The 121,896-nt window shown below is 41.0% G+C and overlaps 2 protein-coding genes across 3 annotated transcripts; both read right to left on the bottom strand.

The window, feature by feature from the left end:
* Positions 1–12,939: 12,939 nt before the first annotated feature.
* On the bottom strand, positions 12,940–16,584 carry LOC125372468 (mucin-5AC-like). The gene is made up of 2 exons (XM_048382554.1): positions 16,556–16,584; positions 12,940–14,206 (listed from the first exon to the last, which is right to left on the bottom strand). Exons 1-2 carry the CDS (start codon positions 16,582–16,584, stop codon positions 12,940–12,942), a joined length of 1,296 nt encoding a protein of 431 aa, XP_048238511.1.
* A 1,536-nt stretch (positions 16,585–18,120) lies between these two features.
* Positions 18,121–68,792, bottom strand: LOC124149245 (histone-lysine N-methyltransferase EHMT1-like). 2 transcript variants are annotated; one of them, XM_048382498.1, is made up of 5 exons: positions 68,511–68,792; positions 45,284–45,465; positions 43,052–43,181; positions 33,973–34,113; positions 18,121–20,323 (listed from the first exon to the last, which is right to left on the bottom strand). In XM_048382498.1, the coding sequence occupies exons 1-5, from the start codon at positions 68,554–68,556 to the stop codon at positions 19,788–19,790; spliced, it is 1,035 nt and encodes a 344-aa protein (XP_048238455.1). In that variant the 5' UTR covers positions 68,557–68,792; the 3' UTR covers positions 18,121–19,787. The 2 variants fall into 2 exon arrangements, with proteins under 2 accessions (XP_048238455.1, XP_046376658.1); XM_046520702.2 differs by having other exon boundaries at positions 68,166–68,789.
* Between the last annotated feature and the right edge of the window lie 53,104 nt (positions 68,793–121,896).

The following is a 121,896-nucleotide window of genomic DNA, read 5'->3' as shown; positions in this document are numbered from 1 at the left end:
ACATGGGTACAATGTGTGAAGCCCATTTCTGGTGTCCCCCGCCGTGATATTGCTGGAATATTGCTAAAAGCGGCGTAAAACCACACTCACTCACTCACTTACAATGAGAGACGCTTTGTAAAATATTTCCGTTAAATCAAATTGTGTCAGCTTGATGTGAGAGGAAAGCCCGAGGTGATGCAGTGATGCGGGTCTCAGGGGTTCACGAGCACAAGTATGGTGTTGACAAGCCTAGGGTGCGTCTTTGGGATTCGAACTCACGGTCATAGATTTCTGGAACTCCAATAGGACGCAACTCGCCATAACGAAATGCAGTGCCTTAGCCGACTCGACAACCCCTGTGAACAAGAGATTGGATGTACTACATAACACCATCAGGTGTCCATTTCAAAGTCTAGACACTGCACAACGGCATGACATTAAGACACGGTACCTGATTGATAAGGTTCATCAGATATTGCTAGTTGAACTTAACAATAACACCCGAATTAGTTGACTCAGCTGCCGGGCAACAGAAAATATACACCCATATTTGGTGTGGCTAAAATGAAACAAACAAGTAATGGGTATTCGATGGTGGTGTATTTGATACAGGTATATTACGATATTACATATATCATGTCAATGAGGTGAGGTGAAATTGGGTTTAACGTCGCGTCCAAGATTATTGCACTTATATAGCGACGTGCATGTACGTGTATGTGTTTGTGTGGCTGCTTGTACTAGTCCGGACTGATGCCGATTTATAGTGCTAGCCCATTGAGATACCATGCCGCAGTTTAACATGAATACCCCACTCAGACACAGTATACTGACTCCGAGCCGACCAGTACTTGTTTTAGCCCCTTAATGCCGAGCGCCAGACAGGGTAACAACAAGTACCATCTTTTAACGTCTTTTGGTATGACGCGGCCGGGGATCGAACCCCGGACCTTCCGCTGTCCGGGCGGACGCTCTACCACTAGACCACGGAGGCGGTCTCATGTCAATGAGTATCTCACAACACTTCTACTCTGCTTAGACTGAAGTATGCTTGGTACATGACATTCATTTGTCAAAGATAAAGCATGCACTCATTGTTTTCAAACATTGCGTGTGAAGCAATAAACGTGTCTTGCGCTTTCATCATTAACGATGAAAATTGTAAGGTGATTATGTGTTGAAACGTAACAATGTTCGTCATAGAATCACGAAAATCTGTCAATTTTTTATGGACAATCTTTATGAAGAAGTAAAACAGACGCGTTTGTGCACAGAGTGTACTCTGCCTACAAGACTCCTGTACTATCTGCGTTCTTTCAGTTGATGGCAAGGGGCTCTCGGGTAGCCTAGTGGTTAAAGCGTTTGCTCGTCACGCCGAACACCCGGGTTCGATTCCCGACATGGGTACAATGTGTGAAGCCCATTTCTGGTGTCCCCCGCCGTGATATTGCTTGAATATTGCTAAAAGCGGCGTAAAACCACAACCACTCACTTCAGTTGATGGCGACTACATGGTACATGCAGTTTCGCCTAATTCGAATGAGCAACTTTATTGCAATAATATCTGTATCTCGATACCGTTTTGATGAATTGTTTTTTCCAACCAGCAGTACGTGGGTACCCGGTAGGTTCGAGCTACATAATAAACATAAATTGTCAATGCAAGAGAATAACCATCCTAGATTTTCTGCCTAAACAGATCCCATTTGGCGTAAAAGGCAACATAGCTGTGTACATTATATGAATGGACCAGTGAAAAGAGTGAGCAGGTCCTGCCCTACCGGGAGCACCCGCAATTCATACAATTTGCAAAAAACATTGAGTATTTATTGCCTGACAGTCTATCATATAAGAATATCCTTTAAATTATGTGAAACAATTGTGATTCTTTTTGTCCCACAGCAGCCCCGCAGTTCGTAATTAGGCCTGTTTCTGTCTTTGACAGGACCTTATAATTAATTCTATTTGTTAACAACGAATACGAAACTGCAGATCATAATTCGTTTCGTTGGCGATAAGTGTCCAGACTGACGCTTTGAAAAGCCTAACTCAAGCATGTATCTGACGAAATATATACCCAAAATGACTACGTTTTAATGCATCGTTCTAGAACTGATCAAGTGGGTTTTTTTCAAAGGTAGCATTCAAAAGCACATTAACGCCGTTTAGGAAATTGACTCATTGAAAAGCGTAAGATAGCTGTTTATTGACTTAACTCTTTCGTATTCTATATTTTCACGTCTCTATCTTGGCAACATCTCCACTGTCATTAGCACCATTAACACCATCACCGAACTCATCAAATTACCAGGGGAGGTTTGATACCGTAATAGGCGCCACGGTGGCATTTCTGAAGGAACACTGCACAAAGAAAGAGCCATTCAATCAAGCTGGAAGAATTTGCGACTGGATTGGTACCGAAAGGTCGGTATACAGAGAGAAACCATTTGGACTTTCATAGACAAAAAAGACTTCTTCGTAGTTCATTACTGTCAATTACCTACGTCACACCAGGCGTCCATCGTTAGCGGAACAGCACGGCGTGCACGTGCTGTGACGTCATGTAATAAATTGTCGTCTGCCGAGAGGTGTCAAGTCGCTTGCGTGCTTATCTTAGATTCGGTGAACACTTTCCCACATAATGGATCGGTGTAGACGAAACGTTATGAATCAGCTTTATAAACGTCCTCTATGGGTCGTGTATCACGAAAATGAGCTTAATTGTCAATGCATGTATTGTATAAATTTTGTCATTTCATTTTCATGTTGTAACAATATCTTCTTGTTTTCCAAAAAAGTATATCTGAAAGACGAAAATAATTCTGTTTGAAGCTCCGTCGGATGAAAAGATCTTCCGTTTTGCAGAGGCTGTCCATAGTTTAGAAGAACTGCGGAAATAAGATGTTGAGAACCTGAGACAAGAGCACAGCCTTCTCATTGATCACTGTCTGCTGAGGAGATTTTTACGGGCACGCGTCTGTTTTACTTCTTCATAAAGATTGTCCATAAGAAATTGACAGATTTTCGTGATTCTATGACGAACATTGTTACGTTTCAACACATAATCACCTTACAATTTTCATCGTTAATGATGAAAGCGCAAGACACGTTTATTGCTTCACACGCAATGTTTGAAAACAATGAGTGCATGCTTTGTCTTTGACAAATGAATGTCATGTACCAATTTGCGCCAATTATCAGTTGTGTACAAGAGCATCGTCATTACGGTCTCGTTAAAACAATTAGAAGATCTACATGTTGCCTTGTTTTATGTAATCCATTTTCTTCCTTTGTTCTTCAAATTCCGCGTCGTGATTCTCTGTCATACAGTCTCACTGTGCCTAAAGGATGTTCCTTTTCGTGATCTATGAACACGTTTAATAGGTGTCGCTTCTTGAGAACTAAGTAATCCTTTAATGGATATTCCTTTTTGATGAGGGGGGCACGGGTGGCCCAGTCGTCTAAGGCGCCGCGATTCGCTGTGCAGAGTTGAGTCCCTTGGGCACGCCAGAAAGCTATGATTGTGGGGTCGAATCCCGGTTCGCGCCGATTATTAGGTTTGTCAGCACCATACCCGTGCTCGTGGGTTTCACCGAAGTGGTAAACGTCTGAGATCTGCATCACTTCGGACTTTCCTCCCACATTAAGCTGACACGCCGTGATATAACTGGAATAATGTTAAAAGCGGCGTTAAACCCATCTCACTCACTCACACCTTCTTGATGAGTATGATCACGTTGTGATTGTGCTTCTTCAACAAAAATATTCGAAAACCTTTAAAGGGTGTTCCTTTTAGAAATCGTCACGATATGGCTGAAATATTGCCGATGTAACGTTAAATATAAACTCACTCACTCCTTTTAGAATAGTTTGTAAAATATACTTGTCAGTGCAAGAGAATAGCCATTCTAGGTTATCAACCGAAACAGATTTAAGATTTAAACTCCTAATGAGTATTCTTCCTGGAGATCTATGTAAACCCGTGAGTTCCTTCTAGAGGCATATGGACATCTCTAATGTGTGTTCAATCAAGAGATATATGAATACACTTAATGGAAGTTGCTTTGAGCAAACTATATAAACCTTTAATCGGTGTTCCTTCTAGTGAACTGTGTAAACCTTTAATCTGTGTTCCTTCTAGTGAACTGTGTAAACCTTTAATCTGTGTTCCTTCTAGTGAACTGTGTAAACCTTTAATCTGTGTTCCTTCTAGTGAACTGTGTAAACCTTTAATCTGTTTTCCTTCTAGTGAACTGTGTAAACCTTTAATCTGTGTTCCTTCTAGTGAACTGTGTAAACGTTTAATCTGTGTTCCTTCTAGTGAACTGTGTAAACGTTTAATCTGTGTTCCTTCTAGTGAACTGTGTAAACCTTTAATGGGTGTTCCTTCTAGTGAACTGTGTAAACCCTAAATGTGTGCTCCTTCTAGTAAACTATGTAAACGTTTAAAGGGTACTCCTTCTAGTGAACTGTGGAAACCTTCAATGGGTGTTCCTTATACATCTCCATGTAAACCTTCAATGGGTGTTCCTTATACATCTCTTTGTAAACCTTTAAGGGGCACTCCTTATACATCTCTCTGTAAACCTTCAATGGGTGCTCCTTAAACATCTCTGTATAAACCTTCAATGGGTGTTCCTTACAAATCTCTATGTAAACCTTCAATGGGTGTTCCTTATACATCTCTATGTAAACCTTCAATGGGTGTTCCTTACAAATCTCTATGTAAACCTTCAATGGGTGTTCCTTACACATCTCTATGTAAACCTTCAATGGGTGTTCCTTACACATCTCTATGTAAACCTTCAATGGGTGTTCCTTACACATCTCTATCTAAACCTTCAATGGGTGTTCCTTACACATCTCTATGTAAACCTTCAATGGGTGTTCCTTACACATCTCCATGTAAACCTTCAATGGGTGTTCCTTACACATCTCTGTATAAACCTTCAATAGGTGCTCCTTACACATCTCTATGTAAACCTTAAAGGGGTGTTCCTACCAGAGATCTATGACAACCTTTAACGAGTGTTCCTTCTTGAGATATATGAAAACGTTTTAATAGGTGTTATTTTCAGCAAACTATGTAAACTTTTAATCGATGTTCTTTCCAGTGAACATTGTAAACCTGTAACGTGTTTACACCTTTAATGGGTGTTTCCTTTAGAGAACTATGAACACCGTTAACGGGTGTTTTTTCTTAAGAAATATGAACTCTTGTTTCTCTCAGCAAACTATGTAAACGTTTAATAGGTGCTCCTTATAGAGGACTATGTAAACCTTCAACGGGTGATCCTTCTTGAGATATATGAACACGTTTTAATAGGTGTTTCTCTCAGCAAACCTTTAATTGACTTACATGATAGTGTTCTACACACACTTGTAATGAATATTTCTTCAATCCATACAGAACGTATTTAATGGGAGTTCCCTCGAGATGTATATGCACACTTTTAATTCGTATTACATTCGTAATACAGATCTATGAACACTTTTAATGGGTGTTCCTTCTTTACATCTCGGAACTCCTTTCAATGGTGTTCGTTGTAGAGATCAATGAACACCTTAAATTGGTGTTCGTCGTAGAGATCTGTGAACACCTGTAATGAGTTCTGGAGTGCTATAAACACCTTAAGCTTTCTTTTGAATGTAAATGAACATGATTAATGGACGTATCTCATATATAAATTTTTACTTGATGTTTCTTGTTAAGGGGAGCGGTCGGGTAGCCTCGTGGTTAAAGCGCTAGCTCGTCACGCCGAAGACCCGGGTTCGATTCCCGACATGGGTACAATGTGTGAAGCCCATTTCTGGTGTCCCCCGCCGTGATATTGCTAAAAAGCGGCGTAAAACCATACTCAATCACTCACTCTTCTTAAGGTCTATGGACACCTTTGATGGAGTTTTTTCTTGTAGAGATCATTGAACGGTACTTCGACTAGATCCCACACGCACATTGCTAGGATACACATTGTCACCACAAGATACTAATTTTAGCCAGCTCATATAACAAGAACCATGATTACTGGTCACCTATTTTGTCCCGGGAAACCTAAAGGAAACCAGTATTACTGACCAATGATCGACCAGTGGTTAAAGCGTTCTCTCTTCATCGAGACATCTGTATCAACGTTGAATATTTCTTGCATTGAAAAATGACAATGCTTAGTTACTTATTAAACTACAGTACTATACCCTGTAGATTGATACAAAGTATGCACCAGCAACAGTCACCAGTGTACGTAAACCTGTCGAGTCGCCAAACCGTCTGGCGTCTGTTCATTCCCAGTGCTGCACACACCAGCTCCTCGAAAACAATATCAATCGCTGGACGTGTTCACGTGTTATCGTTTGTCACCTGAAAGGAAGGCAATTCTGTCCGGTGTTCTGTTTTAACAATACAGGATGACAGATTCAGTAGTGCGACCCCAAATCAGAAATCGATCCCTTAGATGTCAGCATTACAGTGCGGAACTTGACCAGCAGACGACAGCTGAACCAATTTCCCGCCATTTGTTCTTCTCCATCCTCCACCAACCTCGTCCTGGCCGTTATTAGCCAGTAATTGTTGTCGAGTGCGGCGCTCTCTGCTCACTCCGGTGGAGTTGATGGAAGCAAGCCGTGTTTGCCAGAGAGGACGTACGTGTCTAACGCCATTGATGCCAAATCGACACCTGCGTCTGTTCCCAAGTGCGAGTAAAGATTTAAACGCGCCTTTGAACCGTTGACGGTGTCATCTTAAATATTCTATAGGGTGGAGTATTGAGTGTTGGTTTAGATTGTCATTACTTATTCATACGTAATACAATTTAACGGGAGGTTTCTGAACGAATATATGTCGACCACGAAAGTATTTGTGTCACTGTGATGAATGTCTGCAATGGGATACACTTTACTCCAAAACAATAAACGAAAATTGTGGTACATTTGAGGCGTGATTCAATTACGTAAAAGTGAATCTCTCGCTGGTGAGAAGCATTTTCCCAAAATACACTGCTTGCTTTGAGTTAAGGTTTACGTTGTGACTGAGCCAAGATATGCCTGCTTGATGGATTCCGAATCATCAGCAATTGATGTGCTAATGTGCTTTGTCGTCCTCACAAACATAACAGCCACTTCCACTTCCATAGTCCGCCAAACGTGATATTTTTGAAGCAATCTACGAATAAAATTACTGGTACGATTCAGCAGGGAGCATGTTGTTTAGGGTTTGTTTTTTTGTCAGATCAGAGTGTTGCGTCAGATCTGTAAAATTGTACCTGCGCGTAGTTCTGTAACTGATTGTTAAAATGCACCAGATACCTTAGTGGTTGTCATTCAATATGACACAGAATAGCGTTCACAAAATATAGCACAAAGTAAAGTATTAGCTCCGACGCATGTGATGTTGATGGGTGTGATACCACAATTACTGGGTTTTGGTCTACCAGTACGACTGCCATTGAACGTACATGGAATCTTGACCGCCATTGCTTTGGATTTTCACGTTAAATATCTGCCTTTGTTCTCACTGTTACTTTATATAACTTTTCCAATAACCCCGACGACTATCTCCATCTACTATTTATGACTAACCTCCCCTTCTGTCTTCACCTCATTTGCAATTCACGTTTTCATAATTTACTACCAACCCCTTCTACTCTTCATGATTACCTATCTTCACTACCATCACCCTTCTACTATACATGAATACATATCTCCACCATCATGCCCGTCGACTATTCATGATTACCCATCTCCACTATCATGCCCGTCTACTATTCATGATTACCTATCTCCACTACCATGCCCTTCTACTATTCATGATTACCTATCTCCACAGCCATCCTCTTCTACTGTTCATGATTTCATATCTCCACTACCATGCCCTTCTGTTGTTCATGATTACCTATCTCCGCTGCCATTACCCTTCTACTATCATCCTCACGTCTTCTATGCATTATTTACCGTTTTGTATCAGCATCACCACATTTACTCGCCCTCCACTACCTTACTTCTCTTCAACCACTACTGACCACTCTTCGTCTACCGTTACTTTTGTATCCCCATTGTCTTAGTCCCATTCTTGAGGTTCGTAACTTCTGTTCTAACAAATACACCCCTCAAACTACTTGTACTTTGTAAGTTTACTTTAATAATTTGTCTTCAAGATAATCATAAATATAATTCGACCCGCTATTAGACATGTCAAACTACTCTGCATGTGTCACAGGGCCTACCCATGTTGTTTTGAATCAAATTTTCGAATATTTTCTCCTTGTTTATCCTTTCATTATGACCTTCATAATCTAATACAAGGAACAAAATAGGTGAGCTACAAAGTCTCGTTACTGCTTAACTAAGTAAGTACTTGGAAAACTTGATTTTATCCATCTGAAAAGTTTGCGATACAAAAGGGGCTTTCACACAAGCATGTCATAAAAATACCCTGCTCCTGAGCCAAATTTGATTGCATCTGTCAACAAGCTGATAAATGTGAGTGGAGCACAGCGATGGCGTTACTCCTACATTCAAGTATGTTCATGCATTTAAAGGGCACTTTGAGACACTTTAGCTCAACTAACATGTGGCAAAGGACACATTATGTTCAGCAAATTTAGTCTAATACACGTATCTGAAATTGTTATCTGTTAAATCTCTTTAGCATTTGGATCGTTGGCACGGAAGAAAGCCATGCTTGTTCAGCGTGCCCGAAATATAAAAAGGGCAGGTTTTGCCGCTATTGCAAAATCAGGCTACTTAATCAGGATCCGAGACCAGAACAGCTCTAGGCTAGAATGGAATCGGGTACTTATACGAGAAACGGGACATTATTACACGATGGTTCCAGACTAGTTATGATGATAGCTAGGTGGTATGATTAAATGGTAATTCCTCTTAGTGTTGACGACATTCCCTTAAAATGCCATCTTTGGATGTCTCCAGGGGCGGTGGTGTAGGTCAGTTGTTTATGTTTTTGTTCCTGACGCACACAGGTCGGGTTTGAGTGTAAGGCTTAAGCAATACTACATAGCTCGGTGTTCCAAGTTTTGATGCTATTAGTCAACATGTTCAAATCCGTATATTCATATATTCATCATGATAAATCACATATTGGCCATTCGAGGAGCTGTTATTGGAAAACAGATACATATAAACTAATGACCAAGCACTCTTAAATTAATACGTTCCTTGCATCTTACCGGTATATTACACTGGGATACAATTAGGTATAATAATAATAATAATAATAATAATAATAATAATAATAATAATAATAATAATCCTGAAAATCTGGAGTTCAGATCTGAACGCTCGCAATACAATCAAAGCCGCAAATACTTATGCTGTGCCCGTCCTTTCGGATTCTTTTGGTGTTGTTGATTGCACGAAACAAGAAATTCAGGGTATTGACACCCTCACACGAAGAATCATGTCAGACAATAGATCCCACCACCCTCGCTCTTCCCTCAATCGCTTATATTTACCAATTATGGTTTGATTAATGTGGAGGCTCTTCATGATAGAATTGTTTTGGGCACTTTTGCACACATTTATTTGTCTGAAGATCCTCTTATGAAGCATGTCAAGAATCATGATGAAAACAAGGCATTCCACAGTTTTCTAAAACGAACCAAGTATGTGGGACATAATCTCAATGTCGGTGTTGATTTTGTTAAAGGTTCTGTACTGCTGGACGGTACAGAAATGAGTGTCAACCAAGCGAAGTGCCATATCAAATCGGCCCAGTTTTTAAAGGAGAGGCTATCTGAACGACCACTGCATCGAGTTTATTTGCAGTGTGTTGAAAAGATCAGCAATCCTGCAGTGTCCTTCGCTTGGATGAATTCGGCTGGCCTGAAAAGTGAAACAGAAGGCTTTCTGTTTGCTGCTCAGGACCACTCACTTCCCACTCGAAACCGTCAATGTGTCATTTTGCATCAAAATGTTAATATGAAATGTAGATTATATAATGAATTTGATGAGACGGTCAAACACATTGTCAGTGGATGCCCAGCTTTGGCACAAACACAGTATCTTAAACGACATGATGGGGTAGCTCGATCATTTTATTACCGTCTTCGCCTTGCTTGTGGTTTTGACACTGAGATCCATCCATATTACGACCCTAAATATGTAGAGGGCGTCAAATGGAAAATGATGAATTCAAAATTCTTTAGAATAGGCCAATTTACAGCCTCAAACGTATCCAGGCCAACGAACCTGATCTTGTCCTTTTTGATAAATCCAATGAAATCATTTATATCATTGAATGTTCTGTCCCCTTTGGCACTACTGTGATTGACAAGATTGAGGAAAAACATGGCAAATATGCGGACCTCGCTTTCGAAATGTCACGCTTGCATCCCAAGTACCAAGTTTTCCTACTCCCCATTGTTCTCGGTACCTTAGGTTTGGTACCTCCCAATCTGTTGACTGACATTTGGAGAGTACCCGGGTTTGCTACCAGGAATACAGCCCTTCCGACTATATGATTAATGCAGAAGGCTTCAGTGTTGGGGAGTCTTCACATTCTCTGAAATGTTCTTGGTGGGTTTGACTAGGCAGCGCTTCCTGGGAGAAGTCCCATTCGCTGTCTGGGCTGCGTGTAGAGGGGCAAGGGCCCTGAGCTGATGATGAGCCTAACCATCCTGACTGTGCCAGGATCACCCAAACCCTCTTAGCTGCAATTTTTATTTTAATCTGTACATGATAATAATAACAAAAATAGCCGTAGTAGCCCCTTCATATTTCTGTGCAGATTTAGGCGTCCCAGACATCTATGTTCGAATCCCAGAAACGCCCGATTGTTTCTGGGTTGATTTCCTGTGCTCACGAGTTTCACCCAAGTTGTGAACGTTTGAGATCTGCATCATGTCGGGCTTCGTCCCCAGTCAGCGAACACGCCGTTATGTAACTGAAAGCCGTGTTAAATCCTGTAGCCAAGAAGGAGGTCACACCGCTGCCAACAAAGCCTCATCAACTTGTGAAGAGAGAATACTGAATTTCTTCCTTCTGGCATTGAACGACAAAGCCATCAGCACGGCAGGAAATGAAACCTTTTTCGCGTGACAGGCTTTACTAATGTAATGTTCCAAGCATAGTAAGTGGACGGCAAAAGTGAAACAAAAGAGATGTGTCGGCAACGGCGGCACAAAATGAGAACCATCATACAATCCCAAACACCTGTCTCTGTATGAATGCCTAGTGTCTATGCTGAAGTTTTTTCGAGTGTGTATTTGAAACTTCACATTATACACGTAAGTATTTGCTTTTTCATTCTTTAACATCTCAACCGGTGCCGTTTTTGTGTTTAGTATCTATGCATGTCTCTCAGGAATGATCATCTAGTAATATGCATATTATCAATATCACCTAATCGTTTCTATTTTTGATGAGTATATTTATGTTGACACTTATGGTTTTCCTTTGGCCCTATGTGTTTCTGGTCGTCCTTACTGCCCTGGTGTTCCAAGTGTTTGGTGTTCCCTATGTTCTATGTTCCTGTGATGTCTGTTGTGACGGTGGTGCTGGTATTTCTGTGATGTCTGTTGTGACGGCGGTGCTGGTATTTCTGTGATGTCTGTTGTGACAGTGACGCTGGTATTTCTTTGATGACTGTTGTGACAGTGACGCTGGTGTTCCTGTGATGTCTGTTGTGACGGTGGTGCTGGTGTTCCTGTGATGTCTGTTGTGACGGTGCTGGTGTTCCTGTGATGTCTGTTGTGACGGTGAGGCTGGTGTTCCTGTGATGTCTGTTGTGACGGTGTTGCTGGTGTTCCTGTGATGTCTGTTGTGACGGTGTTGCTGGTATTCCTGTGATGTCTGTTGTGACGGTGCTGGTGTTCCTGTGATGTCTGTTGTGACGGTGAGGCTGGTGTTCCTGTGATGTCTGTTGTGACAGTGAGGCTGGTGTTCCTGTGATGTCTGTTGTGACGGTGTTGCTGGTGTTCCTGTGATGTCTGTTGTGACGGTGTTGCTGGTGTTCCTGTGATGTCTGTTGTGACAGTGAGGCTGGTATTTCTGTGATGTCTGTTATGACAGTGAGGCTGGTATTTCTGTTATGTCTGTTGTGACGGTGTTGCTGGTGTTCCTGTGATGTCTGTTGTGACGGTGTTGCTGGTGTTCCTGTGATGTCTGTTGTGACAGTGAGGCTGGTATTTCTGTGATGTCTGTTATGACAGTGAGGCTGGTGTTCCTGTGATGTCTGTTGTGACGGTGTTGCTGGTGTTCCTGTGATGTCTGTTGTGACAGTGAGGCTGGTGTTCCTGTGATGTCTGTTGTGACGGTGTTGCTGGTGTTCCTGTGATGTCTATTGTGACGGTGGTGCTGGTGTTCCTGTGATGTCTGTTGTGACAGTGAGGGTGGTGTTTTCGTGATGTCTGTTGTGACAGTGAGGCTGGTATTTCTGTGATGTCTGTTGTGACGGTGTTGCTGGTGTTCCTGTGATGTCTGTTGTGACGGTGTTGCTGGTGTTCCTGTGATGTCTGTTGTGACAGTGAGGCTGGTATTTTCGTGATGTCTGTTATGACAGTGAGGCTGGTATTTCTGTGATGTCTGTTATGACAGTGAGGCTGGTATTTCTGTTATGTCTGTTGTGACGGTGTTGCTGGTGTTCCTGTGATGTCTGTTGTGACGGTGTTCCTGGTGTTCCTGTGATGTATGTTGTGACGGCGGTGCTGGTGTTCCTGGGATGTCTGTTGTGACGCTGGTGCTGGTGTTCCTGTGATGTCTGTTGTGACGGTGCTGGTGTTCCTGTGATGTCTGTTGTGACAGTGAGGCTGGTATTTTCGTGATGTCTGTTGTGACAGTGAGGCTGGTATTTCTGTGATGTCTGTTATGACAGTGAGGCTGGTATTTCTGTGATGTCTGTTGTGACGGTGTTGCTGGTGTTCCTGTGATGTCTGTTGTGACGGTGTTGCTGGTGTTCCTGTGATGTCTGTTGTGACAGTGAGGCTGGTATTTTCGTGATGTCTGTTATGACAGTGAGGCTGGTATTTCTGTGATGTCTGTTATGACAGTGAGGCTGGTATTTCTGTTATGTCTGTTGTGACGGTGTTGCTGGTGTTCCTGTGATGTCTGTTGTGACGGTGTTCCTGGTGTTCCTGTGATGTATGTTGTGACGGCGGTGCTGGTGTTCCTGGGAAGTCTGTTGTGACGGTGGTGCTGGTGTTCCTGTGATGTCTGTTGTGACGGTGTTGCTGGTGTTCCTGTGATGTCTGTTGTGACGGTGAGGCTGTTTTTTCCTGTGATGTCTGTTGTGACGGTGTTGCTGGTGATCCTGTGATGTCTGTTGTGGCGGTGCTGGTGTTCCTGTGATGTCTGTTGTGACGGTGGTGCTGGTGTTCCTGTGATGTCAGTTGTGGCGGTGCTGGTGTTCCTGTGATGTCTGTTGTAACCGTGCTGGTGTTCCTGTGTTGTCTGTTGTGACGGTGGTGCTGGTGTTCCTGTGATGTCTGTTGTGACGGTGGTGCTGGTGTTCCTGTGATGTCTGTTGTGACGGTGTTGGTGTTCCTGTGATGTCTGTTGTGACGGTGTTGCTGGTGTTCCTGTGATGTCTGTTGTGACGGTGAGGCTGTTTTTTCCTGTGATGTCTGTTGTGACGGTGTTGCTGGTGATCCTGTGATGTCTGTTGTGGCGGTGCTGGTGTTCCTGTGATGTCTGTTGTGACGGTGGTGCTGGTGTTCCTGTGATGTCAGTTGTGGCGGTGCTGGTGTTCCTGTGATGTCTGTTGTAACCGTGCTGGTGTTCCTGTGTTGTCTGTTGTGACGGTGGTGCTGGTGTTCCTGTGATGTCTGTTGTGACGGTGGTGCTGGTGTTCCTGTGATGTCTGTTGTGACGGTGTTGGTGTTCCTGTGATGTCTGTTGTGACAGTGAGGCTGGTGTTCCTGTGATGTCTGTTGTAACGGTGGTGCTGGTGTTCCTGTGATGTCTGTTGTGACGGTGTTGCTGGTGTTCCTGTGATGTCTGTTGTGACGGTGTTGCTGGTGTTCCTGTGATGTCTGTTGTGACGATGTTGCTGGTGTTCCTGTGATGTCTGTTGTGACGGTGTTGCTGGTGTTCCTGTGATGTCTGTTGTGACAGTGGGGCTGGTATTTCTGTGATGTCTATTGTGACGGTGTTGCTGGTATTCCTGTGATGTCTGTTGTGACGGTGCTGGTGTTCCTGTGATGTCTGTTGTGACGGTGAGGCTGGTGTTCCTGTGATGTCTGTTGTGACGGTGAAGCTGGTGTTCCTGTGATGTCTGTTGTGAGGGTGGTGCTGGTGTTCTTGTGATGTCTATTGTGACGGTGGTGCTGGTGTTCCTGTGATGTCTGTTGTGACGATGGTGCTCGTGTTCCTGTGATGCCTGTTGGGACGTCGCTGCTGGTGATCAATTGATGATAAAATCCTTTCTGTCCATGATTTCCCATGACAGGTACATATGAGGACTGAACACGTCAATCTATTTCCCAAAAGGGTGTCTCTTTAACTTACCCAACAAAGACCTTTAAACGCAGAAAACGTGTTTTATAATTTGAAAGCTGATGCATATACGATCAAAGCTGATGTATGCCGCGGATGATATATTATTTCATTTGAAAAATAATTCCAGAACCAGAATCAAAATCGTATCACGGACGATCGCAGAATGGAAAAAAAACAAATTGAAAACCGTGGAAGCAAAACAAATTAAATGTATGTCCTCACATCACCAACTTTCAATGGAAAGGATGACGCAAATGCTTTTTAACCACCAGGATTATATAACCGGCGATGCTTCGCCATGTAATGTGAATATTCAGTGAAGCGGTGATTTTGCATATTTTTTGTTATGTGTTTTTCAAAGCTTTTCTCTTCATGTTAGCTTCGGGTTTAAATGCATTAAGCAACAATTGTGCGTCGCAATCATACTTAAGCGACCTCTATTATCGTGAACTCGGATGATGATGATGATGATGATGATGATGAAAATGTAGATTATGTAATGCATTTAATGAGACTGTCCAGCACATTGTGAGTGGATGTCCAGCTGTGGCACAGGCACAGTATCTTAAGCGACATGATGGTGTGGTTCGATCATTTTATTAATACCGTCTTCGCAATGCTTGTAGTTTTGATACAGAGGTCCATCCATGGTACGACTCCTGAAGATGTAGAGGGCGTTAAATGGAAAATGATAAATGCAAAATTCTTTGGAATGGGTCCGTTTACAGACGTATCCAGGCCAACGAACCTTATCTTGTCCTTTTTGATAAATCCAATGAAATCATTTATATCATTGAATTTTCTGTCCCTTTTGACACTGGTGTGGTTGAAAGGATTGAGGAAAAACATGACATATATGCAGACCTCGCTATCGAAATGTCACGCTTGCATCCCAAGTACCAAGTTGTCCGACTCCCCATCGTTCTTGATGCCTTAGGTTTGGTACCTCCCAATCTATTGACTGACATTTGGAGAGTATCCGAATTTGGTACCAGGAATACAGCCCTTCTGACACTCTTCACATTCTCTGAAAAGTTCTGGGTGGGTTTGACTAGGCAGCGCTTCCTGGGAGAAGTCCTATTCGCTGTCCGGGCTGCGTGTAGAGGGGGGCAAGGGCCCTGAGCTGATTATGAGCCTAACCTGCCTGACTGTGCCAGGATCACACAAACCCTCTTTGCTGCATTTTATGTTTTAATCTGTACATCATTAAAATAATGTTTTTCCAACCATGTTGACTACACAGCCAGGACACCGGTGGTGAGAGTGACTAACTGTGGGAGACACAGGTAAATACATTACAAATATATGGAGAAGAATTACTACGTCTGTGGTTGTCCGTGAATATGAATAAATCTGATAATTGTCTGATATTTCAAAGTTTCCCCACAACTAAAGTTTGCAAAAAAGGACCTTTGCCGTCCTTGTCCTCTGAATTGTGTTTTTGCAAATGAATTACGTGATAATGACCTGGAAAATAAAACCTTAAAAAAATCTTTAATATCTTGAGATAACCTCTGTTGGCTTTGAAGGCACAACATAATCTCTAAACACACAAGTATCATGCTACGGTTTGACATTATTTGTTTACAGCGCCCTCTGATGGCAAATTAGTCTCGGTAAAGGGCGCTAATCGGATTGTCTTGTACGGTAATGTCATTTCGATGCAAAGCCGAATGTTGATGAGACCCGCCTGTCACATAAAAGCTTGCAAGACCTATTATATACTGTTCAGCAAATTCGCCATGTGCTCGGAGACACCATACGCTTAGAAGACTACACTTTACTGGAGGCAAGATTCGGACTTACACACTGGTGACCAGTGATATCCGCCCTCGCATCACAGACAGTAACCACACCGACTGAATGTTTATGCATGGACTTACGTATGTACACATATTATCTATGTTAGGCTATTTATTTGTCGATTTGACTGGAGTTTGGTTGCAAGTAAGAAACCATTACTTTCTGTGGTTTTACACACAATTAATGCAATAATTGAGGAGTGAATACTTCTTGTCTGAGCTAATTATCCAGCTGGCTTCCGTGTGTCGATTCCCATTTCCATTGCTATTTCCTATCAGTGCTAATTACCCCCTGCCCCCTGCTAATTACCCCTCACGCTTACCCATTGTCAATTGGCTTCCAGTTGTCCATCGCTATCATCTATCAGCGCTAATTAACTGTTAAGTGTTGTCTTCCATTTGTCCATTTCTAATCACCCATCAGCGCCAATTAACTTCTGGCTTCCCTTGTTAAGTTTCCACCTTTGTTCTGTTATTGCTGTTGTTGCTCTAACAGGTCCATATAATGTTCTCCGCTTCATAGCATTTATTCACATGGTGAAGGAGTAAGAATCTCCTCCCCAACCCCATCGGCATCTATTCCAAATCTCAAAATTCCCAAATTCTATATAAGCAACCCCTAAACCCCCCTCTTGGGTTGCACAGACAACTTCGCCCCTTTCGGAAACACATTAAATGGCCTGGCCGGGCCCGTGTGCGAAATACGCATCAGTCGGAAAGCGCACGTTAAATCTCCAAAGTAAGTAAGTAAGTAAGAATATTCTCCGAATCGTTGTGTTGCTCATAATAAAGAAGTAGACATCCATAAATACTCTTCCTTGTGAATACTTCTCGATTGGAGGCTGGGTCATATTCATGTGGAACAGGAATAGTGTAAACATTTCAACTTTTAATCTACACGTGGAATGTCTTTGGTAGACCTGATGTGCAGGATCACTTCCAGGATCACTGATCAGATACGGGCAGATTCGAGGATTCGAGGCAGGATGGGTCACCGGGACATTGTACTGGAACCGACTACAATGATGATCGGGTGGCTCCGATGTACGAAATGACTGATTGTTTGTCACTGTGCCCCGACGGCGAGGTTCGCATCTGATGCTTTGGTCTGGTCTGATCCAGATATTCGTGATACAGATGGGATATTCCTGACTCTCCTGTGAGTGGTTCTTTTTGTTACTACATTCATGTCCCTGTCTTGATTTGTGCTGGATCTGCTTTAATGATTGCCATTCTTTTGTATCACAATGATTGTATCACAATCGATTGGTAGGTTTCAACACAGTTAATGCCCCTGAGTCAATTTTTGGTCATCATTTGGGTCATCGGTAGTCCAATAAAATCCTCAACAATGTTCTCCAACTAATACACTCTATACAACAGCGCCCATCAAGCTGCAAGCACCGCGATATTTACACAGACGTCTGTCTGTGCCGTGGAGTTGTGGGCCTTTAGTGAAAGGGAAATGTGCCGTTTGTGTGGGTTTTTCTATTTATGCACATGTACGCTGTTCCCGGGACTCAGTTATTGGAGTCAGACACATATATGACTCGTGACAGTACTTTACCGGAATGAAATAATAGTATCGAGAACAACAAGACTTGGCTTCGCCCCGCCTACTATTCTCGCGCTTAACCTTTATATCCCCACACCCCGATAAAGAATATAGCCCTCGCCTTGTGTGTGTGTGTGTGTGTGTGCGCGTGTATGTGCGTGTGTGTTTGTGTGTGTGTGCGTTTGTGTGTGTGTGTGTGTGTGTGCGTGTATGTGCGTGTGTGTGCGTGCGCGTGCGTGCGTGCGTGCGTGCGTGTGTGTGTGTGTGTGTGTGCGTGCGCGTGTATGTGCGTGACCTTTGACATAAAAGATGAACGATGTAGCTGACACAAGGTTCGTTTGGCAGATAACTTTATTTTGAAGAAAATATTTCTTCTTTGATATCCTGTACAGGTACAATAGCAAGGAAGAAAATATTTAAAGATACATTAACATACGTACATGTCATCAACAATCGTAATGATCGTATAAAACCATTATCAAAGAAAATACAAATAGAATAAAAACTCACAAGAATCAACACAACACAATTTTAATTTAATGACGAAGATAATGTGATTTTCCGAAAAGAACAACCTTTGTAAATGGCTGTCTTGTATGAGCACTGTGAAACCAATAAGCAAAAACAAAAAGTTCGATATTTTGAAACGGCAGATAACGTCACTGTATGATAGCCGGTGTTCCGATGAACAATTTACTCACTCATGTTACACTGACAAGAAAACTCGGAAGGAACTTCAAATAAGATCAAAGTTAATATTAAGATGACTTATTATGTCAGTAGATGATAATTATTATTATCATATATGTCCGCTATATCTGCGAGTACTTTCCTTCACTTTTAGTCGTTGCAAGGACCCCGAGGAATACATTATCATGTACAATGTAAGTAGAAAGTCACATTTTCACCAATGTTAGTAGAAAGTCACATTTTCACCACCACAACATAGAAATTACGATATATAGGAAAATATATGAAAGTTGTAGAAATGTTTGGATATGACACCCACAGGTGATATAGATATATAGCAAAATATCAGTGAGTCTTTTCAAAATGGAAATGTGAAAAATGTTTGACAACTGAGATGACTGAAAAGCACCACCTTTCCTTTTCATATATGCCCACTTTAAACGTATCTTCGAATACATGTTGACACTTCTTGGCATGGTTGTAATACAGACAAATTTAAACATTAAGGAGAGGAAATGTTCGATTGATGTTGCCATATATCAAAGATGATTAAAGTATTCGAAACAACTTCAAGGAATAAAAAGTAAAAGATTAAAAAGGTCCACCCATCTTCCCTTGTACGTTGTGTATCTGGTATATATCAGATCTTACAAAAGGCATCAATATGAATTTGCAGAGACTGAAGAATTTTATGAATAAAATACATAAAAGATTTCTTTAAACGAAGTATCACATCACAACATCAAAATAATATGAAAATCTCGATTTAACTTGAAGGGAACGGAGAACATAGTCAAAATTATCTAGAAACATGACGAAATTGATTATTGAAATTATGATATTGACCATACAATTTAAGTATAATGAAGAAACATCAAGATAAACAATTAATACATAATATACATATAAGATATAAAAAGCAAAATGTTATGCAAATAAACCTAACAGCCTAAACTCAAATGCTTTAGATAAATGTAATAATGCGTGAAAATGAATAATTCATTACAAATAAAACTGAACACTTAGCTCAACAGAACGCAGAATGTTTCACCTCATAAAGGATTTGCCTTTCAGTAGTTGTAAAAAATGACTAAAATATGAAAAAAATATCACGACGAAGGAAAGATGAAAACTGCAATCAAATGATATAAACTACCAATGTTCTAATAAAATGCAACTCAGAATCCACATTCAAACACGGCTGGGCCCAAGATATTCTTCTCTAAAGAAATTAATGATGAATCAGACATTCTCATTCACTCCCCTTCACAGTCCAGCCTGAAACAATTGTACATGTGGAAATTCCAAAATCATCGAGCACTGTAATCCTGTTGAGCATTTCTTTTAGCAGCTTTACGCCTTGCAATCATGTTACTTTCAACGTGGGTACCATCATCATCCAGTGGAACGGTGACCTCCACCCTGGGGATATTGTCCGCGCTGACGGGTCGCCTGAGACAGGGAGAGTTCGCAGGGGAGATCACTCCCGGAAGAACGGGAGTGGAGACACAACGGGCGATAACTGCGAACGGGCTTCCGGGACTGGAAAGATTGATCCCTAATGTCTCCGTGTTGTGGGGTAGAATATTTTTCAATTTGCGTCTTAATGAACCCCCGCGTCTCTTTTTGGATTGTTTTGTCGAGTCAGTGCGTGACAATCGATCAGAAGCAAGATCTGGTACACTGCTGCAACGTTCAACATTTTGGTTGAGACGAGACTTCAGGCAAAATCTCTTTGTGTTCGAGAACTTGGCAATGGATTCTGCACACTCTTTCCTTCCTACAAAGCGAGCCCATTCTTCGGCACACAGCTTCCTGCCATGATCGCGGAGCTTAGGATCAGCACCTGAAATGACAAAATGTAACGAGTTTAAGAAATAAACGTTGTTGTCAAGTTTTTCTTCCAATTGCAGCTCATTCACAAATTCTAGAATACACCTGATTGGTATAGCGTACTTGTGCACATAGGACAGGGTGAACTCTAAGTTGGAAAAAGCGATTTAACAGGTCGGTGGATATTTTATAAACAAAACGCTACATAACATGTAGCTAGACCACACAGGATACCGTTTGGACTATGAACCCGTCGATCCGAAGAAGGAAATGCCTCTTTATCATTAAGATATTGTGTTGACGTATGGATATTTTTTTAGGTTAACGTAAAGTTGGACGAGGTCACATATTCATTTGTTCGATAAACGACCAATCTTTAAGGGTAATTTAGTGCCACGTTAATCACAGCCTGGCTAAAATAGGAAGTTTATTAACAAAATACACGTTCCAGTATCACGTTCTTGTGATAGTTATACCCTCCCTCTTCAATCTAATTACAGTAATAGGCCATCAGATACATCGCGCATGATTCGCAAAGTATCTCAATTAGTGCAACCCTTCTGTTCCTGGTTTTATTGATTTGTAGAGCAATGGAAAAAAGAAATACACTCGCCTATTTTAAAAAATTCATTTTTACGTTATCATAACACTTATTTTAGCACTCTGTAGTTTCCATGAAATATGATTATCGTTATTATCTTTTGGAATGATGCTATCAATGTTTCTTCCTCTTGTACAGGTCATTAGTTCCATTTATAACGACGACGTCTGTTTGTTTGTGTGTGTATTACTTTTAACGTTGCTTCTTGGCATTTGTATATTTTCTTGGGTTTATAAATCTTGAATCTTTTGATTTTGAATTTGTTGAATATAAAAAAACCCATAGATTATGAATTAAATGTCTTCACGAAAGTGTCATCATTATGTAGTTAAACATATCAGTCCGGGCGCTACTATTCCATGGGAAACATCTAGATCAACGAATCATTACAACGGGAGTATTTTCCGTTGTATGTTGGTATACTTCCAAACACCAATAATCAAGAATGCGGGATGTCCGATTAAAGGAGTCTGGTTTCACTATATATAACAATAACCTTACAATGTACCTAGCATTAAAGATCATTCAATACATATTGATGCACATGTATTATACAAAAGAAAAAAGTAAAAACAATCTTTAGCCGGTTTGCATTTGGTACACTTCTCGCCGAGTCTTTGTTGCAGTTATCGATAAAACTTTGGTGGCGCAAAATTCTATATTTGCTCGCGGGTATCGGATTGCTTTTCCCTGTGGCATATATGGCATGAAGTATTAATGTCTCGATCACCCGAACACTCTAACCGCGGAAGTAAGCTGACAATGCAAGCATTATCCTCAAGTCTACTAGTTCTGAGGTAGGCTGGTGTTCAGAGGACACTTGAAGACAGCCGCGCAGATCACCTGATCCATTATTGAATTAATGTGATCATTTTGTATTTCAGCTCGATAATAACATTCGATTAACAGCGTATTGATTTATGGAAAACATGAATAATTGCAAAATCAGAAACTCATATTGATTTGGGCGAAATAATTGGTCTTCTTAATGGACACGCTCGTTCTGTTCCGAGCAAGAGAGTGCCGTAATTGCTCCGTACAACCTTTATAAGTAGCTATTTATAGCTCAAATTAACTCAAGCACGTGTTACAGGAACGGAATGTGCCTTAGTAATCAACAAGGGTTATACGCAGATGGCACGAGAGGTCGTTGTCTGACTGGTTTTTGTATAAGTATCTAAGTACTTTGTGGATGGTGTACCGCCTCCGTAGTCTGGTGGTAGAGGCTCCGCCTGGAGAGCAGAAGGTTCAGGGTTCGATCCACTCCGCCATACCAAAAGACGTTAAAATATTGTACTTGTTGTTGCCCCGCCTGGCGCACGGCATTAAGGGGCTCAAACAAGGACTGGTCGGCTCAGGGTCAGTATACTGTGACTGAGTGGGTCATTCATGTTAAACTGCGGCATGGTATCTCAGTGTGCTAGTACTGAAAAACGGCATCAGTCCGGACTAGTACAAGCAGCCACACACACACACACGCACACACACACATGCATTCACGTCGCTCTATCAGTGCAAAAATCTCGGACGCGACGTTAAAACTCACCTCACCTCACCTCACCTCACCTCACCTCACCTCACCTTGTGGATGGTCTACTATTAATCTGTCTACAAGTGCATGTTCGTGTTTACGTTTAAGACACCTTCACAATTGTTGGTTTTGTTTGCTAGGCTTTTAACTTTTTGACCAGCCCTCGTACCATGCACTAGTCAAGTACATTCGGTTTATACGCATGGCCTGCGTATTACACGTACTTACACCTGATCATACTTCATAGGGATTGATTTGAACTAGGGCTATCAATGTTTCTTACATCTGTATCTTACTTAAGAAGTACAATGAGTGAGTGAGTGAGTGAGTTGAGTTTAACGTCGCTTTTAACAGTATTCCAGTTATATCACGGCGTGTCAGCTTAATGTGGGAGGAAAGCCCGAAGTGATGCAGGTCTCCGACGTTTACCACTTCGGTAAAACCCACGAGCACGGGTATGGTGCTGACAAACCTAGAAACATAATCGGGGCGAACCGGGATTCGAACCCACAATCATAGGTTTCTGGCGTGTCCAAGGGACGCAACTCTGCACAGCGAATCGCGGCGCCTTAGACGACTGGGCCACCTGTGCCCCCTCTAAATAAGAAAGGAAACAATGACAGTATGAACAGCATTTCCTTTTGGTACTGGGGGCCTTTTCTATGGGATCTCCATTCTGTCGACGTAAATGACAAACATGAGGTACTGGGGCCCTTTTCTATGGGGTCATTATTCTGTCGACGTTAATGACAAACGTGAGGTACTGGGGCCCTTTTCTATGGGGTCATTATTCTGTCGACGTTAATGACAAACGTGAGGTACTGGGGCCCTTTTCTATGGGATCATTATTCTGTCGACGTAAATGACAAACATGAGGTACTGGGGCCCTTTTCTATGGGGTCATTATTCTGTCGACGTTAATGACAAACGTGAGGTACTGGGGCCCTTTTCTATGGGGTCATTATTCTGTTGACATTAATGACAAACATGGGGTACATGGGTTGTTTCTGTGGGATTCCCTTTCAGTCGTGTCTATGGTATCATCATTCTGTCGACTTTATTGACAAACACGAGGTACTGGGGACCTTTTCTATCGGATCACCATTCTGACAGATTTGTATGACAAACATAGGATTACTCGCCCGGAATTCTCAAAAAGGGAAAAAATACAGACAAATATAACCAAGAATTCCGTTTGCTGATCTATATAGCCTGCTCGTCTGTCGATATGTTATACCAAGATATATAGCAGAGAAAGGAAAGGCTCCGATAGCACGGCCGATCGATGGGAACTGATGGACAGGTTGCCAGACTCATTTCATCACGCCTAACCTTGCACTTATGTTCAACGCATTCAGGAGAGATGAATATCAATGCAGGTTTGGTGTATATTTAGATCTACATAAAGGACTCTCTGCGCCTCAAGTTAATATCCACAGAAAATATTTCTTTGCAAGGAAAGTAGTGAGTGAGTGAGTATGGTTTTACGCCGCTTTTAGCAATATTTCAGCAATATCACGGCAGGGGACACCAGAAATGGGCTTCACACGTTGTCAACATGTGGAAAATCGGCGTGACGAGAGAAAGCTTTAACCACCAGGCCACCGCCCTTTGCATGTAAACGAATAGGTAAAACTATATAGAGATTCTATAATTAACAATCGGATTGCTGTGGCCGCCAGGTAAGAAAATTACCCATGCATAAGTGCAAAGAAAAACATCAAGTGGGTACTCCTATGCGTCACATGAATACAACAGACTGATAAAATTACCACCAGGGCACTTCAGTACGGCACTTTCGTTCACTTGGTGTGAGTACCATCAGTTGACGCTTCCTTTACTTGGATACTGCATAGCACTTTACTTAAGTATTGACTGTGTATTTTTTTCGGGTCATTGAGGTATGAATCGGAAAACCGATGTGCAAACATGTTTTATCTACAATAGTTTAACCAAAAACAGCTGTATATATCAAAGCAGACAAAAATGACGAGATTCCGTGTGTAGGAATACATACTGTGGCATGACATGACATGACATGACATGAATCAGGTGATTGTTTAATTTATGCACATAACTTGATTCGCCTGCAAAGTCAGTATCCAATCAACGGAGAGTATGATAAAAACAAAGTTCATATGACCTGTCAATGAAGGCAAGAGTCGAGAAGAACCGCAACAGTCAGACTGTAACGAACCGGAACACACTTGTTCGAGAGAAGGCGGCTGTTTCAAATGACATGGTCAGTTACCGCCAGATTCAAACATTACTTCCCTGAGAACGGGAAGACACAGTTGGGAAAATGCTAGTCAGAAATGAACCCCGCAGACATGAAAGTTGTGGAACCGAGGCGAGCGGGAAAAAAACAGGCGAGTAAGCCTGCAAGTTTCCTGTCTCATTCTTTCTCAGCCTTCGGTTTCAAAGAGTTGTTTGGACAATGAATATGCATGAATTTCGCTAAATGACCTGTGCATGACGATACACGTGAGCAGAAAGGGATTTCCCTCGACTGTAATTTTGGGATTCCCCGACATTGCGTAGAAATAAAAGTAGTCCGCCTCGGTGGGCGTGGTTTAAATTTTACATACATTGGGAAATGAATGCAATAACACGTGACCTATTCAGCTAATCAGAATGCAGGTATTTCAATGAACACAACGAAAATTTAATTATTCATGATTGAAGGGTTTAAAGTCTAGATCATGTATTGTTAAGGAGACTAAGATTCAACAAGGGAAGCAGGTATGAATCTATTAACAGTAGGTACAGGCTTTCGGTTCATTATTTTCAGCAATTGTCACTGAGCATTTTAATTTTTTGCTTTATGCTTATCAGTTAGTTCACGTCATTTTTATTGTGTTCATTGCTTGTGAAGCAGCGTATCGTCATGTCACGTCATTTGTTTTATTGTGTTCATTGTTTGGGAAGCAACGTATCGTCATATCGACGCACTGTCGTAAGGCATTAATAATGACGTGATCTTGTGTCATTAGTGTCACAGCAGGTATGTGTGACGTCGTTCCAACAATAGAATGATTGAGGTGAAGTCACCACTAGTGACCGGGAAACGCACATTTTCTATATTTTCACATTGGCAAGTGTCCCCGAATGGTGTACAGATAGGCACAACAGACAGTAATCTTCTCTGTGTATTAAGTGATAGCCTTGATGGCCTTGCACAGGGTGCTCTTCATGTTGAAGCTGTGGGGGCGGTTTACAATGTGATGCTGGAGCTTGCGTCTACAACAAAGAACAACAGGCTAGGATGTCTTTACCTTACATTAAATTTAGCTTGCCAATTGTCTTCTCTCTTTTTTCATTGATAGAGTGTTTGTTCGAAAAAGGAGCATGTGCCACGAACATAATCAAATTTCACCTCGATGCAGTCCTTTTCCGTGCCACGTGCAACTAAATTAGAGCAGCTATGATCGGTTCACCTTCCGCCCACGAACAACAAGAGCGTTGCGGTGTTCGGGAAATCTTTTGGCCAAATAGGATACACTTATTTCATTACGTCGCCAATTGGTCCCACAGTAACACGGATACTGACTGCAAAAAGTAAACTCTCTACATTATTGATTTGTATTAAATTCCATTCCATGTTGTGTACCAAACCTTAATCAACCTCCTGCTAATATATAGGGCCCCTGGGTTCCTAGTAACGTGTTTATATTGCAATTAATTAACCCCCTACATTAGCGATGTTTTGGTGCATGTTGTGTACCAGACCTTAATCACCCTCCTGCTAATATATAGGGCCCCTGGGTTCCTAGTAACGTGTTTATATTGCAATTAATAAACCCCCTACATAAGCGATGTCTTGACATATCAATACGTGTTGACAAACAAACATGTTTCACTCTCTTATGATAGTTTGCTTGGAGACCGCCTCCGTGGTCTAGTGGTAGAGCGTCCGCCCGGAGAATGGAAGGTCCGGGGTTCGATCCCCGACCGCGTCATACCTAAAGACGTTAAAAGGTGGTACTTGTTGTTACCCTGTCTGGCGTTCGGCAGTAAGGGGCTAAAACAAGGACTGCTCGGAGTCAATATACTGTGTCTGAGTGGGGTACTCATGTTAAACTGCGGCATGGTATCTCAGTAAGCTAGCACTATAAATCGGCATCAGTCCGGACTAGTACAAGCAGCCACACAAACACACACACGTGCATGCACGTCGCTATATAAGTACAATAATCTTGGACGCGACGTTAAACCCCATTTCACCTTACCTAGCTTGCTTGGTTACTTTTTCACAACAAACAGACGTCAGAGGAAGGTGTTCTGATGTATATTCTATCCATACCACAACGGGAACAAGAACAATGGACGTTACATGTTGAACTATGGAGTCACAACGGGGCCAAACCCGTGATCAGCAAACGTTTAAACAACTTGACCACCTTAACCCACCATTGTTTTGAGTGCTTAATCCCATATCACTTTTACACAGCGTCACTACTTTCATAATCGCATGGGACGGTATAGCGGGATCGTGTGTTCAGTTTTGATTTATGATGTCAAATCCTTGAGGCTGATAATAGAATAATAGAGAGTGAGCGAGTTTGGTTTTAACGCCGCTTTGAACCGTAGTGCACTTATATCACTGCCACGCCAGATTGGTGTTCTCTCAAAGAGTTGAGGTGAAATGGGGTTTAACGTTGCGTTCAAGATCATTGCACTTATATAGCGACGTGCATGTACGTGTGTGTCCGGACTAATACCGATTTTATAGTGCTAGTCCACTGGTATACCATGCCGCAGTTCAACATGAATACCCTGAATCAAAGAGCAAAACGTTGGTGCTGGCACATCTGGAAACATAGTCAGGGCGAATCTTGGAGTCGAACCCACGATCATAGTTTTTTTTTAAATTCACCAGTCAAAAAAATGAATTGCAGCGCCTCAGATGGAGGGTCACTCGGGATCACACAGGAATACGATGTTGGAACTATGATACTTAACGATCACAGATGTCGAGTAGTTGTTACGGCCTTAATGATTGAGTTATTCCAAAAGAGAAGACTTTGGTTCGTATCATAATTTGGGGATTATTATCAGCGTGACGTGCATAAGAAGCGAGAACACTGATAGACTACACCTCGTCCTGACTACACGATCCCATTATACTGGTAATGAGAGCCGATAGCGTCGTGTTGCGAATCAGACAATGGATGTCCAATAAGAGGATGAATGTGTGTACATATAACGGAATAGTTATTATCGACTAAAACGACTTGGAAAATTAACGTTGATACTGAAAGGACGCCATCGACCGGGATCCAAAGGCTGGAAGACCTAATGTAACACCTGACCTAAATAAAAGTGACTAAACCCTTTCTATATGCATATGACATATCTGCTAAAAGCAGAGTCGACTTCACGATTCTGACTCTATCATGAGCATGTGTTTATGAATCACTATCAATTAGTTTGATAACAGGTGTTCGCGAAAGTCGTAACAAACCCGTCACAAACACATGCAAAAGCAAGTCAACTGTTCAACTAAAAAACATAGGCAACATATTATGTTACAAGTCAAAATAAGGAAATGCATTGGACATTTGTTTTTTCACTGATGCGTCAAATTTGGAAATGTCCTCCACATAACTACCATAAAACCTTTTGAAAGCTTTACGGTGGTATTGAATGATCCAAAAGCCTTTGAGCAAGTGTCGTTTGACGCTATTTGAAATCTTAGTAGAAAAAGCATACTCGATTGTACCTCTAAAGTTATTGAACTATGTAAGATCATTGATGTATCCGAAGCTTAAGTAAAATTCTTGGCCAATTGTCTTGAAAATTTTCAACAGAATTGAATCCTTTGAGTTTTTGAGAATCCGCATTGTATTCATTCCACTTGTTTCAAAAACATTCTTGTGAACATGGCTGCGGCGATGTCTTTTGGATGACAGTTCGTTTGAAGTTGACAGTTTGTTTGTTAGAAAGGCAACGAATGTCGTTTATTTTCTCGGTACATCCATATTGCATAAGTACGTTACAATGACATTTTCGTTTTGCAAAGGACGACAGTGCTACAATACTACAACACTGTGAACGTATCTTTACAATTTCTTAAAGACGTATTGGTAGAAAAGGAAAGATAGTACAATAGTAGAACAGTTTTGGCTTTAAGCAGGGATTGGAATAAACGACCAATGGCTACCTTTAATGTACCATTGACGTGACGTAATAATATTGTTGATTGTTTTCTTCTCATTGTTTTCTTCTCATAACAGTATTAAAAGTCGATAAAACGTAAATCCTATTATTAACACACATGTTGTGCCGACAAAACTATCCAAATGAACATCCGATGTATTTGAAAACATTCTCTTTCTACTATTGTAGTTTTGAAACATACGTATTCTTAGCCGTCGACAGAAACAGCTTAAAAACGTATACAAAGCATGTTTTGATTTAAAAGTGGGTCATTTTATAACAAACGCTGTATATGTATATTCGTGATGGGTAATTTCAACTTCGTGTTGTGTATTAATGAGCTAATGATTAGTCCCTGATATTACAAACAAGCTCGTGGAGCGCTTCATGACAACAATAGCTGTTCACATACATAACTAATAAACTTGTGCAATAAGCGAATGATACAAACGAGAATAAGTATTCAATACAAACAATAACTTATTGCAGACAAGCAGTGTCCTTGTGGAATATACATTGTATTACACGCTTGTCAGAAAGGCAGTCAGTACAAACGATGGTTATTGATAGGAAGCCAATTCTCTCATGCAATATTCACCACGCAACACGCCTGACGTTAACACCTTCACTACAATTGATAGCTAATGACAGATAGAGCTAAATGCAAAATACCATGTATGATTCTTTTTTGACAGTGTTACTTTTGATTGCTTTCTTGCTTGCTTGCTTGCTTGCTTGCTTGCTTGCTTGATTGAGTATGGTTTTACGCCGCTTTTAGCAATATTCCAGCAATATCACGACGGGGAACACCAGAAATGGGCTTCACACATTGTACCCATGTCGGGAATCGAACCCGGGTGTTCGGCGGGACGAGCAAAGCTTTAACCACTAGGCTTCGCGACCACCCCCGAGTGAGTGAGTGAGTGAGTGAGTGAGTGAGTGAGTGAGTGAGACCAGAAATCGGCGTAACACAGTGTTGCCATATGGGGAAAGGAACCTGGGTCTTCGACGTGACGAGTGAATGCCTTAACAACTAGGCTACCCCACCGTCATATAATCCACTTTTAAGGCCCATAAGACATAAACATGTTAAAATCATTATCACATATTCTGAAAATGTCAAATGTATATTTTTAAAACCTTATTATAGTTTTGTATAATTGTAAATAACCGATTGCAATTTTGATAATATATATTTCATATTCAGAAATTAAGTTCCCCTGTGCATGGAGGATATGTTTTATAAAGTGCACAGATCGACACATACACTTTTTCCGATCATAGGGATATGTTAATGAGTAAAGAGCTTACAATCACAGCCATCAGATAAAAACCTGGTTGCCAAGGAAACGGTTCACGTTAATAGATTAAAAGGAAAAGGAAATTACAATTGTCAAACACAGAGACAGAAAAGCTTTATATAATGATAAAAGCTATACTTTCGTTTAGCAATTATGAATAATTCAAAAGGCAAATGAATATATCTACCAGTTGCTATATAGTGATGTTACTGAAGGGGACATTTCTCTGAATTAACTGCAATACTTGATAACTGAGGATCGGACCATTTCACGGACGTCTGGCACATTCAATTGTGGGCCAAATGAGTTTGAATTGACAACTTCCTCAACAGGGGCAGACACAGGGGCATACTCGAGGGCAGATATAGGGGCAGACACAGGGGTAGACACAGGGGTAGAAACAGAAGCAGATACAGGGGAAAATACTGGGGCGGATACAGAGACAGATACAGGGGCAGATACAGGGGTAGAAACAGGGACAGATACAGGGGCGGATACAGGGACAGATATAGGGGAAAATACAGGAGCAGACACAGGGATAGAAAGAGCAGATACAGGGACAGATACAGGGACAGATACAGGTACAGATACAGGGACAGATACACGGGCAGATACAGGGACAAATACAGGGACAGATACAGGGACAGATACACGGGCAGATGCAGGGACAAATACAGGGGCAGATACAGGGGCAGATACAGGGGCTGATACAGGGACAGATACAGGTGCAGATACAGGGGCAGATACAGGCTCAGATACAGGGACAGATACAGGGGTACAGGTGCAGATACAGGGACAGATACACGGGCAGATACAGGGGCAGATACACGGGCAGATACAGGGGTAGAAACAGGAACAGATACAGGGGCAGATACACGGGCAGATACACGGGCAGATACAGGGGTAGAAACAGGGACAGATACAGGGGCAGATACAGGGACTGATACAGAGGCAGATACAGGGACAGATACAGGGGAAGATACAGGGACAGATACAGGGGCAGATACAGGGACAGATACACGGGTAGAAATAGGGGTAGAAACAGAAGCAGATACAGGGACAGATACAGGGGACAATACAGGGGCAGATACAGGGACAGATACACGGGCAGATACAGGGGCTGATACAGGGACAGATACAGGTGCAGATACAGGGGCAGATACAGGGACAGATACAGGGGTACAGGTGCAGATACAGGGGCAGATACAGGGGCAGATACAGGGACAGATACAGGGCAGATACAGGGGCAGATACAGGGCAGATACAGGGGCAGATACAGGGGCAGATACACCGGCAGATACAGAGGCAGATACACCGGCAGATACAGGGGTAGATAAAGGGGCAGATACAGGGGCAGATACAGGGGCAGATACAGGGACATATACAGGGGCAGATACAGGGGCAGATACAGGGACAGGAACACGGGCAGATGCAGGGACATATACTGGGGCAGACACACGGGCAGATACACGGGCAGATACACGGGCAGATACAGGGGCAGATACAGGGACAGATACAGGGCAGATACAGGGGCAGATACAGGAGCAGATACAGGGGCAGATACAGGGCAGATACAGGGACAGATACAGGGACAGATACAGGGACAGATACAGGGGCAGAAACAGGGGCAGACACAGGGACAGATACAGGGACAGATACAGGGCAGATACACGGGCAGATACACGGGCAGACACAGGGGCAGATACAGGGACAGATACAGGGCAGATACACGGGCAGACACAGGGGCAGATACAGGGACAGATACAGGGCAGATACAGGGACAGATACAGGGACAGATACAGGGGCAGAAACAGGGGCAGACACAGGGACAGATACAGGGGCAGACACAGGGGCAGATACAGAGGCAGATACACCGGCAGATACAGGGGTAGATAAAGGGGCAGATACAGGGGCAGATACAGGGACATATACAGGGGCAGATACAAGGGCAGATACAGGGACAGGTACACGGGCAGATGCATGGACATATACTGGGGCAGACACACGGGCAGATAAAGGGGCAGATACAGGGGCAGATACAGGGACATATACAGGGGCAGATACAGGGGCAGATACAGGGACAGGAACACGGGCAGATGCAGGGACATATACTGGGGCAGACACAGGGACAGATACAGGGGTAGAACAGGGACAGATACGGGGGCAGATACAGGGACAGATACAGGGGAGAACAGGGGCAGATACAGGGGCAGATACAGGGGCAGATACAGGGGTATAACAGGGGCAGATACAGGGGCAGACACAGAGGCAGATACAGGGGCATATACAGGGACAGATACAGGGACAGATACAGGGGTAGAAACAGGGACAGATACAGGGACAGATACAGGGACAGATACAGGGGCAGATACAGGGGCAGACATAGGGTGAGATACAGGGCAGAAATAGGGGAGGATACAGGGGCAGACACAGGGGCAGATACAGGGGCAGATACAGGGGCAGATATGGGGTTGATACAGGGTCAGATATAGGGGCAGATACAGAGGCACATATAGGGCAGATACAGGGGCACACTCAAAATTCATGCGCAAAGGCATTAAATATATTTTAAGTTTTAAATGTAAATGTTAAAAGAAAACAACAACGCAAAAGTGATTTCAGATGTATATTTTATATATCATATAAATAGCCAACAGATGGTTATCGATTTTTCAAAAGTGGCATACATCACAGTCATTGACCCAGGTCCCATATGGCACACATCGAACAGTAGGTGAAGGTTATCTGTTCTCAATATCTTGTATGGCATCATTAGAGTGCAAACCTGACTCTTCCCATGGGCATAGTCGTCCCATGGGAAGCAATCAGATCCCGAATTGTGGCCTGGGGAAAGTTCACCCGCTCTGCCTGCAGAGCTTCTGTCAACTGTCGGAGGTTCTGTTCTTGTTGCTTACGTGCTCACAGTCGTTGATCCAGTGCATACCATACATGTTCGATTGGGTTTGAATCTGGAGACCTGGAGGGCCATGGCAGGACCTGGATGTTGTGATTCCTAAAAAAAGGCTGTTGTCAGTCTTGCCGTGTAAGGTCGCGCGTTGTCCTGTTGGAAAATTACGTTCGCTTTTTGCCTAATGGAAAGGGCGTGTGATCGTGTAACGCTGTGGCGTTAAATTTCCCAGAACGTGCACCAAGTCTGTTCTACCAGTGTAGGAGATGGGTGCCCACATCATCACACTGTCACCGCCAAATCTGTCCACTTCCTGTATACAGTTTCGTGCTTGGCGACGCATGTAAACACGACGTCTACCATCCCAACGGCGAAGCATAAAACCATACTTGTCTCCATGGTAATTGTGGTTATACTCTGTTGTCTTAACACCATGGACGTCGCAGCGGACGATGCAGGTCCGTCCAAATGACACCTCGAACTGGTCGTCTTGCGCGAATACCTTCAGCGCGTTAACTGTTCCTCTTCGTCTGAAATCCTACGCAATCCTTGTATTGCAGTAGTTGTAGAGGTGGCCGTGGTGGTTTCTGTCCTGTGCGCTAGTAGTTTTGCGTGGTCGACTGGATCTGGGAAGGTTCCGTGTGTCTGATAACTGTTCGACAGTCTTGTAATGATGCTTCGTGCTAAGTGGAAAACCTGACCACAGCTGATGATGATTGCCATGTTTGCAGTCGACCGATGGCGTTGTTGCATTGGGCTTCCGTGACTAGCGGCATGTTTTTGCTGTTCACTTGCTGTAAGATTGTGACGACATGCAAATGAAAACCCAACTTTGTTATGGCCCAACAAGTGAAGTTGCACGTGCATGTCACGTTGGTGTGTTTCGGCGCCAGGCTCTCACGTGGTTGTGTTTTTGCGATTTGGCCTTCTGTTAACCAAATTTCTACTGTACCTCATTCTTTGAACACACATCAATCCCAATCCATGCAGAAATGACCAATTCATTTTTTGGTACTAATTAGGTATGGATGTCGGCAATTTACGCATATACAAATATACGTACATGTGCTCATAAATCCACGCCGTTTTCATTTGAATGCTAATTTCTGTATGGGGGTATATAATTTTTATGTAAGTTCAAGGAACAAAATGTTTTCCTTACCTGCATACAGTAACAATCTGGCGCAGTCTGTCCGTCCCTGAATAGCTGATTTCATCAAGGCTGTGAATCCCAGTTTATTCTGTTGGTCAATGCGAATAATCTTAAAGTCTTGCAGAAGAATCCGAACAACATCCGTATGACCTGCAATTAAAACAGACCATTAGTGAGTGGGAAATGTTGTTTTACGTCGCCTTCAGCAAATCTCCAGGTATATCTCCGGCATGGAATCTCACCAGCAATTAAATGGTTTATAGCGTTAGCAGCGATCCATTCATTATGGCAACACATGCAGCCACGTAATAATTCAACCTTTATTGGTCGTACCTTACGACACTGGAAACCAATTCTGTCCAAGGGGTCATCTCAATGTTAAACTGCCTATGCATTTCAAGTAAGCCTGAACAAGTTTGTTAGAGAAAGACACAATTCCCGGTTGGCCAAATCACCGGAGGTAGCCCAAAATCATAGTATTTGATGCGCATGGAAAATAGGTACTGAGTGAGTGAGTTTGGTTTATCGTCGCTTTTAACAGCATTCCAGATATATCACGGGGTGTCAGCTTAATGTGGGAGGACATCCCGAAGCGATACAGGCCTGATGCGTTTACTACTTTGGAAAAACCACAGGCATGGCGCTGACAAACCTAGAAACATGATCGGGGCGAAACGGGATTCGAACCCATGATCAATGGTTTCCGGCGTGCATGGCGAATTGCGGCGGCTAAGGCTTCTGGGCCAAGAAATTAGAAATTATGAAGTGAAAATGAACTACGTATGAGTCTACCAAGATACACATTACTGGGAATAATTGGACATAGGCATAGATTTACAGAGAGGAGTAAATACCGAGAAGATGTATGGGGCAATTTCCTTTATGAACAGATCATAATAAAGGTTCGTCTTTGGGATTTGACCATGATCAATTCTTCAGAAACAGCCACATTTCAGAAATCGAGAAACCCCATTGAAATTGGTATCAAAGTAATCCGAAGTGTTTATACAAAATGATATTATTTCATTAAACATGCACACTTGCATGAGTTTGGACACATCGGAAATAAAGATTATTTCAGGGTATTTTCAGGAAGCGTTTTTCTACTATTTGAACACAAACGAATCTTTGCCCGAAGCTGATATTTTTATCAGATGTAGGTGACGACATTATTTACAAATATTGCATGGTAATTTTATACGTCTACCTATTTATCATCCAAAATATATTCCATGAGAGATATTGCTTGGGTGAGATCATCTACGAGATATCACAAGAATACAATTGCACCACAATGCTTTTCATATCATTGTGAGGTGAACGGTTACCATTACGCACGCATCAATCAAATGACATCGATAATCTTTCTAGAACTGAGGGTATTACTGTTTGCATACTAGAAAAGTTGTAAGAATGATCGTGGATGATAAATAGCATCTCATCCGAGTGTATTTTGATATCAAGTAAATCAACACCCGTCGAAAAAGGTTTTAACGACTCGTGTTAATATATTTGATATCAAAAGACACTCGGATGAGATCATCTATTTATGCATTTTAACAACAACTGTTTACTTGTGCCAAAGGATGCAGTGATTTCTGATCAGTATTAATATTATGTTTGACTGATTAATGTCGCCAAACTATGCAAGCACCCATGTATGTCAGACATAGGTATTCGCTAAGTTCCTATTTTACTCTTCTAACACTGGCACAATACATTAGTTCTTCGTAGGGAGTGCGCGCGTGCGCGCGTGCATGCGTGCGTGAGTCAGTGAGTCTCTCTTGAGAACTCCCTTTTTCTTAGAATTACCACCAAACGCTAATTCAAAGCGCTGCCTAATCTTAAAATGAAGCTCATATTATCCTGCAATTGTTAAAGTCCTAACTCAAAGTTATAGCACTAATGTCATGTGCACAAAGAGAACTCTATCATACTGTAGGTCTTCTAAAGAAAACAGGTTTACGCTGCCTAAAAACGCCAAGATCCAGCATTAGGTTTAAATGGTATAATGTCCCGTATTGTAACTGACTTAAAGGGATACACTTAGACGTACGGTCTGATAAAGTGAGTACAGTAATGTCTGTTTGTACGACTGTTTGGAGGAAAAATGTACATGTAAGCAAAGGGCACGGGTATGTTTCCTATATATCCAAGGTTATGATCGGAACGACTATGGGATTCGAACACAGGACTCGGGGATTATGGCAGTTAAGAGACGCACACCTTAGGTCATAACGACAGCCTTAGATCACTGGTCCATCCGTAAAGAACTGACATGACTGACTATCTTGAAACACCAGGGCCCACCTGCACAAAGCAATCTTAGCGCTGTGACTATCGCAAGCCTATGTTAAAGTGTGGGAGTTACGATCATCTTAGCGCTAAGATCGTTTTGTACAAGTGGACCCAGAACCCATATTGCTATGATACTCACAATCCAACTGTACAATCCAATTACAGAGAAACAAGTATTGTTTGCAGCAAAGAACATTATACATATATTTGTAATCTACACAACACATAGAATACATATAGCATTTATCTGCGGTCAGAATTATCTGGATGGTGGTGACTGAAGCCGGAACCAACCAGATATTAGTAATCATATCTGGCTTTAAAGCCTATTCGACCTTCTTGTACATGATTTTAGATACGTACAAGTCTAGCCATCAGGAGGTTTACCATTCTAAATGATTTTATAAGTGGAGCTATTTCCACTCATTATATTCTTCCGAATTAGATTTGATTACTTTAGGAACTGATATGTGACGGCGAATATGGGACCATATATTAGGAAGCGACTGTAAAGGTAACAACTACCAAGACAACAGCTATAATGGGGGTAGAAACTATTGGGAAAGCAACTATTTTGTAAGACACTCTGTGACAGCAACTCACGGGGAAGAAACTATTGGGAAAGCAACTATTGTGTTAGACACTCTGTGACAGCAACTCACGGGGAAGAAACTATTGGGAAAGCAACTATTGTGTTAGACACTCTGTGACAGCAACTCACGGGGTAGAAACTATTGGGAAAGCAACTATTTTGTTAGACACTCTGTGACAGCAACTCACGGGGAAGAAACTATTGGGAAAGCAACTATTTTGTTAGGCACTCTGTGACAGCAACTCACGGGGAAGAAACTATTGGGAAAGCAACTATTGTGTTAGACACTCTGTGACAGCAACTCACGGGGAAGAAACTATTGGGAAAGCAACTATTGTGTTAGACACTCTGTGACAGCAACTCACGGGGAAGAAACTATTGGGAAAGCAACTATTGTGTTAGACACTCTGTGACAGCAACTCACGGGGAAGAAACTATTGGGAAAGCAACTATTGTGTTAGACACTCTGTGACAGCAACTCACGGGGTAGAAACTATTGGGAAAGCAACTATTTTGTTAGACACTCTGTGACAGCAACTCACGGGGAAGAAACTATTGGGAAAGCAACTATTTTGTTAGGCACTCTGTGACAGCAACTCACGGGGAAGAAACTATTGGGAAAGCAACTATTTTGTTAGACGCTCTGTGACAGCAACTCACGAGGTAGAAACTATTGGGAAAGCAACTATTGTGTTAGACACTCTGTGACAGCAACTCAGGGGGTAGAAACCATTGGGACAACAACTATTAGTACAATAGTTTTTGGCTACTGGAAAGCTTGTAGTTTGGCCTTGACACAAAAAAAACTTAGCATTCTACAGGCTTTGTGAACCAGTTATGTTTTTGAAGTAACTGTGCCCATGTATGACATTCTATATACGTAACTATGAGAGTAGAAACTATTGGGACAACAACTATTAGTACAACAACTATTAGGACAATAACTATTGGGGTAGAAACTATTAGGGTAGAAACTATTAGTACAACAACAATTGGGACAGTACCTATTTGGGTAGAAACTATTATATGACAACTATATGCGCACCAATTATTTAGGCAGCAGCTATTGGGTTTGCAACGGTCAGGAAAAAAACTTTGGGGGCAGGCAGCACATACACGAGCAGCAATGATACATGCAAGAATGTTTGGAGTACACCTCTCAGTCTCTATGGTTTTCACCATCTTTTATAGAAGACATATAATCAGGAATACAATTGTTTGCCCTGAGGTAGACGTTCGATGATGTAAGGAAACTTTGGTCATGAATTACTCTAGTGTTAAATTTAAACGTTACAGTTACATACTTTGCTGAACCCAGAAGTAGGAAGTAACTGAAACCTCGGTTAACAAAATCGTCTATGTAATCAGTGTTTTGTACAATGTCGCGCTAGAGACAAATGCCGCGAAGCCAGATCAGGTGACAAGACATTCTTACACTTCATTCACCTCACACGTGCTCTGCCGCGTGATCCGTGATTCGTATCCTGCGCAAACCTGAGCCATTTCATTGTTTTCACAAAGGAAGGCAAATAGCAAGTGATCTGACTTAATTAGATTCCATTGTGTTTACAGTCCTAGAATGTTGACTTTCTTGTAAACCCCTTGCTGAAATTACTGGCTTAATCAAATCTGTCGTTTTCTTCTCAGCTATGAGCATCCCCATTGACGACAAAGTACTAAAACCTAAGGATCCAATCAAAGGGAGTCGCCTTTAAACGTAAATACTTTTTGTTTCCTGGTTTTGAAGTAATGAACATCCCACAAAGCCATTAATTCCCTGTGATCGAGGAACTGACGAACGTATGGACTGAATCTTGAAGGAAGGGTTTATCTGCAACTTATTTCAACTTTAAATGGTTCAGGGGACGGAAAGTTTAAAGTTAGAACATAAATCGGACAAAGTATGGTTGGTGGTATTACTTCAATTGACAGGCTGAAGTAGGAGAAAAGAAATCTTATCGTCATGTTTCTTGTCTGTAGCTACAGCTCGTCTGTGAGTTTGGTTTAATGCTGCTTCTGAACACTTCTTCAGTTAAATCACGACGTGTCAGATTTTGGTGAAACTCCGTGCACATGGATGGTGCTGAATCACAATCAGAGAGGAACTGGGATTCGAAAACATTCAAAGAATCCTTGTAGGCATAAGGGACGCAACTCTGCAGCTTGAATTTGACCGTTTCCCCAATCAAGAAGCATACATTACAAAGTCATTATTATAATTATGTTATGGTCATTTAGGCATTTAGAGGGATAAACCCGGGCCAATTGGCAGCCATAGCAAAATTGTAAGTTTTAAGTAACTCAAACAACACTTTGGTAGCCTGTTGTTTCACATTCAATGATGAACATCAACATATCCGTCAATGTCTCTCATTTAATTTCGTTTCCGGTGTTTTCAAGGAAGCTGTCGATCGAACGATCAATAAATTGCAGATTTTAACTGACACGTGACCATCATACCGGCACACCATACAGCTATCATATTGTTTGTTGTTTAACGCCACACCCAACGAATTTCCAACTATATGACAACGGCCTTAAATAATCGTGTTTGGATAAGACAGTCCAGTGCTCGATATTGTGAGCAACGATCAATGCTGTCGCGGTACGACGACACGTCATTAACCAAGTCACCAACCCTGACCACCCGAACCATTTGGTTGCTGGGGACCCATTCTAACACGGAATGTTCAAAGAGACATCACTGTTAAATCTACGTATATGACTTTTAAATATGTAGAAAAACATGTTTGCGGTACAAATAGCAGTAGATAAGATACAAGCGGCCAAACTCATTCCATAATCATAAGAAATCAAGATTCTGACTTTATCATAAGCACGTGTTTGTGAATCTCTATTAAATAGTGCTCATACCAGGTGTGCGCGAAAAAGTTGAGTATATCCTGTCTCATCGATGGTACCCGTCACAAATACATGCAAAAACAAGTCAAGTGTTCAATTGAAAAAAACACGGAAACAAGTCAAGTTCAAGTCAAAATAGGGAATTGCATCGGCCTTCATTTTGGACAGTGATGAGGATCTTGGCATATCTGAGGCTATTCATAACGTTTTGAAATTTCTGAACGCTTTTGGCCTTGACTGCTGAAACCCCTATTAAGCAACTTTTGAGCAAGAGTTGTATGATGTTCTTTGAAATCTTCTTTGAAAGAGCATGCTCAGCTGTACCTCACAAGTGGTGAAATGTAAACACCAAAGGCTGGAGCTCTTGGAATATTGCTCGACATAAAGGAAAGTTGATCCCTCTTGTCACACAATCTTGTTGATGTTTTTGTTTGCTACTCGGAAACGAGTTTGCCAGGCAACTATGACCTTGATGGTCAGGGCGATATTTGTGTGTCGGTCGGAGATAGAGGAGGTGAACGTCCAGGGGTCGTCTTAATCAATTGGCATCTTATAAATTAACAGAGATAAAATGGTAAGGACTTTGGGATGGACAAAGGAATATTCTGATATATCCATGTACTTTATCTGATATAAGGAGGAAATGATACTCATCTTCTTCTAATTCAAATTATAAAAGCAACATGTATGATGATTGAGCTAAATATAATGTATCTAAAGAAGTAATGACATTGGAGATTTTATGAAGTCAGTTTTAACAAATTTAATTTTTCAAATTATTACACGACTATATAGGTATCAGGTGAATGAAGTCTTCATTGATGTATTCCACCTGTTGCATGCTTGTGAAAGGTTAAATCTTTAAAACAAAACACAGTATGAATAATATATCCATTACGTTTCATAACAAGCATACAAAATAATCTTCATGTTACAAAAAATCTTAAAACTATTTATTTGAAAACTTACGCTGAAATAACTATTTTTCCTTTTGCAAAATATTATTACAAATTCATGAATATTTCCAAATTTCTCATATTAATACAAAAAAGTGCTGAAAGAGATAGAAATGGGAACAGGGGATTTAATGTTTCAAAAAGTTCAGGATTATTTGGAAGATAACTAGTTGTCTTCTCTCCCGGCGACGATAAGGTATCTGTAACCACTGACGTGTTTCGTGTTAATGGCTTCACGGCTAGATGTGTCGACCCGTTGTACGCAGAACGGTATTTAAATAGGGGCGATTTCGCATCAGGACAGTGATAAATGTATCAGTAATGCTGATTCAGCAGATCACGCGGTATAAAGGAAATTATGAAGACGCCAAGCTGCAATTAGAGGCCTTATATCTAATGTAACAATTATTTATAACCACCCTGTTTTTGAGTGAATAACCGAACGTTGTCTCAGGCCGTCGTCTGGCATATACCAGCTATAGCACGGCTTGGTAAACCAATGGTTAATAGCATGGAAATGGGATGTGATAACATACAATCAGTCAGATCGCAGCTTGTAACCATAGTTACGATCATAATGTTAGTCGTCTCTTGTGACACACATGAGGTACTTGCATCATGTTGTTCACTAGAATCCCCTTGTGGTCTTTATATCTGACTGGTTATTTGACATTGTAGGTTGCCTGGACGTTTTTATGTCTCCATAAATTCCTTTTTATATCTTGTAACGATTAAACGGCATTGCCGAATGAAGTTGAACAATATTCCAAATAAATTCAATGTTGTCAAAACATGAATCAATTATGATTACTTGGAACGATGAGATATTTTGGTTAAAATACTCAAATATCGTATGGTCCTTACATAAGTGAGTGAGGGAGTCAATGAGTATGGTTATACGCATCTTCCCGAGGCAAGGGAGTTAACTGACTATCAAAGTCCAGTTTTCACCCTTGCCGAACTAGGCTGGTATTATGGAGTTACATTTTGGCTGGACTAACGAGTCTATGCATAGTCCAATCAAAATCGCGCAACGAAATCGAAATCCGGTTCGTAAACTGTCGTGCAGATTTCGGTCGATTGGAGGATTTGCAAAGCAGATGTACCATCAACTCGGTGTCAGATATTTTACAAATCTTTTGATGTTTTTAATCAAGGTGATCAAGTGATTTGATGCACTTCGCGATGTAAGACCCGTTTTATCACAATATAGATCTTGAGTTTTGATTAGATCGTCTTGACTGGGCGCCGCCATTTTGTTTGAAGCAAATGCATGTAATACGAGAGGTGGAATTTGAATAGTCCATAGGAGAGGCTTAGAAGGGACATAACTGATAATAACCACTGGTGGCGCTACGATCGAGCCCAGGAATTCCAGCCTAGTTCGGCAAGGGTGGGAACTCGACTTTTAAAGTCAGTTAACTCTCTTGCCTCTGTAAGATGGGTTTTACGCCACTTTTAGTAACTTTCTAGCAATATCACGGCGGGCACACCAAATGGGCTTCACACATTGCCCCCATGTGGGTAATCGACATCCTTGCATGTACTAATGGTCTAAAATAATATTTTTTGGTGTTTCAGCTTTGGAATGCATAGATAATGCATCTCTTAAGCACGCCAAGTCCCAACCGACTTACAATATCCTGGCTGAATTGCAAAACGTCAATATATGCTATGATAATAAGGTTATTCCTAAAAAATGAAGATAATAGTGATAATTTAAATCCAATCAGGTTCTCCGTCTCCATTTTTCTCTTCAGGAAAGTGTTGATATAGTTGTTAATCAATGACTGCCGTTGACTGCAAAACTGATCAGTTGGTAAATGTGATAAGATGACTACTGACATCAGGACGCAAGAGCTATGTGTATTACGTATATAATCCTATTTACTCAATAAAGAGCAATTATTTTGCAAGGAAATGGCAGGAATATATTTTCAACACATTGTGCTTACATAAGACCTCCCATTAACGCATGATTGCAGCTGAGTTATCATGCAAATGACTTGTTTGTTTGTTTGTTGTTTAACGCCGCACACAGCAATATTACAGCTATATGGTGGCGGTCTGTAAATAACCGAGTCTGGACCAGACAGTCCAGGGATTGACATCATGAGCAACGATCCACGCAATTGGAATACGATGACATGCATCAACCAAGCCAGTGAGCCTGACCACCCGATCCCGTTAGTCGCCTCTTACGACAAGCATCGTCGCCTTAAATGGCAAGCATGGGTTGCTGAAGACCTATTCTACCACGGATCTTCACAGATCTCATACAAATGAAATCCGACCATATGTGTGACTATTAAACCAAAAAAAGTGCCAATAAAAGTCGTATTGCGAAAACACAAACATAAGTCGTAAGATAACACCATACCTGCTTGAGAGCTGAATATTAGAGGGGTATTTCCTTCCTTATCCGGTATATTTGGATCCACTTCCGGTGTTTCTACGAGCATGTCAAGGACTGGGACGATGCCATGAGAGCACGTGTAGCTCAGCCCTGTCTGAAATCACATGATCATATTTGATTGGATGATGAAATGCTGTCAATTCTGAAATGGGTCGGTTATTCTAACCGGATCTCACGTTCATAGAATCATTGAGATAATAATTCAGATACAAACGATGTCCCCTTTTCTTGGTATTTACGACAGATAGACAACTATACACATAGGTACACCCACAGACACACGTACATACACACACACACACACACACACACACACACACACACACACACACACACACACACACACACACACACACACACACACACACACACACACATCAAACACACACAAACACACACATACACACAAACACACACACACACAAACACACACACACACATACATCACTGTAAAATGATATAACTTGTAGTATATTTCTTTTTGTTAGAAATTCCTTTAAGATGAGTTCCTACGATTCCAAAGTCAAATGATTGGTGTACAGAAAATGATTATCAAAAGTGGAATAATAATTAAAAAATTTTTTATCCGGTTGAGTCTTAACTTTTAGTTTTAATCGGAGATGTGTATTACCCAATTTGTTAAAATTACTCTTAACGTTCAATTTCAGCATAAATAAAATATCGTTAACGTCATTGCCCTTGACAAAAAACATCACGCGTAACAAAAATAATGATCACCAGGAAACACATGCAGCACAAAAGATGTTGCTTTTTCGATACAAAAAAAAAAAGATTTCAAGAAATAAACTTGGTTTCTTTTGTCAAAGCAACCCAATTACGTTTCAGGAAATCGTGCAATTTGTTTGGCACAACGTAATTCGTTTCGACACGATCAGACAGGGAGGTCAAGGACACTGTAAGACCGAGTCACGGTGACCCTTTGAGAAGACAGATGAAGCCTTTCTTGCAAGACCGTTATCAGTATTGTCTGTGAATAATATTTCAGAATGATTTTAACAAAAAACAGCGATGACCACCAGTAAGATGAAAGGTGCTGTCATCATTGTACGCGTAGCTATGTATTCGTTGGGCTTCACAGAAGATGGAGACAAACGATGTTTACAGTAACGTAGCAACATCTGTTGCGGCCGGTACAAGGGAGATAAAACACAAACGAATGTACAATAAAACCCCGTTAATCTGGACGGTACCGTTCCTGATGATCCGTCGGGATTAACACATGTTCAATTAATCGTATGTACGTATGTCCCGTTAATCATATATGTTAAGTCAATGTGTAAAAAGAACTTTCGAAAAGGCAGTTTACAAAACTCCTCAATATTTCAGTCATTTGAAAAAGATGACTGAAAAACTGTCCATATATTATATTAAGATACAGAATTCAAAACATTTTGATGTTGAATTTCATTACAAAGTGACTGAAAATGAGAGGATAAAAATAAAATGCTTTTCCTTCTAATTCGAACATAATTAGTCCATTATGATGTTTTTAAGCCCATATAAAACATTCTCAATAAACAAACTTAATAATTTTTAGTCAATCTGTCAAAGAAACGGACGGATTTTTCAGTCATTTTATGAAAATGACAAACATAATTCGGCTTTTTGTAAATTGCCTAAGAGAATTACATTGACTGTTTTTAAACGTTGACTGTAACATAGACATTGCCAGCATAAGTTGCCTTGAAGGTGAGTTTTTCGGACCACACTCCGACGCAGTGATGACTTCAACAAGCTAATTTGCATATCACGTGATCGAACTTTTCTCTTGCTTGTGAACTCACGCCTTTATTCTGAAACCCTAGCAGTCCGATCTCGCGGCAGCAGTTCAGTGCGATTGAAATTCCCATCGCTGGCTGATCACAATTTGACTACCAAACCGAAAAATAAAAAATATAATATTATATTTATCCTTGTCGACGTAACACTCGAACCCATCAGAATTCTAATTAAGCAAAAGCAACCAAGGGAGACAGTTTCAGCTAATGACCTAACCTGCTCAATTACTGACACGAAAGTGTAAATAAAAATCTATTTTATTTCATTTCAAACCCAGCATGCGACCCAAAAATAGACAAGATAACAAGAAACACAATTACTTCTGTCTGCCCTAAAGTGAACACACAACTAAACACAAACGATATTCCTTGACATTCGTGTCGACAAAAAGCTCACCCGTCCAGATCTGTCTCTTTCATTGATTTCCTCTTCTGTCGGGTTCTCGTCCAGGATAGCCTGAACCGCCTCGATATCCTGCTCGATGCATGCTTCTAGGAACGTAAGGTCCTCGTAGCCGTAGGAAGAGCCGTAGTAGGATCCTTCGTCGTCGTCAGCATCCATCTTAATATCATGTACCTCTGCAAGAAACAGTGGATCGTCAGGAAAAAAACCATATCATTATTCACCTCGCCCAGACACTCGTCAGAATCTAAACGCTTTTTTCTCCAATGAAGAATCACAAATAATTATTTTTATTTTTATTATTCTTGTAAAACCCTTGAAGTGAAATGGGTCAGAGACAGACGTTGATTAAGAAAATCAAATAATCCTCCCACCACAAACAAATTGTAAAAGGGAAAAAAAGTCGGAACCAGTTTTGGGGACCTTTTTTCTCTCTCATCATAAACTCTTCACATCAATAGTTAAGGGCCTCCGCCGTTGTGGCTTCCCATACACTATAACCTATGACGTTCTTCATTCTGCCTCAGGACACAAATGTAGTGTTAATGCCAGTGATATATGACTATGGTGCTAATCATAATAGACATTATGGTGCTATTACCACGTGGAACCCTTGCTGTTGGGTTTACTGTAGGCTGTAGTGTTTCCTTCATGTGACTTCGACCAACATGTGACAATGTACATGTACGTAGTGTCAAGGTGGATTTTGAATATTCTTTAATGTATACCCTGTAGGATGAAATGGTAATGTGATTGTTAACCTTCTTGTGCCTAAAAGGCAGCTTGGGTTGTACACTCTCAAAGGAGCTGAGAATGTCCATTGACCGGGGTAATAGTGTAGCGCGTTGAGCATGGTGTGGATTTGGTGCAGTATACATATGCACATTATATGCACATAATAGTATTTTGATGAATATTAACAGCACATCGCATACAATACGACGAAGAAGAGGCACATGTCAGAAAAAGCCACTAGCCTATGAAGACAGCACTTTTTTCATACCCTAGGTGTATAACCAGTTCAATCCGAATCAGCAATCACACCTGGCATGTGCAGGCACCCATCCACTTACCCACCAGCGTTACTGCGCCGTCATATAGCTAGACTATTGCGAGTGCGGTGTTAAAAAACAATAAACAAAGAAACGATACAGAACTTAGTATTATTTGTTGTCTGTGTGCTTCAAAAACTTTTGCGTTTTGCAGAGTTGAAACAGTGAGTCCAGCTTAACAGTATTTCCGTTGTATTGAGACATGATAGGTAAGCTCAACAAAAGTAAGCCGGGTCTTTGACGTATACCACTTTGGTGAAACCCACCCCAACAAGGATGTGACGCTGAGTAGCCAGATGTCAATTGGGGCACGCAGACACACAGGCACACAGACAAACAGAAACTTCCACGCGCGAGCGCACTTTCGCATCTGCCTCCAATAAACATCACTGCCATTAACCACAACAGACGACAAGAAAACAGTCAACAAACCCGTTTCTTGAGAGCCCTCTGAATTGGGTGGAATGGAACTTTGTGCTCGGAACGCCATATTTTTGGATGAACGGCGACTTGCCTTTACGATTAATGATTGTGATCAAAACGTTTGCCTGAGCGTTAGGGACAACGTCATCTCCAATAGCAACACCATGTCACCTTGGTAATATATGTAGTATTTCACACAATGTACGTATTTTTAAGTTTTTTATTTTAGCAGTTTGATGGTTGATTATACACTTCCAACGTCATGACATACAACCCTTGATATAGAGGGCCATCATCACGTGTCCAGCTGACGCTGATGACCACTGTCCTGCTGAATGCCTAGTGTGACCGGTCAATAGTTAGTAATTACCCAGTAAGACCACGGATACAGGGACACTTTATAAGGCCATGATTGTACTATACCCAGCAGCTGCCGATCAACCTTTAATTCTAACTGACGCGGCTGTCCAAAAACAAACGGTTACATAAAGTCGGTTAAAACGTCAAACAAGGTATTAATTGATGAATATTGTGTATGTGTGGCTAATGTCATCTATGTCATCACGAATATTTATGTCATCACGAACACGTGCGTCACCACGTACATCTACGTCATCACGAATACTTATGTCATCACGAACACGTGCGTCACCACGAAAATCTATGTCATCACGAACATGTGCGTCATCACGAACATCTATGTCATCACGAACATGTGCGTCATCACGAACATGTACGTCGCCACGAACATATATGTCATCACGCACATTTATATCATCACGAATATTTATGTCATCACGAACATTTATATCATCACGAATATTTATGTCATCACGAATATTTATGCCATCACGAACACGTGCGTCACCACGAGCATCTATGTCATCACGAATAGTTATGCCATCACGAACACGTGTGTCATCACAAAAAAAACTTTGTCGCCATTGTAAGCTGACAACTATTTGTAAGTCTTGGTTTCTATTAAATAGAAGTTTTCATTTCTTTGGATGGCTTTCGTTCCAGTGGTGAGTACTCTTAGGTAGAAAAATGGCAGTTCTTTATCGGTAGACTTGCAGTAACATCCCTTTAGGGTTTTCACCAGGTCCCCATTTAAAAATAAATATTAAAAAATGTATGGATGTAAAATAGTAGTGCTACAATCGCAACACTATTGCAAAAATAGTAGTCCTTTATTGGTAGACTTATTGCAACATTCCTTTTCGGGTTTTACCAACTCAAACCGCTTATCCTCTGAATCCTCTGGCATATAATCGGTTCCTACGAACACAAGGATGTAGTGCATTTGAGATCTCCGTGTATCCCCATATTGGCTGAGTAAAATACTGAAACTCGAAACCAAACATGTTCAGTAATATATAATCTCTCCAACGGAATAAATGCAAGATATAGTAAAGAATGTTTACTTTCGTAGTTTAATGGGGTGGTTCACTAATCTCAAGTCTGCATCTGTAAAGGATTCGACAGTATCCCGTCGTGGAGAATACCGATAGGAAATGTCGACACACAACAAGGCTATAAATCCTGGGTGCGGGCAATGATTAGGTTTCTGCCGTAACCACACATCATAACTTCAGAGGAATGGGGACGGTCGGAATTTATCTCATGGTAACACCTGTTTCACCTTATCGCAAAGTGTGAACTCTCAAACGCAATTAAAGTTAAAGATACAAAAGTACCGTCATTTCATATAAACGCTTGTCACATCTGTGGAGTTCACACCAGATTCTATGTCGTTCTACAAGGGTTGATTTTGTTTTTTCCCCGTTTATTTGTTTTTAAACGCGGTATTCAGCAAAATTCAAACTGTATGGGGTGGGCTGTAAATATTGACTGGAACAGACAACCCAGGGATTCATATTTCGAGTAACAATAAACGCCGCCGGGGTACGATAATATTTAATCGACCAAGTAACCGAGCCTGACCATCAGCTCAGTTGCCTCTTTCGAACAGCACAGGTTGCTGGGGTCCAGTTCCTACCCGGAGTCTCCAGTGGCGGGGTGTAAATAGCAATAGAAGACCAAACTGTTTGGACGTACACTGGCCTTGGGTCATTGTGTGGTCCTCCTAGCAAGCATGTTCTCGTAGCAAGTTCAAATTATGAATAATATCTACATTATCTGCCTGCTTATTCAAATAGTACGCTATACCTCTATCCTGCAGTTAAAGGTTACCCTGGATACACAGACAAGGACTCGTATTGTACTTTAAAAATTTTTTTCCTGCAAATGAGAACAGGATCGTGGAGCATAGTAGAAACTCTTATTTCACAAACGTTGTTTTAAAGACTCTGCAATATTTCCGACATACATCCAGATAAATAACCCATTCACCTGATCTTCTTAACATGCATAAGAATTGCAGATCACATGATTCAGGTTTAGTTCACAAGTCGAGCGGCCAGTAACATAGCTGTGAAATTGACGTACATGAGGATATGATTGAGATTATTTGGGAAACGTTCGGAACAAGCGATGCCTCATCACACCGAAGACCCTGGTCCAATTGTCAACATGGCTTGAAAGTATAAAGCCAATTTTGAGCGTTGGAATAATGCCAAAAATTTCACCGCAATCCTTACACGTACCACAATATTCAGTGATAAACTAAAATATTGGTATTATGTCAGTTTCTGAGAGACATCGATATCTATATATTACTTTTAAATGGTCCTCCAATAGGACATTACGCACCCAAGAGCCTTGTCGGGAATTGGGAGCATTGTCGGACTTGTCGTCTTCAAAATACCATGTGACATTTTTTCTATTTCAAACGTCACCTTTCGAAATGGGAACTGGAAACAGAATAAGTGACTCGTATATATTTGGAAGTCGAAATTTTCCGACAAGGCTAAGAAATCTTTGGTATGAAATTATCTACTCAGCAATGATAATTAACAGCACATCAACAGACGTTTGATAAACACGACTGTTGCAGTGTCTCACGTTGTGATATTCATGTCAGCAAGTTTGCGGTAACCCTTCTCATCTAAATTTACACGTGATGCGTAACATAGGACCAAAACGCATGTTAGAGATACAGTGATTTGGAAGAAAGCCCTGTCTCCAAAATATATGAAATAAGTAACAAGAAATATAAACCTAATGATTTTTTCACTTCTCGTTACTGGTGTGGGTTCCCAATAAATTAAAGACCTCCCGGAAGCATTTTAGAACTTCTTGTAAATATAATGCCGGAGAATTACGAGTCTCGATTATTCCACCGGGCGTAAAAGGCAAAATGGCGTTACATTTATATCAGTGAATCGCTGAAACTCGATGATGACACCAGGTGTCTGCGAAAAGGGTAAGCATGTAAATGGTAAACATCGTTCCAAATCTTAATTTTGTAGCAGTAGCACGGTTGAATGTTTACGGTGATGTAAGATAGTAAGTACAGCTTTACAAATAAGATGGAAAGTGTTCCAGTCTATGACACAGTCAAAGTTCTGCCTTTGGGATTTCCGGACCCTATCTCCCTATCAATTAATCCAAAAAAACATAGTTTTACCCAAGAGGCACGTGAAGCTCTAAACTGGTTTGTTTATCATGGGTCAAAAGAGTAAATGACACCTTATGAACAGACTTTAAGCCGTCTATAAAACAGATGACTACGTATTCATGTGTTTATTTCCCAATACCAGGACGCCACTCCGTTATAATGTGAATTAAGTAGACGTGAGGCTACATCGGGTATTAACGGCACCATATGGGGAATCAATGGTAAACACTCCCTCTCGCCAAGAGTATTCACCCTACAAGCAAAAATCAATCAAAATAGACAGTTTTGTGGGAAAAGCAAATATTTTTCCAACCCTATTGGAATCACTGCAGTTGATCTTAACCTGTACTCGACAATCTTGGAAGTAAATGGCGGGTCCCTTGGCAGTTGTCAACATGAGATGACCTCTACTTTAGAACCTGTTCGTGTCAAACCTTCGACGTTGATGATAATCAGGTGAAGTAAATATACCCTTGAGACTTCAATACGTAAAGGTGATAGGTCGAATGGTTTAAAAAGACTGTAATGATCGTTCTCGGTCACTTTATAACAAAACCAAGGGAATAGCTTTTTATCAAGATTGTATTTCCTTGAGTGATGTATATGGAAACTTTCCGAATCAATATTACCCAAATGGTAATCTTCGGATAATGCTTGTTGCGAGAGAAAATTACCTCTGTATTTCCTGACGAGTGCTGTGGACATGGTGAATTCATTCACACAGAAATATCCCACGCTACATCGTCACTCTTGAGCTAGATTTACGGCTTTGATTTGCATAGGAGACTGAAATTTCATTACTGCAAAAAACAACTGATCTCCCAAGACATTCTATTTGAACAAATCAAACCTCAATGATGGGGCATCTGGTGTAATAAACATATTTGATGATTCATATCAATATGTGCCAGTAATTTGTTAAAAAGGCATTTTGACACTTACAGTCCTTGTGATCGGCCGGTGTTAGGTGCACAAGATTCTCCTGTTGGAAGCAGAACAAACTTCAATCAAATGAGGTTTTCAAGAGATTACTGGGTAGAATATGTCCCTAGTATCACATGTTTCGACGTGGCGGTGACACAACTGTTACGTGATGAAAACAGTAGATGGAGCTCGTTTTGTGATGGACCTTAGTGTATACCGCTCCAGCTGGTATCGGAAATATGTCTAGTTTGTTATTTCATCATACGAACGTGGAAAATGATCTCGACAGTTACGTGTACGTTTACGTGGGATATATTTATCGTACGTACTCAAGTTGTCGCAAACCAGTTTATTGTTTGTTTTATGCCGCGTTAAGCAATATTCAAGTCATCAAAACTGTGTTTCGAACATTTACAGGTGAGGTGAAATGGGATTTAAAAGAGGCAGGAAAAACTCCCTCACTTGCTGTCAATATACGTTATACACTTTATTCATACAACATTGATCTGATAGTTTATTTGTTTTGTGTAAATAGCATGTCCAATGTAAGCACCCCGCGCATCATGAACCCCCGGTATCTGATTGCCCCCAATTCTCACAGAAACGTGAACAGTCAAATGTAGATAACAATCAAACATGGACAAACAGTCAAACGTGATGAACGCGAAAAAAAAAATTAAAGTGGACAAACAGTCGAACATGGATACACACAATCAAATGTGAACAAACAATCAAACGTGAACAGACAATCAAAAGTGGACAAATAGGCAATCGTGAAACAAACTGTCTAACGAACGATTTCACGTCAGTTACTGCAGTGGTTAGTGGGGACATCCTTTCCCTTGTCCTTCAAAGATTCATGCCTCATGATCACTATTTCATTATGGTGAGCTGAAAGGGTACATTATCAATGTAACAAACTGGAAACATACATCTAGAGGGATATTTAACGTAGGCCAGCGTTATGACAAGAACAGTCAGACTAAATTTGTTAATTTTATGATTCAAAATTGTCAGTCTTTCACCCGAACTGAACAATCAGTTGTATTCAGTCAGGAAACTATCTCCATCCTCAGCAACAGCCGAACAAGGATTATCAAGGGGCAAAATTAGCATATACCTAAAACAATTGGAAAGCTAGGTTCTGAAGCCTCTCAACCTGGAAGACGGTCCCATTGACTGTTGGTGTGTGAATCTAACCATTTGCTGCAACATTAACCAGTAAGGACACCAGTATAAAATGTTTTCGCCCTGTTAAAAGCGACAGTTTCAAGTCATTAACAAAGACTAACCTAAGCCAAGGAAATATCACGTCTGGCGAAAATATAAAGAGGCTGAGCTGTTTCACTCGCTTAATAGAGAGTGGAACTACAAAGAAAAAGAGCAACATCGATTTTCAGTCCCATCGCGGAAATTGAACCAGAAACTGTACCGGCAGTGTGTCCATCCAGTTCAGAAGGTCCAACAACATCGGAAAGACATTTCGTTCAAACCTGGGCAACGGAAAATATCTTTGATATCTGCTGGAATTTAAAAAAAAATGTCCTCATGTTATACCCCCAAAATGTATGTTGTGCTTGTGGTGAGATGGACCAACTGTGTGGCGCGGTATCCGTGTGTATGTGGTGCTTGTGGTGAGATGGACCACCTCTGTGTTGCGCGGTGTTCGTGTGTATGTGGTGCTTGTGGTGGGATGGACCCTCTGTGTGGCGGGGTGTTCGTGTGTATTTGGTGCTTTTGGTGAGATGGACCCACTGTGTTGCGCGGTGTTCGTGTGTACGTGGTGCTTGTGGTGAGATGGACAAACTGTGTTGCGCGGTGTCCGTGTGTATGTGGTACTTGTGGTGAGATGGACCACCTCTGTGTGGCGCGGTGTCCGTGTGTATGTGGTGCTTGTGGTGAGATGGACCATCTCTGTGTGGCGCGGTGTCCGTGTGTATGTGGTGCTTGTGGTGAGATGGACCACCTCTGTGTTGGAGCGGTGTCCGTGTGTATGTGGTGCTTGTGGTGGGATGGGCCCTCTGTGTGGCGGGGTGTTCGTGTGTACGTGGTGCTTGTGGTGAGATGGACCAACTGTGTTGCGCGGTATCCGTGTGTTATGCCGTGCTTGTGGTGAGATGGACCACCTCTGTGTTGCGCGGTATCCATGTGTTTGTGGTGCTTGTGGTGAGATGGACCACCTCTGTGTGGCGCGGTATCCATGTGTTTGTGGTGCTTGTGGTGAGATGGACCACCTCTGTGTGGCGCGGTATCCATGTGTTTGTGGTGCTTGTGGTGAGATAGACTACCTCTGTGTGGCGCGGTATCTGTGTGTTATGCCGTGCTTGTGGTCAGATGGACCACCTCTGTGTTGCGCGGTGTCCGTGTGTATGTGGTGCTTGTGGTCAGATGGACCACCTCTGTGTGGCGCGGTGTCCGTGTGTATGTGGTGCTTGTGGTGAAATGGACCAACTGTGTTGCGCGGTATCCGTGTGTTATGCCGTGCTTGTGGTGAGATGGACCACCTCTGTGTGGCGCGGTGTTCGTGTGTACGTGGTGCTTGTGGTGAGATGGACCAACTGTGTTGCGCGGTATCCGTGTGTTATGTTGTGTTTGTGGTGAGATAGACCACCTCTGTGTTGCGCGGTGTCCGTGTGTATGTGGTGCTTGTGCTGAGATGGACCACCTCTGTGTTGCGCGGTGTCCGTGTGTATGTGGTGCTTGTGGTGAGATAGACCACCTCTGTGTTGCGCGGTGTCCGTGTGTATGTGGTGCTTGTGGTGAGATAGACCACCTCTGTGTTGCGCGGTGTTCGTGTGTATGTGGTGCTTGTGGTGAGATGGACCACCTCTGTGTTGCGCGGTGTCCGTGTGTACGTGGTGCTTGTGGTGAGATGGACCAACTGTGTTGCGCGGTGTCCGTGTGTATGTGTAGCTTGTGGTGAGATGGACCACCTCTGTGTTGCGCGGTATCCATGTGTATGTGGTGCTTGTGGTGAGATGGACCACCTCTGTGTGGCGCGGTATCCATGTGTTTGTGGTGCTTGTGGTGAGATAGACCACCTCTGTGTGGCGCGGTATCTGTGTGTTATGTCGTGCTTGTGGTGAGATGGACCACCTCTGTGTGGCGCGGTATCTGTGTGTTATGCTGTGGTTGTGGTGAGATGGACCACCTCTGTGTTGCGCGGTGTCCGTGTGTATGTGGTGCTTGAGGTGTTTGTGGTGAGATGGACCACCTCTGTGTGGCGCGGTGTCCGTGTGTATGTGGTGCTTGAGGTGTTTGTGGTGAGATGGACCACCTCTGTGTGGCGCGGTGTCCATGTGTATGTGGTGCTTGAGGTGCTTGTGGTGAGATGGATTTACGTGTGACAGGTTGTAACATTTTTAAAGACAGAATATTAAAACTGTAACTGCTTCAAGACATACGATTTCTGTCTACAACAGTGAACAATGAAACAATGTTTAACTCAAATACAGCACAGCACACAACAAACAGAAGACAGCACAGTTTAACTTTCCTAGGCTTAATGTATGGATTCAATTACATGATCATTGAAAGTGGTAACTGCATTCCCTTCTCAAAGCGATTACTGTGCTGCTATTGTCAAGCTAATGTCATTTTTAATGACATAAGCACATGACTCATACATCAGAATGTGACGTTGTTTGTTTCATGACTGTGAATGTTTTATCACACCAATCGGCTCCATGACACTCTGAACATCCGACAAGAGTTTGGCCCCAAGCATTTGGAGTTAACAAAACTTCACATCACGAAGGGCTCTACAGTTCGCTGCATGATTTATGAACCGCTGCCATCAGGATCAAGTCCCATAATAAAACCGTCAATGCACCATGGTTCGACAGCTCCATACTCTGGGGACTCTCCAATATATATATTTTCATATCCAATGGAAATCCCTACATAAAGCATAGTCGATTGTACGACCCCGACTCTAACAGTAACATGTGTCTATGAATCAGTAATGATATCAGGTGTTCGCGAAAAGGTGAGCGTATCCTGCCCCACCGGTGGCACCCGTCACAAACACAAACACCTGAAAAAGCATGGGAACATATGGTACAAGTCAAAATAGGGAGTTGAATCGGACATCTTTTTTGTGTGACTGAAGCGTGAAATTTGGAAATGTCCTCCACATGTCTACCATAAACCTTTTTGAAAGCTTTACTGAGGCCTTGAATGTTGTAACCTTGATCAAACAACTTCTGAGCACGAGTCGTATGACGCTGTTTGAAATCTTGGAAACAGCGCATGCTCTATTATATCTCAAACGTTGTGAAATGTAGACACCAAAGGCTGGAGCTGCTGGAATATTGCTCGACAGGCAGGGAAAGTTGACTATTGGAAAGTTGAAGTCATCCCTCTTGTCAGTCTTGTGGAGAGTATTTTTTCACTCAGAATCCTTATGCATGGATCTAAATATGAAACAGATGAGGCGGTCTCACTGGTCTCCTTTATTTCTAGTTCAACGCCAATTGGCGATTTTCCTAAATCAAACTGGCTACGGGAAATGTCACAAACTATCTTTTAGCTGGCATTACATCCCAACTCACTCGAGCGAACAATGTACTCCTTATAGCCTACAGGTCCTCACAATATGTACATTACCATATAACTTGTCATCACGAGTGCTGGTCCGATGGCAAATATCCGGACAAAACAAAGTATTACGAGTCACCAAAACGCTGACACCTTACCCAGAGCCACAAACGATATACAGATACAGCAATATCCGTTGAAGGTCTAATATGCTGTTGACAGTAGGGACAGGGCGAAGACGAGGTCAAATTGCTTGATTAAATGCCACGGGAAGATCGATACGGAATTACCCTGATCTCCCGACTCCAACTTAACCATGTGTTTTACGCCGATGAGACGGATGCCAATACGCCACCGTATCCTCTTCTTTGAAGTCACAGATAAAATGGTATTACCTTCGGCATGGAGAAATGATATTTGTGAGTTACTATATTAACCACTGGCTATAGTAGCCGACTAACGTTATATCCTAGATCAGCCTCGGATGTTCTGTATTTGATATTCTTTGAAGTCTGCGCACACAAGGGTGTGGGTAATTCAAATACTCCTTTAACATGTGTGAACAGATATTTCCAACACACTGAAACAGTTCTGATTCTTCTCTGTCGAGCAAGGCAGACGGTATCTACATTATGAAGAGCTTTATTGATACGTGAGATAGACCTTGATCGATATTTCTGATGGTATCTTAAGATGCTAAATCAACCAGAATTTAATTAATTCATGACATGGGAAGCTCTGGAAGTATTTACAATCAGCCAGTAGTATAACTGTAATAAATCACATTTACTGAACACAGAATCAGTACTCACAGGTCAGAGATGGTTTATCAGTCTAACAACAGAGTAATACTGAACCCAGATTCCAATTATGTGCCACAAGCTCACGTTGGATCCCATCGATCGTCATATACGTACTATCCTTTTACAGTATTGTATTTACAATCGTTGAGGTGATTCATTTGCTTGCATTTAAATCACCCTGTTCCATCATTGTCATTTCACCAGAGGCAAAATCTGTTTTGATGACATTGAAGTTTGCTATGAAATACAACACGACGCTTCAATGATCTGGGTGGGCTTTCATCATTTCATTACACAGTAGACACCGTTAGCGTGACTCGGTGAATCTACTGTTAAAAAAAAGCAGTTTGGATCAGACATACTCTCCCCAGGGAGCTGAGACCACAATGTATTGAACAGCAATCCGCGGGACAATGTAATAAAAGAACTCCAACGCCGTGAATAACGTCTTTGAAGCTGTATAACTGTATGCCATACAAATGTCCTTCAAGAATCATTTCAGGTCATTGTCGCGAGACACAAAGTTCTCGTGATCTTTGTCAATAAAGAAGGTCAGTGAGTTTATTATCGAGCTAATACTACAACGACAGTAATAATCAGTATAAAACTTCTATTCATACCGTAATAAAGTTGCCGTAAATAATGAATGAAAGATTGAACGCTGAGAATACAGTCCAGTATCAACCTAGGTACACACTTTAATAATTACGCGGTTGACATACATTCCTAGCGAGCTCCAGGGCTTCATGTGTAGGGTTACTTGCTAGCTGATGTACTTAGATGGGTCACGTCATGGGGATCGTTATCTATCTAACGTTTCAATTTAGGTATCTGTAATTTGTTTTCAACGTGGGCATTTGTGTCAACGAGCGTTATTTCTGTAAACCTTGTTGGTGTGTGAGTGGGTTCTCTGCCGCCTCCAGCAATATCACGTCGGGGTCAAGAAGAACAATCTGCACATAGTGTACTCGATAGGAAAACGAATGAGAGTTAACCATAACGACAAACAAACTAAAGTATGGAAGTTGAAATCAAATTCTTTCCGAAACCCATAGGACGTCCGTGTCTTCTGGAGGGGCTGTCGGGTAGCCTGGTGGTTAAAGCGTTCGCTCGTCACGCCGAACACCCGGGTTCGATTCCCGACCTGGGTACAATGTGTGAAGCCCATTTCTGGTGTCCCCCGCCGTGATATTGCTGGAATATTGCTAAAAGCGGCGTAAAACCATACTCACTCACTCACTCACTCACTCACTCACTCACGTGTCTTCTGGAACCAAGTAAAATATGTGCAGTATTGAGAGAACAGTGTACATCCCTTGCTTTCCAGAACAAGTTTGTTGCCGTTTCTGTTGCAGATTAAGAAGTACGTGTATTTCCACTGAGTAGAGAAATGAGTGATGGCTAGAACATGTTTCAATGTAAAAACACTGAAGAGAAGAATTCCCCTTTCAAAGCATCTCTTAGCAAATTAAAGCCCCAGCGATCCCCTTGAGGTACTCGATAAGCAAACTGTCATCCTTGTTTTATCAAAGTGTGCTGTCATTAGAGCATTTTATAGATGACGTGGGGCAATGGGCCCAGGAGAGTACAGTTTCATTTGATACATCCACAACGTCGGAGACCGCCTCTGTGGTCTAGCGTACGTGGTAGAGCGTCCGCCCGGAGAGCGGAAGGTCCGGGGTTCGATCCCCGGCCGCGTCATACCGAAAGACGTTAAAAGATGGTACTTGTCGTTACCATGTCTGGGATTAAGGGGCTAAAACAAGGACTGGTCGGCTCGGAGTCGGTATACTGTGTCTGAGTAGGGTATTCATCATGTTCATGTTTAAACTGCGACAAGGTATTTCAGTGGGCTAGCACTATAAATCGGCATTAGTCCGGACTTGTACAAGCCAAGTCAGAGGATAAAGTCGAACAGATGAATGGCTATATAGCTGATACTGTACCCATGTGAAATAACTATATTTGCATTCATGGTTCAAAGCATACTATGCCAGAACTGTTATTCAAGGTTTCAGATACCAAAGTTGTCAGATAGCCCATGTCAGATACCCCATGGCTTGTCAAAACATATGAGATTTACCTCTGGTTCTAATTGACCAGTAATTATATGCTTACTCCTCTGTATAATTAAGATCAAATAAATAATAATAATAATAAAAAATAATAATAATGTCATTACCACATAAATCTTAAGAATAATCTCAGAATTGGTTCCGATGTAAGTTGTAGTCTGGTTATTTAAAGTTTGCCAGTATAGAGCTTGATTATATACTCAATACCAAAAGTTACACCAAGATGAATACGTCACCATTTGGGTAATGTACAGAATTCTAAAGTGGTTTGTTTCATATATAAAAATGTTTTAAATGTTTAAAACACCCACAACGAGAAGAAATGTTTTTTTATTATTTAATCTATCCTACTAACAATGTTGAAACAGAATGGAAAATTGTTTTTACTAAAAAAACAAGGACAGCATTTTGCCATTTTCTGTAGAATGACCCAATTAGGAGATTATGTGATCACAGACATCGGGTTGACTCTGGTAATCGGTTCCAAAGTGCTAATAATGTTCTTTGATGTGGCTAATAAAGCCTATGAAACACCGTGAACATGTTTTATTGTCTTATCATAAGTCTTATATTTTCATGACATGTCTGACAAATGGGGTTTGATCTTGACTGATCCATTTTACCACTTGGGTAACAAGCATAGGATGGCGGGATAACTCAAACGTGGTATTTAGGATTTTAAGGTATCTGACAAATTGGGTGAGGCCGAGGTTCGGTGGGTTTCCTCCCTCTGAGTGATGGGTGAAGCCCGTTGTTGGTTCTCCTGATGTGATATCACTTGAGATTTGCTCATTGTGACCTAAAGCCATAGCCATGCCGTCCTGTTTTGTGGAAACAGTTCCGATGCCAGCCGATAAGTATGTACAAAAAGGGAAGGGATCATGAATATTTTTGGGGATATTTTCCTGAAATTAATTGCTCAGTCTTCACTACAATAACATATCCCCAAACATATTCATGAGCCCTAACTTGTTCATACATTAACCGGAGGTCATTCACCAACAGAACTGCTAAAGTAAAAATTTAAAGCTAAGGACATTGTCTAGATATTCGGTTACCAGGAGTCACGATAATGTTCCTGCGATGCGGTTACTCCTTAATGCCAGGGAAACATCTTCGATCGTGCCCCCCTCCACCTCCCCCACATCCCCCCACCCCATCGTAACGGAGTAATCTCACATACATCAATACTGGTAAAGTACGTTTAATTGCTATCGGCTTGTGTTCACTTCTAGTGACAACTTAAGTCTATTCCCTGTCAGAATAAAGGTGTTGATGCCCATCCCCTTGATACAAGTAAGCCGGAACTATTAAGGCAACGCTCCAAGGCCAGTAGGAATACCATTGAACCCTATGCCGAGCTGGCAGCTCTGATTTCTCCAGCACACGAAGATGTCCAAAGGTACTACGTATTAGACATGTAGCACGTATTGGTGCAGAGGAAAAAGAGTCATGACAGATGGCATTGCCAGTTGTTTTGTGTTTGAGATAGTTTGTACTGGTTATTTATACAACAACATTTGGCATTCGTCACTACTCACTCATATCGTCCCCTTTCGAGCGATGTGAAAACACGACATCAACGTGTAACTATAAGTACTTTGGTGAAAAAAGCCCCATAAATACTTTTTGTTTTAGGTATAGTTTATATCTTAAAACATACCTTCCCGTGAAGATCCGTGTTAGAATAGGTCTTCAGCAACTCATACTTGTCGTAAGAGGCGACTAACGGGATCGGATGGTCAGGCTCGCTGATTTTGTTGATGCATGTCATTTGCGTAGATGGATGCTCATGATGTCAATTACTGGATTGTCTGGTCCATAGTGGATTATTTACAGACCGCCATCATATAGCTGCAATATAGCCGCGTTGAACAAACACATAAACTCAAAATATACCAAGGTGACAGTCACAACTGTTTCAGCACGCTGAACAACGAATGGTAGTTAATGACAACCGTGGTAGATTTAGACACTCTCCACGTAAACACACAAAGCAAGGACGGATGGCACAGCAAGGTGGTTATGAATACAATGTATGTTTGTTTGTTTGTTTGTTTGTTTGTTGTTAAACGCCGCATTCAGCAACATTCCAGCTATATGATGGTGGTCTGTGAATAATCGAGTCTGGATCAGACAATCCAGTGACTGACATCATGAGCATCGATCTACGCAAATTGGGATACGATGGCATGCGAGCCATCAGCGAGCCTGACCACCCGTTCCCGTTAGTCACCTCTTACGACAAGCATAGTCGCCTCTTACGGCAAGCAGGGGTTGCTGAAGACCTATTCTGTACCAGGATCTTCACGGAACCAATGAGTGTTTGTGTAGGTATGGTCATACCCCGACTTAGCAGTATTCCAGCGAGTGACACTTAGACGGGGCCTCACACGTTATTCCAAAGTCCGGAATCAAACCCGAGCATGACGAGCAAACACTTTAACCAATGGGCTATCCCTGTCCATAATTACAATGGAATGTAAAATTGCTAAACATTTCGCTATAGCCTAGCTTATATTCCCCTAAACGCATACGTATTCGAAAACAATAAAAACTGCCAATAACATATTTTGTTCACACTGACCTAAACAACAAACACACATTGCTCGAATGTTTCCCAAAAGGTAAAACGCAAAATCTGTGATAAACAATAAAACAAACTGCCTTATATATTCACATCAAGTGAAAAATTGTTTATTCCGATCACCATGGTGACTTGTATTATTAATTCACGTGGCATGGACATGTATTGTTGTTTGTCTATTTCTATTAACCTTAGCCGTTCTACGAGCTCGGTATTATAAGGCCATTGTTGACGGTTGTTAAAGTTTCAGTGCATGTTATCCAGTGGCATCCTTGGCACAGCTTATTCTGACGTATGATGAACGTCAAGAATTGCACTGTATAATTCTAACATGGCAGATAATCTTTAGTACGCACGTCAGAGGCTGATTGACTGCGACTAGAACCACTTTAATCAGCGACAGTCGTGAGGCTAATAGTTCAGATAGTGTCCTTTGCCGGAACTGCCCTTAGCACTGTCGTGATAGGACATTTATTCCCAGGCCATATTGCTGGCGTAGTTAAGGTTACAAGCAGGCTAAGACATCATTTGACCCTCACATCCGAGATATTCACATACACGTTAAACAGGTCACAAGGAGAACGCAACTATACAAAAAGGTTTAGGAACTGTGCAAAAGGTGATTTTAATAAAGCACATTTTTTACTATAAATATATCATGAAAATATATAGAAATAACATGAATATTTATTTATGTTCCTTGGAAATGCGATCTTTGTATGCTTATTTTAGAAATAATCGATAAATAAAGGTGTTTTTTACCAGTAATCAAGTTCAAATAAAGGGTATGCTGATATGCAAGGTGTGTCATACTACATATTGGTTTTGAAATTGAGGTGTTAAAATTCAGATACTGTCATTATAAAATCGCAATATAAATTCAAATTAAATATACAAAATCAATGTAAACTGTGTACATGCCATTTCTTTGAATAGATAAACTAATAAACTGACATCAGATATGTACCTAACCGAGACATAAACGTGAGTATGCGTACGGGATCAGATTCACATAGTGTGTTCATGTCACGATGCGAACATAGCGTTATTTCCTTTCAATCTTATTAGGGGCGGTCGGGTAGCCTAGTGGTTAAAGCGTTCGCTCGTCACGCCGAAGACCCGGGTTCGATTCCCGACATGGGTACAATGTGTGAAGCCCATTTCTGGTGTCCCCCGCCGTGATATTGCTGGAATATTGCTAAAAGCGGCGTAAAACCATACTCACTCATTCACTCAATCAATCACTCTTATTAGCGTTGTCTTCAAATATGATACAGGCAACGTGTGCCCATTCTTTCCCATCGCACATCAAGACATCTGGGCCCCGTTCCACAAAGCAATCTTAGCGCTACGACTGTCGTAAGTCAGTGTAAAAGAATGGGAGTTACGATCGACTTGGCGCTAAGATCACTCTGTGGAACGGGGCCCTGGTGTTAACCTGGTCATTGTAGTGATTTGTGGATTGTGATAAGATGGCTCTTTTTAGTTCAAGTTGACTTCATTCTGCTACCAATTATGACAGTGCTACAAACGTTTGCATGGTTCTCATGAATATATTAGACTCATCTGTGTTCGAAATGTTTACATAAGTATTAAACGTCAACGCCAGCGAATAACCAGTCTCGATTATCCGACCAAACAGATTGCACTGGGCGCTCAAGGCAAAGTAGTGGTCAAAACTATATGAGTAACTCACTGAAAATCAGTGATGATACCAAGTGTTCGAAAACAGTTTACTTTGGGCAACATCAAGTCTCTCAGAGCTATCAGTTTACTAGTGTATCGATTCATAAAAGTGCATCATGTTTTTATTTTAAATGGAAATATTATGTTCGATAATATTTCTAGGTTTGTCAGCACCATACCCATTCTCGATGGTTTCATGAAAGTGGTACCTGACTAATAACTATTTATCTAATATATCGGTATTTACTCTCACACTGAGCCGACACACCTTGATATAACTGAAATACTGTTCAAAGTGGCGTTAAACCAAACTCGCCCACTCACTCACTATCTAATAAATCGGGAATGACTCTCACACTGGGTCGACACACTATGATATAACTGAAATGCTGTTCAAAGTGGCGTTAAACCAAACTCATTCACTTGACATCAATTGGTATACCACTTGTATATCAAAAGCTTTCTTCAAAATTGACTGTCAAATTTTGAGAATATCTGGAGAGGTCTGGCGTTACACGGTTTACAGTAAAATCGTGCAATGTCCATTGGAGCCTCTAGTATTCTATCAGTTACGGAATAAGCCGATTGGATCCGAATGTAGTGATGAACGTAGATCGGCGAGGATCCTGCCTTCACATTAAAGGCAGAAACGTCACCAGCAGAGACAGTTAAACCACGTCCATCGGTCCCGCCCACACAGTGGCTCGCTGTTACGAGCGTGCAAGCCTTAATGTAATTGTTTTCCTGTTTAATTTCCGACCCCTCGTTAAGTTTAATTGTCTTTTTGAAATGATAACTTCGAGGTACAGCTCGTAGCCATGTGCGGTGGCACGTACTGATAGTGTTCTCCTCACGGCGTATTGTATGCTGTAGACATTGGTGGTCCATAGAAACAGTCTGTCACGTCTATAGAATAACTGGTCATCCTTCTTACAAGGAAGCAATCTGAGGCTTCCAAGCAGATACTTATGTCTAGTTTCCTATTTTTAGATGATTGAACGAGCTCTTTTGACATGAGGAAGTAGCACATGACCCGAAGTGATGCATGTCCTACATGTTTATCCCTTTGGTGAAACTTGAAATTTCTGGAGTTAAAAGACAAAGGGTCATGACTGGACCAATGGCAGGATTCCTGCTGAGCGCGTTAAGCAAGATACAAATGCTTACTTCCTTGTACAAATTGTGTGAGTGGCGGGTTGTACCAGTAGAACAGGACGTGCTTACCTTGTTTGCGAACACATGTGTCATCACTGATTTTCAGTGATCCATTCAAGTAATGTTCACCTTTTTTTGCCTGTTACGCCTTATGGTATGTGTTTGGGCAGATACTCGCAACTGGATATTCTCTGACGTTCACGTTTTTCCTTTTAGATGAAATGGCTGAAGTTAATGAGTTGGATAAAGCCCCGCTTTGAACACTTTTTTTAGTTATACCACGATGTGTGAACGAGTGTATTGTATTTTTCCCCGCTTTGGATGATAAGATTGATGTGTTAGGAACTACCGAAATGAGATAGGTCGTACACGCTTGTCACTCTGGTATAATCTATAATCACAGGAATGGTGCTGACATTGGATCATAATCCATAAAACTTAAGGACATTAAATCTCTGAAGCATGAAATGGGATAAAAGCAATACATTTTTACAGCGAGCAACTGCATATTTAAACAGTATCACACTGTTTATGGGTTATTCTATAACAAATTTGAAAAGACTAGTATCATATGAACCCAAAAGCGGCATGCGGTATGTTAGTATAAGTCCCCACGACTGGTGATAAGACTTGGGCTAAAATAATGAAAATCAATGGTTAAGCCTAGTTAAGCATGGGAACTCTTTCCTCTCGTTGCGCAAATATACCAATCTGACTGTAGACACGTGTCTGGTACATGTAATTAAATGTTTCTTGCGTCGACAGATATATTCGTGCGGACTGTCATGAACTGAAGCTTGAATAGACACAAGGGGATACATTTCCTAGAGCCACAAACTTGATGGAAAGCCTTGATTAATAACTCAGTTGTTATCGGCAATACGTGGTGTCTTAAATTGTAAATATTTTAGGGTTGAATACAGACACACTAACGTCCTATTCTGTAGGTTGAGTTTTAAAATTCTTAAGATTTTTTGATGTACGACGAGGCATCTAAACAACTAGATAGTCCTATGAATACTAGACTAAATGTCGAAACATGAAAAAAGGACGTAAATATTTTCATCGTATCTATATATATTTCAAAAGATGAGTGAGTGTATACTGCAAAAAGTGAGCCATCAATATTCATGTTATAACCCTCACTTAAAGAAATCAGGGTCAAACATATCAGTGGTTGATATTACGAACAACACTGCTGCAGATATAACACAAAAACATCGTCCACACAGTCAAATAATGATAACGAAAATGTATTACCCCAAATCTGTTTTTGTCTCAAGCCAACTAACTCCTGATAAGTGGACTATTTGTTTCTGTGTTTGTTGTTTTACGCCGCACTCAGCAATATTCTATCTATATGGCGACGTTTTTTTAAACAACTGAGTATGGACCAGACAAACCAGTGGTTGGATTGTGAGCAGCGATCCATGGTATCGGGGTACGATGACATGCCATCACCAAAGTCACCGAGTCTGACACCCGCGAAAATCAGGGTAAGAATAATTATTAGTCTTCAGTATCCAAGTGGTACGCTTGTAAGAGGCGACAAACGGGATCGGCTGGCCGGGCTCGCTGACGTGGTTTGATGCATGTTATTGTATCCCAATTGCGTAGATCGATTCTCACGATGTCAATCACTGGATCGTCCGATCCAGACTCGATTATTAATTGAGTGCAGCGTTAAACAAACAAGGAACAACATACAAACCGAGTCTGACTACTAAATCCATTAAATCGCATGTTACAAGCATATATTGCTGTGGACCTGTTCTGACGCGCGGGGCGGTCGGGTAGCCCAGTGGTTAAAGCGTTCCCTCCTCACGCCGAATACCCGGGTTCGATTCCCGACATGGGTACAATGTCCATAGCCCATTTCTGGTGTCCCCCGCCGTGATATTGATGGGAAATTGCTAAAAGCGGCGTAAAGCCATTCTCACTCACTCACTGTTCTGACGCGCAGTTTCCACAAGGACGGTACACTGAAATATGATACGAATACAGTGTGACACACGGGGTGGGGCATCCGGGATTAGTGACTGGATTCATTCTAAGTCTATTACCCCGCCGAGCCGGACCAGCAGTAATTTTCAACACTGTATATAACACTGCTTGACTAGATACGCTGTTTCTACCGTGTTCCTGGGGGTGATTTAAGAGAAGCAGGGCAACTGGTAAATTCCTTTCACACGAAATGGTGCTTGTGTTTACTGATGGTTACTGATATCAGGATGGGTCATCTTCATGCCATAATCATCCCAATACAATCAGGCACAATGGGGAACACTTAAACAGGACAGGCAGCATGAGAACCTATGAATAATGTAAACGGTCTTACACGGCATAAAGCTAAAAGACATTAAATCCATGAAGGATGAAATGGGGTAGAAGCAATACTCTTTCTGGTAACTTTTACTAGGCTTTTACCACTGACTTTCATTATATTATCCCAAATGTTATCATCAATCTTGGAGACTCTATCTATCTATCTATCTATCTATCTATCTATCTATCTATCTATCTATCTATCTATCTATCTATCTATCTATCTATATCTATCTATCTTTCTATATTGAACGGAGCCGCCTCAGTATGACATTGTTTATGTAGTTTTTCTTAATTAATTTGTTTGAAAAATTATAATGGTATGGAACAATAAACGGCATATGGTATGTTTAGTAGTAAATCTCCACGACTGGTGATGAACACTTGTGATGAAACAATGAAATTCAATGGTAAAGCCTAGTGAAGCAAGATAATTCTGTCCTCTCGTACCAATCTGACTGCAGGCATGTGTCTGGTGCATGTAATTAAATGTTTCTTGCGTCGACAGATATATTCGTGCGGACTGTCATCAACTGAAGCTTGAAAGGACACTGGGGGATACTTTTCCCAGCTCTATAAACTTGGAAGCCTTGATCGTAAAGATGGATAAATAACTCAATTGTTATGGGCACTACGCCGTGTCTTAATCAGTAAGTTTATTACTAACGTTCTATTCTGTAGTTTGAATGTTAAAATTCTTTGAAGTTCTTTTATCGTCATTAATAAATTATACCGATGCGATCAGTGCTATTTTCCTTCTGAAGAACGCCTGGTGTAATGACTGATGTTCAGTGTTCTATTAAAAAGACATATAATTTGTGTCAACATTTTGAATCTGTTTCGGCAGATAACCGAGACGTGTTATATTTAGTATTAACGAAATTGTATATTTCTCTTTCATTGAAAGAAATCGTAATAACATACCAACACGAAATAAGGAACGGGAAAATATCTGTGCATTTCAGTTAAATAAACTTGAACGAAAGTTAAGTAGCATCCCCATCTGTAGTTCCATATATTCCCAAACTGCCGTGTATCTATTGGAAATATATACACATGATATTGACTTCATTTTGTAAGATATTTAAGATGCCACCGATACATGATGGAATATTGATATAAGAACATTGTATGCTTCTCCAGATGTTCCCGGGGGGACGGGGTGATACCGCATGATGCTGAGAAGCAGAGGAAGGAAATACAAGGGTAGTCAAATGACCATTGCCATAGAACAGTTGCAAAACATGTCACTATATTATCGATTTTGGTTTCTGCATTTCAATATGAATGTGTCAAAATGTATTTCGCCAGAGAATTTATGCAGAATACAGTCGTTAAAAAGGTTTTTTTTGCAGGTATATGTATGTCAGTTGCTTAGACCACCACCCCACACCCCACCCCAAGGGGTTTGCAAATTTCTTTTAAATACATTCTTGTAATACAGGAACCACATTAATGACCAAATTACACAAGCAAAATGGAAAACAGAGAAAACACGTACACAGTCACAAGAAAATATGCTGAAATTTCGTTCATCTACCCCTTTCATAATTCCCGAAACATTACACGGTCCTTCCTGTAAGAAATCCATATAAATTTACCGAAGAGTGCAACACTACGTTATGCAAAATGATAATACCTTCAGTCGATATGAGGCGATGTACAGAAACTATTCTTATCCAGCTTTCAGTTTCCATGGAATCATTCACAAAATACACTGTGAGCTTGTCATTGACAGGTCTTGAAAACCTGAAGTGATATTAGGAAACGGTCACATGTCAACTTACCTGTTGCCGTTCGCTTCACAGATTGTGTACTTCCATCAGTTATACTCAGTGCCTAACAGCGAAACAATCAATTAAAGACCTGGTAGAGTGACACCAAAGCGGATCCATTCACGAGAACCTCAGCGATTAGATCTTGCTTTGTTCATTGATAGTGTATCTGGATTGACTTGCAGGTTTTAAACACTGCACTTCTGGGCACACACCATCGTGTAATTGATTTTAGTCCTGATAAATTCCCACAGCGAAAACACACGTAAAAGCCACTTTTATCAATGCCTAATCTCCTATTTGAGAAAATTTATTCTTTTAACTTGTTGAGGTTGTAGAATCAGCTGTGTTCCTAACCTGTGTAAGGTAAACTGAAAAACATCCACTTCGCGATGTGAACCATGCGATCTGCACCATCAGAACCAGGAAGAAATACACATCCTGTTTGTCAAACACTTGCACGGGCAATACGTGAATGTTCCAGGCCTAGCGCGTGCACGGTGCGGTAAACGTGCTACCCACACAGTATTAACGAACTGAATGCTCCAGAAGCAGACGACTTCACGGAGCTCTGGAGGCAAACGGCTTCTTCGTCTGCAGATCGATCCTGCTTCTAGCCTGTCTTCTGTCAGGGCGAAATAAGGAGGCTCTGGCAGGACGAGTTGCTTCATCAGTTCTATATCGCGTTAACTAAGCCAGAATTACGTGTGTAAGTAATTATTTGTACACCAACATGTTGACGAGAAATGTGTTGACACGTGGTGTAAATTAACGTAAGTGTTAGTTAGAAATATCGTGCAAACGAGACACCCGAGGTACAGAGCTGCAACGTTCAGTACAAATGGACATGTAGCTATCAGCACAGCATGATATACCTTGCTGATATGTACTGTTTGAATAGATACTTATTATGTAAATATTTTATGCTGTTGTGGGTTGACAGATGCGTGTTCTACAAAAAGCATCTAGTGACATATGCATATTTTACATTAGCGTCCAGTTCGATGTTTTTGTGTGCCAAATACATGTTTTACATAAGCATTCAGTCCCAAGTTGTCACACAGTGATATGTAAATACTTTTTCATATGCATCCAGTAGCATGTTATCAGATAGTGACATACGTATTTTCCACAAGCACACAGTCCCCAAGTTATCACACATTGACATATACACATTTTACATAAGCAACCAGTCCCCAATTTATTGCACTCTGATATATACATATTTTATATAAGCAACCAGTCCCCAAGTTATCACACACTGACATATACACATTTTGTATAAGCAACCAGTCCCCAAGTTATCGCACAGTGACATATATATATTTTATATGAGCACCCAGTCCCCAGGTTATCACACAGTGACATATACATATTTTATATAAGCAACCAGTCCCCAAGTTATCACACACTGACATATACACATTTTATATAAGCAACCAGTCCCCAAGTTATCACACACTGACGTATACACATTTTATATAAGCAAATACTCCCAAAGTTATCACACACTGACATATACATATTTATATAAGCAACTAGTCCTCAAGTTATCGCACAGTGACATATACATATTTTATATAAGCACCCAGTCCCCAAGTTATCACACAGTGACATATACATATTTTATATATGCAACCAGTCCCCAAGTTATCGAACATTGACATGTACTTATTTTACATTAGCAACTAGTCCCGAAGTTATCACACAGACATCTACACATTATATATAAGCAACCAGTCTCCAAGTTATCGCACACTGACATATACATATTTTACATAAGCAATCAGTCCCAAAGTTATCACACACTGACATATATATATTTTATATAAGCAACGACTCCCCAAGTTATCACACACTGACATATACATATTTTATATAAGCAACCAGTCCCCAAGTTATCACACAGTGACATATACATATTTTATATAAGCAACGACTCCCCAAGTTAGCACACAGTGACATATACATATTTTACATAAGCAACCAGTCCCCAAGTTATCACACACTGACGTATACACATTTTATATAAGCAACCAGTCCCCAAGTTATCGCACAGTGACATATATATATTTTATATAAGCAAAGACTCCCCAAGTTAGCACACAGTGACATATACATATTTTACATAAGCAACAGTCCCCAAGTTATTGCACATTGACATATACATATTTTACATGAGCAACCAGTGCCCAAGTTATCGCACACTGACATATACATATTTTACATAAGCAACCAGTCCCCAAGTTATCGCACAGTGACATATACACATTTTATATAAGCAACCACTCCCTAAGTTAGCACACACAAACAAGCAGAAGCGTACTGTGCATTTGTATACATACCCTAAACTTTGATATTAGATATGTGTAAAGTATCAATTCATTATTGATTGATATTATTCAGAGATCACATGTATATTAAGAGTTTGGTCAAAATAAGTGATAGTTTGTTTGTTGGAAGATCTCGGCAGATTCTTTTGAGTGACCCACTGAGTATTCCAGGGCAAAGTCACCGCCTCCATAGCCTCGTGGATAGAGCGTCTGCCCGGAGAGCAGAAGGTCGGTTTGTTCGATCCCCTGGCTGCGTCATGCCAAAAGACGTTAGCATATCGGACTTGTTGTTAATCTGCTGGCGCTCGGCATTTAGGGGTTAAAATAAGGAATGGTCGGCTAGGATTCATGTGTATGAGATGGGTATTCATGTAAAACTGCAGCATGGTGAGTCAATAGGTGAGTCACAGTGAAAGTGTCATAAGTCATAACTAGTACAAACAGCCGCGCACACACGCTATAAAAACTGACGGCCAAAAGAAATTTTACCACTTTAAAATTGATATTGCAAAATATTTGCTCCCATGTTGCTGTATCTAACCTGATGCAACGTCACAGACAGACCAGGCAGACATCAGACAGGCCACGAACATGCAGACCTAGAGTAACTACGCCTAATGAAGACCGGTACTTGCATACGTTTCATCTCAGGAATCCATTCCTGACAGTGACGTCATCAGCGACGAATGCCAAAGGGCATATAATTAGTCGACTGAGAGTGGCCAGGGTTCAGGGATAAAAGAATTAGGACTTACAGACCTTAAAAAGGACAGTTGGTGACAACGCAACATCGTCGACAGATATTGAGATTGGCCTGGACTGTACGTCGTTAGTAGCGACGTATACAGAGAGTCGTCTTCACTTATGAAGGCCAGTTCTCTCTTTTCTGAGGTGATGGAAGACAGCGTGTGTACCGCCGAAGGGGACAACGAACGGCGGCATGCTGCATTCAGGAGGTCGTGTCGTATGGTGGAGGGGGTGTTATGGTACGGGGAACAATTTGTGGGCAGGAGATAACACCACTGGCCATCGTTACATGGATGGCATTCTCCGTCTGATTGTCCGACCATTTCTACATCAGCCGCCACGTCGAGTCTTTTATCAGCATGATAACGCTAGACCCCATAGAGCCCGAAACGTACAGAACGTCCTTGCAGCCAATGACGTCAACGTGTTGCCGTGACCTGCACGCTCCCCAGACATGTCCCCCAAAGAATACCTCTGGGATGGCATGGATCGCCGTGTTGCAACCACATCCTCAAGCCTACCGACAAGAACTGGCCCGCCAAGAGTGAGTGAGTGAGTGAGTTAAGATTTAACGTCACATCGGCAATATTTCAGCCATATAGTGACGAGATCAATTTATACATCAATAATAAAGACATTTTGACAATATAAAAACCTGTCCACATAGGACAGTAAAACAAACTAGACTATCACAGATATGAATATAAAACTAGCATGGAACTATAAAAAGATTTAACGATACACAATATATGATAAAAAAAAGTGTGTGTGTGTGTGTGTGTGTGTGGAGGGGGGTGGGGGGTGGTGGGGGGTGCTGCCAAGAAGAATGGCCACGTAACCCACGTGATGTCATCAGACGACTGACTTTTTCTGTGCACCGAAGAGTTTTTTGCATGTCCTGCTACAATACACGCTCGTAATGTGACGTCTCAATGAACTTGAGCGATTTTAGATGAGTGTGCCCATTGTCCAAACGTTGAAACTTGTTTTTACAACCCTTACTCAATTCGGGCAACTGCCATGCCAATATTGGATGCTGTGTGACTGTCATTTACAATGCTGATTTCGTTGAGATTTTGATCTTTTCTCTACATCATACTTCATGCATGTATCTTTTGTCCTTTAAACTAGAGTGATTTAAAACTATCTTAAAATTTCTTTTGGTCGTCAGTTGAAATAATGTTAACCGCGACGTTAAACTGCATTTCCCCTCACCCCCAGGGCAAAAAGATCCTCAATACCCTTGCTAATCGGAAGAGCTGATTAATGAGGATTGGGTGGTTATTATTGTCGACCTAGCTGATTGTAACATCAGCATCAGACTGCGTTCATTGCTGTTCATGCTATCATTTGCGTGGCCGTAACTTGTTTATTTGCAAGCTGCCGTGATGCACCTGGAATAATGAGGACAATAGTGTGAACTGTGTTCACTCTCTCAGTATGGAGTCAAATCGCCAGCTTCTCTTGAACACACTTTGTAACCAGTGACCGAACAGTTGGTGTCGACCTGTCCTTGAAACTCTATCTAAATATGATAAAAAGTCTAGTAATCGTTGCTTTGAGACTGGACTCGATTACATAGATATGAAAGAAAAACTTTCGCATTTAGTATCAAACACATTGGGAATCATGATAGTATTAAAACGATACTCAATCGTACTGTTTGTTTAAGCTTCCTATTAGTCATCATCGTGTGACCCACATTGAGCTGCCACGCACTGACAAAACTGAAATACTGTTCAAAGTGGCGTTTTACCCAACTCACTCACTTTTACATCATTACACCATCTTTAGAAATTCTCAAATTGTTTACCGGAACTGGCGCAAATGATGCCTTGGTTGTTCCCAATAGTAACCAGAAACTTAGTTTATCTGTATAATCAACTTCTGATATAATTATTTTATATAAACGAATCTAATCCTGTTTTCTAAGTATTGACGTGAACGTTATTGGTTATGTGTCCCGCCATTAACACCACGTGTGTATTGGTATCTAATCCAGCTTCCAAAGCTGACCTAAAATGTCAACTACAAAGACCTGGCTATTAGTCCAAGCACTAAGTATCAAATCCATTAAACAACCACCTTTGTGAGTTGTATAACTGACCCGGTGACAAACGTATTCTGTGCATCCATCAGCAGTGGTTACATACATAGTGGGCAGATGGATTATCACCTTCACCCAGATAGGATGTCGATAATTACTGTATGACCTATTTGGATAACCTGAAAGGATAATATCTCATCTGTCAGTTGACTGTGGGTGGACAGATCGGCATTGCATGAAATAACAGGATATGATACGCTCCACGATTGATAATGGATGACTGGTACATCCTTGAACTTGAATATAATTATTTTCGCCTGATTAAATTACAGGCATACCAAGTATAGACAAATAGCTAGTCTTGCATTTGAAAGTGAATTGATGGCGGAGGAAGCTCGGTTGCTGATTAAGTATGTTTCTGATGTCTGTCTCTTGGGTCTGATGCGATCGTAATTTCGAATCCCACTACCACTGAGCCAATTGCAGTCATCAGCTCTGTTTGTCCATACGTCCACACCATTAACGATGCAGTGTTGTGTACGGACGGTGCAAGCATAATGCCATCCGAAGTTTTTTCACGAGCAGGAGGAAACCAAACTCAATTTGCCAGAACACCTGTGTCCAATTTTCTTGTTTTTGATGGTTGTGATTATGTACATCCGCAGATATTGAGGTGTTTTATTTGTCCTCATCGGACACTGGTATTCTTACAAAGTTATCATCAATTTGCAACAAAAGAGGTGAGGTGAAATTGGGTTTAACGTCGCGTCCAAGATTATTGCACTTATATAGCGACGTGCATGCACGTGTATGTGTTTGTGTGGCTGCTTGTACTAGTCCGGACTGATGCCGATTTATAGTGCTAGCTCACTGAGATACCATGCCGCAGTTTAACATGAATACCCCACTCAGACACAGTATACTGACTCCGAGCCGACCAGTCCTTGTTTGAGCCCCTTAATGCCGAGCGCCAGACAGGGTAACAACAAGTACAATCTTTTAACGTCTTTTTGTATGACGCGGCCCGGGATCTGCAACAAAAGACACCCTGGATTCAGATTTTGCAAACAATGTTATGATCAGTTTCAGGTGTTAGATTACCTTATCCATATATATTATCACTTGTACAATAATATTCATTTTCCAGTATCCTCTGGGCTCGCCAATGCTATCACGGCGTAATCGTTTGAATAAATCGGTACGTAATTATTATAAGGAGAACCAGTAATAGAAATAGAAATCATATGCCTTACCAACACGGAAACATTTCATATTTGTTTTTTATGAGTTATTTCAAATGAGGCTCTTTGAGTTCTTCGGTTCATAGGTTCTTCTGTCATGCTTTCTGGCCATAATGCACACATATTGTGTAAGCGCTGGGATGGACGCATGACCTGTACACTATAAACCTTAAACAAGATCATGTTAATGAACCACATTATGTACAAGGAGTATATGTTATCGGATGATATATTAGCATCAGTTACGACGACGCGTGACGTAACACGTGTTATATATTGTTATTAGAAGCTGTTGTACGATCAAGTCGCATCAGATGTTTATCAGAAAATCAATGCTTACTACGTGGTCACTACGTGATGTACCGTGGTTTCCTTGTAGACTACGCAGTGATGAGATCGTGATAGTTTTTGCTTTTCTTGGTCGTTATGTTCGACCTCAGTGTAACTAATATGAAAACATCACCTGACTGCAGGAAAGGAAATGTGATTAAAAACACATACAAATGCACGCATTTAGCACTCACGCATACTCCTAGCGTTGTTCCAGAATAACAAATATCAAAACAAAACTACAATACATATAAATTTATTAAGACACTATTGTGAAACAAATATAATTGTAAAATACATTTCGAAACGTATCCAAATTGTTCCTTATGTTGAAAGTGGATAAATAAAAAAATATCAAATGCCAAAGCCATTCGTTACTTTAATGTTTCATCATAATTCATTCACATATTAATAACTAAACGCTTCTTTGCATTATTAAAATTCTCAATGTTGAATGTGTTCGAACCATTAATGGGAAAATATGGATCAACCAGAACGGTTACCACAGCAAATCTCGATCCAAATGATATATGATGAAATCCTTTGATAAGACAGGCCGTGGGACAGAGAAGGCTGGATAAACATGGTCGTGACGTATACACAACTATGGACACATAGATCAGTCAATATACTCTTGGTCGCTGTTATTATCATGTACAGATTGAAATAAATTAATGTAGCCTTTCTGTTATTTCCCATGACACCCTCACCCTCACTACTGCAGTATTCAAAAATAACAAATACTTTTATTTTACTACCGTGGACTTCAATGTTAAAAAAAACCCCGTGAAGGTCCGGGGTGGAATAGGCCTTCAGCAACCCATGCTTGCCGTGAAAAGCGACTATGCTTGTTGTAAGAGGCGATCGGTTGGTCAGGCTCGCTGACTTGATTGATGCATGTCATCGAATCCCAATTGTGTTGACCGATGCTCATGATGTCAATCACGGGATTATCTGGTCCAGACTCGATTATTTACAGACCGCCGTCATATAGCTGGAATATTGCTGAGTGCGGCATTAAACAACAAACAAACAATGTGAAAAAAAACCCTGGAGAAACGCCTTCATTTACGGCACACGGACATCTTCAACAGGCCTTTACCTCCGACCTATAATTATTAAACATCCATATCTTTATTACTAATTGAAAAAAATAGCGTTCAGAATAAAACAAATGACTTTAAATATTACTTTTAGATCAACATCTGATTTCATGGGTTTTTTTATAAATTCTGACAACATTTTTGAGAATTATACCAAATGAAAATCTACCCTGCATCCAACGACTAATCAGTTACACAGGTGCAATATACACACCTGTCATCATAGTTTGAAATAAAAGATTTACCCATCTTATTCTACACCTTGTAAAATGTGTCCCATCATTCATATTTAGTGCTTTGAGTCATGACATGTTTCTGTTCGGGGGTGGTGGGATCTATTGTCCGACATGATACTTCGTGTGAGAGTGTCAATACCCGGAATTTGTTGTTTCGTCCAATCAGCATCAACGCAGGGCATTATCCGAAAAAAACCTTATACCAGAATAATTGTAAATAAATAAACTTCCAGTATTCATTGTCAGTTTTACATTAATATTTTTACCTGTAAGGCCAGGTTCACACAGTGTCGACTATGGCTCCAGTTTGAGACAGACAGCGCTACGACACGAAAAGTGAAAAAGTCGGATTACTATCCTCAATGATCTGGAATGTCCTATCATTGTCTAAACGTAGTTGTATACGTTCGTAACAGAGTCCAACGGATCGGGAAAGGTCCAGAGAGGTCGGTCAAGCACTCCCGACAGTATGGTGCATCCCGTAACATTCGGGAAACTCAGCCGATTTTGTCTAGTCGGATTACAATCGTGACTATGTCGTGATTGATTCTGCTGTATCGGATCAAAACAATGTCCTGTGTTGTCTGGACGGTGTCCTGTGGATCGGGCATAAATTGTCCATTGCCTCTTGTCGATTGAGTCCAGGTTGCGTTCAGATCTTGCCGAATGCGAACCCTCTTTGTCGGTTCCCTGTCCGGTCACTGTCTGATCTCTGTCCGATCGCATTCGGGAGAAACGGGACGCTGTCGGGACAGATTCGGTCGTTTTTTATTATGCGGAAGATACAAATCGGATCAGATTCGGATTGAGAACGGGAGAATCGGGGAGAATTAGGCGGGAAACGGTTGAATCGGGACGCTTCCTGAACAATATCTGATTGTTTGTGAATTTCCCGCCACGAATCACAGGATCTTGATCAGACTTTTGACAATTTTTAATCGGGAGTAAAAATCCTGAATGTGTGACTGACTAATTCAGGCCACCGTTCCATTCAAATCCTGAACATGGTAGCCCAGTGATCTAATGGGCTAGAATTAGATTTGCAGAGGTCCTGTTCCTGCCATCTCCCAATAATCCCAGGTTCGAATTCTTGAATCCCTGGTCTTTGTCAATCCGTGGTTGATCGTTCCACAAAAGAGACATATTAAGCTGACACGATATTATATCTAACATATGATCAATGCGGCGTTATACCCAACTCACTCACTCATTCCTGAAAATATCTGGACTAAAAACACGAGAACAAGAAATGCTTGTTGGCTACACCAATTGGAGTTTATTAACTTTTCAACTATAGTTGTGAATACTGGGCATAAAATCCGTCACTCGCCTAAATACAACCGATTCGGCTCTCTGGGTTATGTATTAACTGCTAAATGAATGGCCACAAGCATGGTCCGCTAGCAGTTTACCCTACTCAGAGAGGGTTCAGAACTAACAGGTGAGGTGAGGTGAAATTGGGTTTAACGTCGCGTCCAAGATATATAACGACGGGCATGTAGGTGTGTGTGTTTGTGTGGCTGCTTGTACTAGTCCGGACTGATGCCGATCTATAGTACTAGCTCACTGAGATACCATGCCTCAGTTTAACATGAATACCCCACTCAGACACAGTATACTGACTCCGAGCCGACCAGTCCTTGTTTTAGCCCCTTAATGCCGAGCGCCAGACAGGGTAACAACACGTACTATATTTTAACGTCTTTTGGTATGACGCGGCCGGGGATCGAACCCCGGACCTTCCGCTCTCCGGGCGGACGCTCTACCACAAGACCACGGAGGCGGTCTCAGAACTAACAGTCTCTGACGTTATTTACTTTGCATAGAGCCATATGTATCAAGTATCCATAAAAAGTAAAAATGTATATTCGGGCTATTTGCACCAAATTACAGTGTGATACTTTATTTCCGTTATTAATATTGTTGTTTGTATTCAAGCACCCTATTCTTTCTTATGTACAGTGAATTCTCGCTCAGTAGAAACCTTGTAAGTGGAAAAAAAACCTCTGATGCATATACTCTATTTGGTCCCGGCAAGCTCACTATATAATTATCATTATTTTTGATACATATAATACGTAGAACTCTTTAAGTAGAAAAAAAAACTTATCTAGGTTTTATCTAGGTACATTTCCTTGATGTGTACGTGCTGGCGTGTATATTCGCTCGTCCTTTAAACAAAAACGCTGCTTAAGTGAGTGAGTGAGTTTGGTTTTACGCCGCTTTCAACAGTATTCCCGTTATATCACGGCGTGTCAGCTTAATGTTTGAGGAACGCCCGAAAGTGATGCAGGTCTCAGACGTTTACCACTTCGGTGAAATTGACGAGCACGGGTATGGTGCTGACATACCTAGAAACATAATCGAACCCACAATCATGGGTTCCTGGCGTGCCCAAGAGACGCAACTCTGCTCAGCGAATCGCGGCGCCTTAGACGACGGGCCACCCGCTGCTTAAAAAAATACTCTTCAATAATTTAGATTTACGTCGTTTTGAGATGAAGACTTCCTGTCGAGTGTTCTACGTTAACACGATTTATGCAAAACAACATGGCAAATGATTAACCGAAGAATTCTAAAAGACTTTGTATCTTATATTAATAACCATCCCATGCATTTTAAGAAATATAGCACCAATATTTAGACGGTTTGAGAGCCCATTGTTTAGTGCCTTCTTAATGGTGTCACAGTCCATCTGTTTTCATATCCGGAATAACCCGTTTGTCAGTATCTTAAGTGTTGGGGCATCTCACGATCAACGTGTAGAGCCTCACTAGTTTAGTATCGTAATGGTTTGGGTCGCTCATCGTTTAGTACCTACATATAGTTTGGGCAGCCCATCGTTTGGCAGTTTATAGTTAGGGTGTGATAGTCCATGAGGTCAATAGGACGGGCAGCCATTCGTTTAGTACCGTAAATGGTTTGGGCAGTTCATTGTTTAGTACCTAAATAGTTCTGGCAGCCCATCAGACAACCCATTTTATCTTACCTCTGTGTCTGATCAATTATGAGATCTGATTGGTCCACGTGATCTTTATAAAATACTGTGTAACCCGCTTTGGAGGGTAATACATTTCTCAGCGGGGGAATACATCTATTATACCCCGCCACGAGCAATAAGTCTGCACGTGAATTTCTGAGAGACAAAATTTATCCCTAAAACCTCGCTTCAAAGCTTCTTCCGAGATCAACGGATGTCACGTGACAAAGCGCAAGCTCACCTCAGCTCATTCGAACAGCTGTTTTCTGTCAATTTGAAATTTGTTTGAATTATTTTACAATGTCATATTAAAACATGTCGGTAAGATTAATTCGTTGCAGCAGGAACACTCGGGTTTTACTGGGTTTTATGCGTCCCTCGTTGGGGTTTTATGCCACTCGACTCCGGCGATGAACATCATAAATCATTATTTTCTTCCATTTATGAAATTGGAGCCAAGTTCTAAGATGTTCTATTTCAATGGACTAAAAAACATCTATAAGAAGTCTAACTGCAAAATCTGGAAGTAAATTATTCATGCTGAAATGGTTATAAATGCTTTAAAATTAGAACTAAATAGTCCAGACACAATCAGAATATCGCTCCTGTGTTTATGATCTTTGAGAATACTGTCGAATTGCACTACATCCGCGGAAAGCATTTGAGTTTGAAATATTCATTACTTAAAGGCCATATTTAAACCTTTGTACTAAAATGGTGGTCCATGTTTTCAGGAGCAAGGGAGCAGAGTTTCAACCCTTAGGAAAGCAAGAAATCTACGATCATGGGTTCGAATCCCGTCTCACCCTGATTATATTTCTTTGTTGTCAGCACCACACCCCAACTTCCCTAATCAAGAGCATCAACTAGCCGTTTTATCAAAGTCTTGTTTCCACCCTCGCGACACCAAGCCCAAATATGATTGGGATATCGATAGTCCAATCAGAGAACGTTTCACAAAATCAACAACACATCTTCCTATGAAAGTCATTTACGGCTACCTGTCTTTGATGACACGCAAGGGTAGAAACTAGGCTTTGATATAGGTTAGTTGACACGCTTGCCTCGGGACGATGCACCACACCTTTGCTGGTGGGTTTCACCAAAGTGGTAGACTTAAAAGAAATAAATTGGATGCAATCGGTAAAGCAAGACATGCTTACCCTTCTCGCGAACACCAGGTGTCATCACCGGTTTCCAGTGCTCCTTGTTTTAAATGTTCACTGCTACCTTTCCTTGTAATTTTTTAGGGGCGGTCGGGTAGCCTGGTGGTTAAAGCGTTCGCTCGTCACGCCGAAGACCCGGGTTCGATTCCCGACATGGGTACAATGTGTGAAGCCCATTTCTGGTGTCCCCCGCCGTGATATTGCTGGAATATTGCTAAAAGCGGCGTAAAAGCATACACACTCACTCACTCACTCACTCACTCCTTGTAATCTGTTTCGGAATTTGGCGTGGACGTTTTATATTTCAGAAAGCATAATTATTCAGATGTGTCATTTGGGGCGTAAACGATATGATATCAGATAAGTTGTCAATATAATATTATAGTAGATCAGTATTTGCTTAACTAAACTGGTCCAGTTATGCAAATATAAAATGTCGACGCCAAAGAATCAACATCTCCATTATCTGCCGAAACAGAGTACATTGATTGGGCATTAAGGCAAAATAGCGATACAAATTATATGAATGGGTAACAGGGATAACTGAAAATTCGTGATGACACCATGTGTTCGCGAAAAGTACCTACCGGTAGAAACCGCCACTCACACAGTTTTATAAAAACTGACTGACACCGTACAGCAGTACGCCTGCCATTAGAAGCCTGATTTAACCGAGTACGTGAACCATCATGTCGAACTGACAGGATCTATGTCATTTAAAACTATCTATAGAACTTCGGTCCAGCTTCTAACATCAATACAATCAATACAACTTATAAATAGTTCAATGATTCAGACAGACAGACATTTCCACATCTTCAGGACCCATTTTGCAAGTTAGTTCGACTACATGTAGATGGGGGACACGGATGGCCCAGGCATCGCAATTCGTTGTGTAGAGTTGCGTCCCCTGGGCACACCGGGAACCTATGATTGTGGGTTTGAATCCCGGTTCGCCCTGCTAATGTGTCTAGGCTTGTCAGCATCATATACGTGCTTGTGGGTTTCTCCAGAGTAGTAAACGTCTGAGATCTGCATCACTTCGGACTTTCCTCCCACATGAAGCTGACACGACGTGATATATATGGTAAACTGTTTAAAGCGGCGTTAAAAACCAACTCTCTCACGCACATATAGATGACCCGGTAATTGTGTCACTAGAATTAGTCATAGAATGTACACACATTGCTTTAGTAGTTCAGTGTAGAGATACGAACTGTCTTTGAACCTGATTACTCCTCTATGGATGATTGTGAAATTGACACAATATAGAACATTCTTTTCTGGGAGCATTGAAAGACAGATGAGCTACGCAGTCCCGTTATTTTATTATTGATTTGTTAGATCGGAATATGGCCCAGATGACAAAACGATGTTATCTTGAGTCAAGGTGTTTATTCGGTTACATATTTGATAACAAGACATGTATGTACTCACACAGCAGCACTCTCAACAAGACCTACCTCCCTTACGTCACATATACTATCACATAGAACATTACTTACAAGTTATATGTTACCCTGGCGTGCTTCGGATCTGTTTCAAACACGTTCTCTCAAATCTTTGAAATATGAGTTTCGATCTGGTGTATGAAAATTCAACAGATATGTAATTTAAAGAATATTCTGACGCCGTTTAATTGTCTTATAACAATCTGTTAAATGTTGAAAGTTAGTTCATAAACATAACGAGATCTCGCGAGAGCGAGACTCCATTTAAGATGGAGGCTTCCAGCGTGTGATCGCATTCAGGGTAACATTTGTTCATTGCTGATCACCCATCAGCGCCAATTAACTGTTGGCTTCCCTTGTTAAGTTTCCACCTTTGTTCTCATTACTTTTGTTGTTCGTACAGGTACAAATATATACTCTCTGCCTCATAGCATTCATTCACCTGATGAAGGAGTAAGTATATACTCCGAAACGTTGTGTTCCTCATAATAAAGAAGATGGCATCCATAAATTCTCTTCTTTATGTGTATCACTTCTAAACGCCATTCAAAGACTTGATGATTTAAATAGATATATTTAACTTACTGTTCTCAGTTAAAATATACAACTTATATAAACTCCCTGCTAAAACCAATGTCCTACCAACGTGCAAACGATATCGATATATGTTATACTTATTTCTTATTTTTTGCAGAATAAGTTTGAACATAAACCTCATCACTTTGGGATCACATTTTTCGCCATATATATTCTATGATGCCGAGAACAAACAAAGGAGTTTCATAAAATGTGTTATCGCGTAGCCATTGACAGCAATGACAAGAATCATGAAAGTTCTTGAGACCAATCCAAACTCACTGACACATTTGTGCAGCTATACCCATGTGTGCAATTATTCATGTATGCATATACCCATCATGCGAAAGCACTGACGCATATAGGAAAGTTTAACCTGATCTGTAGGATAAATGAACATTGTTACAACATAGTATAGGTCTACACGCGTGTCAACACGAACCTTACCTAACAACCTGAATGACATAGATTCTTTCCCATAACGAATATGACGATGTATCGACATCCCTTGAGGTCAACAAAGTTCGACGTTGCGTGCCTCTAATCTATATCCATCAGCCATAAAAAAAAGTTACTACCCTCATCAATTGCTTGGTACAGCTGACATTGATTGAGAAATGATATTGCTTCAAGCGTGCGGGATAAACAACCACAACATTATTTCTTATGTACATATTTCTGGTAGTGGGACAATATGTTAACACACCAACATCGTCTATTTTTTGTAATGTTTTCAGCGATAGTATAATAACATGGCACATAAAGATAAAATTTAAGTTTCGTTTAAAGAAGATTAATACAGTTGTTCGCGGTGTTTGACATTCTGTTGAAAATTAAGAGAAGAATGAAGCTTACGTGAAAATAATGATCTTACGGTAACAGCTCCAACGTTAGAATCAACGATGAATACGACACACTATTTATACAGTGTTGCAAAGAGGGTGAAGATGCACGGAGTCATCAACAACAACATACAAACCTTCTGTCAACGGCAACCAATATCTTCGGGCCGCGATTAAACCACCTTCAAGTAGTTTCTTATGTGAATCAATTGGGATACCGGGTCATCTTGATGGATCGGTTGGCCAGGCTCGGTAACTTGGTTGATAGTACGTCATCGGACCCCGATGGCCTAGATCGTTTCTCATAATATCAATCACTGGAATATTGAAAGGGTGTCGTCATATAGCTGGAATATTGCAGAAACAACAACAAACAAAACCTGTATGTGGAGCCCTCAGTCAGGGTCACTTTCCAAGAGGCAGTTACGACAGTGGGACTCTGGTAGCCAAGAGGTGTAAGTCTATTGTCAATCTATGATAACGTATGGCAGTTACGACAGTGGGGCTATGATGTCCAAACGGTCTGAGGCCATTGTAAGGCTATCATAAAGTAGGTCAGTTACGACAGCGGGACTCTGATGGCCAAGCTGCCTGAGGATAGTGTAAGGCTATCGTAAAGTATGGCAGTTCGACAACTTAGAATTCTGATGGCCAAGGTGTATTTGGCGCCGCAACTCACCGTTCAGATTACGTTACACATTCCGTTGGTCGTTAATTCGAAACCAATATTTTTTTCTGATTAAGATGTTTGGTATTTTCGCTGGATACCCTTACTCGTTGGTTATATCAAACTGTTAAACATCCGACTTTCTTTTGACGTTCCATTCATGCGTACTTGATATGAGGCGACTAGTCGTCTAATGCACCCCAAACCCCTCCTGCGTGTCAGGATCCGGTGTTAGTGGGTTCGAATTCATTATTCTCCCTTATTATGATGCCTGTTTTGCACGTGGATTTCATCAAAATGGTAAACGTCTGAAATTTGTACATTTGAATAACTGTTCAAAGCCGCGTTTTCCAAACTTGCTCATATACACGTACACCTAATGTGACGTGACTGAACTGCCTAAAATAAAGCGGCACAAAAAACATCGCTCAATAGCTTTTCACTTACAACTTCGGATTGCGACGGTACATTCCAGGAAAAAAATAATGACCTTTCGACTTGTTTATCTTGTCATGACTAACGTTATAATAGTTTGGATTAAATAATCTTTTTCAGTGTTCATAGAATTCTCAAAGGCCACCATCAACGTAAGTTTTACAAAATAATAAAAACATGTCACAGCTTGAGTACAAAAATGCGCCAGTTTATATCTGCGTTGACATTATTAACGCCCACAAGACGTAGTAAAGACGTAAACTGCGTGACTCTAATACGTCATGTAGCAACAGTCTACGTAAAAACTGGATGTTCCTTATTTGGTAGCAAGACACTATACCTTATAAATGACACATCCTTGTAATTATGATCCGCGAGCTTTTAAACTTTATTAACTACGACAGGTTTATCCTTTTCTGCTCAATCCTATAAAATCAGATCCAAAAAGTATGCGCGCAAGGGATCACGAAGCAATGAGTTTCGTTTCAAGCATGCCATAGTAGTGTTTTCTTTAAGATGACAAGGCAATGTAACGTATGTTGGGCTGTTGGGAAAGTTCGGATTGCTTTTGCGTGTTTCAATCTTTAACGGAAATTAGTTGTCATGGTAACTCACTTCATCACTGTAAAAACAATTCTCCGACGTTGCACATGGCTTGCAACGATAACTGAAAGTTAGCGTTTATCTCAGTTTTCAAAATGCCGTGGCATGGAAACTAAAATATAGTTTAACTATAAATGGGGATATATTATGGTTTTGTTTTTGCTGTTTATATTTTAATAAAATTTAACTTATTCCTACTCTCAGCCTGGTCACTCCGGATACGAGGAATAGCGCGGAGGGAACTTAAACCACGGACAGATAATTTACCAGTGAATAGAGCGTCGTTTACGTCATTAGATTTGTGTGTTTGTTGTTTAACGCCGCACACAGAAATATTGAAGCTATATGACGGCGGTCTTTAAATAATCGAGTCTTGACCAGACAATCCAGGCCAGTGATTGACATCATGAGTATCGTTCCACGCCATTGGCATACGATGACATACATCATCAACCAAGTCTGCGAACCTGACCACCCGATCCCGTTAGTCGCCACTTACGACAAGCATAGTCGCTTTTTACGGCAAGCATGGGTTGCTAATTATGGGACATATTCTCATTAGAGAGCGCCTTAACAACGAGGTCACATCATCGCCCCTTTTGCATAATAATGTTCTTGTTAGCAGTATGTTTAAGGTAGTATACATACAAAGTCATGTTTATCATCACAAGACCCCTATCATGTTCTCTCTAACCCAATGTTCATATGTATTATATATTTATAATAAATCTAAACATATCAGAGTTTATTCTACTAATTATTTCGTTCATTATTACTTTAATTTAGAATTTAGAAAAAGGGCAATCATGGTGTTCGGTCGTTATATTAGGTCTTTTGTAGTACTAATATTTATCGCAGCTAACTCTTGTACTGTTTCATGTTACTGGTAGATTTCAGACAGAAATAAACAAAGCGTCATGTTAAGTTTACTGTTTACCAAAACATGTTTTTAGCAATATCTACATCACATTTAACAGAAAGAACAATGAATTAGGTCAATGGATACATGATATATTGACATTTATGTCGGTGGCGTGATTTTTTTTCTTTCCACTCTAGGGGCTTTTGGGGTAGCTTAGTGGTTAAAGTGTTCGCTCGTCACGCCGAAGACCCGGGTTCGATTCCCTACATGGGTACAATGTGTGAAGCCCATTTTTGGTGTCCCCCGCCGTGATATTGCTGGAATATTGCTAAAAGCGGCGTAAAAGCATACTCGCTCACTCACTTTCCACTTCAAAGAACATGTTGTGCTTACAGACTAGCTCTTCTTATACTTGTATAAAAACCAAACAACAAAATTTGCCTGTTTCATACTTGATTGTACCTTACGCTGTTATGAGTGACTCAGTAATCTGTTATAGTTTAGTATACGCTCGAATTATACAAACTTTGAAAGATCAAAGCCTAAATGTATTGCCGAAATTCTACATAGCACCTAGCGTGAAGATGTAAATATATTTAATATATTTACCAGATTAGTGAACGCCTGAAACGCAAGGGTAATTTATCGCTCCCATCGGATAATAAAGTTCGTTTTAGCGGTATATCTAATAGTGAGTGAAATTGGGTTCTGTTTAAAGCCTCTTTGAACATTGTTTCAGTTGTGTCACGGCGTATCGTCTTAATGTGGGAAGATCGACCGAAAAGCAATGAAGGCCTCGGGCAGTTTACCCCTTTTGTTGAACCCAAGAGCTGAATATGCAGCTGACATAGAAACACTATTCAGGGCACCCAACCATAGGTTTTTAAAGATGCCAACGTTTACGTTGAAGGTGTCCTTATTTGTGACGGACATTGGTGAATGTTGATGTATTGTGATGCTAACGTAGACTCACCCTAACTCGACTTCAGTCGAACTAACTGTAGGGATCAGAGAAGCAAATGTTAAAGATTTCTTAGTTAACGCGTTTACTTTTGTTCTCGGTTTGCCCAAAACTTCTGATCGATAGCGTAACATAGATGACAGGACCCCAAATAGTTTTAAATCAGCTCGAACGCCAGATCTATATTGCAAACTTTGCAAAACATGAGAAGAACGAACAAAGCATTGGTTGCATTATTGATTTATTCTTAAGACTAGGCCGTGGTCAATTGGCAGTCCAAGCATGTTTGAATGAAATGATGCACAATACACTTTGTTTGTCTGATATTATTGAATAGCCTCATTATATCGACACAGAGAGTCAGTTTAACTATTTGGGGCACGGGTGGCCCAGTCGTCTAAGGAAAAAAATAATCACCTTTCGACTTGTTTATCTTGTCATGACTAACGTTATAATAGTTTGGATTAAATAATCTTTTTCAGTGTTCATAGAATTCTCAAAGGCCACCATCAACGTAAGTTTTACAAAATAATAAAAACATATCACAGGTTGAGTACAAAAATGCGCCAGTTTATATCTACGTTGACATTATTAACGCCCACAAGACGTAGTAATGACGTAAACTGCGTGACTTTATAATTAATACGTCATGTAGCAACAGTCTACGTAAAAACTGGATGTTCCTTATTTGGTAGCAAGACACTATACCTTATAAATGACACATCCTTGTAATTATGATCCGCGAGCTTTTAAACTTTATTAACTACGACAGGTTTATCCTTTCCTGCTCAATCCTATAAAATCAGATCCAAAAAGTATGCGCGCAAGGGATCACGAAGCAATGAGTTTCGTTTCAAGGGTGCCATAGTAGTGTTTTCTTTAAGATGACAAGGCAATGTAACGTATGTTGGGCTGTTGGGAAAGTTCGGATTGCTTTTGCGTGTTTCAATCTTTAACGGAAATTAGTTGTCATGGTAACTCACTTCATCACTGTAAAAACAATTCTCCGACGTTGCACATGGCTTGCAACGATAACTGAAAGTTAGTGTTTATCTCAGTTTTCAAAATGCCGTGGCATGGAAACTAAAATATAGTTTAACTATAAATGGGGATATATTATGGTTTTGTTTTTGCTGTTTTTATTTTAATAAAATATAACTTATTCCTACTCTCAGCCTGGTCACTCCGGATACGAGGAATAGCACGGAGGGAACTTAAACCACGGACAGATAATTTACCAGTGAATAGAGCGTCGTTTACGTCATTAGATTTGTGTGTTTGTTGTTTAACGCCGCACACAGAAATATTGAAGCTATAAGACGGTGGTCTGTAAATAATCGAGTCTTGACCAGACAATCCAGTGATTGACATCATGAGTATCGATCCACGCCATTGGCATACGATGACATACATCATCAACCAAGTCTGCGAACCTGACCACCCGATCCCGTTAGTCGCCTCTTACGACAAGCATAGTCGCTTTTTACGGCAAGCATAGGTTGCTAATTATGGGACCTATTCTCATTAGAGATCGCCTTAACAACGAGGTCACATCATCGCCCCTTTTGCATAATAATGTTCTTGTTAGCAGTATGTTTAAGATAGGATACATACAAAGTCATGTATATCACCACAAGACCCCTATCATGTTCTCTCTAATGCAATGTTCATATGTATTATATAATTTATTTATAATGAATCTAAACATATCAGAGTTTATTCTACTCATTTTTTTATGGACAAAGAACCTTACACGTACGTTATATGTCTATATCATTTCGTTCAGTATTACTTTTATTTAGAATTTAGAAAAAGGGCAATCATGGTGTTCGGTCGTTATATTAGGTCTTTTGTAGTACTAATATTTGTCGCCACTAACTCTTGTACTGTTTCATGTTACTGGTAGATTTCAGACAGAAATAAACAAAGCGTCATGTTTAGTATAATGTTTACCAAAACATGTTTTCAGCAATTTCAGCTTTCACATTAAACAGAAAGAACACAGTTTACTTGACCGATATATGCCAACGAATTAGGTCAATGGAGACGTGATATATTGACATTTATATCGGTTGCGTGAAATATTTTGTCTTCTTTCCACTCAAGGGGCTTTTGGGTAGCTAAGTGGTTAAAGCGTTCGCTCGTCACGCCGAATACCCGGGTTCGATTGCCTACATGGGTACAATGTGTGAAGCCCATTTCTGGTGTCCCCCGCCGTGATATTGCTGGAATATTGCTAAAAGCGACGTAAAAACATACTCACTCACTCATATTGTGCTTTCAGACTAGCTCTTCTTATACTTGTATTAAAACCAAACAACGAAATTTGACTGTTTCATACTTGATTGTACCTTACGCTGTTATGAGTGACTTAGTATTCTATTATAGTATAGTATACGCTCGAATTATACACACTTTGAAAAATCAAAGCCAAAATGTATTGCCGAAATTCTACATAGCTTCCAGCGTGAAGATGTAAATATATTTAATATATTTACCAGATTAGTGAATGCCTGAAACACAAGGGTACTTATTCGCTTCCATCGGATAATAAAGTTCGTGTTAGCGGTATTTTCTAATAGTGAATGACATTGGGTTCTGTTTAAAGCCTCTTTTAACATTGTTTCAGTTGTGTCACGGCGTATCGTCTTAATGTGGAAAGACAGACAGAAAAGCAACGAAGGCCTCGGGCAGTTTACCCCTTTTGTTGAACCCAAGGGCTGAATATGCAGCTGACATAGAAACACTATTCAGGGCGAATCTGGACACCCAACCATAGGTTTTTAAAGATGCCAACGTTTACGTTGAAGGTGTCCTTATTTGTGACGGACATTGGTAAATGTTGATGTATTGTGATGCTAACGGAGAGTCATCCTAACTCGACTTCAGTCGAACTAACTGTAGGGATCAGAGAAGCAAATGTTAAAGATTTCTTAGTTAACGCGTTTACTTTTGTTCTCGGTTTGCCCCAAATTTCTGATCGATAGCGTAACATAGATGACAGGACCCCAAATAGTTTTAAATCAGCTCGAACGCCAGATCTATATTGCAAACTTTGCAAAACATGAGAAGAACGAACAAAGCATTGGTTGCATTATTGATTTATTCTTAAGACTAGGCCGTGGTCAATTGGCAGTCCAAGCATGTTTGAATGAAATGATGCACAATACACTTTGTTTGTCTGATATTATTGAATAGCCTCACTATATCGACACAGAGAGTCAGTTTCACTATTGGGGGCACGGGTGGCCCAGTCGTCTAAGGCGCCGCGATTCGCTGTGCAGAGTTGCGTCCCTTGGACACGCCAGAAACCTATGATTGTGGGTTCGAATCTCGGTTCACCCCGATTATGTTTCTAGGTTTGTCAGCACCATACCCGTGGTAAACGTCTGAGACCTGCATCACTTCGGGCTTTCCTCCCACATTAAGCTGACACGCCGCGATATAACTGTAATAATGTTAAAAGCGGCGTTAAACCCAACTCACTCACTCACTCAGTTTCACTATTGGGTTAGTTTTAAGCAGTCAGGGTTTACGGGTGGGAGTTCGCAGGGTATTAAGCATTAAAGGATAGTCCATCCCCTACTAGTTCTAGTCTGGTGCTGAGTTTGTTGACAAAAAGTCAAGTTCTACTCCAACTGGTTCTAAAATAGACTTCTGGATTTTCGTCAGCGCCTACTTGTAGATATTGCCGCAAGCCAGGGCATATGATATCTGAGTGTAGAAAGCGTACTTTCAAGAAAAGTCATTCTACTCCGAATGCTTCTCCGAAAGGTTTTGTGCCAGCTAAAGGTGACAGTTCAAATGTTAAGCCCATTACCGTTTTGAGGGATAATGGGGATTTTGGATGATATTTTGCCACTTTCTGGGGAGTCGTCAGCAAACTCTGAGGTTTCGTTTGAGGTTTTATGTGGTTGTACCAGTGCATCCCTCCATTTTGTGAATTTGAAGATAGATTTGGTGTCTGGGTTGGTCAAAGTTTGGGTTGTAGTAACTCGACATGCTAAAGGTGTAGACCTGCTCATGGGGAATGATTTGGCAGGGGCTAGCTGTTTGGCTGATCCTGTTGTTTGTCTTGAGCCTAGCGTTTCGAAAAGTAGTGAAAATCTTGAAAATGAAAATTCGGGTATTTTTCCTTCGTGTTATTTTACTCATGCTTTGGCTAAACAAAGTTCTTTGGAGAATGATTCCAGTTGGCAATTGTATGGATCATTCTCTTGACCTGTCTAAATGTTCGAGGGAGAGTACTCATAATTCTGACAGTTTGGCTGTTGAGGTTTGTTGTTAGTTAGGTTACAAGGGGAAGACCCAGAACTCAAAGTTCTTGCCAACACGTCAGTATCTTTAGAAGAAGCTGATAAGGTTCCAGTTTGCCATTATTTCAAGGATAGCGTTTTGATTAGAAAATGGAGGACGCTGTGCCTGTGAAACAATATCCCTACCCGATGAATCCAATCAAGCTTGAATCTCTGAAGAAGAAAAGTCAATACATGCTGGACAATGACATTACAGCCAATGTCGAAGCCTATGGAGTCCCCATTGAGTGGGACGAACACCTCAAGAGGAGCAGTGCCTTCGTCGAGAGACAGTGTTTAGTTTTCTGAGCTCGATGAATGTGATAATCTACTGAATATGCGTATTTAAAGTAAGGTTTTTCGGCTCCAGCATTTAACAATAATATTGCAAAAAAAATTACTTCAATTTGTTATTCTTTATTTGGTTGCATTTCCTGGGTAAATAAAAACGGGTGTTCTTGTGATCGAAATATGAACGAATGAAGTAGAGAAAGTAGTCCTGTAAAGGTCAGGGCTCACAATCAAATGCCTGAAAAGCGATGTGAGATAATAATTTATCATTCTCATCTTGTTCAGCCCACTAATTTATCCTATACCTCCAACTGTAAGAATATAAGCTGCCAGGCAAGATAAAGCATACACACGTTTGAAAGTGGCTAAATATGAAACAATTAAGATGTTTATTCGATGATGATTGATATCATACGGGTACCACAGTCGTGTTTTGGAATTCAGTTTTCAGTGGTCGGCGACTGTTTATAACCAACCCTGTAACGTTCTAATAACGTTTGTAATTGTGGGTGGAAATCCAATTTTTCAAGTGAATACTTTCGTTTGTCTGGTAGATTATTACTAAACGTGTATTTTGAATATTTGTCAAGCAGAATATTTGTTGAGTTGCTTGCTCGTCGCAGTGTTTCAGCGACTATTACAGCCTAGTAATGTTTGAAAAACGTTTGTAATGTTTTGGTGAAATCCAATTTTCAAGTGAATACTTTCTTTTGTCCTGCGACCCGTGAAGATCCGGGGTAAGAATAGGTCTTCAGCAACCCGTACTTGCCGTTATGAGCGACTCAGTTTTGATCCCAATTGCGTGAATTGATGCTCATGATATTTATCACTGGATTGTCTGGTCTAGTCTCGATTATTTACAGACCGCCGACATATAGCTGGAATATTGCTGAGGGCGGCGTTAAACAACAAACAAACAAAAAAATCTTTTGTCTGGCAGATTTGTACTAAATGTGTATGTTAGCGTCAACGCCGCTTTTAGAATGATTCCATCAAAATCATGGCTCGGGATAACAAGACTGGTCTTCACATATTGCTTCCGGATCTTTGGCGTGACGAGCGAAAGTTTTCCGCTGGTTTCCCACATATGAATAAAGATTTTACTTTATGTCAGTTCCAACTGGTTATTTTTAAGAAGTGTTATTGTTTCCATAAAGATAAATTGTAAATGTAATCAAAGAGGTGTCAAATTTCTCTGAATCATCACTGTCGAGAAGAATATCGTTGTATTTTGTTAACATGTACGATTCAGTGAGTGACTGAGTGAGTTTGATTTTACGCCGCTTTTAGTATTATTCCAGCAATATCACGGCGGGGGACACCAGAAATGGGCTTCACACATTGTACCCATGTCGGGAATCGAACCCGGGTCTTCGGCGTGACGAGCGAACGCTTTTACCACTAGGCTACCCGACCGCCCTGTACGATTCAGACCCGCTGCGGAATTTCTCATTTGTGGTATATTGAGAAGTTATTTGTTGTGTGACACATTCCCAGTCTGTGCCCCTTACCATCCTCTACACTGCAGATTCAAACTGCTGTGCACTGTACACATTGTGTGGGAGTTTGAGTTAAAAAGTGTATTTTATTACTTACGCCTATTTGCAATTTGGGGTACACGGGTGGCCCAGTAGTCACATATCGCTGTGCAGAGATGCAGCCCTAAGGTGCACCAGAAAATGTTAGTGGGTTCGAATCCCAGATTTGCCCTTTTACAGGATCCAAATTTGTATATATCCGTGCATAAGGGTGTCACCAAAGTGGTAACCGTCTACGATCTACATCACTTTCCTCCCACATCAAGTTGTAGCTGATACGCGGTGATATACATACTGGAATACTGTTTTAAGGCGGCGTTAAACCTGACTCACTCAAGTCACTCGTGATGACGAGCACTTAACAACTTTGTCTTCTACAAATTAATACATATAGCATATCGCATCTCTCCGATTACTAATACTGACTCATATTATTTCTTTGCAGGAGATAATCCTACATTGTTTGAAGCTATGGAACAAAATATGTCTTTATCTATCAGGTTCAGCTTTAAAGCGAAACAAGATTAATCCTTAGCTTGACACATCTGCCATGGCTAACATCACAACAATAAATCTCCTACAGACGGAATCTGCATCGTGATTACTCGGGTTTGTCATGGCAGCAAGATCCGTCTGGGGGAAGATGTTGTCTCACAGCAAGGTTGCCAGACAAACGCAAAAATAAGAAGATCATCTGTCACTTCTTGAAACCTCAGTGACACCTTTTCAAACTGCCTTGATCTGATTTAAGTCCCTGGGCTCGGTGTATCTCCGGGGAACCATCATTGCAGAGAATCTTCATGCCTGTTGACACTTCCTATGATCAGGGTCCATTATGAGTCTGATTTATGTCAGTGTTCGGAGAAATGTCAACTTTATATGGCTTGGTGATGATCTTCCCAGTCAGCAATATTCATTCAAACTATTACATCTACGCTGATTGTCACTATGGTATAGACGCGATATTCAAAATAAAGAATCAGGATTTAGGCAGGCCGGTGAACCTATTAGTTGAAGACTTCTCTTCTTCCAGAACATTTGGTACATTGTTATCGCTTTTACGTCGGAATCCTCACTTCGTCGGTTATAAAATATGAACACGACAATTGCTAAACAACAAAGATAATATTAGTCAAACAGAATGGGATAAGAGGCTAATTAATGTGAACGTTTTCATAGAAGAAGAAACAAAGGAGACATAAAATATAAACGCAAACAAAGAACGATTTTGACCAATAACAATATATTGTCCATAAAACATAAATTCACCATGACAGTGTCAGCATATATCCTCTTAACACGTCATTTCAGGCTAAAAGTGGCGTGGGGTCAATTGTCAGTTCACAAGTCTGTCAAGTCAGACCACCATTAGCGGTGACAAGCTTGACAGCGGCACCTCATTGACGACACAAGATGGTGGAGGAAGGCTTATTGGATGTTATTCCAGATCTTGACCAACGCCTGTCACAGTTGAATCAACGAAGCCTATTGGTTTGGAAGTCGCCGTAAACGACGTTCATTTCAACCTACACATGTTCGATAAGCGACAGATCTGGCGAAACAACAGGCCAAGGGAGTGTGGGGATGTTCTGTTGTCCAATGAAGTCTGCGACCACATGTTCAACGCGAGGGCGGGTATTGTCATGTTGTAATGTGATGTGACTTCCAGGGGTCTCAATTGCCATCTATGACTACTGGAGAGGTCCTGTGCTGTGCAGTAACACTATCTTACACCATTATGCTCCCACCACCGAATGCAAAACCTTGACTAACATGCACGTCAGCGTGACGTTCCTTCCGACGGCCATTGCTGCCAGTCAAGATGAAACCTGGGCTCACGTGTGTAGAGGACTTACCTCCCGTCCTGTCACTTGAACCTCAAAAGTTGCCTTGGTCATGCCAGGCGTGCTGCTGATGACGTGGCAAGTTTGAAAGTACAGCTGGACGTCGTGTACGGGGGTTGTGCTCTTGTAATCGATTCCTCACAGCCCTTGCACTAAGCCAGGGCTGGTGTGGGAGTCAAATGAAACAAGACGGATAAGATTATCTTGCCGACGGTACTTAATTCATGGACGGCCAGAACATGGTGGGTCCAAGGTGTTGCAAGACTATTGGTATAGCAACTCTATCGTATTATGATGAACACCAAATCGCCAAACAACAACGTTTTGTACAACTCGGTGTCAAACGTTACAATTGAACGCAACCGCTCATTTTTGGACAGGCGTGTCATGATTTCCGCTAGTATAAATATGGCGAACACACTGTAATGACTATGATATAAACAGTATCAGTGTCCGAATGCAAGTGGATCCTTGCAGCTGAGGGGCACAAAACACAGTGTTTCACCACTGAGGAATATAGCGGGGTTTTACGCCACTTTTAACACCGTTTATTTACTGAATGTTTGGGAAACCCAAAGTGATGTAGGTTGAAGACGTTTACCACTTCAACGAATTTCACGGTGTGATAAGTCGAATTTAGCAGCCTTGGACGACTGACCCAACCGATCACATGTACAGAAATGTAATTTTATGTGACATATATACTACTCTCGATTATTTCATATTAGCATTGTTAAAATGTCATGGATTGGGTGTTCTTTAACTTCTTGTTAGTAGTATATGACGTAGGAAATATGAACGGTGATAGCACGTTCAACCATAGCATATAACTTTATTCAATTATTCATAGTTCGTAGGAACAGTACTCAAAATGACCGCCTCCGTGGTCTAGTGCTAGAGCGTCCGCCCGGAGAGCGGAAGGTCCGGGGTTCGATCCCTGGCCGCGTCATACCAAAAGACGATAAAAAATGGTACTTGTTGTTACCCTGTCTGGCGCTCGGCATTAAGGACTGGTCGGCTCGGAGTCAGTATACTGTGTCTGAGTGGGGTATTCATGTTAAACTGCGGCATGGTATCTCAATGAGCTAGCACTATAAATCGGCATCAGTCCGGACTAGTACAAGCAGCCACACACACACACATACACGTACACGCACGTCGCTATATAAGTGCAATAATCTTGGCCGCGGCGTTAAACCCAATTTCACCTCACCAGTACTCAAAATACTTTTGTGGGACAATGTTCATTGCTTTGCTGAGAATAGATCTCTTGCAGGCATAGGCGTCATAGCATATGTAACAGGAAATGGCATCTCTTTCTTATAGAATATTCACGACCAACACATTTCACAAAGCTATAAATATAAAATATAAAATAACGTTGGTGTGGTAAAAAGGCACATAAATGTGGAAGTTGACCAAACAACGCTATATAGGGAAGCACTTTGGACTTTGTGTGTATCTCTTGGTGAGACAACATCTAGTACTGTTTGAGTTGGAGAGAAAGCGATGCTAGGATTTGTTGAAATGCTTTCTACAGAAATCAATATCACGTTTTTTGACATCCTTACAGCATTATTGGGCCATTGTCAATCACATGGTTTTTTTCTGGATCGTGATCTGTCAAAGGATGAAAGCACTCATCCAGACAAACATGGCAAGCTTAAGCCATAGTCGTGCCTATGCTGTACAACCTTTCATAAGGATATTGATATGAACAGTTCCATTCATCAACAATAACTTGTGAAAATAGGTGTTTGATGTAATATGTATTTGGGCTGGAATGAAAGCAGAATTGCGCTTCTTCCGTGCTAATGTATGTTGACACCAAGCTTAAGCATTGACTTATTCCTCATATTTACACACACTGTATTCCGAGAGCAATATTGAGTAGTATCGACTCTTCTTCAGTCTCTTAACAAGCGAATGTGTCCCGATACACATCTCACAAGCGGCAAAACAATTGTTTCTTGCTGCATAGTCGCACACTGATTGTCAATATGTCATGGTTGTAGCGATGTCTGACAAGAGCTTCATGTATGCACTTGAATGTGATTATTATGTATGAACACGAAATAATCTGGTGTAAGAACGTTTGGTTGGCTGTCTATAGACTGAAACGTATGCTCCGAAGTGATGATAGATATCCAGTTCATGAAGGATGAGAAACACTTGAAAATAACTAATCCGCTTACACATTGGTTTGTTTGCTTGTTTGATATTTATCGCCGCATTCGGCAATATTCAAGCCATATGACCACGGTAAGTACCGAGTCAAGTCAAGACAATCCAATAACTGGCATTCGGCAATATTCAAGCCATATGACCACGGTAAGTACCGAGTCAAGCCGAGGCAATCCAATAACTGGCATTCGGCAATATTCAAGCCATATGACCACGGTAAGTACCGAGTCAAATCAAGACAATCCAATAACTGGCATTCGTCCCACGCCGTCGGGGTGCCATAACACGCAATCAACCAAGTCACCGAGCACGACCACCGACCCATTTAGTCGCATCTTACACGACAAGCATAGAGGACATATTCTAACCTTGAATCACGCCATGTGTCAGCAGGAAAGGCTTCTGAACTCGCAGACTTGCAAAGTGAAGATTTTTGTTTGATGATTTTAAATCGGATATGTAACTTCATCAACGTCTTTATTACAATGGCATGGCGATCCAGTCGTCTAAACTTGGCCCGCAATTCGATGTTAGGCCCCAAATCGTGCACGAATGCTATGGTTGCGGGTTCGAATTACAGATTCGTCCCGATTACGAATCGTTGAAAACTTCTAGGACCTGTATTTTCTTGTCCTTTCTTCCCACAGTAAGTTAGCACGCCGTCATATAACTGGAATACTGTTCAAAGCGGCCTTACCAAACACGCCCTTTGGTCCGATTGGAGATCATTGGGTTATCAACACAATTCACATGGTCACTTCACGGTAACAATCTATATCACTTTGGACTTTCCTGATGTTTTCTCCAACATTAAGTTGGCACGATGTGATCTGTCTGAAGTTATGTTAAAAAACACGTGTTATGCCATTCCACTCATTCTTTCTTTAAGACCCTGTTTCCGTTTCCGATTCCGTTTGAACCGCTGTGTATATGACATGGTACTTTAAACAAATACATAAATTATTTATTTATTTATCCACCACTAAATGATTCTGCCCAAACTAGAAAATTGGTTGATTAAATAAGATTTTCCTATAACTAGGACTATTTCTCGAAATCTCGAAGTGTTTAGCTAAAGAGACTGTAATTGGCTCAAATTTGATAGGACACATAACGCATATGAGACTGTAGCGCAAATATATCACTTGAGACTGGAAGTACCATGTCAACATGCAAGGTCATGAAGCATCGACCGGAATTTTCGCAATATGGACACCAGGGTTACGTGATCACATGTTGTCCAATACTCTCCCACGAGGTTATATAATACGAGCGAATACGACTAACGACTCTCTGAACTGAGCCGCATTGTGAAGTAGAAAGGGTTAGTTGATTAGAGTTGCAGAAAAAAAGCATTACACTGCCCAAGGCCAGACAAGGAATACAGGGAATCTCTGCACCTGAACAGAGCAATTCATCATGAGTAATAGCGAAAGTATGGATTCGACAGGGATTCTTCATCTGTAGAGATGCGTTCCAGAATTCCAGCTTACCAGGTTTTTGAGAAAATGTTTGAAGCGCCTTGATTCCGAATCGGTTGTTGACAACATGATTTCTGTTGATTCCTTGGTTTTTGTAAATCCTATTTTTATATGAGTAAATGGCTACTTTCAAGAAGTGTGTGATTCCTTCTGACACGTATTGGACCCTACTTCAGTCATCATAAAAACGCTACCCCTTTATATTTGCAAAGCTATGTGTTACCAGGCTCCGATGCTCATATGGATGCGACAAATTCCGTTCAGATCTCTAGACATTCAGGTAAGATAGGTCAAACGAACAAATCTGATTCCAATCTCTCAGTGTCACGTCATTCTGATACACGTCATTTGGATAGAAAATATGCGAGACATTCAGTGAATTCTAATAATATTCACTCATCAAGACCAGAAAATTGACGCCTAGTCTCAGGGTCAGATGAAGATTCCCATCAGCCACGTTTCATTCATAGAAGCCACCGTTCGGTTGATAGTCATGTATCAGCCGATCTGTAAGACGTCCGATCGTCTGGTTGCCAAACTTTCATGTATTAAGGAGAAGCCCAATTTAATAAGCTTTGACATGGACGTCATGAGGAACAGGAGGCAGATGAAGTCTTTAGCATAGTAGAGGACGGGGTGATTGAATCCCAATGGACCTAAAGGAGCCATTGTAAGCTATGCTGTTTGAGATGAGAACAATGATACTGACTGACCTCGGTGGTGAAGCAGTTAAACTTCCCGAAGACGCCAGATAATACTAGTATTTGGCTCATGACAATTTGTTAAGGAACTTTCGACTACCATCATCAGATTCCTATGAACAGTAAAGTAGATGTCTGTGGATGGCAGGTACTGCCCTTCGGGACTTTTTGCAGTCCATGTTGTGCGACCTTTGCCCTACTGAAGCATGCGACTGACAATCAGAAGCAGAACCCTGAAGTTATGAAGTGTGTTGGTGCGGCTTTCTACGTAAACAATTGCATGGATGGTCTGATGAATTCTGACCAAGCGAAGAAACTGGTCACAGATCTGAGGAAGGTGCTTGCTGAACGTGGCATTGACATCCGTCAGTGGACTTGCCATGTACCTGAGATACTAGATTACTTGCGTACAGGGGCCAAGTCAGATACCTTCGAGCTGTGGACAAGTCTTGGACAAGATAATAGGTAAGAACCTGCTCTTGGGTTGCACTGGAAATGCAATACTGACCAACTGAGTTACATATGATAAACTGACAATGAAAGTCGTACGTCAGATCCTTGCCACACAGTATGGTTCAATCGGCTACTTGACGCCGTTCACGGCACGAGCCAAAACGTAAATGGAACGCTTTGATAGAAACTGGATGATCAATAGAGTAAGTGGGAAATCTGAACCATGATCACAGAGACAACTGCACATATTCTGCGACTCTTCTGTGAAAATAGTAATGGTGACATATCTGTCAGTTTTGTGGCTGCGAGAAGTAGAGTGGCCCCCAAGAAGCAGCCTAGTTAGGCACTACACTTCACCGAGAACTAACCTTGACGATCCAAGATACCATAATATGGAGTGACTTAACAATGGTCCTGATGTGGCTTCGAGTCCTGTCTGTACATGGAGTTTGTTGGGACTCGGATCTCTGAGATACAATCCCTGACTCCTGCAGAGAGCTTCTGCAGATAACCCAACTGATGATATCACAAGAGGTTTACCCTTGCAGCAAATCTGTGTTGCCTCCCGAAAGAGGAACGGCCCTCCTTTCTTTCTTTTAGAATCCTCCGAGAAATGGCCGACACTCATAGACAACTATTATATACCTGATCCCCCTGAAATAGCAGATGAACTGAAGAAAACTTTCTCTGACAATATCTCAGCTGTGAACCTTCCTTATTGTTCTGAGTGTACCAACTGGGAATCGCTTGTCAAAGCTACCAAGGAGTGCCTCGACGGGCAGCTGCAAGTGATCAGTGTGATGAAGTAGAGAAAGTGGAAACACTGTTGTTTCAACAAATTCAGCTGGAATGCTGATGAAACTGCTTAATTAAGAGGAGGCAAAGCCATAGCCCCTACAAGCTGCCTCAATCCAGAATACATCCCATCTGAAAGCCTGGTAAGAGTTGGTAGAAGACTCAGACAAGCTGAGGGACTTCCAGTCAATGTCAGAAGGCCTCATCGCAGAAGCGCGACGAAAGGGGAATAGTCTTCAAGTGTCTCACAGCCAATGCAGTTAACCTGGATCTGCTCGAGAGTATGGACAGAGGTGTTTTTCTCTTTGAGACGATGCATAGCCCGCAGAGAAAAGCCCCGGAATACTTTAAGACAGTGGTACCTTGAGTTGACTGAAGCATTTGCCTCAATGAGCCCTGATAACGCTCAGCAGTTGACCTAGCAGAAGTTTCGCTCCAAGTATAATCCACCTATTGCAACTCAATTTGGTGGCTGCTGGGAGCGTCAACTAAAGTCCATCAAACATGGCCTTAGTGTTGTCCTCGGAGATCACTCAGTAGCTGAACCGGTCCTGCGAACTGCTCTTATAGAAGTTGAAGCCAAAATGAACTCAAAACCCCTAGGTTATGTTCCAATCCATGTGGCTGACCGAGATCCTGTGACACCAAATCCCTCCTTATTGGGAGGCCTGACCCAGCACTGCCATGGGTGGTGTGCCCAGAAGAGGAGCTATTAGGGGGGAAGCGCTGACGGCACAGTGAGGTGATTACAGATCAGTTCTGGAAGAGATTTGTGAGGTACTATTGCCCACTCTTCAAATTCAAAGGTTCGTGAATGTCTGAAGTTCACCACGTGTGAATATGTGATGTTCATTGAGTATCTTGAATCACTGTGACACAAGTAACAGTTAAGAAATCTTCAAATGTCTTACCACTGTCATATGTCATGGGGTACGTGTGGCGCAATTCGCTATGCAGAGTTACGTCCCTTGGACATGAACGGACATGCCTGACACATATGATCATGGGTTCGAATCCCAGTTCGGCCCGATTATGTTTCTAGGTCTGTCAGCAGCATACCCGTCATCGTGGTTTCCACCAAAGTGGTAAATGTCTGAGACCTGCATCCTTTGGCTTTCCTCTCACATCAAGCTGACAGGCCGTGATATAACTGGAATACTATTCAAAGCGGCGTTAAACTCAGCTCACTCACTCACTCATATTTCTTAATAATCAGTGATGTATTCTTTATGCCATACCATAAAGTGAAGTTTTCTTGCTGTTAAGTTTATATATATACTTACTCTTTTGCTGATGTTTTTTTCTTGTCATGCAAACTTAGAGATACACGTACATTTCAAACTCAATTACTTAATCAATAAGCCCTTTCCATAACCATAAGAAATCTCTGCTAAAAGTAAATTCCATTGTACGATTCAAAGATCCTCCGATTGTCAACAAAACTACCTCACGAAAACAGAATATTCAAAACCTATCTGCATCCAAGATCCAACCATTTGGAAATGTGGATTTTAATATAAACGACAAAGCCCTTTCAATAATACGATTCCGTTTACATCATCAGCGTATGTTTATGAATCACTTGCAAGTAATGATGCTACCAATGTAAAGGTATCCTGCCCTCGGGAACATCTGTCACAAATACATGCAGGGACACCCAAGCGTTCACCTGAACAAGCATTGGAACACTGACACAGGACTAAATAGGGAATACCGTATTCGACGTAATAAGCGCCCATGGCGCTCTCAAAATTAGAATATTATTTTGGTGAAAAAAAAGTTGAGTTGAAAGATAAATTTCGTGGTTTATGCTGACAGCCTAGGATGTTTATGTACGACAGATATATTTTTCCCAAATTAAATTGCCCATAATTAAGTGTGCATATAACGAGTGCGTATTATACGCGAATATATAAGTCTTGTGTACATTAATCAATCGGAAGGGGTTCTAATTGGGATTGTTCACTAGACAATATATTAGCAAATATCGCCGTGGGCGTTTATTAGAGCGGGGCGCTTATTACGTCGAATACGGTAAGCCGATTCTTGCATTATAAACCTTTTTTCCCGTGACATTTAGCTCTTATTTTCAATGCCGTGAAACATCATTTCTGCACTTGTCAAATATCAATGACAGATATTTATCCACAAGATCTACCATCCTTTGCAAAAGTAAAAAAAAATCTATAAAATGAAAGAAAACACAAATTGCAGATATCTCGCTCCATACAGAAACATTGTTTATAATCAGATAATGGACACAATTTTCTGCAGTTGTTCTGAGAACGTTAGTTAACATCAATCTTGATTATTCACACATTAAGATTCATACAGTGTCGTTATTTGGTATATAATTATATCTGAGGCTGTAATTATCCCGACCACATGCCAGACACACATCCACGTTGCGGCAATGATGTAAACACGGGATCTGGACGTTGTTATCTAAGGGATGTGTTAGATCGGTGTGGGCATTAACGTCATCGGGTTACTTCAAAAGTGTTGATGATGATGAAACGGCAACAACAAATGCATGTGTATGTTAAAAGAGCTTGGAAAACGAGCATTTGGAATACATTGATAAGGCCATTTGTTTTTGTAATTTGATTGGATTGGTAGTTTGTTTCATGAATGGTTTTACGCCGCGTTTAGATATATTCCAGCAGTATCACGGCGGGGCTTCTCACATCGCACCGATGTGGGGAATCGAGCCCGGGTCGTCGGCGTGACGAGCAAACGCCTTCACAACTAGGCTACCCCACCGCCCCGTTTGTTTGACGAGAGGTACAAATATATACTAAAATGCGATATCAAACCATGCTTTTAAACGCATTCTAGACACAGTTCCAAATATCTTTTCTATAAGAGGGTGTGGCACTATAAGATGTCTTTGTCGTTTTGAAAAAAATACATTGTTATCAATGAACCGTGATTGTTTTTCTTTTATCAGCACCATACTCGTACCCATAGGCTTCACCCAAGTAGTAAATGTCTAAGACCTCTTATCACTTTGGGCTTTCCTCCCATCTGTAGATTTCACGCTGTGGTATAACTGAAATACAATACAAACGGCGTTAAACTTAATTCACCTATTACAGGAGTGATATTATACCGAGTTATTTCATAATCAGAAAGTGCGGTTGTTTCTGTTGTGCTGATGTCGCTCTTATCTACATTTGTGTGATCGATTACCGTCGAATTCGATTCTATTTGTATGGGATGATCAGTTAATTACCTTATCAGTTTGTGAGATAGAATTATTGATAGAATAGTTTCCCAAATTGGCACCAATGACTTGCGTGTATCAGTTAACCATACACTTAATCCCCACATAACCAATTTATCTTCTCATCATTAAGGTACATCTTCATAAATATTCGTTGTTTCAAAGTTCCTTTTAGTAAGACCACTTGTCAGATTGCCAGAGATTAGCTTGGAATCGGACGCTTCTTTGGAGTGTCGCCAAATGAGACCGCGCTGTCGTAGGCAGATTTGCTGGCCCCGGGCCAAGTGCTCACGCCTGGCATGGTGGATTAATGGATAGCACGACAAAAAAACATAAACTATAATAATTTAAGTTGTTTCTCTGCATATGATGTTGTACTTAATATTGAGATTTCAAATAAGCACTGGAAAGGTCATCGCGTTCTGAACACGTGAAATAACAAATAACAACATTGAATAAAATATTCTATGGTAACTATGGGTGTTTCCCTCGTCGGCATTTATACATGGCTTCTGTATGTTAATTGTGTTCATCTTCTGAACATGCTTAGTAAACTGAGCTTATTGGATTCAATAACTATGAATAATTCAGAATGTTTGTCAAATCTACAAGCACAATCATCTTAGGAAACTAGGACTATGGAATCAAATACTCACGCACAATGTATGCAAACAACTACAATGAATCAAATTATTTACTCGGTTATTTTCGACTTTAATGTTTATGCGAGTATGAAAGGACCTAATTCGTTGTTGAGTTTTTAAATATAACCATCTATATGCTTTGCAATTGCTTTCGGGGCATAACATTATCCTGTTAAGGCTTGTTTCTCACATGATATTGAACGCATCATACTGTAGAGGATATTGTTCTTATATCTCCGTCTGGCATTAGACGTACTTGTAATCCAACGCACTCACTCAATAATAATAAGGGTAATAGAAGTTCACTCTGCGTTGTCGCGCCCAGTGATGACACCAGGTGCTCGCGAAACGGGTTTTAAAGGTCGCGCCTCATTAGGTAGTATCTCTCATTGATCCATGTGTCTCTCGAGTCTTGTATTGTTACAAAGTATGACAATCATATCAGCATACTGAACACCTCTCTCTGCAGCTCCTCGGTAACGGCTAGTATCTTCAAACTCAAAGATACATTTTCTGAGATATAGTCCCCGTCTTGTGTTCTTCACTCCTTCAACTTCTCTGAACTCGTAACTCGAGGCAAAACAAATTTTAAATCTCTAACCATCTATTTTCACATTTGTCTTTACATTGGATGGCATAACGTGCCTTGTAGAAAAATCTCTTCTTTCTTAGAGGCTTGTTGTAAAAATAATTGAAATTGACATGGTGTCGGGCATTGACAAAACAAATTGTTATTAGCACACCTTTCGCCATGAATTACACCTTTCGGAAAAACCATGACAATATGGTTTTGTTCAACTTGTCTCGCTAGTCCCGCAAGCATTCATACACGATCCAAACCTACAACTCACATGGGACACATCAGTGTTCAGCTAAAATCTTAATACGTTTGTGGTTATTGAATCTGTCGACAGATCCACGTTCCTAATGTCACATTCACCTTGCAATTCTAGCCCTTATGGGAATATAATAGCGATCTGTTCGTCTTAGTCGCGTAATGGCCGCCATGTCCCATTGATTACCTCCGAATTGTATTATGGGTAATTGTTTCCGAGAACGAAGATAAATCTCAGGACTCTTCTTTTGTTGCCATAGGCTTTATAGCATTCTCGATATTTTCCCACGAGAACAATTACCATGAAATACCTAGGTAGACATGATCTCTGAAAAGGATCCCTGATAGTCCATCGTATTATTGTGTCTGTAAAAATGTTTTGTTTTATATTTGTGGCAAATATTTTATAATCTCTGAAACACTAAAATAAGAACATTTGTGCGTCAGTTCTATCAGTTCCATTATGTAACTTCCTACTAAATTTAATATACGTTTTCATACATTCACACCATATGCCCCTCTGGCCATGGCATTCCTATTTACAATGTACCTATCTATCTTCAAAGTACATCCATTCATATTCTTAAATTCGCCCTGATTAATGTTTCGAGGTTTGTCAGCATCTGTGCTCGTACATTTCACCAAAGTGCTAAACACCAAACATCTGCATCACCTCTGGCTTTCCTCTCATATAAACACGTCATGGTATAGCTGATACACTGTTCAAAGAGTCATTAAACCTACTCACTCACACAAACCCAGCGCCGTGCTATTTTTTTATCAGACCATTCATCAGACCGTCTATCAACGTGAATGTCTTCTTTATTATATCCACGCTGTAACTAAACGTATGTAATAGTGTTAGGATTCTGGGAAAACATAGTTCCCAGTACTGAATGCTTGTAAAATTACATGTCTGCAGAGGATCAGCCTCGAGGACTTTACTGACAGTCCAGCATCATGTACTGATGGTATTAATCACTGGTTTTCACGGACCCAGCTGCAAATGCACAGACCCCCAAACTATAGCTGGAGTATTACTGACTGCGGCGTTTTTCAATGATCACTCACTGTACATCCATGCATATCTGTTTCACAACTTCTATATCACATCCACATAGAACTGTCTTCGGTAACGCATTCTTGTTGTAAGAGGAGACTAACGGAATCGGTGATAAGTCTCATTGACTTGGTTGTATGTCATCGTATCCCAACTTCGTAGATCGATGCTCATGGTGTAAATCACTGGATTGCCTGGTCCTGATTGATCACAGACCGCCGTCATATACCTGTAATATTGCGACGTTAAACAAACAAACCAACAACCATATCACTTCACCTCTCCTTCTAGGTATCCCGTTAACCCACTCGTGAATCTATTTTTTCGAATATTCTCGAAAAAACAACGTCCGTCTGTCTGCCAGTTTCTCTTGACTTGCATTCTGTAAGTGCTCAATATTCTTATATACTTAGTCTAGGACTAAGTGTCACACCAGCTGAAAGTTAACATGTGTTACTTGATATCATTTTAGTTCCCGATAAATACACATACATTGTATCTTTACACGCGGCGCTCATCTTGTTCCGTCACGGTCTAGTTGTTTCATTTGGCGGCAAAACGATGTCGAAAAACATGCATTAAAGAAACAAACATGACGCTGTTGAACACAGACAGACAGTCAGAGAGACAGACAGATTGTTTATTTGAGTCTCACCTCACAGAAATAATTACATAAATACATATAAAAGGACATAAAAGTGAGCCATCCGTTAAGGGTTACGAGAGACTTAAAATGTATCACAGTATGTACAGCATAAATATATTGGTGTAAAAGGGGTATGAAAATATACTACCCGTAACTAGCCATATAAAATATTTTTTCTTACACACGTATTAATCGATACTTAGATAAGATACACAACCTTTTAACTCCTATTTGGTGAACACATTGGCTGTAGGTTTGAATCCCTGATCATGACCTTTGCTTTGCCAGAACCATGGTTAATGCTCTGCGATACAAAGTAGGATTTAATATAACCAAGCCCTCCATTCTCTACTAATCAGATTGAATTAAATTTAACGCAACCAGTATTTTAGTTATGTAACAGGGTGCCAGGAAATCCTGAATTGACTTAAGCAATTGACATTTATTTGACACTTTGCTGAAACCAAACCACGGGAAGATGTATGATCCGGGATTCCAACCAACATAAGGCCATGACAGTATATCTCTTCAAAGGTATGGCTGCTTCAAAGCCCATCTTAGTTTTGGCACCTATATTTTCTGAGGGCGTGACACATGTTGCGTTAAATGTGAATTGTGTCTACTAACTAGTTCATATACATCACTCTTGTTTACCACTGTACCTTCAAGTAGAGCTTGCCAGTAAGGTCAAGTGTCCGATTCGAGAACCACCATCAAATCGACATGTCTTAAACCGTCTTCACGACCTTTTGTTAATATTAATCGATATTAAATGTTGAGACGAGTATCTTGGAAACATAAAGAGCTTGGCGCACAATAAAATGTATTGTTTAACGTCGTTGAAATATAAAAGACCATCTTCCATGTCTCTAAATTTAAGACAATGTAAGACAATATCATCCTCTCAAGTGAATATTTCAGGTGAGGGGAGGTGAAATTGGGTTTAACGTCGCCGCCAAGATTTTTGCATTTATATAGCGACGTTTATGCACGTATGTGTGTGTGTGGCTGTTTGTACTAGTCCGGACTGAAGCCGATTTATAGTGCAAGCTCACTGAGATACCATGCCGCAGTTTAACATGAACACCCCAATCAGACTCAGTATCTTGACTCCGCGCCGACCAGTCCTTGTTTTAGCCTCCTCGCCAGACAGGGTAACAACAAGTACCATCTTTTAACGTCTTTTGGTATGACGCGGTCGGGGATCGAACCCCGGACCTTCCGTTCTCCGGGCGGACGCTCTACCACTAGACCACGGAGGCAGTCGAATACTTTAGGGATGATGACAATGTTATGACAGTATATAGGTAGGTTAGGCATGATTTAAAAGCGCATCCGATAACTTTTTTCCTGAGATTAAGCGTTGTTATTTTACATATTTCTTTTTATTTAGACCACCGGCCCTCTCAGGAGGGGCAATGGAGGTGATATACACAAAACTTAACAGCAATGCTGAGAGTATGTAAATGTCATCGCTGCTATTTTTGTAAATGCTTTGCGATTAAAACGTCTGCCATGAAATGTCAATGTTTATTATATAAACGAGTCTTCCATTCAAGTTTACTTCATTGTTCATTTGTATCATATATAGTATCTATATTTATGTGATATTTATATTTCCGTGATACGTTTGATAAAGTTGAATCTGATAATGTCATGGCGTGACAGCTTAAAAAAAGAGAACAATGAGTGAGTGAGTATGATTTTTTCTCTGCTTTTAGCAATATTCCAGCAAATATCACGGTGGGGGACACCAGAAATAGGCTTCACACATTGTACCCATGTTTGGAATCGAACCCGGGTCTTCGGCGTGACGAGCGAACGCTTTAACCACTAGGCTACCCGACCGCCCCAAGAGAACAATAAAAAAAACTCAGGGTGCGACAGACGCAGTCTCCATTCTCCATTATATTCTATCTCAATTCTATCTTGATAAATATCGTGGACTCGCCACCACAGCATCGTTTTGAGCTGGAATCGCATGTTACGACGTTAAAAATAACATCCAATCAAACTACTCCAATAAGCGAGAGACAATCTGTGCTGAATTAGCGAAAGAATGGATGAAGATGATGATGTCAATTCCGAAATCGAGTATAATACACTATGTTGGGGAGGATTAGACGGGGGTCATCTGAGGGTGAAGAGGCAGATTTAACCTGCACCAACCGTGACCAAACTTATGAGCTTAATCTCCACACGGGACGAATCTCTACAATCCGATTTATGGGAATAATGAGTACCCAAACAAAATTACGTTATCAATCATGTCATACAAACAATATCGCTTCTCGTCGCTATACGTATTTATGCCTATTGAATACCAATGGCCGCATTTGATACTGGCCAGCATGGATGTGTGCCGATGTCCTTTTCTTGAGTGACCAATTACAAGTCCAGTAAATATTTGATTATGGAGATTAATGCTTCCTTGAATCCCAAAAGCAGATTGCATCTTTTCACTCCTTTCATGTTGGGTGATCTGCAATTTTATGACATCGAAGATGAAAAAGACTGAACTAAAAACTAGTTCAAAGGTAGAGATAATTGTCTGAACATTTAGAACACATCATCATCAAAAAGTACGAGACCGTTCTCAGCAATAAGTGGAATAATTTGAACCACAGTGCAGGAAGTAACTCCACGAGCGTAACGGGGAACGTGACAAATTTCATTAAGAGTTGCCTTGAAGGAAAGGAAGCCCTTTACATATGTATATCAATCATATTGTAAATTAGTTTTCTGAAATGTTGTTGAAAGCTCCGTAGTCCTTGAAAATAGGCAATTTAAAATTGTTATGGTAAGCGTGAATATGTATGTTAATTATACTGTTGACATCCTCCTTGAATAAAATCATAACTATTCATGCAATTAATAGAGTGAATTCATTCAAACTTATGCAATTAGAAAAATAAACCTCAGACAAACTATTCATTACTTGACAAATATCTGATTCTTGTAACTAATTAAAAATCTCGATGACAGGTATTGCTGTAATATTTGGCTTCAAATCTGTACTAAAGACTTGACGTCTTGGAGTATTCCAATTCATAATTATATAACCTTGTGGTGACCAAGTGACGTCGTAAGGGACCAACCTTTTTATATTCTAAGGGGAACCTGGGATTTTATCGAAAAAAATATATTGTCCCCGAAAATTCTTTTAAAAAGACTGTTGAAAAAACAATAAATTGCCTGCTACTAAATTATGTTATTGCAAGGTGATGTTTCTTTTTAAGAAATCAGCCACATTGTTTTACATTAAACAAACCATCTCGTTTCATCTACCTGAAAAAATATCAATACAATGAAAAAAGCTTATGAAATTATTTAAATCAAATGGCCTGTCCCTAAAAGCGGAACTGGATTTTGGCACATGCACGTGCGGCGTGGTATAGCAGGCCCATTGCCGAAATTGTCGAAGCACTCACTTACTCATTCATTCACTGAGAATCATTTTGACTGGCATGATGAAGATTCACCAATTCTTTGTCAATATTCGGAATTATACATCTATGTGTAGCACAAGTTTACTTTTTATCCTGATATCCGGCAACGTGCATCGGTGTTTTATGTATCGTCAAAAAATTAACGCGAGAGCTTTTAAAAAGTTATTTTAAAAATAATTACTTCGAGAATATACAAGCAACATTTTCCTTTTTCCATATAGTCAAGAGTTTCATAGTTTAAATTGTTCTCACATATATATTTAAAGTTACATTTTTTTACAAATAGTAGCTTTTCTGCTGTGTGGTTTCAATGTTGTTTATTAATATATTCTGTGAAACGGACATTATCCTTTACCAGAAGCCAAATTACAATCTTTGAAACGTGTAAAATACATATTAATAAGAGATATGGAATTACTTTTTTACATTAAAAAATGTTTTCCATCTTAATATTCTCAGCATCAAAGGTCATGACAAAGAAACGAACCTTGAAGATATAAATATTTGAACGGGGGATGAATAAGATTGATACCAATATTCGACCTGCTTGTTCTGCTTTCGTCCCAAGCTGTCATCACCCAGAAGGTATATGTTCAAAAGTAGGTAATACGAGAATTGTCGTTCAGTAATCTACGTGACTGTTTTGATGATATGATCTCCACAACAGTTGACGAGATGTAATATTGAATGCTTGTATTTCTGCGAAATTGCCAATTTTTGTTTTTCCATTATTGTTTTGAAGAGTGAGGTTTCCATACCAGCAGTGAAAGACGAAAGTCCTTTAATAGTAAAGAAAGAATATTTTATTCATATTTAATGTTAATGATTGTTGACATTGTTTAATACATGAACACTTATTGCTGATTGTACATGCAGTTTTATTTTTTGTGGCATTGTTTGAATGTCATGTCATCAGGACCCGTGAACATCCAGGGTAGAATAGGTCTTCAGCAACCCGTGCTTGCCGTAAAAGGCGACTATGCTTGTCGTAAGAGGCGACTAACGGGATCGGGTTGTCAGGCTCGCTGACTTGGTTGAAGCATATCATCGATCCCAATTGCGTGGATCGATGCTCATGATATCAATCACTGGAGTGTCTGTCCAAACCCGATTATTTACAGACCGCCGTTATATAGCTGGAATATTGCTGAGTGCGGCGTAAAACAACAAACCAACCAACCAACCCATTTGCGTGGATCGTTGCTCATGATGTCAATCACTGGATTGTCTGGTCCAGACTCGATTATTTACAGAACGCCGCCATATAGCTGGAATATTGCTGAGTGCGGCGTTAAACAACAAACAAAACCATGTCATCAAAGGCGTGCAGTTAGGTTTGGATCTCATCTCACCATTGACATGTACGGTTAGAATCAGCGGGGCATCAACTGTCCTTGGAATGAAGTGGCTGAGCCACATTTAGACGATATGTTAAACTAGCCCTGGCTGCAATAAATATCACAGTGGTCTACGACGCCGTTATGAATAATTACGTCCCTCGGTCTTGACCAAGAGATGCTACTCTTAAAGGCAAAACGTGCTTCGGTGTGGTGTCCATTTTCTCTCTCCATCTAAACATTGGATTTAATACCTTGTGTATAATTAGGATTATCAGTAATTACTAACTCACCATACATCATACAATTTGAACTAGTAGATCAGGAAATTGTTATTTGAGGAACGTGAATCACATTTGCTAGGACTGCCAGTGGTAGGACATTTGCTGAAAGCCTGGTGTCCCTTTTCAAGCGAATTGTGGTGCTTACGACCAGTATAAGGAGGAGTCCGGTGAAGACGGACAGATCACAATGAGTACAGGCTCATAGTGCGCGCACTTGGTCACCTAATTGGACGTTATAACACAGGTCCATAAAAGAACGATCCATCGGTCTCCACTGCCTATAAAACACATGTCACCGAAGATCATTTGTCGGAATGAATTATTATGTGACAGTTGAGAATATCGCTCGATCGCAAAACAGCCATTCTGCGTATTAATGTCTTGGTTCTGAACGTGATTCTGCTGTCACGATTAATAGCATGTCTCTAGACTGCATATCATCAACACATGCCCTAAACCCGTGCAAGGGTTCTGATGTAACATCTTTCAGCGACTGCCATCGAAATAAATGTTAGTTTTGCCCCAATAAATCCCCCGCTCCTGTAATGACTTCGCGATTGATCAGGCAATTAGCCTTTTTCGCGACTGTGCTCACATCACCTGAGGCTCGTGTCCATCTTTGTTGGCAGGGTGCGTTTTCGTTTAGCGCGTAATCCTCAGGTCGACTAAGTCTTATCACTCATCAGGAATAACGACGAGGACTTGTTGGAGAAATTCGGGAACATCTGGTGGCATCATTGACACTTTAACGCACCTTGATATAGTGGCAGAAGTTTGGTAAGGCAACACACAAGCTTCACTTTGTTTGAGTGGCAGGTTGGGAGCTGAGTGAGTGAGTGAGTGAGTATGGTTTTACGCCGCTTTTAGCAATATTCCAACAATATCACGGCGGGGGACACCAGAAATGGGCTTCACACATTGTACCCATGTCGGGATTCGAACCCGGGTCTTCGGCGTGACGAGCGAACGCTTTAACCACTAGGCTACCCGACCGCCCTGGGAGCTGAGGAAGTATCCAAGTAACATATCTATCCCATCGCATGCCGACATTTATCATTTGCGTGGCAAAACTTACACCGACACACTCAGGCCGTTATCAAACCAAGATATTGTTATCCTTAATATACTTGTTATTTGGAGACCGCCTCCGTGCTCTAGTGGTAGAGCGTCCGCCCGGAGAGCGGAAGGTCCGGAGTTAGATCCCCAGCCGCGTCATAGCAAAAGACGTTAAAAGATTGTACTTGTTGTTACCATGTCTGGCGCTCGGCAGTAAGGGGCTAAAACAAGGACTGGTGGGCTCGGAGTCAGTATACGGTGTCTGAGTGGGGTATTCGTGTTAAACTGCGGCATGGTATCTCAGTGGGCTAGCACTATAAATCGGCATCAGTCCGGACTAGTACAAGTAGCCACACACACACGTGCATGCACGTCGCTATATAAGTGCAATAATCTTGGACGCAACGTTAAACCCCATTTCACCTAACCTCACCTGTTATTTAGATCTCTTTGTATTTTACAATGTTGATAATCATTTGTGTTTTAGATTTGCTGGTGTAATTGAATATTCCATGCCTGTAAAATTCATCTAAACCTCCTGCAACTGATGTCGGTTCCAAACGAATTATCAATACCGCAAATATGAAGTCACAGAATGTTTATCTCCTTAAGAACCTTGAAAACCTTTGGGTTATTCATCAGCGAATCTCTGCCAACAGTACCAGAAATGAGAGCAACAAATTCCAGCAGACATGTTATTATCTATCGTATACTCACTAAGGCGACACCGTGACACCGGCTGGCTTTGTCCTGCCAATATGTCAAAAGCTGCCTGACATTATACAGTTGGCTCTAGAGTAACGGCTGCGAGTGTAGTGGTGCAAGACTTAGGTTAACGCAAGGATACGCATATAAGGATCACGTAAAGAACAGTTTGAATGTTCTGCTGTTGTTGGTTTGTTGTTTTACGCCGCACTCACCAATATTCCAGCTATATGACGGCGGTCTGTAAATAATCGAGTCAGGACAAGACAATCCAGTGATTGACATCATGAGCATCGATCCACGCAATTGGGATCGATGACATGCATTAACCAAGTCAGCGAGCCTTGCCATCTGATCCCCTTAGTCGCCTTTTACGTAGAGCATGGGTTGCTAAGACCTATTCTACCCCGGATCTTCACGGGTCATGAATGCTCTGACCACAATGTAATGGTCAGTTGACACATTTGACCCTTAAAGGATTCTACGCCTTCAAGTCCTTAACTGACACCACGAATCAGAAAACATATCCTGTGGATCGAATATATGATTTATGATAGAAAACATTAAGAAATACAGAGAACACGGTATTTCCGTCGCCAAACCGAAAAGAGATTTAAAACAAACAATGGCGCGAATAAACCAGATATCAGCTCATACTCCTCTTTGTTCTAAATTTACAATGCCCTATTGACGCTATGCCGCCTACTCACTGTTACGTATTCATAGTCCTTGTGTTGTGATCTTTGTGGTGGAGGTCAGTTGTATCAAACATGTCCCGAAGGCAAACATGGTCACACTGACATCGATACTAACTCCTGACATCATCATCTCATTGCTGAAAGGGGAATAAGCATCAGATGTACGTTCAGTTGTGTCAGAACTTGCAGTTATATTTTGTTGTTTCATTGTCAAACTAGTGTTCAAAACGTAATTCTCTACAATGTTCATTTGACACTCGTTCCAGCAAAGCATGAAACTACTTTTTATCAATGTCATTAGTTGTGAAAAATGTAAAATATTTTTCCGAAATTGTTTTAATTATTTTTTAGCATTTTGGGAAAGGACAATAATAAAAAGACTCCTTTGTTTGATGTTTTTTTCCACAATGATTAATATGTGTAAAGTGTACAAAATGAGTTTTGACACCTTGAATAAGCACACAACTCATGTGGATTTAAGCTTCGTGGATTTATTCATGGCCCGCCAGTTGCTACAAAGTCACTGAGGTCGGCGCCGTCGGAAAAGTAGATCGTGCTGATCAATCTACAGCTACTGTTGATATTGCAATAAGTATCTGTGGTGGTATTTGTCCGAGGTATAAGACATCCTTAGAAAATCAATGTTATCATCTCTATGGAGCTGATTTTTAAATGTGCAGCGCCACATATTTCCTGATACACCGCCATGGCAAATAGACAGGATAGTGATGCCTCTATAGCTAACAATTTATGTCTTCAAAATGTGTATAATGACATTGTGTATATTTAAGGTCAATCCAGTACAGTGAGTACCGTCTCTGACGTATTCTGTCCTCTGCTTCTTCTTCATGTCTATATTTCCAAACGTAGTGTCATGTTTTGTCAGTGACACAAAAGCTAACAAGACACACATGCATTTGACTTTTCACCCAGCGCCAACGTAGGCGTGAGGCCTATTTTCGGTCTGCCAGTCACATAAGCTCTTTAGTTCCCGTTAATGTCAACCTTGTCAATAGACACGTGGGTTCTTTATCACATCCCACTGTGCATTAATGGCTAGTAGTTTAACAGATTTAGTATCAACTGCCAACCTTGGTGATATAAGTGACAGAGGGTTATAGAGGTCATACTACACCTAACAGCCATGACAGGTGGATTAGGTTCTGTTGGAGTCAATCAAGGGGAATATGACAATTTCATCTGGGGAATACTATTCATAAAGATAATTCGAATATTTATTTAATATTGGAATTTTAGCTAAGTATTTGTTGAACCAAGTCTTTGATAGGCATTTTGAAGTTGGGAGAATATGAAGACATGACACATTTTTTTGATAACTTCTATATAAAGTAAAGATGCGACTTAAGGATGAACAACTTCTTTATTACAATTAGGAGCGACGTTTCGGTGTAGGTTCCAACGCCTTTATCAAACAAGTGATGTACAGAGTATGGTTGACAAGTATATATACAGGTAGGAGGCAGTGTTTATATAGTCTACTGTATATATACTTGTCAACCATACTCTGTACATCACTTGCTTGTTAACGGTGTTAGAACCTATACCGAAACGTTGCTCCTAATTGTAATAAAGAAGTTGTTCATCCATAAATTTTATCCTTACTTAGTACTCCAACTTCTAAATGCCTCTAAAAAAAACTTCTTTATTCTTTGTAACGGCTTTTCGGGGCGATATTTGATGAACATCTGTCCGAAAAAAATCCAATTAGAGGGATGATATTGTCATTTTAATATCAACAGAGAGGACACTGAAGAACAAATGGTTTTAGGTACCACAATTCGGTGTGCAGTGTTATTCCCCTTAGTCATGCCAGGATCCGCTGATTCGTCCTTTCTGTGATCTTTCGTTTGACATCACCATATCAACCAAACATTAACATCGATTCACTCATATTTTAGCCGCACAAACTTTATATTCCTATTTTCACAAATGACATTGCGTTTCTGATACAGGTTCTCAAAGTGTGTCCATGTGCAATTCGACCCGTCTTCAGCAACCCAACAACAAACAAACCAACCATCCAACCAACCAACCATCCAACCAACCAACCAACCAACCTTGTGCAATTCACCTCATATGAGAGGACCAACTTACCCCATGAGTATTTTGTCAACAGATGAATCTTTCTGATGGAACACTGTCGCAAGATATTGACACTATCGCCACAGAATGCAATCTGGCTTCCGTGCGCGACGTTGTTACAATAGATATTTCCGCAGCAAATGAAAACCACTTTACAGTGATGCATGATCTTAATCTGCAACGATCTTCCGAATACAATGATCGTCATATGATATACTGTCGATCAATGAAAATGACATGATTATGTTTTACGATGTCGAATGGATTAGTCCATGTCTAAGTGCTGTTTTGTCCCTTTTATTACAGAATAGAATATTCGGCATAAATGACTGTATGTTACATATAGAGTGAGACCTTGTTAATACGAACACTGTTCCTGCTGTTAGCCAAAATAAGATATAAATATCGATATTTTAGTTCACATGAATATACAAATCGAATCTGTTTTATTTTCGAGCATCCACTGTTTGCATGCATGCCAATATACTACGATGAAAACAAGCCTCATTATATACATGAGTCTAAATATATTTTATTCACATATGGTTTTACAACTTAGGATACCCTCATCTCCGCCTGTATTTTTACAATTATATTTTCAATGAATATTTTGTGAATTTGACAATACGAGTTGTGAAGAAAGATAGACTGGGAGTTTACAGAAACTCTTCCTGAAATAGTGTGAAAGATAATCTGTACCAGTAATTGAATCGGTCGCTGGACATACTGTAAATGTTTTTGTTTTTTAAATGTGTTATCAAATGTTTTTTCGACCCCTCCTTTCAGTGGCAAATACATGTCGGCCTTGCCTTACAAACTAATGCATTTCAACAAAAACTGGATCATAGTGACCAAAACATTCAGGCATGGTTCGGTTAGGTTAATAATGACAATCTCTGTATGTGCTTACAAGCTCACAGTCAAATGTTTATATTAGCTTCCGGTAAAGGAACATGCTGTGCTGGTCGCCAGAGGCGCTGAAATGGTCTCGGGTACTTGGTTGATAGCGTCGTATTCCGACGGCGGGGATCGTTGTTCCCAGTATCAGTCTAGTCCAGATTATATTACTAGTATATACAGGCAGCAGTTGTATAGCTGGAATATTGCACACAACAAGAAACAAAGGACTCTTCTATGCATAACAGTATAGTAACAACTCTCTTGTGGCATGGTGCTAACAGTACCACTATTCATCATATACTGCTGTATTGCTTAAGAAGTCATTTTCCTAAATTTTCACATTACTCTTTGTGTTCCACATGACCCTGTGACTACTTTATATTAACAGCGTAACACGGGGTATCAAAACGTTCCAATAAATACTTAATGTTTAACTGCGTTGGATGGAACGTGTCCAGAGCAAAGAAGTCCGCATCTACAAAATTTGGAGACACAGAATAGGCGGTGAAATACCGGAACAAAGGATGACTGACTGTCGGTAAGTTATGAGACTTGGCTATACTTTATGCTTTATTGCATTTGGATACAGAGCCTTTCCCAGAGGAATTCCATCGTATGTTGCGTCAAGTTCTATACACGAGAATCCTACGTCAGTGAAAAAGGTGAGGTGAGGTGAAAAGGGGTTTAACGTCGCGTCCAAGATTATTGCACTTATATAGCGACGTGCATGTACGTGTGTGTGTTTGTGTGGCTGCTTGTACTAGTCCGGACTGATGCCGATTTATAGTGCTAGCTCACTGAGATACCATGCCGCAGTTTAACATGAATACCCCACTCAGACACAGTATACTGACTCCGAGCCGACCAGTCCTTGTTTAAGCCCCTTAATGCCGAGCGCCAGACAGGGTAACAACAAGTACCATCTTTTAACGTCTTTTGGTATGACGCGGCCGGGGATCGAACCCCGGACCTTCCGCTCTCCGGGCGGACGCTCTACCACTAGACCACGGAGGCGGTCACGTCAGTGAAGAAAGGATTTCATGTCTGGACAGTTGTACAATACGACCTCCCACTCGAGAATTGAAGTGCTCTAATGAAGTTTTCTGTTACAATGCAAAACCTAAGACAAGAAAAGATTTGGGTTATATTACCAACTCTTTCCTTGTCTTAGGTTTTGCAAACCTATTTGCATGATTGACTTCGTTGAATACTCCCCATGTAGCTGGGAATGCACATTGGTCCGTTGACCCTGGTAATTTTGTGTCATGTGATTTAGAAATGGCGGTTGTAGGTCTCACCCGCCTCGTCAAAGACCTGTATTCCTTTCACCACATGGGTACAATGATCGAAGTTCATTAACGGAGTCCCATTCCGGAGTACTACTGGCATGGAATACATATGAATAGCAGCCATTTACCTTTTAAAAGGCAACTATATCTCCACTGTTACATTGACTTTTAACGTTATTGTTCACTGTCCCGCTCTTGTAACAATGGTTAGAGACAATGCACCCTGTCTGACTGATAGAACAAACAATACATGAGTAGTTTAGTAGATTAATTGTCATGTCATTGTTCTTTTGTTGTCTCAAAGGGAGATCACGGTTTGAAACCTATTGCCAGTCCTGATGTAGAAGGAAATCGTTTTGGTTAGACAGACATATTTATTTCGTATGTGTGGCCGTGAGGCCAATAGTACAATGACATTTTGTTGTAGGAAAATTCGTCGTGGAGCACCACTTGTATACTGATTAGATTGTAGCTGAATAGGTGTACACAGTTTTATTAATATTCAGTGTATTATCCTTCTTTCAAATATCTTATAAACACAAACTGCAAATCTGAGAAGAAGATGGCTATTTTTGCTATTCAGTAACTGTACACATTTTCTTTGTGATGGATACGTATGATAATAGTTAGGCAAGTATTTGATTCTAATATCTTCATATACTGGACATATTAATAAAACATGGTATTCGTTTTCTTGGTAATATTTGCAAAAAGGACACATCGATGTTAAAACATCATTATCTTTGGCATGTCTATATAATTGTAAATTGAGGGTATATATACCACACCTGAACTCGTTAAACATCTGCGTGAAGATAAAAATCGAATAGTTGTTAAATACATTCCTGGTGTTATTTCCTTCTTAAACATGGAACAGACATGTAGCGGTTTTGAACATCTGGTATCAGCTGACCAGCCTTGACAATACATATCTTTACATCGTTGTGTAAACATTGTTAAGAACATTATTTCCAACATCCTGGCATATCCACGCTTATGCAAATCCATTTGGTTAGTACCACGTTTGCAGTTGAAATATTGTCAGTGTGATCGGGGGCACTCGTGAAGAGCAACCTCCACGTGGTGAGTGCTGGGTAACGCTAATAGCTCTTTCCCCGGGGCAGAATGTGTCCACAGCACCCCATTGCTGGTCGTATGAGGCGACTAAATTGGGCAACCCTTTTGCCGTGGGTTGCGCCCCTGTGTCGGCGGAGGACGGGATTCTGGTGGTTGAGGGCACTGGAGCCAGGAACCGGTGTTCCTTTTGCCCAACACACCACATCGACCCTTACTTCGCCTAGACGGGTGGTAGAATTGGCCCGATTCTACACTCTTCAAAAAAAAAACGCATAGGTGTTTTGAGAATTCCAATTATGATTTTTCCCAGCAATCGTCATTAAGACAATTCTTATGTTTGATTCCCGTTAATCATGTCATGTGCATTGTGCGCAAACACATCTCAAAATGTTTTTTGTAAACGTTTATCAGCAGAAATGCAAAGGATGCACGGAAATTGCTTTCAGAAAAAGGTTTTCAGCACAATGCACGCGCAAAATGCTGGAAACAAGAGTAGAGACACTGACTATAAAAGACCGTACAAAATTCATCAGTTCATTACGAATTTTCTGACGTGAACGGAGATCGAAAAATGCCAAGATTAACTGCAGCTAACCGAAATATCGCCATTGGACGTTTGGAAGCAGGGGAGTCCCAGTCTGCCTTTGCAAGATACTTCAACGTTCACCAAAGCACCATATCTCGACTATGGGATCGATATACCCGCACTAATTTTACTCAAGATCATCCCAGAAGTGGAAGACCAAGAGTGACCTCCCCTGCTCAGGATCAGTACATATATCGATATATATATATATACTGAACAACAAAAGTTCCTGTGACATTGAATAAGATTTAATGCAAAGTTATGTTTTTTACAAAATCTGAAACAATTTCGGTTTGCAACAGATAAAAGACTCCTGTAAGTGTTCAAATGGTTTAATTTGCCATACTGACTTCAGAAAATGAGTGATTTCATAAAAAAAACATGAACATGCCAAAATGTCAATTTACGAGTCAATAGCGTGTGTGTCCACCTCTGGTGGGGTTGTAAGCAACACATCTTCGTCTCATGGAATGGACCAGGCGTCGCACAAAGACCTGTGGGATATCTGTTCATATCTGCTGGAGCATGTTTAGAAGTTCCTGGAGTGTCTGTGGAACACGTGGTTGACGACGATCCATGTCATCCCACATGTGCTTGATTGGGGAAGATCAGGGGAGCGAGCCGGCCAGGGGATGACATTCACGTTGTTTTGTTGAAGAGAGTCCTGAACAAACGAACAATATGTAGACGTGCTCGACGGTGGTTTCTTGTCAAAATGAGACGTCTGGCGGGTCTCCTGGCGACAATCCCTGCATATCTGAGGCGACGACGTACGCTTTGTGATGATATTCGTTGAAGGCCAGGGATGCTTCTTGCATTCACTGTTGCTGGCTGGAATCGATTTCGTAGGTGTTTTTTTCGAATCCAGTTGTCTTGTCGATTATTCGTTACGCGCGGCCTGCCACTCCGAGGATGGTCTCTGACTGCATTCGTCTGTTGCCAACGTTGCCATTAACACCAAATTGTCTTGCAACATCACGTTGAATCGATCCTGCTTCGAGCATACCAATGGCTCGCAGACGCTCATTTTCGGACAGGCGTGGCATTTCGTAATGTTGAATAATTGCGTAATTTGGTTGTTTTTCTGAGTGGTTGTTGTCAGCACTATGCTAAACAATGCATAAGGAATCCCGTTAACGGACACGTTTTTATACCCATTCTTGGGAAGTGAAATGCATGGGACTTGCATAAAAGTAAACTTTTGCATGGAATGCATGCTTTTCCGTAGCAGTTGCGTTTTTGTGACTTGATTCAATACATGAACGACAATATTGAAAACCAAACTTTACTTGTTTGAAAAATAAACTAAAATATTGGTGTCGCAGGAACTTTTGTTCTTGAGAATATAAACAAATATTTTTGTGTGTACTTATTTGTTCTAGAAACCTCTCAGCTATAACACCACGGGAGAAAAATACTCGAATCTGGAGGCGGACAATAGTGATTGGTGCTACAAGCAACACCCATGCCGTCAGGGTACGATGGCACGCACGCAACCAGTCTGTTCATCAAGCCTGACCACTCGATCCATTTAACCGCCTCTTACCACAGGAATGGTTTACCACACTTGCTTGGTCCATCAAATGTACCACTAAATCCCTGTATCAAAGCCAAAACCATAATCCGTAATACAATTAAGAAAGGGCTTTATTTATATTCACAGACATGTGAATTAATACCTTGTGT

The sequence above is a fragment of the Haliotis rufescens genome, unplaced genomic scaffold, assembly GCF_023055435.1.
Source record: "Haliotis rufescens isolate VD_foot unplaced genomic scaffold, xgHalRufe1.0.p SCAF_4, whole genome shotgun sequence".
Lineage (NCBI taxonomy): Eukaryota > Metazoa > Mollusca > Gastropoda > Lepetellida > Haliotidae > Haliotis > Haliotis rufescens.
The sequence above is the reverse complement of the archived record's forward strand: the minus strand, read 5'-3'. Positions and strand labels throughout refer to the sequence as shown.

What these genes read in the sequence shown, in the direction of transcription:
- LOC125372468 (XM_048382554.1), bottom strand. Translation starts at nt 16,584, where the DNA reads ATGGACAACTGGAAGCCAATTGACAATGG. An exon ending in TGGAAGCCAATTGACAATGG is followed by an intron (nt 14,207 to 16,555) that starts GTAAGCGTGAGG and finishes CCCTCACAACAG; the next exon opens with ACATCACAGGAACACCAGCT.
- LOC124149245 (XM_048382498.1), bottom strand. Translation starts at nt 68,556, where the DNA reads ATGGTTCACATCGCGAAGTGGATGTTTTTCAGTTTACCTTACACAG. An exon ending in AAAGAGACAGATCTGGACGG is followed by an intron (nt 43,182 to 45,283) that starts GTGAGCTTTTTG and finishes ATGTGATTTCAG; the next exon opens with ACAGGGCTGAGCTACACGTG. An exon ending in AATATTCAGCTCTCAAGCAG is followed by an intron (nt 34,114 to 43,051) that starts GTATGGTGTTAT and finishes TTTTAATTGCAG; the next exon opens with GTCATACGGATGTTGTTCGG.